This window comes from Salmo salar, chromosome 19, assembly GCF_965601325.2.
Source record: "Salmo salar chromosome 19, fSalSal1, whole genome shotgun sequence".
NCBI classification, from domain to species: domain Eukaryota; kingdom Metazoa; phylum Chordata; class Actinopteri; order Salmoniformes; family Salmonidae; genus Salmo; species Salmo salar.
The window spans coordinates 18,832,623-18,976,801 of record NC_138309.1 but is presented as its reverse complement, the minus strand read 5'-3'; the positions used below and the strand labels follow the sequence as shown (position 1 = coordinate 18,976,801).

The following is a 144,179-nucleotide window of genomic DNA, read 5'->3' as shown; positions in this document are numbered from 1 at the left end:
AGAGAGAGAGAGAGAGAGTGAACTTTGACTTGATTACTCTGAAGAGGGAACTCCTTCCAAATATTCCAACAACGAGGAGCTGGGCCAAGGCTGAGACATAGTATCGAAACGATTCAAAACAAATAAATACCCGGTGATTAATGGCACTTTTAATGCTCATGCAGACATACTTTACGATCTTTCAAAAAACATACCGTATATGAAAACAGATTTTTAGGAAACGTTTAAATGAGAAGCATTTGGTAATCTAAACAAGCAGATGCTCAGCTCAGGCCCTTCATGTTTTGTAATCTCTCTGTTTCGCTGTTTCTGTAACACACACACTGTCACTCTCTATGTCTCGCACTCTTTACTCTCTCTCTCTCTTTCTGTTAAATGTTTTGATTTGGAGGTTGCTGACTGAAAAGGATATGCATAACTAACATCATTAAACAAATGTTGCATATTCCGCTGAAGGAAAGGAATTTATGAGACACAACTCCACTACATGTTTTAGCCATCGGTGGGTAGGGGCAGAGACTGCTGCCTGGGAGTTCAAGGTGCTTAGCATTATCCACAGAGCTTAAAAATCAAAAGATATGTTCCTCTTGTCCACTATGTCTTCCCAATGTGTGCTCAGACAGGATGACCCTTGTTTTACCATTTTAAAGCCTCCTTGTTATCGTAAAGAAATACTGATTTTCTCGTCTTGACTATGTTTCTGAGCCCTGTGTTGTGCTTTGAAGAGCATCAGGGAAAGTAACTAGTAAGATGGTTTGTCTGTGCTCTGGTCTGGTCCTCTGGCCCACTGGTCATAAACCCACAGTACAGTTGAGTGTATTAGCGGAGCCACAATCCCTCTGAGAAAGGAAACTGCCACTTTCTGTGGCCTGTCGACCGGCACAGGGACATTATTCATGGGAAATTAGAGGTTGCGTCTCCACGCCTTGGCAGAGGTAGCAATTACGTCCGGTCGGTCCCTTCCCTTTAGTCGCCATCACTGGAGATTCCGTCCCGTACTTCTCATGGCTTCATTAAAGGGAACAGAAATAGTGAAGGGATATCCCTGACCATTGTTGACCGGACCGTTGTCCCCAGGTTCAGAGAAATGTGAAGGCCTGGCTGCCACACCCGCTAGACTGACTGGTACCTCTGACCGATGGCATGCCCTACTGTACACTTCACGCACAGTCCAGACTTCTGTCCTTTTCTATAGGTCAGGTGATGGGCTTAACCATGGGTCAAAGTTCATATTGACTGTTTAATATACACTGAGTGTACAAAACATTATAAACACCTGCTCTTTCCATGACAAAGACTGACCAGGCGGATCCAGATGAAAGCTATGATGCCTTATTGATGTCACTTGTTAAATCCACTTCAATCAGTGTAGATGAAGGGGAGGAGTCAGGTTAAAGAATGATTTTTAAGACTTGAGACAATTGAGAGACAGATTGTGTATGTGTGCCATTCAGAGGGTGAATGGGCAAGACATACAATTGAAATGCCTTTTGAACAGGGTATGGTAGTAGGTGCCAGGTTGCAGCTCAATATAAGAAAGGTGTTCTTAATGTTTTGTACACTCAGTGTACAATACAAGGGAATACATTTTGAAGGGACTGGTACTGAAACATTGTGATACTAGCTGCTCAATTGCTTCAGAAGGGAAGTTCTGAAAACTTCCCACATCTATCCAGGCACCCGGTTGAAATATTTCATAAAGAAACTAATGAACAGTAAAAGTCCTTTCCAAATATCAAAGTGTTTTTTTTCTCTTTCCTTTAGAGAGCACAAGTGCCATTTTAATATAAAATCCCAACCGTAGCACAGCATTGCTTGCAATTCAGCCATTAATAACATGCAGCAGCATACACAAGGGCCTCTCAGTGTCACGTCCAAACAGGGAGAAAAACCTAAAGCCCACGGTAGCAGCAGGAGCAGGGGTTTGGAGTAGGACTCAACACAGCCTCTGTTCTCAATCTGTAAATTGGGTTTTATATCATTACAGCTCTCTCACACACACAGCTAGCGGCCAGCCAGGCCTGTTGGTAGCGTGTCCTAGTGCTCTCCTGCTGTTTGCACAGCGGGCTGTAGGCAGTGTGTCAGTTTCCTTTCCTGCGGGTCATGTGCCCTCAGAATTCAATATTCCTTAAAAGGTTAAATGCGTCTTGTAATCCACTTGCATTACCGGGTGGCTTTTAAAAGGGTTTCATTGCCCTAATGAATCCTGACGTTCCCATCCATAAAGTGTAAATAACTAGCTGGCCTGACAATAAATAAACAGAGAAATGAGTGGGCAAATACCGCGGAGTCTGGGTCATGTTTCAGGGCTAGCAGAGTAACTTCTCCATAAAAATCTCAACAACATGAATAATACCTACATTGGTATTGACAGCCCAGGCTTATGGTTATGTACTTTATATGGCTTCGAGGTTTGCTCGAAGAGGAAACTTACCTGTGGCTCTGACAGCAGAGCAGTGATGGCGAGGGCATTAGGAAATATTTTCAGAATGAGCAACAGGATTTATAGACAAATAATACTCAGCCGTTACCTGTGCCAGATTATCAATAAAAACTGCCATAATCATTGTGTTCGAGAAATTGAACTTTTGCCCCGTCAGTAATAGTTTTAGTAGCATAAACCCAGAATAAACTATGATAAACCCAGTCTTACACCACAACCTGGAAGGATCTAGCTGTGACCTAGCGTTTTGGAAACACTGATATACCGTAGGCTGCTACTACACATACTGTACACCTACCTTGTAAATATGCTCAGACACACACACAACCACACACAGGGAGAGAGACGGATATCAATCGGTGTAGAAACACACCCACACAGCTGTAGCCAACAGCCATCCAGGTTTTCCTCGTTGTTCAGAACCAACCTGAGAACTGAGGTCCTTGTGGCTCCCCACCAAAAAATGATTTTCAAGCCACAGCTCTTCTCTGGGTTCCAGAGGTAGAAACATGAATCACAGAGGAATGATACCCAGTCAACATGTCATCGGTGAGGTATAACAGAACTTCTTACCGAGTATCTGTGACACGCTGTTGTTTCTGTACTTTTAAAGACACATTTCCATCCTGAAATGAGTCTCTCTGCACCATGTGCTTCAGAGGTCTGTCTACTCAAAAACTATCTGAGGACATTAGTTTGATTGACCTGTCAATCAACCTTCCTGTCTATATTCCACCAATCATGTCCCTGGCATTCTGTTACATCACTTGTCTCTGGTGTTTTTCTCTCTCTGACCCTCAAATTGATCGCTGTTCTTCTCCAGCTATGATTCTGACATTAATGAGTGTCCTTCCGCTCAGCGCCATGCATCACGCCAAAGCACAGTTCAGTCTTCTGCTTTTAGTCTGCCCAGGGCCAAGCCTAAGCCAAAGCACTCCCAAATACTGCAGAGATTCTCAACTGTCTACTCAAAAAGAAAAACACACGTACAAAGAGCATGAGCAACCAAAGACAAAGCAGCACTAAAGGTTTAGAGTCAACAACAAAGATGTGACTGAAACAATAAAAGACACACGGGCAATGCATAAAACCTGCATATTCAGGTGATTCAGGAGGCATTGATGTCTTAGGAAGCTGTAAAGGAAAAGCACAGGAGAGGAGGGCTAGGGTGCCCAAACAATTATTCCTTAAGACAGTGTAATAGAAAAGCAAGCCTCACGGCCACTAATGACATCTAGGATGAGTCCCAAATTGCCCTGTATTCCCTATACAGTGTGCGCTACTTTTGACCAGGACCCATAGGGGTCTCATTTGGGACGCATACCCTAACAATGGAGGGCACTGTAATTGGTTTAAGTACGTGTGGAAAGATTGTCCATGTCCGTATGTTCTGATTACTGTCCCAAATGTTTAAAGTCATGTAGAAAACCCTGATTGAATCGTTTTAGACAATCCAATAAGAAGTCCTTGTTCCACAACCATAGGACTTTCCTATTTTCCACGAAAAAGGGGCAATGATTTTAACAAATATGTCTGTGGGTTTTAAAGTGGAGGCCTAGCTATGTAACTCTTACTCAGTTTGAATGGATTAAATGAAAGCCAATCCTTGGTGTGAAAATGTCAGTTTAAATGAGGGACTGATTAGGGTTTTCCAGAGGGCTGTAGACTTGGGTTTAAAAAGGAATTTAGAGTTTAATGGTATAAGGTGTTGACAGTAATTTCAACTAATGGCTACCTTTCTAACCAAAGCCTTGATACACACTGAACAATGGATGCCATGATTATATCCCCAGCAATAAGAGTGTCTCTGGCTGATTTTGTGATGTCAAATACATGTCTGTTTTTAAGACTGGCAATAAGTACCCTCAAATAAGGTACAGACGTCATCCTCACACGTCAGTTTACCCGTTTCACTGTTTCTCAGAGGAATAGTTTGAACATTGTGTCTTCATCCAACTCCTCCCAGGCCTTGTGTGTCTGTCTGTGTGTGTCCGAAATGGCACCCTATTTCCTTTATAGTGCACTACTTTTGACCAGAGCCTATAAGGTAGTGCACTATATTGTGAATGGGGTGCCAAATGGGACTCACTCTATGTCTGTTCTGTTAGTTAAGTGGTGTTTTATTTATAACGCATAAACACTTAATTGTCTCTTTAAGCAGACATATGCTGTAAGAGCAACAGTTGGCATTAAAGCGGAGCTCTTGTGTTCCAGGGAGGAAAACATAAACGTAATGAACACAAGAGACATAAAAACCTAATGACAAACACTTCTCAGTTCCCGGCTGTGCCAAAACCACAGCCAGTCACATTCATTTGAGTGGATGATTGATGGATCAACAAGCCAGTCAGAGGACCACGGAACAGAGGCCTTTGTTTCAATGAGCCAAGTCCCAGAATGTTCTAGTGTGCATCGTGATTCACCCCTCCATGACGGGACACAGCCTATAGAGCTCGCCAGCTTGTAGTCCTAAAAACACGGAAATTAGTTTGCATTTTTTACCTCTTATTGGTTGACTATTCCAATGAGGGAAAGAATGGGGCTTTGGAATAAACATGCGAGAATAAGGTCTGAGATTAACACAGGCTTAGGATATATTATATATTCTGTTCTATGACATATCAGAATTATGAAACATTTATGTGCTTGTTTTGATTACATAAATGCTTCAAGATTATCTCCTCGAACAAAATGTGTAAGATCTCCTAAGCCTGTGTTTACCACAGACCTTGTTTTCGGCGTTTATCCAAAAACCCTATTAATTTCCCCATAGGCTTTGGCCAACGAGCCATGGCAGAGTTAGCCTCTGTTAGTGCCTACAAAAATGTGCCATTACTGTTGCTCTCTATGTAGGCTACAGGAAACCTCCATCTTAGAGAAAGGTCTTTCAACCAAAGTGTTACATCTCTCACCCATTGCTTTCCCTTATCTGCTTGTCTTGGCCTTGGTGCAGCTAAACTCAAGTGAACACTTCAAGTGATATTTATTTTGTCTGTGCAAAATAATGCAGAACTGTCAGTGGCATTGGCTTAGAGGAAAGTGAAACAGTGTAACGTTGAAAGTCACTAAGCTCTTCAGTACGGGCCATTCTACTGCCATTATTTGGCTATGGAGATTGCATGGCGGTGTGATCGATTTTTCTATACCTATCAGCAACGGGTGTGGCTGAAATAGACACATTGATTCATTTGAAAGGGTGTCCACATACTTTTGTGTATATATAGTGTGATGGACATCCACAAATTAATACATACCATACGAAACGTAACATATCATATTAAATTACGTATTCCGGATTTATGTACAGAATAATACGAAATGCTCTGAGACCAGGTTGGATTCATGCGTCTTTCACATGCAGGGCATTCATTGCTTTCCCTTATCTGCTTGCCTTGGCCTTGTTGCAGCTAAACTCAAGTGACTTTTCTTTTCTGAGTCCATTGTCTGTGTAAGATAATGTAGAAGTGTCAGTGACATTGGCTTAGAGTAAGGTGAGACCCCAACCTTATATATGGACCATTGGAGTTCAATTGCATGAATGTGAAAATCTAAAAATATTCAACTGGGCCAAAAAAACAGGGGCTTTATTGGGTATCTTGTAGGTTTAGAAATAGTGTTGAAAGGAGGAACTACTATACATGTTAATGTCAGGGGGGATATGTTGACCTTTAAAGGTGAGTCTTAAAGGTCATAGGTCATACCAGAAGCAGGTAAAGTGAGTTACTTTCAGAAGGGGCATTGCTTCTTAAGCAAATAAACTGACCAAAACCTTAATTAAAGTTATTATATGAGAGAGACTCATTCATAGCGTGTTTGCACAAACGATTTGCAAAAGTTCTTCACCCCCATTAAATGAAAATAAACACAAATAAACGATAATTACATGGGTCTCTAAACCTGCATATAGGTTTTGCTGCTTAGTCATGTACAGGGAATCACTACCTTGGATAAACCCGAAAAGGACACACACAGCTCAAGAGCTCAGCAGTTCTGACTCAGGCAGAATGGCCTTAAAGGGGAAATCTGGGATTCAAACAACAGCAAAGTGGTCTCCTGGTTTCAAATTCAAAAAATGTAGGTACCAATTACAGATTTCCCCTTTAAAAAGCGACAACTTGTGCAATTACAGTAAATGAAAGGGTTCATCAGTGGTAATCAGTGGTAGGCTATCTATAAAAGCACATTTTTCCTGAACGCCTCACCGCAAATTAGGCCTAACAGAGAACTCTTTAGATATGCTATTTCAATTAATTGATCTGTTTTTCTTCAGCAGGGCTGCAATGGTGACCTTGTAAAAAAGAAAGGAGCATCTTAGGTCACCTAAAAATAGTGTTTCCAAAAGTGATAAAGGTTTAAGTTATATTTCAGCATATTTCTTTTTTTTTCTTAAAAGGACCAAAAAAGTACTTAAAAGTACTTTTAAACTTGGTTAAGCCTAGTCCTAAGCTATACTCAAAACATAAACACTCATCTGGAGGATTGTGAGTAAAATGGAAAATGCTCAATAAGAGGTGATGTCTGGAACAATTCATGTCAAGGCCATGATTGTAAATAACCTAGCGTTTTACGTGGGTAAAATCACTGGGGAAGCCAGGAAAAAAAGGCATATTACAACCTATGTGTTGTGATAATTGCGTTGTTTGCTCTATAATCTGTTAGTTCATATGCCTTGTGACCGTGATACAGAGGCCTAAAGACAGCGACCATAAGAAGACCCAGTGGCAGAATAAATTCAACCACAACTTTGTTTCATTACAAAACCAGAGAGCGACATCTGTCCGGTGAAGTCCACAAAGCATAGGCCTTATTGCATGTAACAAACAGTTACATGACCTACAGCATGGTCGAGCAAGTTAATGTTTCCGACATTTTCGGAACACTGAACAACTATTGATTTAGAACCACAGAGAGTTCCCGCAAGTCACAAAGATAACAGGAGCTGCTCCACTATTCCAGCACCATTTCAATTTCAACATTTCAACATCCTCAAATCACCTCTGCTTAATCTAATACAGTGACAACTAAAATATACACTACATGACCAAAAGTATGTGGACATCTGCTTGTCGAACATCTCATTCCAAAATCATGGGATTTAATATGGAGTTGGTCCCCCCTTTGCTGCTATAACAGCCTCCACTCTTCTGGGAAGGCTTTCCACTAGATGTTGGAACATTGCTGCAGGCCTTGCTTCCATTCAGCCACAAGAGCATTAGAGAGGTCGGGCGCTGATGTTGGGCAATTAGGCCTGGCTCGCAGTCGGCGTTCCAATTCATCCCGAAGGTGTTCGATGGGGTTGAGGTCAGGGCTCTTTGCAGGCCAGTCAAGTTATTCCACACCAATCTCGACAAATCATTTCTGTATGGACCTCGCTTTGAGCACGGTGCATTGTCATGGTAAAAAAGGAAAGGGGTTTCCCCGAACTGTTACCAAAAAGTTAGAAGCACAGAATCTAAGGGGCCTAGCCCAAACCATGAAAAACAGCCCCAGACCATTATTCCTCTTCCACCAAACTTTAGAATTGCCACTATGAACTGGGGCAGTTAGCATTCTCCTGGCATCCGCCAAACCCAGATTTGTCCGTCAGACTGCCAGATGAAGTGTGATTCATCAATCCAAAGAACACGTTTCCACTACACCAGAGTACAATTGTGGCAAGCTTTACACCACTCGAGCCAAAGCATGGCATTGCGCATGGTGATCTTAGGCTTGTGTGCGGCTGCTCGGCCATGGAAACCCAATTCATGAAGCTCCTGTTGAACAGTTATTGTGCTGACATTGCTTCCAGAGGCAGTTTGGAACTTGGTAGTGAGTGTTGCAACCAAGGACAGACGATTTTTACGCGCTTCAGCACTCGGCGGTCCCGTTCTGTGAGCTTGTGTGGCCTACCACTTCGCGGCTGAGCCATTGTTGCTCCTAGACGTTTCCACTTCATAATAACAGCACTCACAGTTGACCGGGACAGCTCTAGCAGGGCAGAAATTTTACGAACTGACTTGTTGGAAAGTCACTGAGCTCTTCAGTGCGGGCCATTCTACTGACAATGTTTGTCCATGGAGATTGCATGGCTGTGTGCTTGATGTTATACACCTGTCAGCAATGGGTGTGGCTGAAATAGCCAAATCCAATCATTTGAAAGGGTGTCCAAATACTTTTGGCCATGTAGTGTACCAAAAAAACGATTTAGTCCAATCAACGTAAGCTAAATATGATGTGGCTGTCCATGGTTTTGATTTCTGTGTTTGTGTGTGTACGTGCTTGCGCGTTCGCGCAAGTAGAAAAAACATGTTGGCTCACCCTACTTGTAGAGAAATGCCAATACCATCCTCCTCTCTTTCATGTTAACGAAATGGTCTATCACATACAGTACACTTTTATTTTTTGTTGTCCTAGGCTACCTGGCTAAAATGCTTGCTTGCTAGCCTAACTTTCTTTCATGGGCATTGTTAGCTAGTTAACATTAGCCTTCTACATCTACTGTAGCTACATATTGAACTTCCATCCTGTCAGGCCAGGGGCACAATGTAGTAATTAATGGTTGGATCAGACTCACCATTATAATCATTGGCCAGTATGGATGATTAAGTCCAAATCTCTATCTCCATCCATGGCTAATTTAGGAAAGGGTCAATTTTAGCAAGCTAGCTAGCCACCGGAGGACAACAACACAATGAGATGCAACAATTCAATGTGTTTCTGTCATTGAGGTATGCTCTCGACTCGATTTGATAGGAGTGATGCCAAATCCAAACTGGCTTCCCTTAACCCTTTTTTGGGGGGGTGCATCAGGACCCTTCACAGTTGAGCTCACTCAAGGTAGGCCAAATGCTCGCCACATCCCTTGCATTCAATGCTATGGGCGGCAACAATGTCATACTCTTTTGAACCAGACAGCATCAGATAGATGGCCTACATATACAGAGACAGAGGGGCGCTGTTTCGCTTGCTCGGATCCTTTCTCTTGTGAGATACTTCAGCCTATTGCGAATTGAAGGGAAATGATGAAACACAGAGAAAGTTAAATTATTTAGGTTTTTTTCTATTTTCCTTGGTAATTTTGGGGGGGGAAGCCTAGCATCCCTTGGCATCCAGGAATACACGCCAATGTGTTTTACAAGCTCCAGATGAGTGCAATCTATCACTAAACACACGAGCACCTGCACAGAGTCAATTGACCAAGCCAGGGAAACGTTTTTCGGTGAGAATGTGTTACATCAGGTCAGACTACTCCGCGCTACTTTCTCAAGAAAAACGCGCACACAATGAAGCAAGCATCTAACTGACATACAAAGTAAAGCACCGAAAAGTGGTATCGTGCAATAGCAGACAGATGGAAAAAGTCCAGACGCAAACGAGCAGTGAAACGCTGCAGCGCTGTATCCCTGATGCGTGCCGCGGAACAGGCATAGAGTATTAACTTTATGTTCGCAGGCTGGGGCTCTGTGCTAGGAAACATGAGAAGGGTGACATATTCAGTTTCTCGGGCTGAGAATCGGAGGCCACTGAATAAAGCAGAAAGGCGACCGCGGTTCGTGTGGTTTTAGCTCAGGAACTTAGAACGGGAACATGTGAGCAGGGAATGGACAACTGGAAGCAGGATTACAAACTACACAGAGAAGCAGGCGTGCTGCCGTACAGGTAACTGAGAATGAGATAGCGTTTGATGGGGGTTTCTTATGTGTGACTACAATGGCAAAACTACTGCCTTAACTTTAAAGCGCATAATGCCTCACATGGGATATATCTGGCAACATTGTTCCACGCTGATGGCACAGTATATCCCGTGACTGGAGTTATGATCATGTTATGACATATTTTGCGGTATGACAGTAGGCTACTGTAACTATAGCTAAATCATAAACATTACCGGTTTGAATCAAATAGAAGAAAAAAAAAAAACTATAGACGAAATATTTTGTCTGTCAGAAAGTGCGCTCAATTGCACCTCTGACATTTCTGTCGAAGCTCTAGAGATTTCATGGCAACATGCAGTGGTGTGGAATCCATGATATATTTTTTTGAATCAGGGGAATAATGGTGTTGAAATCACATTATGCACGAATGAGCCCGTGCAACTGTGAACCCATTTAGCTAATCTGATGTCTCGATGTCATTGTTGTCAATCTACAGTAGTAGCCTAGTGAGTAAAATATGAAAATATCACTCACGGGGATACATGGTACCGCACCGCGCTGCAGACTGGGATGTGTTTTATTGAGATTGCATGAACTTCATAGTGATCTTTGAGTATAGTCAAGAGCACTTGGTAGAAATCACCCTTCTGCCTTTGTGGTTTCAATCAGGCTTTCGCTTGGTGCGTAAATTGATCCACCATATGAGGAATTAGTATAAAATACAATGAATGCACCTTTGATTTGGCGCATCATCATAATTACAAAATCATAAACTCGACTTTAGCAAATTATGTATATCTGAATCTGTTAACCCCAGCTGCATGACTTTCTAATCTCCGTTTTCTACTCGTTTTACAGGAGACTCACCGGGACACGGGGGCAGCAGCAGCTTCAATAAGAAGTCAAGTGCAACACTTTCGCGAAGACAGACAGACTTTTACGCAGCAGATCATACGGAGGAATACCGAACCAAAGATGAATACTATTGTGTTTAACAAATTGAGTAACCAGGTCCTCTTCGATGAGAAGGCGAAGGAGGCCGAGAGGAGCAGTAGAAATTATTTAGAGGTAATAGATGGACAGCATCCGGACCTTCATCCAGACATGCTATCAAGCAATCATCAAGTTATCAAAGACAACAACGGCATCAGACACAGGAGGTAGGCAATGTCACTCATTCAAACCTAAAAAAAACTAATCAGACAACAAAACTTGCAACAGTGTTTCGATTTTTCAATTTTTGCAATTTGGTTTGCATTGTATAGTTCTATCTGGGTAAGGGGCGCAACTGAGGACGGAGTGATACAGACTGTGTAAAAGGTGTAAAAAGTTGATGCTGCAAATTTAAATTGTGCATATGAGTTTCTTAGATTATGGTGACCCCAAATAACCAAGTGTGCATGGTGCGTAAGTATGCATTTATAATGCATGTCGTAGGCTTTTTGAAAGCAATGTCATGTGATAATATTTTGGATATGTTCTAAAGCAATAATCTCAATTATAAATTCAGACAAAAGGTTGTCTAAAAAATCTAAGGAAAATATGACAATATCATTGCACCGAATGCAGCCAAAATCTTAACCAAATTAGGAGGTTTTACGTGCATATTTCATTTTTCCAACAGTGCAATATGATCTTATTGTTTTAGGGAAATTGCAGGAAATGTATATTTACTATTGCAACCTGGTTTGCATTTTAGTGTTGATATTCACATAAAATCTACAGATGAATCAATCAACTCAAATTGTATTGGTCACATACACATGTTTAGCATATGTTATCACGGGTGTAGCGAAATGCTTGCGCATCTAGCTCCGACAGTGCAGTAATATCTAGCAAGTAATATCTAACAGTTTCACAACATATACCCAATACACACACATCTAAGTAAGGAATGGAATTAAGAATATCTAGGCCGTCCGTGTTCAGTGGCATGTTTAAAACACGTCTTATTCTGTTTCTAATAGCCTATATAAATGTGCACTTGCTTCAACTCTGTGGTCTAGTAGTCAATATTGGCATTTACATTTTTTTAAGACGGCGAGTAAAAAAGGAATTATGTCAGAACTCCTGATTGTCCGGTGTACTGTTACAATGGAATCAACGCGCATTTGATGTACAGACAGTACAGTAGTCTCATATATGGGTGGATGGGCACCAGCATCGGATGGAACGGCAGGTAACCTAGTGGTTAGAGCGTTGGGCCAGTAACCGACAGGTTGGGAGATCGAATCCCCGAGCTGACAAGTTAAAAATCTGTCAATCCTGAACAAGGCTGTTTATTGGCCGTCATTGTAAATAAGGATTTGCCTAAATAAATAACATATTTTTCTTCAATAAAAAAACCGCGATGCTGTGTGAAACACGAATCCATTCAATCAAACATCCTACACACCGACGGTGTCCATCTGCGCTGGGGTTATTGAACTACAGTACCTCTGTGTGTAAGGAGAGACGGAGGGATAACACAATGACAGTGAGGTGCCGCTTCCAGGGGAATATCATTACTAATTAACAATATTAAAATAAATACAAGGTGTGTGTCGCCAAAAATTCAGTAGAGGGGAGTCAAATGTTCTTTAGGTTGTTCATACAGATCTAGATTACAAGGAAAATATTTGTAGAACATGAACCTTACTTTAGGCAGACTTGAGGTTAGGAGAAAATATGTTACATCTGCAGTGAAGCTTCGGAGAAATAAGACAAAGCAGGAATATCGCAGCGCCATAGTGACATCTACAGGTTTAAAAGACATAGGCAGGACATTACAAGTATCAGGAACAAATTGATCTCATTTGGAATTCCTTTAATGATCAATGTCTGAGTATTTGCTGTTACCAAAATACATATTGCTCAATGTGCTTGGTTGAAACACGCCATTGCGTGTTGGTGAGTAGACTTGACAGCACTGCTGCACCACACCGAGCATAAAAGTTAGTCCTACTTTGAGGCACATCTCCCGTGGGTGTAAAATTGAATGTTATTATTTGTTTCATTGCGACGTTTTCGTGCGTTGGGGAGAAAACAAGCAACCAATAAAACGCGTCTCTGCCCCCAGCTTAATTATAGCACACTTTGGTGACAAAATTACATAGGTCTACTTTCCAACGGTCATTTTACGTGTCATGACTCAGGATAGCCATTCTTCTTCAAGTAAGGTTATAAAATGAACGGAACATCCACTTTAGTCACACTTAGAACATCCATTTTAGTTAGATACCATTACATTTGGTCGTGTGTAAATAAACAACTATATTCTCTGTCCATTTTCTGGGATAAAGCGCATCACCACTCTTCCCTGAACTCGATCACGTCACTTGTTTTTAGGGTTTTCTTTCCCCCAAAGGTTTTGTTTGCACCCAAATGCATTAAGATGTATATGAAATTAAATTGTTGGTAATGATAGCCTCTTCCTTTATCATTGTTTTTCAAATAAAGTTGAATGATATGTCTTTAATTGATTAGTCAAATAGTATTTTGGCCTATATTTAAAAAAAGAAGGTTATCCTAGGAACCTAAAAATGACAAACTGGAGGAACTTTTTATGTTTCATATATTCATTATGATTAATAATAGTATTCATAACAAAAATGCTATTAACAATAATAATAAAAACAACATTGAGTGGCAAACTTGTAAAGTCACACTTTACACGTTTAAATTTTTTTTTAAATTAACTTTACATCTGAAGTCAAAATAAATATGCAGTCAATAAATGAATAAAGACCTTCAGTACATTGTCAGCCATTGACGGATGTTGATATTGCTCATATGCATGTCCATCCTGGCTTCACAGGGTGCATACCTTCTCAACAACCTATAGGCATCGTTAAAGTGCAGGCGGCTTAGCTAAGCTCAATGTTATTCATTTGTGTTGACCAATAGCATCAGTGTCCCATTGCCTTCCAAAACACGTTATATTCTATAAAACTATTATCCCTCAAGTAGTCCATGTATGCACAATGAATGAAGCCCTTAATTAGATCTAGACTAAATGTAATGATATTGTGGAATTAGTATTGAATAGTAACAAGTGTAAAAGTTGTGTGTCACTGATCAGGTCTTGGTCAACAGCTTTGTACAAAGGGAAAATACTTTGTACAAATGGAAAGAGAAAAAATGATTTCCACATGTTACCAACATTTTTCATTATAGCAATGTTTTAATATTTTCTCTAAATTCACTATTGTTTCATTATGTCAATTTCTTATAGGCCTACAGTCTGCAACCTTGACAACTACGTTATGAAAACAAAATCTGAAAAGTATGTACTACTATTCCCCATAAATTCCCATCAAGAATATCTTTTTTTCTATGTAGGTTTGTTTTAGAATTACATTTTTGTATGTGCATGGGCCTCAATTCAATTTTTAGGCTTATTTTCTCTAGAGCAATGAGTGACACAGTTGTTGCTCTCTCTCTCTCTCTCTCTCGTGCAGGGGCCGTCAGAACGGTGGGAAGGTGCGACACAAGCGCCAGGCTCTACAGGACATGGCTCGGCCTCTGAAGCAGTGGCTCTACAAACACAGGGACAACCCATACCCCACTAAGACAGAGAAAATCCTGCTAGCCCTCAGCTCTCAAATGACCTTGGTCCAGGTATTTATTTTCTCTTATTTGAGATATTTCATGAAAGTTCCATTAGAAGAACCGTTTAACCACAATGTCATTTATAATCTGATTGTTGTTGAGATGATATTGCATTGAAATTAAAATACGTATATAGATAAATCATTATAATAGTGAAAAGGCCTCATTACAATGAAGCCTACATCATTCTAGTGTACCTACATTTTAATTGTCACAGAATTCATTCTGTATGAATTCTCCATCTGTATTTAACCTTCTGGTTTTCATTATGGACAACATTGACCTTGGCATCATCTCCTCCATGTTATAGCCTACTTGTCTTTGTAAATAGCCAGCTTGTACTTAGGTGGCCTTTTAGTTTTGTGAGTCATAGAGCATGGTGTTCCTCTAGATTACTGGGTTTTCATCATAAAGTGACAAACCCCAGAGAAAGCGACAGAGAGAGAGAGAGACAGAGAGAGACCGAGAGAGAGAGACAGAGAGAGACCGAGACAGAGAGAGACCGAGAGAGAGAGACCGAGAGAGAGAGACAGAGAGAGACAGAGAGAGACAGAGAGAGACAGAGACAGAGAGAGACCGAGAGAGAGACCGAGAGAGACAGAGAGAGAGAGAGAGAGAGACAGACAGACAGACAGACAGACAGACAGACAGACAGACAGACAGACAGACAGACAGACAGACAGACAGACAGACAGACAGACAGACAGACAGAGCAGCAACAGTAGGCTACAACTGTCAGACGTTGAGCTGAGCTCCTCCCTACAGTATCTTCTGTCTGACATGGGACTATGCTGCTATGTCATCTGGACATAACACAATGTCATTAATATGAGAGAGAGGGAGAGAGAGATAGAGATGGGAAGGTAGAGAGAGAGAGAGGGAGATGGGAAGGTAGAGAGAGAGAGAGAGAGAGAGAGATGGGAAGGTAGAGAGAGAGAGAGAGAGAGAGAGAGAGGAGAGAGAGAGAGAGATGGGAAGGTAGAGAGAGAGAGAGAGAGACAGAGCGAGAGAGAGAGATGGGAAGGTAGAGAGAGAGAGAGAGAGAGAGAGAGAGAGAGTGGGAAGGTAGAGAGAGAGAGATGGGAAGGTAGAGAGAGAGAGAGATGGGAAGGTAGAGAGAGAGAGATGGGAAGGTAGAGAGAGAGAGAGAGAGAGATGGGAAGGTAGAGAGAGAGGGATGGAAGGTAGAGAGAGAGGATGGGAGAGAGAGAGAGAGAGATGGGAAGGTAGAGAGAGAGGGAGATGGGAAGGTAGAGAGAGAGAGAGAGAGAGATGGGAAGGTAGAGAGAGAGAGATGGGAAGGTAGAGAGAGAGAGAGAGAGAGATGGGAAGGTAGAGAGAGAGAGTGGAAGGTAGAGAGAGAGAGAGAGAGATGGGAAGGTAGAGAGAGAGAGATGGGAAGGTAGAGAGAGAGAGAGAGAGAGATGGGAAGGTAGAGAGAGGGAGATGGGAGAGGTGAGAGAGAGAGAGAGAGATGGGAAGGTAGAGAGAGAGAGATGGGAAGGTAGAGAGAGAGAGAGAGAGAGAGAGAGAGAGATGGGAAGGTAGAGAGAGAGAGATGGGAAGGTAGAGAGAGAGAGAGAGAGAGGAGGAGAGAGAGGAGATGGGAAGGTAGAGAGAGAGGAGAGTGGGAACGTAGGAGAGGGAGAGAGAGAGGGAGAGAGAGAGAGAGAGGGTGGGAAGGTAGAGAGAGAGAGAGGGTGGGAAGGTAGAGAGAGAGAGAGAGAGAGATGGGAAGGTAGAGAGAGGGAGAGGTGGGAAGGTAGAGAGAGAGAGAGAGAGATGGGAAGGTAGAGAGAGAGAGAGAGGAGATGGGAAGGTAGAGAGAGAGAGAGGGAGATGGGAAGGTAGAGAGAGAGAGAGAGAGATGGGAAGGTAGAGAGAGAGGTCTGTCTGCGTCAGTTGCCTAATCTGTTTTTAATTTTGGTTCTAATGAAGCCATTTGTTTTCGGAGTGTGAGCACATCACAGAAGAATGCTTTGCATGGAACACACACACACACACACACACACAACACACACACACACACACACACACACACACACACACACACACACACACACACACACACACACACACACACACACACACACACACACACACACACACACACACACACACACACACACACACACAGGCCCACCTCACCACACACCCCATACGGGGGGGGGGTGAAAGGTCATGCTATATTCACTCTGTCTGTGACCTGTCTGTATGCCACAGGACAGGAACCAGGAACAAGGTGATGCACCATGTGGTGGCATAACACTGTGTTTGATGTCTGTGGTGGGAACCCCGGCACTGTGACTGTGGGTGCGTCCAAAAAGGCCCCCTTATCCCTACATACTGCATTACTTCTGACAAGAGCCTAATGGGCCCTGGTCAAAAGTAGTGCACTATATAGGGGAATAGGGTGCTATTTGGGACGCAAGCCCAAGCGATCCACCCATCCATCCTCCCCCAGTCTCAGTCTTAGTGACAGACATCTTTTCTTGCAGTCTCATTAGCAAGCCGCTTCAGACCTCTCTACTCTCTAAGTGCTCTCTCAGTCTCTCTCAGCCCTCTCCAAGCCACATGTGGATGCTTCAGCTTAGGCCCCTGGTGTGACGTGTCCTCGGCCAGAGACAAAGGGACGTGGGACTTTATTAGTTAACGAGAAACATGATACTGAAACATAGGAAAGATCCGAAAATAAGTACTCTAGCATACTGCCGGTCCAACTCTTTCATAAGTCGCTTGAAGTGTATTGAGCATGAAAAGTTATTCCAGTAGAACTTGTAATGGTCTCTGGTTCTTGTGGAATGAAGAAGGCAGGGTTGAGTATCATTTTATTGCATTCAAAAAAGTCTTATTAGAAAGAGTTTGGTGGAATCCAGAATAAGCACATATGACTGGGTATGTTGGGTTGGAAATAACTTCATGAATCGTTACATTTGCTGGGCCTGTCTAGCGTTTAGGGGTGTTAAATGGTTGTGAATGACATTTTGAAAGCCTTTGATATGGACTAGAGGACTATAGAGGACTAGACTAGATGAATGTTGCAGTGTTTTCTTGCTGATTCTCTCGATCCATTTCCCCTGCGTGTCTGGGATGTCTCAGAGACTTCTGCTTCTGCGGTATTATGGGTATCGGGGTCTGCCGTGTTGCAACCCGACTCTGTCTCTCCGCCTCTCTCGTACCCGGGGTAAGGCCTGCCGGAGGGAGGGAGGGACAGCAGACATTTTCCTACAGGATAGTCTTTGTTTTGTCATGGATGTGGAGGTGTTTTGAATCCAAACAATAACAGCGATTTCTATTTTTCTTCCCTTTTCTCTCTGTTCTTCTCTCTCTCGCGCGCTCTCTCTAACTCTCCTTGTACTTTGCTCTCTCTCTTTGTTTCTCTGTCTGTCTCGGTTCCTCTCTTTCTCCTCTCTCCCTCTCTCTCTCTCTCTGTTTTTTGTCTCACTTTCTCTCTTACTTTTGCACTCTCGCTTGCTCTCCCTCCCTCCCTCCCTCCCTCCCTCCCTCCCTCCCTCCCTCCCTCCCTCCCTCCCTCCCTCCCTCCCTGCCTCCCTCAGGTGTCTAACTGGTTTGCCAACGCCAGGCGGAGGCTGAAGAACACAGTGAGACAGCCAGATCTGAGCTGGGCGCTGCGCATCAAACTCTACAACAAATATGTCCAGGGAAACGCAGAGAGACTGAGTGTCAGCAGCGATGATACCTGCTCAGAAGGTAGGCTAACGCTCTCCTCGCCGCCAACCTGTCATATTACAACATCGTATGTCTATCTCGTGAAGATATAACCCTCAATGTCAGTGCCCACTTATCACATATCTCATATCATGTCTCTACCTGGGAAAACGAGCTCAGCCAAACACAACCATTTCCATCCTCCTTACTACTGCCTCGTATCCGACAGCTCCAGCGCCGAAGTAGGATCCCGTTATGCAGGGACATGCACTGGCATTTATAAATGGCCTGTCTGTGGCTGTGTCTCAAATTGCACCCTATTCCCTATGCAGTGCGCTACTTTTGACCAGGGCCCATCTCATTTGGGACGCACGCCGCGTGTCCTGGTAGAAAGACGCTGACGCTCAGAAGCTGTGACACACTGTCATTAAGACACCCTACGGCACTAGCAGGGCTGAAGACTAGCTTCCCCTTCAGATCCCAGCCTGCAATTGGTAATGAGAGGCTCTGTCATACGTGTATTTATTGCTCTCTCTCTCTCGCTCTCTCTCTCGCTCTCTCTCTCTCTCTCTCCAGCTCTTTTCTGTGACCCAGAAGAACACCCATGCACTGTACTGTGGTGTCACTCAGTCTTTTAAGCCCTAATTAGGTTTGTTGAGGAGGAGAGACACACAGTGTGGGCAGGGTGGAATGTCTTTATTTTGCAGTCTTCAGTTTGCATGGCGTTGTAATAAATTGTTTATATAGGGCTCTGGTCAAAAGTAGTGCACTATATAGCCATTTGGGATGCACGTACTGTTGCTCCAGGAGTTAGTGATGTGACTGAGGAGACGTTACAGTGACCCTGTAACCACTCAGTCTCACTGTCAGGACCTCACTGTTGGACACGTCACCTCAGTGTCAGCGGGGTTGCCGTGGCAACGCCTCAACAGGAAGGGGTCAGACTGAGGGAGGTTAAAGGTCACCTGTAGCTCAGGTTTATGTCCATGAAAGAGATGTCTCAGGCTTAAAAAAAGGAACCTGAGGATTTCAACATCCTTTTCAGATGTACGATGTACACCTGGACTATACACCTGAAACATCTACCTCGGGAAGCAGGGGAAGGAAATATGTTCATGTGTTTCTGATATAAGCTATAATTATAATTTTACCCAGACTGAATCAAAACTCAGACCTGCCCAAATCATTTTCAGTGGCGCTCTCTTGATTTCCCCCATCCCGAGAGGGGATCTGTTTTTCAGCACCATGTTATATTTTCTGTATTTTTTTTCATCAGGTGGGGGCCAATATTTTAATTCAATCTCGGCTGCAAAGAGCTCCCTGGAAATTATTTATTTCTGAAAAGGATAACAGCAATGTGCTTTTGATAGAGAGGAAATGATCTACCATCCGTCATGGTTTGGTAATGCCTTGGTCTTAAGCTGACGGCTGAGGTCTTCACTGTAGCTGGTTGAAGCCCTGCCAACTGGAGGGCGTACAGACAGAGGAACTAAATGTGTTTTTCATTGATTTCGCTCTTCGCTGTCTGGATTCTCCCTGGTGGCGCCCCCTGGTGTTGCAGACGGGGACAACCCTCAGCGTATGCAGACGAGCGGTGGCGAGTTCAGCAAGCCCATGTACCAGAGCGTCATCAAGAAAGAGGGTGCCACCATGATGGGGACGGGGCTCCGAGCCGCTGACGCCGCCTCATTGGCCGAGGACTACGTGACTCCGCCTCCTAAGTACAAGAGCAGCTTGCTTCACCGGTACCTTAACGACTCGCTGAGACACGTGATGGTGGCCAACGGCGTCATGGACGCCAGGAAGAGGAACCACTCGGGATCCTTCAGCTCCAACGAGTATGACGACGATCTCCTCTCCCCGTCGTCCTCAGAAACCGAGGCAAACTTTGTTTATCGAGCTGGTAAGAATCCTACATTCCTTCTCACATTCTTTCCTTAATATTTAGCTGCTGCCTCTCTCTTTTTCTCTTTTTCTGTCCCCATCCGCACATTTTGGTTTTAATTCCCCTGCCCTCAGGCCCATCTGGCCCGTTCGTTGTGAGGAAGACGTTCTTGGGCGCCGTGACGGTGTTCCATTGCTGTTCCACTCCCTGTTGTCTTGTTTCAACAGCCTGGTTCTGGTTTTCCCCTTATAGAAAAACAATATGATTTCATTTTTTGCACATGTGAAACTATGTGTTTTGAGGAACACTCCACGTGATGGTATGTCATATAACCTTTCACGTGGGTTACATTTTTCACACGTGAATATTTTTCACACTTGAGATTTCCCAGGTGATGCCCTGCAAACAAAAATGAGTCATTAGTATGCACACACAAACAGTGGTTTTAACATACAGATGTCCCCGGAACATCACGCTGTCACAGCGTTTTTAACATACATGATTACATTGTGAATGTTTATTTATAGAGTAAGTATTTTTCAACATGTCCTCACCTGGGTTTTGAACTCACCACCTTTTGGTTCACGGCACTCTGATCTTCCTGCTACGCCACCATGACCGATTTCACCTGTATTCCTACACTTTAGACTCAAGTAAAGTAAATCTCAGCTTTGTTAAAAAATACACTCAAAGAAAAACGATTCCATTTATCACGGTGATTCAGGAGTAACATTAAAACATATTAATATGCCTCGTCAACAATAAACAACTATACAGAAAACCTTCAAATTGTTGAAATAAGTCAATTAAATCAATAATGAGAGAATAGTCAGATTAACTGTTAATAAAACAGCGGTGCAGATGGTACTATTTTGCTAAGAGCAGAGATGTATTATAGGTAATGAATGTTTAGAGAACCTCGACAGACTTCACATCCTAGGTGGGGTCATATTGAAAAGCTAATAGTAAGTGATAATGTCATATGTAATCATATTGTCATTGATTAAGAAAACCCATAAACCATTTGTGGTATTTTTACATGTGAAATAGCTGTTTTCACATGTTGTGCTAAAACTTTCACATGTGAAAATCGAACTCTCACGTGTTGGGTTGCATTTTCACAAGTGAAAAACTTTTGCATCCCCATGTTGTCACATTTACTTCACATGAGATCATGTTTTCACACATCCTCAATTTTGTGGTTTCATGGTATCACATGTTGAAATTTTGCATCCCCATGTCACATTTATTTTTTCATGTGTAGTTTCATGTTATCACGTTGCTTTCACATTTTGTCACGTTATCACAACTTCACATATGATCCCATGCAATCACAAGAGATCACCTGTTCTCACACTCTTCTTTCATTTCAGACGTGTGAAAGTTAATAAGGTACTTGTGGCTACTCTAATGGACCTCCTAGGTAGCTGTAGGATATGATTTTATTCTAAGGTATCTCTCTGTTCACCATGCACCTGCAAACTGATAGCTCTGATGTGGGAGTGCCTTTTAGTATGTTGGGTATGGGGTAACAGAATATTCACTTTTAAAAGTGAGATTTTCACTGGACGGTTACTTTAAGTCTATGTTGCAAATTGCACCCTATTCCCTACTTAGTTTGGGACCTTACCTAAGTCTAATATACCGCTCTCTATGTGTTCTGTTCACACCAACAGAGATAGCCTGGCCTCGCCCTCTCTTAGGTTTGCCTCCTTATGTCAAGTACACTGTGAATTCCCCCTAACTCCCCCTCTCCCCTCTAACTGGGTTTTAGGGTTTAACACCAGAGACACAACAAGACCATGTGTAACATGCTCATACTGACTACTGTTTGGCATGAGAGAGAGAGAACCGGGCAGACGTGTGTGTGTGTGTGTGTGTGCGTGCCAGCGCGTGTGATCGTGAGCAGGGGCTCAGTGCAAATAAAACAAAAACCCAAGCTGAAGTAATACAAACCAGTGGCGAGGTGGATAAACGAACAAGTGTGCGTGGGAGTATTCCTCTTGGCATATGCATTTATCACAGTGCAGTCCCTTAACCCCTGGTTTTGGTGCCTGTGGGTTGGCCTTGGATATCAGAACGGCTGTTTGTGCTGCGTGTTATGAAGGGTTCATGGTGTCATGGCGTTTCAGCCACAGCTTGCAGGTGCTGTTACCAATCAGACCTAATCTCACTGCATGGAGTTCTGACAGTTCTTCTTTAGTTCGAGAACAACTGGGCCTTTGTTCCAAAGAAGACGTCATAACTGATAATAATGTTTTCACTATTCTGTGTATACAGTTCAGTATTAAAAAGTGCCTGTAGGGAATTCGGATTGAGGTGGAGGAGTGGGAGATGGGGGGGCTAAACGTGTTTTGCGTTATCTCTGTGCGAAGGAACGGAGAGGAGTTTGAAGTGTATGTATAAGCCGGATAAGGGAGGCTGTCCAATGAAACAGTCCACCGATCACGACTGTTACAATCTTCTGCCCCGATCAGATCCTTAACTCCCTGACCCGAAACATCTCTGTCTTTCACTAAGTCACCTGCTGAGCACGTCAGTCACCAGCCAGACGCAGACCGAGATAGACCGAGAGAGAGATAAGGACCGACAGACAGAGTGGCTTAGCTTAAGCTTCATCACAGACACCCCAATCCACCCTCCCTCCCACCCAACGATTTAACAAGAAATAGTAAGAAGGAATAATTTACCTGGCCCGCATAATGTTTTAATAGAAAGTAACTATTTTATCTCCATGGTAAATATAATGTCGTCTCCCTCTTGGGATTCTGGGCTGGCCAGCCAGGCATGATTGTGAACGGTTTCTCTTTTGTTACATGCGAGAAGAGAAGGGAACTTGAATCCTGACACACGGAAAGTTCCTGGAGGCTTGGTCTCAGGGGAATTTTCACGCGAACACCTGCTAGCCCCTCTTCATTAGTGAGTGAGTGAGTGAGAGTGAGAGAGAGAAATAGCTGTTATTGTTTGGATTCAAAACAACTCCTCAAGTTAAGCTCCAGTTTGCATAATTTCCTCTGGAGATTTTCTCCCCTGTCTGAATATTCCAGATATTTTTGTAGTGAAAGAATTCCTCAGCTTTTTGACAATTACAGAGTGTCTGAAATTTCAGGCCCGAGCTGAGCTTCCCGGGCCGTAGGTGTGTTTGTGCGTCAAACCTAGGCTGTAGGAGATGGAGAGAATGAACTCTCTTGAGTTCTTGGCACTGGCACTGGCACATTCCTTATAAGCCCCTACCTCTGCTTCACTTCTGATTCGCGTAAGCCAAAGTGCCGTGCCCACCGATTGGGATCCCATTGGATAAATGTCCATTAATGGGAGAATTGGTGGATGTCTGGCATCAGCCCTGGGTTTTATCTATGACTTCAGAGAGCAGCCGAACGTGGCAGGAGATGGTGAGTGTAGATTTACTCTGACAGCGTTCCAAATGACACCCTATTCCCTACACCCTGGCCTATTCCCTATGGGCTCTGATCAAAAGTAGTGCACTACATAGATAATAGGGTGCCATTTGGGACGCACTTTTACTTTGTCCCGCACTTAGTGGAAAAACCAATAGCCTTTTTTTTTTTTTGCTTGACGATACAAAATAAAAGATCTCTGTAAAACCCTGTTGGTAATATTATTGAAAACAAGGAGCAGTAGAATTCCAATGCACATGCCAGGGGTTTCATGCCAAATTACCCTTTAATGGCATATTAAATGGCATGAATCTAGCTGAATGTTTTTCTTTTTGCTCACTACCAGATTTTGCCCTGTCCGGTATGATATAGATCATTATACGGCAAATAATTCTCAACGTTTCTGTGAAAGGGGAGAGTCAGAGATCTGGGGTAGAGATTTTTCAGAGGTTTGACAGTGGTACATTTTCTCAGGTTCTGTTCTGCTTCGGTCTAATGTACTGTACAACTAAGCACATATGATAAATCACCAACATTTTACTTCATTTGTGCTTACTTACTTTTTTTCACTCGGTCACATTAAGGTAATGGTGGCCTTTTTTGTTATTTACTAAACACTTGGTTTGTTTAGCCAAGTTTCCTAAAAATGAGCTTTTATAGGTTCTGTTTTAGATTAGATAAGTGGATCGATCAAGAAGAATAAAATGGGAAATTACTGTCTATTTCCCTAATTGTGTCATTTCAATTTCAAACTCGCATTGTTTGTGTTTTAATACCATGACAGCATTTTACTACTAAATAGTGATAAATATGTTTTATGTGTTTGCGATATTTCAGAGGGCCAAAACGTCTCAGTAATTTCGAGAAGAACACACTTTTTCCATTCTCCCATTTTCTCAGACAGATAGGTTGCTCAAGACGTTTCCAGGACACACAACGCGTTAAGATTCAAGCTCACCTGTATTTTATAGCATTAAAGTGACTTGTTACAAATGCTAGCAGGCAACATTTAACGATTACAAAATATGTTAAATGAAAACAGTAGTGTTTGACAGGACCCCGGGGACTCATAGAGGTTTGTTGAATTAGGTCACAGCAATGCAAGACAGTTATTCAATCCAGGAGAATTGTACTGTAGTCTATGTGTGTACGCTGTTTAAAAATCTGTTTAAAAGGCACTTATAAATCCCATCTCCCTAAATGGAAAGGGTTAGTAGTTTAGTAGCTTAGCTACCAGCCCGACACGGGAGGTGCTTTAGAATGATGACAGAGAGAGTGTGTCCACCATCTGTAATGTTTACTGTTTCACACGGTTTCGGTTATATCAGGAAAGAAAAAGAAAAGGTCTTGAACATTATCAGTGGAGCTGGTCAGCTTTTCATCTCGTCTAATGAGCTATAGTACTGTATATGCAGTTTGAATCCTCCATTCCTCTCAGCTCGTTTATAAAATAAGCAAAGTACTGTAATGCTTTATACAGCAGCAGTACAATTCCGTTGAACGGGTGGAAAGTCGGAAACATTCGATTTTAGAAAAGAGAAATGTCACTGAACGTAGCATTCGTGGAGTGATGGGAGAATATGTCATTTAGATGACACTAGCGTTAGGCGGCCACAGCGAGCTGAGAATACAATACTTTACTGGGTCTGTAGGGGGACAATAAGCCTCTGTGTGACATTGATGGATGTGGATTCCACTTGCAGTAGATGAGACTCATTTTAGGAATCCAGCTAGTGCAGGCAGGGACGGGAGGACTGGCCACGGATCCTTCTTTCCACCCTTTCGTAATAATAAAGGAGGGATGAGGAGGGATGGAGGGAGGGAGGAGGACAGAGGCTGTTCCAAAAGAACAACCCAGCAGCCAAGACTCACTAAGGTCTTGTGTGTGTGCGTGAAAGATCTTAACTTTTAGAATAAGTAGAAAAGGGGGGATCCCATCCCTGGCACTGACCTTTCTCTCTTTATCTCTGTCCATCAGTCAGTGGTTTTCAGTTGAAAGGCTGGAATGAGTGAGTAAGTGCTGATGTGTCCGGTAGAATACAGCCTTTTCCACACAGACTAAACCATCTCTTCTAGAACATTCATAATGCGATGTTAAGAAGTGAAGTAAATCAGGTCCTTTCCAAAAAGCAGGGCCTGCTGTAGTGTAGAGAAGAGAATCTACTGTGATGTAGGTGTTAGCATCATTGTATCTCTGTGGGCGTGGTGGGTAGTGCTCATGGTGACAGACAGAAGTGGAATCCTGGCTAGATGCCGATCTTTATCTTGGCTTGATGTTGTGGGTGTAAGAAGGGTGTGTGTGTGGATAAGTACATGGAAAGAAAAGGAGGGCTGGGTTCGGTTCGGTTGGGCTGGTTTTATATTTATGAGATAAATGTTAGCCGCCACCAACCAGACAGAAACTGGATGTGATGCTAACAGAACAGAAGAGAACAGAACGAGCCTGGTTCATTCAGACTGGAACAATCGGTTGCATAGAGAAGTAAAGTGTGAACTGACAACCATCACCCAGGCTCTGTTTATAGTGAAACTCCTAACATAGACGTCAGGAGTGGAGATTAATGTGAGGCATTTCTCAAAATGATCGTTTTTAAGTCATCAGCGTCAAGGTTTGAGGAGCGCCCAAAAACACGCAGGCAGCAGAACCCAACAATCAGCAGATCACAAAATACAGCTGGGTTAACTGACTCACTCACCCCGAGTCCACACAAAACACAAATTGGTTCTATTTAAAAAAAATAAAAGAACAGCCTCATGCCTCAAACAATTGTCCACAGTAGTGTTCTCATGGGACGGCTGCGGAATCTTTTTAATGACAGAGGAGAAGGTGTGACCAGGAGTGGTCTGAACGGTCAAGGCTCTCTCATGGACGTACCACACACACACACAAACACTATGTAAGGGCCTTGAGTTTCAACCCACTGTGAGGAAATTGCAACGTAATGATGCTGAGAGTGCACAGCAAACATATCATTTGTGTTCTAACTCCAGAATGGGCTATTTTAGTCCAAGAAAACACTTAAAAATCCAAAGCAAATTGTGTTTACACAAGAGTTTGGTGTATATTCTTTTTTTTCCTGTGCTTTTTGTGTACTGCAAACAACTTCTATTTGTCTTAAAGGACCAGGATTATTGAGAAAGACTTGGAGCGGAAATAACTCCAGCTCTGTGGTTCAGAGCACCATGTTGTTTTGCCTGTACCTGTTCAATCCAACAGAGGATAATGATAAGGCATCTGTTGGATAGTTTAACCATGAGGCCCGTTCTGAGACTCACCTCAACCGCTCGTTCAACGTCATCGGGGGATATCGTTACCATATTCATACGTCCCCAGCGACCCATACTCCTCTGTGGTTGTTCGGTCAGTGTTTTTGAAGTATGCACGAACTGATCCACAGATATCAGACATGGCTCCGATAGAGCTGGTGTACAAATCTAACCTCAATCTCTAACAGCAGGAAGAGCGGAGCTCGCTGTCGTGATGACCGTTTCCGTGCCAACCATCTGCGGCAGGCAGACATGTATGAATCTCTGTCACGCTCATCCCTGCCGAGGTTCTGATCTTCCAAGGTTCTGATGATGATGGTTGACGTTTCTCTTTTAGTTCACATTGCCTGGCAGCACACACACACACACACACACACACACACACACACACACACACACACACACACACACACACACACACACACACACACACACACACACACACACACACACACACACACACACACACACACACACACACACACACACACACACACACACACACACCACACAAAAGGAGCACTTTAGTTAACAATGTATTTACTTTCTGATTGAAAGGCGCTTCTCTCTAACCCTCTCATTTGGCTGGCGATGTGACTCTGATTAGCTAGTGTTTAAGCCACTGGTAAACACTCAGACGCTCTGAGACACAGCCATGTTTAAACACACCAATCACTTAGTATTTCTTCATCTCCAAAGACAAAGTGTGATTCCTATTTTGGGAATGTTTTTATCTCCCCCCCCCCCCCATCACTGAATGATGCATCGTGGTCTGAGAATGTCGTGGTCCGTGTCATCTGCTTCGCAGACGTCGTGGAAAAAGGACAGACCAAGCCGTTTTAAAACAGTTCTACAGGGAGCATATTTCTGATATTATAGTTGATGTATCTAGCTGGATCTGGGATTGTTAATGTCTATTATATCTAAACTCAGATAGCCTGGATGTTATTACTACTACTACTAGATTATTAATAGGTACCTGTTATTGCATGCACCTACCTACAGCAAGATCTGTGGTTCTTACCAGAAAGAGGACAATAATGTAACATTTACAAACTAGCAGGAATTGTTTACAGTGACTTCTGACCTGAATCCAGGTATGTGCCCCAAATGGAATCCTATTCCCTATGTAGTGCACTACTTTTGACCAAAGTCCTATGGGCTCTGGTCAAAAGTAGTTCGTAAAATAGAAAATTGGGTGCCATTTGGGACACATACCATTCCTCCCAGTACAATGGCTCCTCTGTGGCCATAAATTTACGACTTACCAGAGGATTATTCAACTCAGCTACATGCTGCAGCCGTGATAGATTTATGGGCTGAAAATCTGAAACCTAGAGTGCATCCCATGCAGCAGATTATTCCCTATATAGTGCACTACACACTAAAAACAAATGGTTCTAAATTGTGCCAAATAAGGTTTATTTGGCTTGTAACCATAATGTAACCCTTTTTGGTGCTACAGTGAGGGAAAAAAGTATTTGATCCCCTGCTGATTTTGTACGTTTGCCCACTGACAAAGAAATGATCAGTCTATAATTTTAATGGTAGGTTTATTTGAACAGTGAGAGACAGAATAACAACAACAAAAATCCAGAAAAACGCATGTCAAAAATATTATACATTTATTTGCATTATAATGAGGGAAATAAGTATTTGACCCCCTCTCAATCAGAAAGATTTCTGGCTCCCAGGTGTTTTTATACAGGTAACGAGCTGAGATTAGGAGCACACTCTTAAAGGGAGTGCTCCTAATCTCAGTTTGTTACCTCTATAAAAGACACCTGTCCACAGAATCAATCAATCAATCAGATTCCAAACTCTCCACCATGGCCAAGACCAAAGAGCTCTCCAAGGATGTCAGGGACAAGATTGTAGACCTACACAAGGCTGGAATGGGCTACAAGACCATCGCCAAGCAGCTTGGTGAGAAGGTGACAGCAGTTGGTGCGATTATTCGCAAATGGAAGAAACACAAAAGAACTGTCAATCTCCCTCGGCCTGGGGCTCCATGCAAGATCTCACCTCGTGGAGTTGCAATGATCATGAGAACGGTGAGGAATCAGCCCAGAACTACACGGGAGGACCTTGTCAATGATCTCAAGGCAGCTGGGACCATAGTCACCAAGAAAACAATTGGTAACACACTACGCCGTGAAGGACTGAAATCCTGCAGTGCCCGCAAGGTCCCCCTGCTCAAGAAAGCACATATACATGCTCATCTGAAGTTTGCCAATGAACATCTGAATGATTCAGAGGACAACTGGGTGAAAGTGTTGTGGTCAGATGAGACCAAAATGGAGCTCTTTGGCATCAACTCAACTTGCCGTGTTTGGAGGAGGAGGAATGCTGCCTATGACCCCAAGAACACCATCCCCACCGTCAAACATGGAGGTGGAAACATTATGCTTTGGGGGTGTTTTTCTGCTAAGGGGACAGGACAACTTCACCGCATCAAAGGGACGATGGACGGGGCCATGTACCGCCAAATCTTGTGTGAGAACCTCCTTCCCTCAGCCAGGGCATTAAAAATGAGTCGTGGATGGGTATTCCAGCATGACAATGACCCAAAACACACGGCCAAGGCAACAAAGGAGTCGCTCAAGAAGAAGCACATTAAGGTCCTGGAGTGGCCTAGCCAGTCTCCAGACCTTAATCCCATAGAAAATCTGTGGAGGGAGCTGAAGGTTCGAGTTGCCAAACGTCAGCCTCGAAACCTTAATGACTTGGAGAAGATCTGCAAAGAGGAGTGGGACGAAATCCCTCCTGAGATGTGTGCAAACCTGGTGGCCAACTACAAGAAATGTCTGACCTCTGTGATTGCCAACAAGGGTTTTGCCACCAAGTACTAAGTCATGTTTTGCAGAGGGGTCAAATACTTATTTCCCTCATTAAAATGCAAATCAATTTATAACATTTTTGACATGCGTTTTTCTGGATTTTTTGTTGTTGTTATTCTGTCTCTCACTGTTCAAATAAACCTACCATTAAAATTATAGACTGATCATTTCTTTGTCAGTGGGCAAACGTACAAAATCAGCAGGGGATCAAATACTTTTTTCCCTCACTGTATATGGAACCTTTTTTTGAAGGTTCTATAAAAAATCCTCCTCATAAGGTTCTAAATGAACCTGTATGCTCTAAAGAACCATTAAAAAAGGTTGTATTTAGCACCAAAAAATGGTTCCGCTATGTTTACCACCCTTTTTGGTGCTATATTGAATTGTTTTTTTATGGTTCTTTGTAGAACCAAACAGTTTTTTAAATTCTGATTTGAATAGCCATATTATACTGTAAAATTTCCATTGGTTTTATTATTGTGTTTATTAACAAGTTGAATCAGGTGTGCTAGCGCTGCAACGGGTGTTGCAACGGGCTGTGCTAGCGCTGCAACAGCAACGGTTGACTTAGTCAACCGTTCTCAATTGACCAAAGGCCATACAGACGTTTTTCACAAAACATCATCGCTGGCCATAATCCTATAATAGCAGAACCCGACAGATTAGATCAACTGGAATGACACACTCACTTACTGTTACACAAAAAGAGCTGTGAGAAAACCACGCCCCAAAATATTATATTGAGCCGCCGCCTCTACATTTGAATTATCACTAAAAGAGGAAAGAACCCTTTACTGAACTGCAAAGAGCCATTACAGGGCTTTGGGTCAGTGTGGTTCCACATAGAACCATCACCCTTCCCAAAGAAACCTTGAGGAACCCTAGTGTGTACTTTTGATCAGGGCCCACAGGGCTTTGGTCAAAAGTAGTGCACTATGTAGGGAATAGGGTGCTATTTGGGATGGATCCCTTGAAAGGTGAAATGGTCTGGTTTGAATGCTAATACTCTGTAATATTGCCTGCTAGTTTGGATTAATGTACTGTATCTCACTGGAGTATAAAAGTTTATGCAAAATATAAAACAATAGAATGCCATATTTTTTGAATACCTATTTTGGCCTTACTCACTGGTTTTGTGAACTTCCTTAATAATATATTTTTTTTTTTAAAGATTTAATTGTATCTTTTATAAACAATACAAAACATACACATACAAAGGACAACATTATAGAAACATCTACTACATCAAACTTACCCAGACCCACAGGCAGTCACCCCCATCTCCAGCGCCTGCATCCCTTTCTGCCATATGGCCTGAAACTGCACCATTTTGTTTCTCTCCGTTGCCGACGCACTTTCAATATTTTCCATTGTGTTAATGAAACTTGATTTCCAAGGTTTTTAGTTTAGGTTTTTCAAGATGAGTGATAAGAGAATCGTCCAACCCATCGGGTATCCCATTACACCCCCATATGCCATATCTTGAAATATGCAGACAGACGGATTAAACGTGCGTTTACATTGTAATACTTCTGACAGCCAACTTTCTAGCTCCACCCACAACTTGTGGACTTCATAGGATTCCCAGAAAGCATGTGTTATTGAGTCATTATTAGTTCTACACTTAAGACATGACTCTGCCATTGAACTTACTTTTTACAATGTTAAAGTTATGAACTTAAAGCCAGGGCATTGTAAGCAAAGTAGGCAGTGACGGCTAATTTTCCATAAGTTCTGTCTCTTTTTCTCTATGTCGGAGTGTAACTGGCTCAGTGTGCCCCTGGGTCCTGGCAGGCCAGGCCAGTGCCAGTAAGGGCCCATGGATCCCCAGCCTCGGAGTGGATCGTTGCCCCAGAGATCGTTGCCCCAGGGAGAGAAGGAAGGAAGGAGGGATGGCGAGAGGAGTGCCAAGACATCCCTAACTTCATTCACAGACTCCCCTTGACATTATAAAAAAAGAACAGACCATTTAAAACCACCAGGAAAAGAATAGGAAAAAGCCAAGCCCTCCACCGTGTCACTAGTGACAGTCTATACAGCATGTCTGTACAGTTTGTCTGTGTGTTTGTCTGCCTTACTCTCTTTCCTCTCTGTTGTGTGTTTGTTGTTTGAGAAGAAAGGTAGGGTCCATATTTCTTTTTTTAGGTATGGGTAGAGGAAGATATTTTTACAGCTCGGTTGCAACAATCATGACTGGATAACGTATTTGGTACATTTTTATCTGTGCAAGAACTCCTATTGTCTGCACATTCACCTTATTGTAAAGTAACTGAGAGTTAAGTTGTCCCATAATGTTTCCTATCCAGTAAGTTGTGCTGAAAGATTGGTTGTGGTCTGAACGGTTTCTTCCCTCTTCGAGACGGGAACAGTCAGAGTTACTCATCTATATGGATGCTTCCCAAATAGCACCCTTTTCCATATGTAGTGCACTACTTTTGACCAGAGCCCAAAGGGCTTTGGTCGAAAGTAGTGCACTATGTAGAGAATAGTGTGCCATTTGGGACAGAAGCTAATACTGTAACTCCTGAGTCATAGCTCACTGATTGGCATTCTCCAGTCACCAGGGTCACATAATTGGGTGATCATTGGGCTGTCCAGCTCTCTATTGGTCAGTTGACCTCTGGCATCAGTGGGGTGTCTGTGATTGTGTCCGTCCCATCTGAGATGTGTTTCTCGCTTCTCTTTCGTCTGGCTGTCAGGAGCCAAAGGGGGAATAGGCTGAGCTCATTGACTGCGTGTGCGTGAGTGTGTGTTTTTTTTGTCTACTAATCTAGCGCAGCCTTTGGTTTGTGCACCACGGGCCGGTGCGGTGTGTTTATTGTTGTGTGTTGCTAACAACAGCAGCAGCTGGTTGTGATAAAACATACCCATCCTCTCTAAGCAGGTGTACTCTATTCTCTGTCTCATTTGTCAGTTCGTTTTTGCTTGTTTTGTTTCAGGTTTTTCTTCACTGTGTTCAACCTCTATTACCCACCGTGATGTTAAGTGAGCTAGTGTTTTTGGACCTTCAGCACAACACCAGAAACCATCACTTCAGTATAACAGAAAGGTAGCAGCAAAGTCGACTGCATGACTTTCGGTTCCTTAGCAAAGCAGGAGAAAAAAGCCCCAAAAGAAAATACAAATAATTAAAGGTTCCACTATGATTTATTGACAATTTATAGTTTCTTTGGCACCGTTTTTGTTTTAAAAAATCCGAGTTTTAGATGTTTTAGGCAAAGGAGGTTGGAAGTGTGCCTGCTCCGATTGGATGTACTCGACTCTATTGTATTCTGGCCGGGTCGGGGTCTCGGGGGATTCTGGGTAGACGACGCGTGCGACCACACCCTCCGCTCTGCTCCGAGGCTGCAGGAGGCCTCACACAAACATGTTTTTTATGGGACATTGGGGGGATTGAATAGCATCTGGACACTGGCTGCCCTGCTCTGAAACATACTGAACTGGAACCCACAGCCGCTTCACAGCCTCGCTGCTCAGAGAGCTCTGCAGACCAGACCTGGGTCCAAATACTCTTAAAATCATAAAAAAACATGTACTGTATCTGCTTGATTGAGTGTGCCTGTTGCAATGGAAACAACAGAAAAGTCAGATTAAAGAAACTGTAAGACAAATATATCTTTTTTTTTATCACTATGATACCCTAGTATTGTTTTTGTTGTCTGCTGTATGGCTTGTCGTCATTGGCAACCTATCAATAGGCCTTCCCTGACTGTCTGACACGATAGCAAATATTGAGCTAATATTTGAATTTAGTAACATAACAACCTCCAACACATGAAAACAATGTAATTGGGATGTAATTACATACCTGTTATTATACTAAATGAATGAATGGAGCATATTTGAATCAGTCCCAATCCTGTCTGTAGCACTGGTATTAATCCGAGAGAATAGATGGAGATACATGGAATATGCTGGAGTCTACAGCACTAGCTAGCTACGTACATTAGCTTAAACAATTGACACCTGAGTAATAGAGCAAACCAAGTGCCTGCTCGCCCACTATCAAAATAGGGGAAGCAAGCTTATGTTATTGTGCCTTCACTTTTTCTAACCAGGAAATGATCATAATCCATTGGATAATTTCCACTAGTTAGTAATGTAGAGTAGACCACTGCAAATTCTTGTCATGTATTACACCAGTCTATCAAAGTAAGAGAATGAGGCCTAATATTTCCTCTAATATTGTCAGATAGAGTCAGCAAAAGTCAATCTGGTCAGAATTCAGAGAGCTGGAAAGGGAGAGGAAGGAGAAGAGGAAAAAAACACTGTTATAATTTCAAGGCTTTTAAATGGCCTGTGACGCCGTGGAAGAAATGCTAGTTCTTGACATATAACAGATATAGTTTTTCCTTGTGAAATCAAAGGGAGAAACATAATTGCATTTGTTTTGGCTGGACTGCTTGAGAACGGTCAATCTGAAGCACCTTAAATCTAGCGTGTTACTGTTAGTCACTTCAGTCAGAGGAAAGACAGAGAGAGAAGTAAAGAGAGAGAAAGAAAAAACACAGTTGAGACTGATAAAGAGAAGGAATGAGGGAGCGTGAGAGAGAGGAGGAGAGACTCGAGATGAAGCGAGAGATAAGAACCAAAAGAGAGAAAGGAAAAGAAGGAGAGAGAGATTTGGCCTGACAAGTATTTGAGGATTTTTCTGGAATGTGCTAAACAGTTGAAACCTGAAATCCAATCTGTGGTTTGTTCTATTTCTAATCTCTCTATTTCTAGATTTTCATCTCCCTCTCTATCTCCATCTCAAATCAAATCAAATTATATTTCTGACATGTGCCGAATACAACAGGTGCAGACCTTACCGTGAAATGCTTACTTACAAGCCTTTAACCAACAGTGCAGTTTTAAGAAAAATAAGAGTTAAGAAAAAGTTTTAAAAAGTTACACAATAAAATAACAATAACGAGGCTATATACAGGGGGTACCGGAGCTTAGTCAATGTGCGGGGGTACAGGTTAGACGAGGTAATTGAGGTAATTTCTACATGTAGGTAGGGGTAAAGTGACTATGCAGCGATAATAAACAGCGAGTAGCAGCAGCGTAAAAAAAGAGGGGGGTTCAATGTAAATAGTCCGGGTGGGCATTTGATTAATTGTTCAGCAGTCTTATGGCTTGGGGGTAGAAGCTGTTAAGGAGCCTTTTGGACCTAGACTTGGCACTCTGGTACCGCTTGCCGTGTGGTAGCAGAGAGAACAGTCTATGACTTGGGTAGCTGGAGTCTTTGGCCATTTTTAGGGCCTTCCTCTGACACCGTCTGGTATAGAGGTCCTGGATGTCTGTAAGCTTTGGCCTCAGTGATGCACTGGGCCGTACTCAATACCCTATGTAGTGCCTTGCGGTCGGATGCAGAGCAGTTGTCATACCAAGGGGTGAGAATCAGAGGACCCATGCCAAATCTTTTCAGTCTTCTGGGGAAGTCGTGTGTGAACAGAGAGTACAGGAGGGGACTAAGCACAGACCCCTGAGGGGCCCCGGTGTTGAGGATCAGTGTGGCAGATGTGTTGTTGCCTACCCTTACCACCTGGGGGCGGCCCGACAGGAAGTCCAGGATCCAGTTGCAGAGGGAGGTGTTTAGTCCCAGGGTCCTTAGCTTATTGATGAGCTTTGAGAGCACTATGGTGTTGAACTCTGAGCTGTAGTCAATGAACAACATTTCACGTAGGTGTTCCTTTTGTCCAGGTAGAAAAGGGCAGTGTGATGTGCAATAGAGCTGGCGTCATCTGTGGATCTGTTGGGGCGGTATGCGAATTGGAGTGGGTCTAGGGTTTCTAAGATGACGGTGTTGATGTGAGCCATTACCAGCCTTTCAAAGCACTTCATGGCTACGAACGTGAGTGCTATGGGTCAGGAGTCAATTAGGCAGGTTACCTTGGTGTTCTTGGACACAGGGACTATGGTGGTCTGCTTGAAACATGCAGGTATTACAGACTCTGTCAGGGACAGTTTGAAAATGTCAGTGAAGACCCTTGCCAGTTGGTCAGCGCATGCTCTGAGTACATGTCCTGGTAATCCTTCTGGCCCTGTGGCCTTGTGAATGTTACTCACATTGGAGAGCGTGATCACACAGTCGTCTGGAACAGCTGGTGTTCTCATGCATGCTTTAGTGTTGCTTGCCTCGAAGAGCGTATAGAAGTAATTTAGCTCGTCTGGTAGGCTCGTGTCACGGAGCAGCTCGCGGCTGGGCTTCCCTTTGTAGTCCGTAATAGTTTGCAAGCCCTGCCGCATCCAACGAGCATCAGAGCCGGTGTAGTAGGATTCAATCTTAGTCCTGTGTTGAAGCTTTGCTTGTTTGATGGTTTGTCAGAGGGCATAGCAGGATTTCTTATAAGCATCCGGATTATAGTCCCTTTAGCTCAGTGCGGATGTTGCCTGTAATCCATGGCTTCTGGTTGGGGTATGTACGTACAGTCACTGTGGGGTCGACGTCATTGATGCACTTATTGATGAATCTGGTGACTGATGTGGAATAGTCCTCAATGCCATCGGATGAATCCCGGAACATATTCCAGTCTGTGCTAGCAAAAAAGTCCTGTTGTTTCCGTATTGAGCGAGTCACTGGTACTTCCTGCTTTAGTTTTTGCTTGTAAGCAGGAATCAGGAGGATAGAATTATGGTCAGATTTTCCAAATGGAGGGCGAGGGAGAGCTTTGTAAGCGTCTCTGTGTGTGTTGAGAACTGGTGGTCTAGTTTTTTCCCCCTCTGATTGCACGTGACATGCTGATAGAAATTTGGTAAAACGGATTTAAGTTTTCCTGCATTAAAGTCCCCAGCCACAAGGAGCGCCGCCTCTGGATTAGCATTTTCTTATTTGCATATGGCCTGATACTTCTTGTTGAGTGCGGTCTTAGTGCCAGCATCACTTTGTGGTGGTAAATAGACAGCTACGAAAAATATAGATGAAAACTCTCTTGTTAAATAGTGTGGTCTACAGCTTATCATGAGATACTCTACCTCAGGTGAGCAAAACCTTGGGACTTCTTTAATATTAGATTTCGCGCACCAGCTGTTATTGACAAATACACACAGACCACCATCCCTTGTCTTACCGGAGGTAGCTGTTCTGTCTTGCCGATGCACGGAAAACACAGTCATCTGTATATTACCCATGTCGTCATTTAGCCACGACTCGGTGAAACTTAAGATATTACAGTTTTTAACGTCCCGTTGGTAGGATAGTCTCGAACGGAGATCATCCAGTTTTTTCTCCAGTGATTGCACATTGGCGAAGAGGACGGATGTTAGAGGCGGGTTACCCACTCGCCGAAGGAATGGGCCCGGTCCGGTATCAGCAGTAAATCCTTTGCGTCCGACACGTTAAAGAAAAAATCTTCGTCCAGTACGAGGTGAGTAATCACTGTTCTGATATCCAGAAGTTATTTTCAGTCATAAGAGACGGTGGCAGAAACATTGCGTACAAAATAAGTTACAAACAACGTCAAAAAACACACAAACTAGCACAATTGGTTAGGAGCCATCCCCTCCGGCGCCGTTCTCAGGTAGTCCAGCCAAAACTGCAAAGAAAAATAAGTATATATACTGTATTTAAAATTGATTCCCCCCTCCAAAAAATGTATGAATATCGCTAGCAACAACATCATTTTTTTTTTTTATTACATACCTTCAGTAGAAAAGAGGAGAATATCTTCTTTCTAATAATAATGTCAACTTTATTTCTCAACTCCTAACATTGAGTAAATTACAGTCACTGGAGACAATTACACTCACTGTAGTATCTGACAGGCTTTGAAAAAGCAGCCGTGAATAGGCTACTCGTGTGGCAAGTGCTGCTGGCTGCTGGTAAGTTTTATTGACTTGGACGTACATTTTTGCCAACACATGGCTAACCTTTGTTTAACCTGCTAAACAGCTGCTCTTAGCGAAAATGTGTTTAGAGTTACCTTTCTAGCTAATAGGCTATGTTAGAGTTTACACTTCCTCTTCCAACTATAATGTGGGCAGGTCAAAATAATGAAAAACTATCTACCAAATCTATGCATTTGAAAATATTGATTACTTCTCCTTGCCATTATCATTCACTTGATGGCAAGAAAAGATGTGAAAATGTAACTTTTTTGCCAAAGTATGATGGGGGTTCCTGGGTCGCCGGTTTTCTTTGGCAAGAAAACTGTAGCATTTACTGTTGTGGTTTTGTGGACATTATGGAAGTATTTACTATAGTATTTCTGTTTTATTATCTTTGACATGAAGTGGGGGCTTTCTCCTTGAGGAAACCTACCTGACAGACAAATACCGAAAGAGCAAATGTTCCATGACTTATAGGAAGGTAGATAGACCTGGGGTCTGAACTAGCACAATATAGTCTATACTTGGTATGTCGGTTTCTCACTTATGGGTGGCACAAATTGGGATATGCGGGAGGGGAATGGGCAGGGTATATGCACATTAAATACTGTAGTATTACTATAGTTAAAGAATGTTTTTTTGTGGACTGTAGTGTTTTTGTGGACATTACTGTAGTATTTACTACAGTTTTTTTGTGTGGGGAGGAATACTGTGGCCCTGCACGATTCTGTATTCCCGGTCTAGACTCCGGATTAAGGTCTTTGGAAAACTGAATGGGTGAGGTGAAAGACTGCAGAGCGCACCGCCTGTCCTTTCTCCGGTGTCGGTCAATGAGGTTCTGAGACCCTTGCAGGAAGAAGCAAGGACATGGTTTTCCAGCTCCACAGCTGTGTAGGAGAATTGACTTTCTCTAAGTAACCTAATAACTCTGTCCCCACCCGACCCTCCTTCCCTCACCACCTATAAGAAGCGTGGGAACAAATTCCAGCGTAAATGTGCGACTGAATTTTTATTAGCGTAAAAAATGGTCAAAACACCCAGTCGGCGATGATTTGCAGTGGTGGCGGTACAAGTGGCTGCTTGTTAAAGGGACTCGTACATGTTACGAACATTTTCTTTGCGGGAATGTGGTGCGAGGCAAGCGTCTGTCTCTCCTCCCTGCCTCTGTGTCTATAGGGCGATCTGGGAGGGCAATCATCCTAAATGAAAGCAGCTGGCGTCAGAGAGCGAGACACATACACACAGAGAGAGAGAGAATTTTACATTTTAAATGTCTGTAATCTTTTGGACCTTTTGTGAGTGTAATATTTACTGTACATTTTTTTAATTGTTTATTTCACTTTTGTTTATTATCTATTTCACTTGCTTTGGCAATGTAAACATTTGTTTCCCATGCCAATAAAGCCCCTTAAATTGAAATTGAGAGAGAGAGCCTTACCTCACCTCCAATCAGTCGCCTGGTCTTGCCTAATGCTAAGCTCAATTATATATATATATTTTTTTACCTTTATTTAACTAGGCAATTCAGTTAAGAACAAATTCTTATTTTACAATGACAGACAGACACTCACAGGTTGCCTCTTAGTTTTGTCTTCTTGCACGCTCCCTCCTTAAAAGCAGTTCATTGGCCCTGGCTGTATGTTTTTCGAAGGGTGTGCCTGGAGGCTTTATGAGCAGGAAATCCAGATCTCTTTTATTGGAGGGTGCCAAGCCAGTCATCATCATCACTGGGTAGAATTCACCGCTAGGCAGAGGCTGCTGGAGCCCTGGGCCCAAACCTGCCCCCCTCCAATCACCACCCTACCCACTACCCCCTCTCGAAGCTCTCTGCAGCTTGGCAGGTAGTAAGAGTACAGGAGGCCTTCTGCGGCTGTGCCACCATTACCTCAACGCACACACACACACCACCATAACTGCCCTTCTACCTAAGGGTCTGGCTAGTGAGAACACAGAACATTAGATGGACCTGGTTTTAAACACTGGTTGAACTGATAGCTTTCATTGTTTACTGACTTCACTGTTTAATTCCTGACCAATGCTTTTTCTATGAGATATAAACAGCTCCTGTGTCTGAATGTGTCCCAACAGCATGGGAAGTTAAGTCCCTTTCTTAGTTACTTTGCTTTTTCTCTATTCCCCCTTTCTGTCTCGTTTTTATTCCTATTTTCTAATTTCTATCATATTTTCTCAGTCTAATTTGTTTCCAAATGAAAATACAAGTATATGCAGTTTGGGATAAAAAATATTTAATAAAGTGCAGTTGTTATTCATGTCAAAATACGGGTGTTAACGGTGCCTTTTTAGTTAAGATTTGGCCATTATTACATGGCTACTATTTGTTTTGCATCTGAATCAAAAGTGGAAACAAAAACACATGTTACTGCAGCACAGATTTGACCCCACACGCACATGCACTCCTCACCAGCCCTCAAACTCGGTCCTTAATTAATCCTCATTGACCCCAAGGTGTACGTCGTTAAATTAACCTCTTTTTCTGTTGTGCTTTCAGAAACCATGGACCATGGATCAAGTAAATGTGACAAGTGAGTGTATTTTACAGATTCCTTCTGTATGTTTTCATGCTCTCTCGGACATTGATTTTTCTCTTTTTATGATTATTAACTACTTGTAGAGCTCCCTCTCCTCCAACTCTGCGTTTGTTCTCCCTCTCTCCTCTCTGTTCGTTCATCTCTCTCTCTTCTCTCTGTTCGTTCATCTCTCTCTTCTCTGCGTTCGTTCATCTCTCTCTAACTCTGCGTTCGTTGTCTCTCTGTGTGTTATGTTCAGCGGTGGTGTTCAGAAGGAGAAGGTACGGGGCAAAGATGAGACGTACTGGAAAGAGATCAACGCAGCCATGGCCTTGACTAACCTGGCGCAGGGAAAGGACAGCAGCGGATCAGGGACGACCAGCTGCATCATCCAGAAGTCCTCTCATATATCAGAAGTAAAGACTGTCAAAGTGCCTCTGGTGCAGAAGTACTAGCACCTATCACGGAGTCGTCTGTCTCCAACTCATCTTCCCTTCTACTCTCTATGCAACACCAACCTTCCCTCTGAAAACTCACTCGGAAGAGACAGTCAAAAACAAGAAACAAGTACTCTCTTTTTTCTGTCTGTAAACATGCAGCAGAACTGAAGACATCCTATTTTGGTGTGTGGGTTGTGTTTTGACCTGCATCACATGATTTAGACAGGTGTTGACATGATCATCGTTAACTGCATTGTTCAGTTCTGAACGAGACACTTTTGTTATGTTAACTTATTTGATGTATCTGAATTTCATTTTTTTTTTTTATACTCCGAAATTTGTATTGTACTTTTGCCAAAGTGCCTTTTTGGAAGCAAAGCAACACACCCTTTGTGGTTAATAATGTACAGAGTGCCTCTGGGAACATAAAGGACTATCTGAAGAGGCAAAATAATATGGTCTTATAAGCTTCTTCTGAAGGACTCCCCCCCTCCATAATATGTGCCTTACAACGTGAATGAATTTAGCTGACCTTAAATAACATGTGTACTATTCTAATTTATCAAGACACACACACACACACACACACACACACACACACACACACACACACACACACACACACACACACACACACACACACACACACACACACACACACACACACACACACACACACACACACACACACACACACACACACACACACACACACACACACACACACACACACACACACACACACACACACACACACACACACACACACACACACAAAAAGCAGTGTGTGGCTAAATGAAATTAAACTAAACAGACAATAACTGTGAATACATAGATAAACTTCACTCCAGCCAAACACACTAACACCTAGCACTTGAGGGTCAGAATGGATAGGATACCAGCAGATCCATTGTGCTGTTGTTAGTCACAACCACCATCATGTTTTCCACAGCTCGGCCTTGGGGTTTTATTTCTGAGAGGGGATGGATCCTTATCGAGGCTTTTAAACTGGAAAGCGCAAGCAAATGTTGAACTAGCACCAGCATACAGCAGGCATGCTCACGTGCACACACACACACACACACACACACACGCAGGCAGACCAGCAGACAGGCGTGCAAACCCACACACACTCGGGTCGGAGGTTTAGTCGGCACTGTGCTGTATCTGTTTAATCAAAGAGGGCCATGAACTAAAGGGATGTTTTTCTTTCTGTTATCAGTGTAGTATTATATGAAGTACAGTGTTGCTCCCTTATATGTTTTCCTTTAGAACAAGGTACGTCAACAGTGGAAAAAAGACTAGGAGGTCAATTTAATCCAACCCGGATTGCAGTATTTACGCAGTTGTTATTTTTCCAATGGTCAAATGAATTCACAGACTGGTCTTGGGTACTGTATCAGAATTAGAAGTGCGTGGGCATGTGATGAATATTGTACATAAAGACACCGAGTAAACATTGCTAAGGCGGGTTTGATTGAATCCCAGCCTAGCTCACCATGCCGTTTAATCCTACACTCACTCCTGCTTAGCTGTTCAGAATCACATTCAAATGGCTGTTTACAAGAAGCCAGAGAGAGAGAACAAGAGAGACTTTCTCAAAAAATTACAAATAACTAGCCTTTTCAGTATTATCTCTTTGTCAGCCAGCAAAGCAATTGTTCAAGTATTTGTTATTGTGAGTTTGTTTATCGCAGTGGTTGTTCTGCTGTATCAAAGTTTTACTTAACCATAACGCGTTGTGTTCCTTTTTTGACCGAATGGAAAGAATCCTCCTTAAATACTTATAAAGTATGTTATTTACATTGTAGCAACCCAATGCCAAGTACACAACTGAGAGAAATCAAGTTGGACTGTTATTGTAACTAGTCAGCCATTTTCTGCCGACTCACTAATTGTATGTATATCTTCAAGGTACTGTTTATGTGTCAGAATCTACACTTTTTTAAATTCTCTGTGCTGTTTGGGCCCATTGTTTGACAACCTAGACTGTGCTTGTGGTCAAGGGGTGATTTAGAAAAGCTGCACAAAGTTACTTTTAGCAATGACTCTTATTCTTGAATGTGCAAACCGTTAAAAGCTGCACTTTAAACTCTCTGTTCTCCAATAGAAAGAAAGAGAAGAAAAGGCGTCATTGAGAATTTATGGGATTGATTTGAAGGGGAAAACAATGTGTTGAGGCTTCAGAGGCACAGAACAGCCATTGTTTTACCTGTACACCCTGTAGGGACACAGAATCAGTCAGCAAACTAAATGTACCCCAAGGCTTCGGTCCGGTACTGTACTTTTTTTTCTGTGCAAAAACTCATGCTTTCAAACAGATGCTGACAAACAGAAAGCAATTCACTTTTGTCATATTTTAGAAAATCTATAAATTATTAAGGATTGTAAAAAAATAAGTTGGTGAGAATAGTCTTTTTTTATTGTTAAGTTATGAGTTAAAACATTTTGATAGAGACTGGATTGTTATCCAATGACCAAATGCATAATATCTCATTGTATTGTCTGATTTTGCTTTTATGTAAACATTTATTTTGTTAGTCTATGGTTACTTCCACAAAACAATGAATAAACCTTTGAAGAAATTGTATGATATTGACTTTTTGCTCAATTTGGGACTCTATAAAACATACAGTATATATATATATATATTCATGGGAATTATATAAACTTTTATGAATTTCTTTTGAACCATTGAGTTATTTTTCTATCAACTTTTACACATGAGAAAAAAATTCATTTCGCTTTTACTCTGATCAAAAATATGAAACTCTTGCATCACTCTACCAAAACTTTACATTAAAATATATATTTTTTAAACTGCACTTGAAAATAAATCTGAATTCACCACAGTTTGGTTTTGCAACATTAACTCCTCACCGTTATCTGCTAAAAACACAATTAAACCTGCACTTTTGGCATTCTGGGTTAAAGAGGTCCTTCCCAGCCATGTTTGTTTGATTGGATAATTCCCACAACATTAAGCCTTGCAAAAATATAAAGTAGCAATTCATCTCTGATTGGGCCTCTGTTAAAACAGAATGTTGACGTCTTTTGCTTTCTTCTCAGAATTTTTCTGAATAGGCCACCCCATTAATTAAGCTAAATGCAATTGTCTTTGGTTTCTGTTTAGTACATACTGAAACCCAACAGGCATACAAGCCACGAAATAGAAATAGATTTAAGGGACTAGAGCAGGAATAATGTAATGTAATTTCCTTAGTGAAAACACGTCACCCGCCCGCTGTTCTGAAGGTCTTAATTCTGATGATTATGTCACAAATGGCATGCTTTTCCCTATATAGTGCACTACTTTTGACCAGGGCCCCAGAAGTAGTGCAGTATATAAGGAATAGAGTGCCATTTGGGATGCAAACCATGATTCAACAGAAGAAACACAAACAGCTCCCAATGTGAGACATGTTTATTTACAATACAGGAGGGGTGTGGTTTTCTAAAGAGCATTTTCAGAGCTTAACCAACAAATCAGACAACCCCTGTTTTACAGCTCACTGTATACATCAGTGGGATGTCTCTGTCGCTGCAGATTCACAGTTAAACTGGGCCCCTGTGTTTGGTATCGCTGCTATTTGTTTGACTTCATTGGGATTCTCAAACAGTGCCTTAAAACAGTTGTGTGTTCTTTGTGCATTCTGCAAATCGACTTATTACAATATGGACTAATGTAGATATGGTTTCTCTATACAGATCACAGTGACTAACTGTGGCGTTGTATTTGTACAATGCGTTTGATACAGTGTGCACAACCAAGCCTTTGTGCAGGGATCATGCAGTAAAGTTTGTCTCCCCTCCACAGTGAAGTTGGAGGAAGCGTGAATTCGTGGCAAGAGACGCTAGGTGTGTCCTTGTCCTCGGGGTTTGGTGTTGGCGGCGGGGCCTACACCCTCTCCTCGCCTCTCCTCTTTAGCTTCTATTAATGGCTCTACCATGCCATCGCTCTGCTTGCCACCCTTTCCTGAGCCCTGCCGCGGGGCCAAGGCCCTTTCACTCCAGGGACGGCGCGCGAGAGAGAGGGGAAGAGAGGGGAGGTAGGGAGAGAGACACAGAGAAACATACAGAGGCAGAGAGAGAGAGGGCACAGAGAAACATACAGAGGCAGAGAGAGAGAGAGAGAGGCACAGAGAAACATACAGAGGCAGAGAGAGAGACACAGAGAAACATACAGAGGCAGAGAGAGAGCACAGAGAAACATACAGAGGCAGAGAGAGAGACACAGAGAAACATACAGAGGCAGAGAGAGAGAGAGACACAGAGAAACATACAGAGGCAGAGAGAGAGACACAGAGAAACATACAGAGGCAGAGAGAGAGAGAGACACAGAGAAACATACAGAGGCAGAGAGAGAGAGAGACACAGAGAAACATACAGAGGCAGAGAGAGAGAGAGAGACACAGAGAAACATACAGAGGCAGAGAGAGAGAGAGACACAGAGAAACATACAGAGGCAGAGAGAGAGAGAGACACAGAGAAACATACAGAGGCAGAGAGAGAGACACAGAGAAACATACAGAGGCAGAGAGAGAGACACAGAGAAACATACAGAGGCAGAGAGAGAGGACACACAGAGGCAGAGAGAGAGAGTATACAGAAACAGAGAGTCCAAAGTAGTCCTTCCCAAGCCAATGAACACAACACCACAAACTGCATGACGCTGCCTGGCCCTGGAAAGCCCTTCGCCGCACGGTCCATCTATCAGTCAGGACCAATCAGGCGAGGGCTCTTTGAGGGGCCAGCGGCTCAGCAAGGGACCACTGGGGATGTACTGGATCCCTGAGCCAACTGGAGCGCAGCTCCCTCCCTCCCTCCCTCCCTCCCTCCCTCCCTCCCTCCCTCCCTCCATCCCTTTCTCTCTTGTCTCTCAGGCAGCTATCCCGGACACGTCCCAAAATAATTCTATCAGGTGTTTTGACCCGTCTCTCTGTTCTCATCTCTCATTAAGTGGCCTGGCAAACATCCACATCTGAGCAATAGTTTCCATCTAAAATATTAAGCGATATTCCATCATGTTTTCGTTTTTTTTATGTTATGTCCCAAATGGCACCCTATTCCCTATATAGTGCACTACTTTTGACCAGGACCCATAGGGTTCTGGTCAACAGTAGTGCACTATGTGGGGAATAAGGTGCCATTTGGGACTCAGATTTGGTGTTTGTCTGGAGGATTTGAAGTTGAAGACTCGCATTTGCTGAAAGATTTGAAAAGCGTTGCGGAACTAAAAGCTGTTATCTCGGAGCGCACGATCGAGAGACGGACAAGTGGAGAGATGTTAGGCGCTTGGCGGACAACTTTACTTGACACACTCCAGATCACCTTGTTTTTACCCAGCCAGCAAAGGAATGGAACTCAGAGGAAAACCACACGGGATGAAATCCAAGAACCAAAGACTTTATTCCTGAAAATCATTTAAATGAACAAAACAAATTGTAAAGTATTTCTTATTTGATGAGGGACTCTAACCTTCACCACACTGAAGTAATTAGTTGCCTTTCAGAGGAGAGGATGCTCCAACAGTACGTTCAATAGAATCAGTCCTTCTCTGCATCCCAAATGGCACTGTATTGCCTATATAGGGCTCCGGTCAAAAGAAATTCACTATAAAGGAAATAGAGTGCCATTTGGGATGCAAACCTTGTTGTGTTTCCACTCATACACAGTACGCTTGGAGACAAATCTGAAGAAAAAAAGCATTCAGCTTGTTATTCAGAAATTCCTCAACTAATTTATTGATTAAAACTGTCCGGCTTTGCAATCTTCTCAGCAATGGGACCGGTACTGATCAACTGCAGGTGCATATCACAGGAGGTTGGTGGCACCTTAACTGGGAGGATGGGCTCATGGTAATGGCTGGAGCGGAATTAGTGGAATGGTATCAAATACATCAAACAAATGATTCCCAGGTGTTTGATGCCGTTCCATTTGCGCCGTTCCAGCCATTATTATGAGCCGTCCTCCCCTCAGCAGCCTCCTCTGCTGCATGTGTGTTTTGCCATTTTTTCATGTGCCTTTTTAACATTTTTACATCATATAAAGATGAGGAAGCTAACAAAGCCATGTAAGGTCACACAGATACTGTTGTAGGAGTCTCCGCTCTCATGATAAGGAGTGTCAACAAGACACACAGTAGTCAATGGGTCAAAAAGGGTGATGACATTTCAAGGATGTGTCCCAAATGATTCTATTTTCTATATAGAGCACTGCTTTTTACCAGAGTCCTATGGCCCTGATCAAAAGTAGTGCACTAAATAGGGAATAGGGAGTCAAATTGGGACATAGACAAAGTCTTTAAACTGTTGAAACAGACTGATATGCACTTACCTAAAGACTAAAGATAAGGGCTCAGACACACCAAAGCGTTTGCTGGCCGAGAGTACTTGCACCTCCAAGCATAATTTGCAAACCGAGTGTGTACCGTCGGCAGTCAGATGTTTACACAACAAATTTACGATCGGAATTTTAACACCCAAAGTCCTAAATGTAATACTTTATTTTCAATTATATAATTATAAGTGTTAAACTAACACTTTTCAAAGTATTGATAAACTAACACCCCAAGAGTGTTGCAAATTCCAACTTAAATTAACACTATTAAAGCTGTTGTTACACTTTCTCACTGTTAGGGAATTAACACCTGCGGTGTTACAGTAACTCATTGTAGGGTGTTGTTTTGCTGAGTTTGCATATTTATTTCCCAGGGTGCCTTTCGAGTGAATTTTAGATGTACCAATACCACGCATGACTGTGTTCACATTCGAAGGCTTTCAGTCCTGTAGCTCACCAAGTGAGTGCAGAAGTGAAGATTTTATCCTAAAAATGTAATTGTTTTTGACAATACCATATTTCGACAGCTAGTTTTACCCTAACACAATAGTCTGACACTCCTGGTTTGCAGGCCACATTGGCAAATCATATTATGCGAGCTTGCAAAGTGTTACATAATTCATATTGGAATCCAGCCAGAGTTAGGATATCCAACAATTGGAACTTTTTTTTAACCCCTTTTTTCTCCCCAATGTCGTGGTATCCAATTGGGAATTTCAGTCTTGTCTCATCGCTGCAACTGCCGTACGGACTCGGGAGAGGCGAAGGTCGAGAGCCATGAGTCCTCCAAAACACAACCCAACCAAGCCGCACAGCTTCTTGACACAATGCACATCCAACCCGGAAGCCAGCCGCACCAATGTGTCGTAGGAAACACCAGGGGCGGAAATCCCGGGGGGGACGGAGGGGACACGACCCCCCCATCCTGGGAAAAATATGATTTGTCCCCCCAATATATCACTGAAACATAACTATGTAACTTAAATAATATTAATAATACGCAATGAAAGCAATTGTGCTGATTATAGACACTTAATAGCGCGTTTTTAAGTATCAAAAGATTGCGACCCCCCCCACCCTTTGCCTCACAATGGTTTGATCCACTGCCAGTTCCTTAGTTGGCAAGGTAACAGAGGGGTCGTGTCTATTGTCTGAAAGGCACTCAATGCACGTAACTGACGTGAGGTTCATCCAGTCAATTGCGCACATACACTAGCTGAATATGCAGAGCTAGCGCGCAAATATTAACTATTAAGCTAGCTAGTACCTATTCCATTTATGCGGCGTCGTCAAAGATGGAATCTTTGCTATCGTCAATTTATTCCAAGATCAGCATGCAGATGATGTAAGTTAGTGCTTCAAAGTCCCTGTGATAAGGTTAGCAATAAACTGAAGTCCAAACTGAACAGAACTACACTCTCTTCTACCATTGTCTTAAATATATTTAATGGTCTCGTTGCAAAAGCTAAATTGTCGCAAGGGAACTTTTATTTATTTATTTATTTTATTTCACCTTTATTTAACCCGGGTAGCAAAGATTATAGCAAACACCACTGAAACGGAATTGGTGCTCGCTAGCTTTGCAAATTCAGCTATTGTTGGAAGCCAGCCAATATGAAACAAACTATTAAAATTACAAAAGGTTGCAGCATATGTTGTGTAAATGGTGAACTCATACAGCTGTCAACTCTTGTCATTTTAATCCGTTTCACATTTGCTAGCTACCTTTTAGATCGAAGCCCAAATAGAATGATTGAAGATGATAGAAGCCCATCTCCTACTGTAAATAACCTACACACTGTGTGTGTGTGTAGCCAGCCAGCCAGCCAGCCAGGTAGAAAAATGGCAGAAAAATAAAAGACGGACATCAGAGTATTTTTCAATACACCAAAACGCAAAGTAAGAACCCTAGTAGCCTAATATCTCAAAGACTAGTTGATAAAATGTTCATAAGAAAGAAATGAAATTCTAATGGAAATGTTTCACAATGATGTCATTAGGCAGAGCAGGCAACAGATGGCACACAGACAGCAGAGTTGGGGACAAATATGCAGGGACAGACTGGCAGAGACAGGGAGTCTCAGGTAAGTTTGTTGAGTCTTTGTTTGGCAACATTATGAAAGGTTCTCAATTTTTTGACTTGTAAAATAGGAACATAATTGGAAAATGCCATGGATACCCCCACTCTCAACTTAAACTGGTGACTGAACTAAGATTTGTTAAAGGCAATGGTATTGCTGTTGTGATTAGTTGTGTAGTTTTGGGTACCGGTAGTTAGGAGTACGGCAAACACCTTATTTATTTGGTTCCTCAATATACATTTACCATATTACAATGTAGGCTATGTGTTACAGCACTACTTTTGGTGTCCCCCTCAGGAATTGCTCTTGAGAAAATTTCATGTAATTGTCCCCTCCAAAGTTGATATCAGATTTTCGCCCCTGGGAAACACTGTACACCTGGCGACCTGGTCAGCGTGCACTGTGCCTGGCCCGCCACAGGAGTAGCGCTAGTGCGCGATGAGAAAAGGATATCCCTGCCGGCCAAACCCTCCCTAACCCAGACGACGCTGGGCCAATTGTGCGCCGTCCCATGGGCCTCCCGGTGGAGGAATCTCTGGTGGCACAGCTAGCACTGCGATGCAATGCCTTAGACCACTGCGCCACCCTGGAGGCCAACAATTAGAACTTTTAATCACCTGCAACCTGATGTTAGAATGACATGCCAAGGTAGGGAAGAGAAATAAGAGACTACCTTAGCCATCTAAACTGGCACGACCATTTCAATAAAGGGTGAAAAAAGTTGATTTGTTTAGAAAAATGTATTTATCTTTGTGTAGTATAAGATCAATTAATCAATCAATGCGCATGCAGAAACATAGATATTAAAACAAACTAATCTAAAAAGCAACCTGCAACAAAGCACGCTGGGAAATATGATAATGAAGCCCCTTCCATGTCTTTTTCACTCTGAGAGAGTTAACGGAAATGAACTCAACACAGTTGTGTAACAACACCACCACCTGGATAACACATTTATTCACCGCTGGTGGCGTCAATTTCAATACCACTGGTGTTAACCCCACTAGAATCACTTTTAACCTCAACACAGAGATTTTAACACTGGCAAATCTGCTTCGTACAGCGGGTGGTCCCTAAAACACAGCGTGCTGAACGATCAGCAGATCCACATTTGGTGCGATGTATGCGAGCCACATCGCACCGAATCACAGAATTACCGAATCACATCAAGTGAATCACACAGAACCAAAGACTCCTTTCTATAATAAATGAAGAGTTAATTTAGAATCATAAAGGAATTATGTAATATATGAATTGTTATCTCAGTGTGATACTTCACTTCCTGACTTATCTATAGGAATGAGAAAAGTTACATTGATTTTTATTCATTTCTTAAACTAATGGGACAGGATGACTGTTAAGAGTAAAACACTGAAAAGGTTTATTTTGTTATATTATATTGCTTAATGGATTATTCCCCTAAGGTATTTTCTATTGGTCTGAGTATGAGGGATGAATACTGGAATTGGTTTGTCTCCATCATTTTATTATTGTTTTAAAGCCACAGATGTTCAACTCTTCTCCTGGTTCCAACGCTGATGTGAGGCGGTAACTAGTTTCTTTAATCTGCTGCTCAGTAAGCTAACCTAAGGCAGTAACAACATTTCCTGTCTTTATTTTTCATAATAAACTTCAAAAAACCACGAGAAATATTGAGAAAAAAAGTTAGATTTATAAGAAACAACGCGAAAATGCTATTTTCGGCCAAACAGCGGCGTTTCAGATGTTTTTTCAGGTGGACGTGTTCACTGTTTTGTTTTGTTAGAATGTCTGAGTCTTTTGAACGCCTTGGTCTTAAACAAAGGAGTAAAAATGATACATCATGTCAAGTTAAAAGAAAAAGGTTGAGTGCACTTGTAAGTACATGCTGTGGAGAGTTGCGTGTTGTTTCGACATGAGAATTGGGAAATGGTCACAAGTGAGGAGATCAAGAACGAGCAACACACCAGTCACACGAGAAAGAAAGAAGAGAGATAAGAGAGAGAGACAGAGAGAGAGAGAGAACCTTCACATGAAATGGAACAAGAGCTGGTGGAACCATTGCTGTTGATAGTCACCATTGTCAACCTGGACAACTGAAGCGGGCAATATTCTACTCCTGTACCTCAACAGGTTTCTCATATCCTTATTCCTAAATACAGGGACCATATTTACCCATTCTTGACACCCAAGCATACCCAGCATACCCGGCATACTTTACCTCAAACCATTCATGACTAAATATCAGCATCTACTGTAGATATAATACATAATATCTCTGACAGTTTATTTTCCACTATAAAGACTATAAAGCGTCGTAATGCAAATGGCCTTTATTTGCCCTCAATGCCCCACTGAACTCTTTGAGAGGATCATTATATAACAGACGCCTCACGACCAGAACTAACCATAAAGGATGGCTAGAATCAGCTGACTGAAGCTAGCCATTTTAACACTAATCCCAAAACTAACCCTAGCTCCTAACCCTAATACTAACCTTAACCCTAAACCCTCTAGAAATAGCATTTAGCCTTGTGGGGACTAAGAATATGTCCCCAGTTGGTCAAACCTTTGTTAGTTTACTACTCTGGACTTCTGGTCCCCACAAGTATAGATAAACATGTCCACAGTCACACACACACACACACACACACACACACACACACACACACACACACACACACACACACACACACACACACACACACACACACACACACACACACACACACACACACACACACACACACACACACACACACACACACACACACACACACACACACAGGTCTGTAACATTGCAAGAAAAGGGCAGGATTAGCTTTGTCTCGCCTCAGCTGTTTCCTAACCTCCATAATCCCCTCTTTATAACTAACCTGCTGTTGTTCTCCTGAGACGGACCTGGCGAAACAGCTGCTACAAACAAACCCAACTTCTAATGGGATTATGCACGCAAGCACACATGCATGAACACACACACATAGGCACGCAAACAGGAACTCACACACATACACATCTTGCCGACAAACAGCAGATGGCCAAACCCACATTATTGATAATTTGACTTCCTAAGACTCTTACCAACATGGTTTGGCTGCTCTTACAGTATCTCCTTTCATAAACGATGATCACTTTGGCCCAATTATTGTCTTCACCTCACCAAGCTGGCCCAAGGTCCTAAGACTATGTATACTCAGCGGCCAGTTTATTAGGTACACTACCCCCTTCACAAAAATGGATCGCTCCTACAGACAGTGAGTCACGTGGCTTGCTATATAAAGCAGGTAGACAGGCATCGAGGCATTCAGTTACTGTTCAACTGAACGTTAGAATAGGCAAATGAGTGATGTAAGCAACTTTGAGCGTTGTGTAATTGTTCGTACCAGGCACACCGGATCCAGTATCTCAGAAATGGCTTCCCTCCTGGGCTTTTCACGGACAACAGTGTCTATAAGGTTTCCCGGGAATGGTGAGACAAACTAAAAACCTCAAGTCAGTGTCAGTCCTGTGGGTGAAAACAGCTCGTTGATGACAGAGGTCGAAGGAGAATGGCAAGAATCATACAAGCTAACAGGCAGGCCACAAACAGACAAATAACAGCGCAGTACAACAGTGGGGTGCAGAACGACATCTCAGAAACACACAACTCATCGATCTTTGTCATGGATGGGCTATTATAGCAGACGACCACACCGGGTTCAACTCCTATCAGCTAAAAACAAGAAGAAGTGGCCCCAGTGGAAATGCGAACAACACTGGACAACTGAGGAGTGGAAAAACATTGCGTGGTCCGATGAATCCCAGTTCCTGTTGCGTCATGCTGATGGGGCGGCAGGTAGCCTAGTGGTTAGAGCGTTGGACTAGTAACCAAAAGGTTGCAAGATTGAATCCCTGAGTTGACAATGTAAAAACCTGTCGTTCTGCTCCTGAACAAGGCCGTTAACCCACTGTTCCTAGGCTGTCATTGTAAATAAGAATTTGTTCTTAACTGACCTGGTCAAAGTAGTGCACTATATAGGGAATAGGGTGCTATTAGGAATTCCCGGTTCTGTCTATTCTTCAGGATTAAATATTCTCTGTCTGTTATTCTGGATGAGGTATTCTGCCTTGTATCCATGGTATAGAGGAAGTCACTATAATGCTTCTCTGCTACAGTTTCAAATAATATGTTCCATTCCATGTCCACAGACAGTGAAAGTCGGGTTAGGTCAGAAACATTGTCCATGTCCCTCATACACCAGTCCAGCAGTAGCAGTAGCATAACCCCTCATAATATAATGACAGCTGTGGGATCACAAATAAGGAAAAGAAGAGGAAAAAAGGTTGGGCCTATGTTTCTGTTCTGTCTGTAATATTTCTTGAGAGAAAAGTTTCATAAATTCCTGACTACAGTCAAGTGAAACCACGTCAATGCAGCAGATGTAAAAAAAAAATCGCAGCTGCCGTAGGAATGTGGCTTGGCAGGGACGAGGATGGCCCGGGGAGACTATGGCCCCGTCCCAAACAACACCCTGTTCACTACAATGCACTACTTTTGACCAGAGCCCTGGTCAAAGTAGTGCACTATATAGGGAATAGGGTGCTATTTGGGACGGGGCATGTAAGGTCCTCTCACGTTAACACTTTGTGTTTGGAAACACAAAGATACATTGTTGATGGACGGAGTTTGACTCTCCCTGCTTGAATCACATATCTGCATGTACAGGGTATCACATCTCATTGACTGGCGCATGAACAAATTATACACAAAGGCTTCCATGTGTCCAGACCATACGCCCAGGGTAGTTTTCTATGAAATACTATTAGCAATACTGAGAGTGAGTAGATCTACTATTATGGCACTGGACACACACAAACACAAGCACGCACGCACGCACACACACGCGATTATGTCTGGATTCTGATGTCTGGATTCATGGTCTCACTGCTGGAGATTCGGGTTAATAAAGCGGAAGTTACGATGCACTCTGCACGGCCATTCTTATTTACTGCCCTGAAATGTATCATCCAGCCGACGATATATTCAATATTACCCAACTTAGGAGTGTGTTCACAGAGAGCTTACCTTTCAAGACTCATAGCTCATCAACCACTTTATAAGCTCATTTGATAATGGAGACATTGAATGAAAACCCAGGTCAGGTTGGGTCAGCAGAAAATAAAGGATATACGTGCAAATGAACCAATAAACAAGTACTGTATAGAGCAGCTGGACATATAAACTCAGCAAAAAAAGAAATGTTCTCTCACTGTCAACTGCGTTAATTTTCAGCAAACTTAACATGTGTAAATATTTGTATGAACATAACAAGATTCATCAACTGAGAGATAAACGGAACAAGTTCCACAGACATGTGACTAACAGAAATGGAATAATGTGTCCCTGAACAAAGGGAGGGTCAAAATCAAAAGTAACAGTCTGGTGTGGCCACCAGCTGCATTAAGTACTGCAGTGCGTCTCTTCCTCATGGACTGCACCAGATTTGCCAGTTCTTGCTGTGAGATGTTATCCCACTCTTCCACCAAAGAACCTGCAAGTTCCCGGACATTTCCGGGGGGAATGGCCCTAGCTCTCATCCTCTGATCCAACAGGCCCGAGACGTTTTGTATGGGGTTGAGATCCGGGCTCTTTGCTGGCCATGGCAGAACACTGACATTCCTGTCTTGCAGGAAATCACGCACAGAACGAGCAGTATGGCTGGTGGCATTGTCATGCTGGAGGGTCATGTCAGGATGAGCCTGCAGGAAGGGTACCACATGAGGGAGGAGGATGTCTTCCCTGTAACGCACAGAGATGAGATTGCCTGCAATGACAACAAGCTCAGTCCGATGATGCTGTGACACACCACCCCAGACCATGACGGACCCTCCACCTCCAAATTGATCCAGCTCCAGAGTACAGGCCTTGGTGTAACGCTCATTCCTTCGACGATAAACGCGAATCCGACCATCACCCATGGTTAGGCAAAACCGTGACGTGTCAGTGAAGAGCACGGTGGGTTTGTGCCCATAGGCCACCATGTTGCCGGTGTTGTCTGGTGAGGACCTGCCTTACAACAGGCCTACAAGCCCTCAGTCCAGCGCCTCTCAGCCTATTGCGGACAGTCTGAGCACTGATGGAGGGATTGTGCGTTCTTGGTGTAACTCGGGCAGTTGTCGTTGCCATCCTGTACCTGTCCCGCAGATGTGATGTTCGGATGTACCGATCCTGTGCTTGAAATCATAAACAGCGCAATGCTTGAAGAATTGTGAAGAGCTGCTGGCAAAACGCACTAAGGTGCTGTTTGAATGAATGCTTACGAGCCTGCTGCTGCCTACCATCGCTCAGACTGCTCTATCAAATATCAAATCATAGACTTAATTATAACATAATAACAAACAGAAATATGAGCCTTTGGTCATTAATATGGTCGAATCCCGAAACTATCATTTCGAAAACTAAACGTTTATTATTTCTGTGAAATACGGAACCGTTCTGTATTTTATCTAACGGGTGGCATCCCTAAGTCTAAATATTCCTGTTACATTGCACAAACTTCAATGTTATGTCATAATTCTGTACAATTCTGGCAAATTAATTACAGCCTTTGTTAGGAATAAATGAACTTCACACAGTTCGCAATGAGCCAGGCGGCCCAAACGGCTGTATATACCCTGACTGCTTGCACGGAACGCAAGAGAAGTGACACAAATTCATGTTAGCAGGCAATATTAACTAAATATGCAGGTTTAAAAATATATACTTGTGTATTGATTTTAAAGAAAGGCATTGATGTTTATGGTTAGGTACATTGGTGCAACGACAGTGCTTTTTTCGCAAATGCGCTTGTTAATAAATCAAGACCCGTTTGTCGAAGTAGGCTGTGATTCGATGAAAAATTAACAGGCACCGCATCGATTATATGCAACGCAGGACACGTTAGATAAACTAGTAATATCATCAACCATGTGTAGTTAACTAGTGATTATGTTAAGATTGATAGTTTTTTATAAGATAAGTTTAATGCTAGCTAGCAACTTACCTTGGCTTCTTGCTGCCCTCGCGTAACAGGTAGTCAGCCTGCCATGCAGGTTCCTCGTGGAGTGCAATGTAAGGCAGGTGGTTAGAGCTTTGGACTAGTAACCGGAAGGTTGCAAAAACAAATCCCCGAATCCCCCCTGAACAAGGCAGTTAACCCCCGTTCCTAGGCCGTCATTGAAAATAAGATTGTGTTTTTAATCTGACTTGCCGAGTTAAATAAAGGTGTAAAAAAATAAAATAAAAAATAAAAATGAAATAATAATACATTTAAAAATAAAAAAAAATTGGCAAATCGGTGGCCAAAAATACCGATTACCGATTGTTATGAAAACTTGAAATCGGCCCTAATTAGCAATTTCGATTGAATGTCTCTAGAGACATTTAAACCAGGTGATGTCATGGCATATGTAGGAGGTGGAACAACATGGTTGGTTAAGGCATATTGAGCAGGGCTAGAGGCACTACAGTGAAATAAGACAGTAATCACTAACCACGACAGTAATGGACGAGGCATATTGATATTAGAGAGAGGCATGCGTAGCCAAGTGAACATATGGGTCCAGTGAGTGGTTGGGCTTGCTGGGGACACGGCGATTCAGACAGTTAGCAGGCCGGTGATAACAAGCTAACAGTTAGTAGGCCGGGGCTAAACAAGCTAGCAGTTAGCAGACCGGGTTAGCAAGCAAGCAGTTAGCAGACCGGGGCAAGCAAGCTAGCAGTTAGCAGACCGGGGCAAGCAAGCTAGCAGTTAGCAGACCGGGGATAGCAAGTTAGCAGAAGGGCCTTTGGTGGACATCGCGATGGCGGCAAGTCTGTTTCTGCCTCTTCGTGCAGTGACGTCGATAGAGCAGTCATGGATTTGTAGGGTTCCAAGTAGTTCTAGATAGCTAGCAGGCCCGGTTATTGTTGTTGCCATCCTGTTGACCTGTCCCGCAGGTGTGATGTTCGGATGTACCGATCCTGTAGAGGTGTTGTTACACGTGGTCTGCCACTGCGAGGACGATCAGCTGTCCATCCTGTCTCCCTGTAGCGCTGTCTTAGGCGTCTCACAGTACGGACATTGCAATTTATTGCCCTGGCCACATCTGCAGTCCTCATCCCTCCTTGCAGCATGCCTAAGGCACGATCACGCAGATGAGCAGGGACCCTGGGAATCTTTCTTTTGGTGTTTTTCAGAGTCAGTAGAAAGGCCTCTTTAGTGTCCTAAGTTTTCAGAACTGTGACCTTAATTGTCGACCGTCTGTAAACTGTTAGTGTCTTAAAAACCGTTACACAGGTGCATGTTCATTAATTGTTTATGGTTCATTGAACCAGCATGGGAAACAGTGTTTAAACCCTTTACAATGAAGATCTGTGAAGATATTTTTATTTTTACGAATGATCTTTGAAAGACAGGGTCCTGAAAAAGGGACACTTCTTTTTTTGCTGAGTTTATAAGAGTCTCGAGGGCTTCAATTGTATTACAGAGTGTGATTGATTAATCCGCTTCATTGAATCAACATTGAATTGATCTCTTTACAAGTTTTCGTCGTATTCCAGTGGCTACTGCTTTGTCTGTCTGTGTGTCTGTCTGTGTGTTTGTCTGCAGGCCAAATCTATAAAAGGCCTGAGAGTGATCTACTTAGGACTTATGCCCAGACGGTTGGACAGCAATGGTTGCGTCCCAAGTGGCACTCTATTTCCTGTAAAGTGCACTTTAGTCCACGGCCTGTAGGGCTCTGGTCAAAAGTATGGCTCCTCATTGGGAATAGGGTGCCATTTGGGACATCACATCACATGTACTGCATGTCATCCCAGACCCAGATGCTCTGGCGTTTGTCAGTGTTGAGTTTTGCGTCACTGGGTCCTATTTAAATGACTGCTATTTAATCATCATATACTGCTCATCTCCTTCAGAGAAGTCCTCAGTTATAGATATAAAGTTCTACTGTAGGTAGGTTTATTATATATGACACCCATACACAGAATCCCACAAACCTAATCTAACCAATCTAACCAATGATCTCTAACAGTCTTTTATGTACCTTTTGAGAATATAGTCCATATGTTATACTGTTATAATACATGCCTGGTATTTGTTATTAGAAAGGACCTAATAAAACTAACATTGTGGGGGAAATTAGGTTTCAGAGAACGTTTTAGCACCTCATCCGGTCATATGTTCTCAGATAAATATATGATCGTATCCTGGTTCTGACCCCTGAATGGCTGTCATTTCAGTTGCAGTTCTTTACACAGAGAGACAGAGAAAATAAATCAAGGAGAAAACAGAGAGACCACTGACATTTTCCAAAAAAGATAAGATCAAGTTCTAAAACCTAGATGAAGATAAACTACCTCAAAATATTTGAAGCTCGGAAGGAGACAGACAGAGGAGGAGGGGACAACATCAATAACTGTCCACTGTGTGTGTGTGTGTTATACTCTGTGATTCGGCTGTGTCCGGGAGAATACTATGAGCTACAGTACCCTGGATCCCCTAAGCTCTGCAGTGGGAGTGGGCACACTGATGACCTCACTGAAATATATGCGCTACTGTCTGCCGCTTGATTGGACGAATGTAAATATTTGAACTCTTGGAAATGTGCCTGCTGCTATCCAACACCATAAATGAGTTCGAAGCCACTCAGGGTCTGTACGGTGAGGAGCCAGGAGCCAATGCACAGACACACACACACAGACACACACAGACAGACACCTTGATGTTGGTAGCCAGGAGCCAAGGCGGGCCCCAAGCCCCAACCCGGCACTGTGGGGAACCTACACCATTGTTACTGTATCTGCTTACCTAGGAGGGGCAGGAGTGTGTGTGTGTGTGTGTCTGAACATATTGTTTGTGAAAGCTGATGTAAAATTAGACGTGGAGAGTTTTTAGAGCCGGTGCCAGTCTATGTTAAGCCAGGCTCAGGCCCAGCAGGTTACTAACGTCCTCCACATTACGGCCTTGAGGTGGGTGAGGAGTAGACAAAACAGCCAAGCCTAAAGGCCCCCAGCCCGGGCGAGACTGCTACCATTACAACACACACACACTCCCACACAAACAACACACGCACACATGCATACACACACACATGCATACACACACACATGCACACACACACACACAGTTTTCCAGCTTCTACATCTGCCACTAACTAACAGTCTGCATTCCAAATAGCACCCTATTATTCCATTTTGTCCTGGTCAAAAGTAGTGAACTATAAATGGAATAGGGTGCCATTTGGAACAAATCTATAAAGTACAGGGTCTCTTTTCTCCAGTACCACAGTAAACTGTCCCGCTATTGTAAATTATACCACTGTATCAATAAAGTATTCCACATCCAAAATATATTGATTTCCAAAATATTATAAAAGTATAACAACATCTATAAAATGTACTTTTTGGACCCAAATCTATCGTCTTGTATTCAATATTAGTCTAAAAAGTGATAAACATCTGTGCAATGAAAACATTTTCCAACCATTTTTGTATTTTTGAGTCATAAATCTTTGAAGTCTTTCCGATATGGTGATATTTTTCTAAATATTAAATATGTGATGACAAGGAATTCATGAAATTATTATTTTTCCATTCGCCTATATAAAATTCTTAGACAGAATACGAAAATACCAGTCATAAATATAACCTAAACAAACAGCCTGGTTTCATAGACTAGAGGTAACATAGTAAATGTAAATCTGGGACACTCAAATTAGTATATGTTACGTTTGGCATGGTTACATAACACAGATGGTTACTTAAGGCAAAAATGGAGGTGGTTGGGTGGGCGTATAACGCAAACGTCTACCAACACAAGTTTGAATCTCATCATGGACAACTTTAGCATTTGAGCTAATTAGCAACTTTTCAACTCAAATCTTATTTGTCACATACACATGGTTAGCAGATGTTATTGCGAGTGTAGCGAAATGCTTGTGCTTCTAGTTCCGACAGTGCAGTAATATCTAACAAGTAATCTAACCTAACAATTTCACAACAACTACCTTATACACACAAGTGTAAAGGAATGAATAAGAATATGTACATAAAAATATATGAATGAGCGATGGCCGAACGGCATAGGCAAGATGCAGTAGATGGTATAGAGTACAGTATATACATATGAAATGAGTAATGTAGGGTATGTAAACATTATATAAAGTGGCATTGTTTAAAGTGGCTAGTGCTACATTTATTACATACATTTTTCATTATTAAAGTGGCTAGAGATGAGTCAGTATGTTGGCAGCAGCCACTCAATGTTAGTGATGGCTGTTTAACAGTCTGATGGCCTTGAGATAGATGCTGTTTTTCAGTCTCTCGGTCCCCGCTTTGATGCACCTGTACTGACCTCGCCTTCTGGATGATAGCGGGGTGAACAGGCAGCGGCTCGGGTGGTTGTTGTAAAAAGGAACGCGAAGCGAGGCGGCCATCTCTGTCGGCGCCAGAAGTTGTACTTACTACTTAGCAACATGTTAGCTAACTCTTCCCCTAACTTTAACCCTTTAAGCTAACCCTTCCCCTAACCCTTTAACCTAAGTCCTAAACTTAACACTAAACGTTAGCCAGCTAGCTAACGTTAGTAACCAAGCCACCTAGCTAGAATTCGTAACATATCATACATTTAGCAAATTAGAAAAATATTATATGTTTTGCAAATTCATAACATGTTGTACATTTACATATAATACAAATTGTAATTCGTAATACGAAAAAGGTGATGGTCATCCAACATATCACACAAAACGTAACATAAACTACATGACCAAAAGTATGTGGAAACCTGCTTGTTGAACATCTCATTCCAAAATCATGGGCATTAATATGGAGTTGGTCCCCCCTTTGCTGCTATTACAGCCTCCACTCTTCTGGGAAGGATTTCCACTAGATGTTGGAACATTGCTGCCGGGACTTGCATCCATTCAGCCACAAGAGCATTAGGGAGGTCGGGCACTGATGTTGGGCGATTAGGCCTGGCACGCAGTCAGCATTCCAATTCATCCCAAAGGTGTTTGATGGGGTTGAGGTTAGGACTCTGTTCAGGTTAGTCAAGTTCTTCCACACAGCTCTTTGCATTCGGCAGGGAGCGTTCTGGCATCCGGCAAACCCAGATTCGTCCGCCATCACTCCAGAGAACACATTTCCACTGCTCCAGAGTCCAATGCCGGTGAGCTTTACACCACTCCAGCCAACGCTTGGCATTGCAAATGGTGATCTTAGGCTTGTGTGCTGCTCCTCGGCCATGGAAACCCATTTCATGAAGCTCCCAACAAACTGTTTCTGTGCTTACGTTGCTTCCAGAGGCAGTTTGGAACTCGGTAGTGAGTGTTGCAACCAAGGACGGGCGATTTTTACGCGTTACAAACTTCAGCACTCGGCGGTCCCATTCTATGAGCTTGTGTGGCCTATCACTTCGCGGCTGAGCGGTTGTTGCTCTTAGATATTTCCACTTCACAATAATATCACTTACAGCTGACCGGGGTAGCTTTAGCAGGGCAGAAATTTGACGAACTGACTTGTTGGAAAGGTGGCATCCTATGACGGTGCCACGTTGAAAGTTACTGAGCTCTTCAGTAAGGCCATTCTACTGCAAATGTTTGTCTATGGAGATTGCATGGCTGTTTACTAAATTTTATACACGTGTCTACCTCCCTCTCTCTAGAGAGAGGGAGGTAGAGAAAGAGAGAGGGGTGATTGAAGGGGTGTCCACATACAGTTGAAGTTGGAAGTTTACATACACCTCAGCCAAATACATTTAAACTCAGATTTTCACAATTCCTGACATTTAATCCTAGTAAAAATTCCCTGTCTTAGGTCAGTTAGGATCACCACTTCATTTTAAGAATGTGAAATGTCAGAATAATAGTTGAAAGAATGATTTATTTCAGCTTTTATTTCTTTCATCACATTCCCAGTGGGTAAGACGTTTACATATACTCAATTAGTATTTGGTAGCATTGACTTAAAATTGTTTAACTTGGGTCAAATGTTTCGGGTAGCCTTCCACAAGCTTCCCACAATAAGTTGGGTGAATTTTGGCCCATTCCTCCTGACAGAGCTGGTGTAACTGAGTCAGGTTTGTAGGCCTCCTTGCTCGCACACACTTTTTCAGTTCTGCCAACAAATTTTCTATAGGATTGAGATCAGTGCTTTGTGATGGCCACTCCAATACCTTGACTTTGATGCTTGGGGTCATTATCCATTTGGAAGACCCATTTGCGACCAAGCTTTAACTTCCTGACTGATGTCTTGAGATGTTGCTTCAATATATCCACATAATTTTCCTCCCTCATGATGCCATCAATTTTGTGAAGTGCACCAGTCCCTCCTGCAGCACAGCACCCCCACAACATGATGCTGCCACCCCCGTGCTTCACGGTTGGGATGATGTTCTTCGGCTTCCTAGCCTCCCCCTTTTTCCTCCAAACATAACGATGGTCATTATGGCCAGTTTTATTTTTGTTTCATCAGACCAGAGAACATTTCTCAAAAAACTATGATTTTTGTCCCCATGTGCAGTTGCAAACCGTAGTCTGGCTTTTTATGCTGGTTTTGGAGCAGTGACTTCTTCCTTGCTGAGCGGCCTTTCAGGTTATGTTGATATAGGACTCGTTTTACTGTGGATATAGATACTGTTGTACCTGTTTCCTCCAGCATCTTCACAATTGCCTTTCCTTCTTGTTCTGGGATTGATTTGCATTTCTCACACCAAAGTACCTTCATCTCTAGGAGACAGACCGCGTCTCCTAGAGGCTGCGTGGTCCCATGGTGTTTATACTTGCATGCTATTGTTTGTACCGATGAACGTGGTACCTTCAGCCGTTTGGAAATTGCCCCCAAGGATGAACCAGATTTGTGGAGGTCTACAATTTTTTTTCTGAGGACTTGGCTGATTTCTTTTGATTTTCCCATGATGTCAAGCAAAGAGGCACCGAGTTTGAAGGTAGGCCTTGAAATACATCCACAGGTACACCTCCAATTGACTCAAATGATGTCAATTAGCCTATCAGAAGCTTCTAAAGCCATGACATCATTTTCCGGAATTTTCCAAGCTGTTTAAAAACAGTCAACTTAGTGTATGTAAACTTCTGACCCACTGGAATTGTGATACAGTGAATTATAAGTGAAATAATCTGTCTGTAAACAATTGTTGGAAAAATGACTTGTGTCATGCACAAAGTAGATGCCCTAACCAACTTGCCAAAACTATAGTTTGTTAACAAGAAATTTGTGGAGTGGTTGAAAAACAAGTTTTAATGACTACAACCTAAGTGTATGTAAAATTCCGACTTCAACTGTACACTACCTTTCAAAAGTTTGTGGTCACTTAGAAAGTTGCATACATTTCTAATGTTGGATGATAGCTTCTTATGGCAATCTCTGAATGGATTTCAGATGCCATCATTCAACAGTATAGTAGTGTAGTGGGTGAGGTGAACTCGATCTTCAAGGTCATATCTCGATCTTCAAGGAGCTTTAACTAACAAGACATCAACGCTAGAACCTTCTCAGCACCAGAGAGTGACTTAGTGGTAGCATGACCTGAACTAAATGAAACATGTAGATCGCATACACTTCACTATGGCTTGCGTGCCAAATGGCACCCTATTTCCATTATAGTACACTACCTTTGACGAGAGCCCAAATGATAGTGCACTGTAAAGGTAAATAGTGTTCCATTTGGAACTCAGCAATGTTTTTCAGAGTTTCGCGTGACTGTTAACATAGATGTAACACAGAGATTTGGTTCTGGGTTACAAGATTAGTCATATAGACTATTGTTTTCCTTTTGAATCTGATTGAAATGAATTACCCAAAAGAAGTGGATACAAGATATTGACTGGGATTAGATCAAGCAAAACTCATGTACAGTAATTTTGATGTGTCTGTCTATGTGAAAGTCATCTATAGTTTCTTTATAGAGCAACAGCTGTATTCTACTTAGAAGGAGAGGGAAAGAGAGAGAGAGAGATATTCTACTTGGCCAGTGGGAGGGTGGGAGTCGAGAAAGAGGTAGAGGTTGAGGTCGGGGCCTGTCTGTGTTTTCAATTTCAATTGTCCGCCGTACATCTTAAAGAACCTGAGCTTCCTGTGGTTCAGGGTAATAAATGTAACCTCAGGTTACATCCTGAGCACAATGGAACAGACATGTTGGAAAAACATACATTAAGTAAGAGGTAAGCTGCAGGGCAAAGGTACTATGCTGTGCAAACACCCTGCAAAAATGGCAAAGCAACCAACAAAAGGTGCAAAGCTACCAACTCAAATTAATTGGCAAGAGTTTACTACCATTAAATTACTTGTCAGGTCAATACTTTTGTACTGCTTGTCTTAAACACCCCCTATTCTGTCCTTGGTGGCACGCCTGTTCAACGTTTGAGGAAAAGTAACCCTGCATCTTCCCCACTCTGACAGACCTACACGCCTCAAACTGCAGGGACTTCTGGTCTTTGTGGTTTGTAATGAATTCACTAGTACAGCCCTGAAAACCAGATCATCCTGGCAAAGGAAAATAAGCAGCGCAATTATAACACAGAGCAGGATTATTTATACAAAATAATGAATTTGTTTCTATACATGCCAATCATGTAGCCCAAAGGGAGTTTAATAATATATATTTTTTTCAAGGCGGGTCGAGATAGTAGCGTAGCAGTAAAACATGCGGCCTTTTTCATGGATGAAAGTGTTTCAGGCATGTGGAAAGCTTACACCCTGCCCATGTTGACACAATGTGATTAGTTTATTATAGAATCCAATAAGCTTGGGCCTGTATGGATATTTGCTTCCATGTTGTAGTAGCACGAGTCCAGATCTGACCGGAGGGCTTTTTGTGACAAGCGGTCGGGCGGTGTGGGTGAATGACAGCACAGCTAAAGAATTCTGGGGAGAGCCGGAGTATGCCAGAAATATGCCACAGGAGTGAAGCGGGGAGCGCAATAAACAGGGGAATTATGGGTAGATGGATGATGAATGGTGGTACTCATCCTTTCATTTGGTTTCCACAGGAAGGTGGGGTGGTACGTGTGTGTGTGTGCGCGCGTGCCCCTGGTCTGTCCCTCTCTGAGCCCTGTGCTTATTAACACAGTAACCTGAGGCCAAGATGAAAGACTGCCCTGTAGAGAAAGGAGCTTCCGCTGTATGGGTGTGGATTCACTTGAGTCCCTCTCCCTTGCTTTCTTTAGGGACCTTTACATAGGAGTCTGTGTTTTCCCAAATAACAAATATAGGTTACAATACAATCACTTAGTTTCAAATCCTGAGGAAACTCAATTACAACTGAATTACAAGTCAAAATGAATACATGGAATTAGGCCAAGGGTTCGCACCAAGCATGGGTAGAGGTTTCCTACTCACCCAAGGTCAGGGATTATTCAGTTATGGGGCTGCTCCAGTCTGATTGATCGGTGACCTTGTAGGCCTGGTATCTCAGAGGATATGATCACACCTTTCTGAGGAGGACAGAATCTAACTTCAGTGGGCCCTACACTACTCTAACCCTGTCTTAACATTATGTCAACACCAACACTATCTCTGTTCATACTCTTTCAGGATACAATTTCAAAAAACAGGTGACTGCGATATAGAATGAGGGAGGTAGAGAAAGAGAGTGAAAGATACAAAGAGATAGAGAGGGAGGTAGAGAAAGAGAGTGAGAGAGAGGTAGAGAAAGAGAGATGGAGGTAGAGAAAGAAAGTGAGGGAGGTAGAGAAAGAGTGAGGGAGGTAGAGAAAGAGAGAGGGAGATAGAGAGAGGAAGGTAGAGAAAGAGAGAGGAAGGTAGAGAAAGAGAGAGGAAGGTAGAGAAAGAGAGAGGGAGGTAGAGAAAGAGAGAGGGAGGTAGAGAAAGAGGGAGGTAGAGAAAGAGAGAGGGAGGTAGAGAAAGATAGTGAGAGGTAGAGAAAGAGAGTGAGAGGTAGAGAAAGAGAGTGAGAGGTAGAGAAAGAGAGTGAGAGGTAGAGAAAGAGAGAGCAAGGTAGAGAAAGAGGGAGAGAGGTAGAGAAAGAGTGAGAGTGAGGAAGAGAAAGAAAGAGGGAGGTAGAGAAAAAGAAAGAGTGAGAGGTAGAGAAAGAAAGAGGGAGGTAGAGAAAGAGAGTGAGAGGTAGAGAAAGAGAGTGAGGGAGATAGAGAGAGGGAGGTAGAGAAAGAGAGTGAGGGAGGTAGAGAAAGAGAGAGGGAGGTAGAGACAGAGAGGTAAAGAGAGAGGGAGGTAGAGACAGAGAGGTAAAGAGAGAGGGAGGTAGAGAAAGAGAGTGAGAGGTAGAGAAAGAGAGTGAGGGAGGTAGAGAGAGGGAGGTAGAGAAAGAGAGTGAGGTAGAGAAAGAGAGTGAGGGGGGTAGAGAAAGAGAGAGGGAGGTAGAGACAGAGGTAAAGAGAGAGGGAGGTAGAGAAAGAGAGTGAGGGAGGTAGAGAAAGAGAGAGGGAGGTAGAGACAGAGGTAAAGAGAGAGGGAGGTAGAGAAAGAGAGTGAGAGGTAGATAAAGAGTGAGAGGTAGAGAAAGAGAGTGAGGTAAAGAAAGAGAGAGGGAGGTAGAGAAAGAGAGTGAGAGGGAGGTAGAGAAAGAGCGTGAGAGGGAGTGAAGGAGTAGTATTATAGGACAAAAGGAGGGCCATACATCTCCGAGGGACCACTGAAATTGTGAAACAAGAAGCTCCTGATGAAATAACAGGTGACAGAGTGTAAAACGACAATCTAAACAGGAGATTCAACCTAATTAGTGTGTTTCCACCTGCATTGACAGTCTCATCAGTCCTGGGGCTGTTGGTTGCATTACCTCAGAGGCTTCTGGTACAGAGAGCGGTTGCTTCCCAAATCGCACCCTATTTCCTTAATAGTGCATTTCATTTGACCATGACCCATAGGGATCTGGTCAAACGTACTGTAATATATCGGGAATAGGGTGCCATTTGGGACGTACACAGGGTAACCTAAGAGAGGAGAAGGCCAGGGAGCTTGGCTGAAGCTGGAGTTTACTGACTTCAGAGGGTAGGGAAGGAGGATGGAGGGGCATTTTCCTCTACCTCACTTCAGAACGTTAACACTTGAAAAGTTTGCAGACGCACAGGTGCCCTACAGGCATGGTTGGGTAGGTTACTTTCTAAATGTAATCCGTTTACGTTATCAGTCCAAAATTGTAATTAGTAACATAACTTGTTGATTACTTAATCTAATTACTTACTTTTGGAGTATTTTTCCCTTAAGCAGCATTAGATGACAAAAAGGATCCATCAAACTCGTTTGGTGTGTCATCATAGTGGTCTCTGAACTGTGGTCAGACTTGCTCAGGTGGAACAAACTTAAACTTGTGCACAAAGGTGTCATAATGTCTTTTTTTTCTCGCAAACACTTAAAAGTAATCCAATAAGTAATCATCTAGTTCTTCAAAGTATCTGTAATCTGATTACAATATTGTTGCTGGTAACATAACCAATTACAGTAAAAAAAGACGTTTTTAATCAGATTACATGTAATCAGTTACTCCCCAGCCCTGCTTATAGACCACCCTTTTCACACTACTGAGCTGAGCCTAACCAAGCCGTACTGTTACACACCCAACTACTGGAACTGTGTTGCAAGGCATAATGTGAATCAGAGCCAGCACGGTACATACGGTTTGATTCAAATTGGCACAATAGTATGGAAGGAGTAGCTTTTTAGACAAGGCCTGTTGCGTTGTCGACTCACCAGTGCTCCCCATCACTTTCACACACAACACTTTCTGGGCGCAGAGCGGAGAGGCGGCTATCCTTATGGTTAACCTATTAGCCTTAAGGCCCCCGATAACTCACATCTCTCCCAGCATCAGTAACAGAGAGCGTGATCCATTCAATTGTTCTCTCCCCATTCTTTCTTCTGGTCAGCATGGCAAAACAATTAACTGATAGTAGACCGACAATGAGCATGACAAACTGAGTGACGTCTGGCAACCCGACACCTTATGAAACGATGCCCGACGTCTCGTAACATTTTTACACATGACAGCATGACTGCTCTCCTGAGAGGCTCGTCTGAGCTAGCGCTAACCCAAAACCCATACGGCCTGGCGGAGAGGAACCCGTGCTAATGAGACACAGACCCACTCTGTTAGCTTAGCCCGGCTGGCCGCTCAGACTGGCTCACTCCAGTCCCTTAAAAACCTGACTGACTATACATTTTCTGCAACCCATATTTTTTAATGTAACCTTTATTTAACTAGGTAAGTCAGTTATGAACAAATTCTTCTTTACAATGAAGGCCTAGGAACGGTGGGTTAACTGCCTTGTTCTGGGGCAGAACAGATTTTTACCTTGCCAGCTCAGGGATTCAATCTAGCAACCTTTCTGTTCCTGGCCCAACGCTCTAACCACTAGGCTACCTGCCGCCCCTGGTCAAAATGGTGCACTATATAGGGAATAGGGTGCCATTTGGGACTCAGAATACTGTTATAATACTATACTATTGCTAGTACGAATTTGACTAGTGTTAAGTGGATAGAGAATGCAATGGGACGTAGCCATAAGGTGGCAGGCAGTGGCATACAGTGCATTCGTAAAGTATTCAGACTCCTTGACTTTTTCCACATTTTGTTACGTTACAGCCTTATTCTAAAAACGAAAAAAATATTTTTTCACAAATTTATAAAACATGAAAACAAATAATTTGACAAAAGTATTCAGACCCTTTGCTATGAGATTGAGCTCAGGTGCATTCTGTAGCTCCCTCCCGTAACCACAACCGTTCCTTGATTTCTAACTGGCGGCTTTATTCTGTAGTTTTAGTCAGAATTATCACCTTCCGTGAGAACTATAAAGTAAATGAAAATACAGTTAAGCACACTCTTACAACCTTCTTGTCTTACGAGTGACTTATTAGCTTGGTATAACTCTGAAGTGCTTACATACAAAAACAGTTTAGCCGGCGCTGTAACAGTATCACATTAAACACATGAATAAAGGAAAAATACCTATTTGGCTGCTTATTACAGAAGGGAGGAAATCAAAACTTCACACTTATATTCCTGGCATGAATTCACGCTTCATCCTTAATTATTATAACGTTACCATCCTAACATACACACTTCAACCTTTACGAACTACACCCGAAGACATGAACATTTAGCTAACACAGCGCGGGAATGCCTTCACTCCAAAGGTGTGTTGCTACGATTATGATCCCCGTTACAACAGTTATTAGCCACGTAGTTCCGCTTGTCTTATCATTTCCCCCGCATAGCGAACACGTAAACAATTCAAACAAAAAACAACGACAGGTTAGACTTACAGGTTAATTGTCAGATTCACATTCTGTTTCCATTGATAATCCCTGAGATGTTTCTACAACTTGATTGGAGTCCACTTGTGGTAAATTCAATTGATTGGACATGATTTGGAAAGGCACACACCTGTCATATATATACATATATATATATACATATATAAGGTCCCACAGTTGACAGTGCATGTCGGAGCAAAAAACAAGTTATGAGGTTGAAGGAATTGTCCGTAGAGCTCCGAGACAAGATTGCTTCGAGGCACAAGTCTGGGGAAGGGTACCAAAAAATGTCTGCAGCACTGAAGGTTTCCAAGAACACAGTGGCCTCCATCATTCTTAAATGGAAGAAGTTTGGAACCACCAAGACTCTTCCTAGAGTTGGCCGCCTGGCCAAACTGAGCAATCGGGGGAGAAGGGACTTGGTCAGGGAGGTGACCAAGAACCCAATTTTCACTCTGACAGAGCTCCAGAGTTTCTCTGTGGAAATGGGAGAAACTTCCAGAAGGACAACCATCTCTGCAGCACTCCACCAATCAGGCCTTTATGGTAGAGTGGCCAGACGGAAGCCACTCCTCAGTAAAAGGCACATGACAGCCCACCTGAAATTTGCCAAAAGGCACCTAAAGAACTCTCAGACCATGGCACGTCTGGAGGGAACCTGGCACCATCCCTACAGTGAAGCACGGTGGTGGCAGCATCATGCTATGGGGATGTTTTTCAGTGGCAGGGACTGGGAGACTAGTCAAGATCGAGGGAAAGATTAACAGAGCAAAGTACAGAGAGATCCTTGATGAAAACCTGGTCCAAAGCGCTCAGGACCTCAGACTGGGGCAAAGGTTCCCCTTCCAACAGAACAACGACCCTAAGCACACAACCAAGACAACGCAGGAGTGGCTTCGAGACAAGTCTCTGAATGTCCTTGAGTGGCCCAGCCAGAGCCCGGACTTTAACTCTGGAGAGACATGAAAATAGCTGTGCAGTGACGCTCCTCATCCAACCTGACAGAGCTTGATAGGATCTGCAGAGAATGGCAGAAAATCCCCAAATACAGGTGTCAAGCTTGTAGTGTCATACCCAAAAATACTTGAGGCTGTAATCGCTCAGTAAAGGGTCTGAATACTTATGTAAATGTGATATTCCTGTTTTTGCTTTGTTATTATGGTGTATTGTGTGTAGATTGATGAGGGGGAAAAAACGATTTAATCCATTTTAGGATAAGGCTGTAACGAATCAAATTGTACAAAATGTCAAGGGGTCTGAATACTTTCCAAATGCACTGTATATCCCACTGGTGGTCAATTGTCAGACTTGGGTTCAAATACTATTTATTTGTATTCATTTTGTTTCAGATAACTGAGTGTTAGATGAGCAGAGTTTGCACCTTGAGCTATTCGATTAGTTCCATTGCGCCAGGCAGGCTCAATCAAATGTAGTTAAAGTATTTGAACCCAAGTCTGAGTTTGGGGTTGGTGGTGGTTGAGAATCCTCTGGGAAAATGCTCATTCTAATGTACTTTCTGCATTGACAAACCTCTGGTCTGCGTAATAAAGCAGATTCTCGATCTAACAATGTAGTGGTTAGGTCTGCTGATGCTACAGACATTCAGTTATGTTGTAGGTCTGCGTTTTCAGATTAACAGCCTTCTCTGAGCGGTGAGGAAAGACCGAGGGTAGTGGGCTCGGTCGGCTTTGCCAGCCCTTTCATAATGACACAGGACTGATGCACATCCCAGTCAAAGCCACCGCACCAGGGCAAAATACTAGTGGGGGTTTCCTGACCAGCTGCCCATAGGATTATTTAGAAATCACAGGGAGCTGACAGGAGTCCTTGGACAGTGTTTAAACCAAACACATATCTACTTCTCTATTCTCGATCTGTAAACGTGTGGAATTCAAAAACAGGCTTTAAGAGAAACCCTTTCTCAGTTCTCACCAAAGGATAACATTTCCAACATGGGAAGTAGTCTAGGTCGTTTTCTGTGAAGACTTCTCAGATGAGGTGAAGTACAAGTACTGTGTGAAGATTTATACTAAGTTAATAGGGTCTGGCGCTTTGTTTTACAATAGGCGAGGGCTCCTTAGCTCGGGCAGGAATAAGAATCAACTTCAGAATCCTTTAAAAATTACTTTATTCACTTTAATACATAGGGCTGTTTTATAATTGCAGTATGTATACATTCAAATTTTACAATCCATACAGGAATTATACATATTTTCATAAGTATTCCTAAACACACACATTAATTTACAATGTGTTTATATGTTGTCGCATATAAACAGAAAATAACAAGTTCAACAGTTAAAGTCTCATTCATTTCAATCAAAAAGCAGACGTCTAGTTCATTCAGGACAAATAGAAAATCCCAATGCAGTCTACTCTAAACCTGTGTGCAAGGTTCTGGATGAAGGTACATTTAACTCAATTGTTGTGTATGTGTGGTTCATACAGTCCAAGTTTGTGTCTGAAATGGCACCCTAATTCTCTATATAGTGCACTACTTTAGACCAGGGTGGTTGAAAGTAGTCCACTATATAGGAAATAGAGTGCCATTTCAGACACAATGCAACTGTCTCTGCAAGGCATTTATAGAACAAACATGAAAAAGTAAAAGAATTCTCCATGCAATGAAAAAAAAAAAAAAGGATAAGAAATAATTATATTCTGATTAGATATACTGTAAAGGCATCCGTGTCACTCCTGACAAATATACCGTAGGTCATAGGTACGGTCACCCAAAACTACATTTCCCAACACATTATTCCTGGCTCTCAAGAACTACAGGCAAGGTCTAAGGACATGGAACATGGAAACAGAGCATTGCAAAAAACTATTTAAAAAAAAAAAAAATTTTTACAGAGTGTCTTACACCTTCTTTGATTTCAATACTAACACCCATATAATGCAATATATTATTTAATATAGAAAACTTTTCTTTTTGTCTTTTTTCCCCATATAGGGATGCATTATGAAAAGCTGAAGCAAGACTGATGCTAGCGCTGATACTGATATTAATATTTAACTGTCCGAGTGGCAGATAACCAGGCTGGTCACAGCCCATTAGAACAACCAACAAAACATGCAGCGTTGGTTCGTTTACTTTCTTTTTCATAACACATACACACAATGGATAGCCAACCCTCCTGTGCCAATCTGTTTGATTTATAAACCCTTCAAGAAAATGCTGAAAGTTTCGAGTCCAAGTCAGGAAAAGTTGTAAAACTTTGTGACTGTATAATGTTTAGAACAAAAGAGGCAGCTTGTGGAAGAGAGACAGAGAGAGAGAGAATACATGACGGCTTGGGCTGATAAGAAAATCAACTGCGGCGCTGTTAGGAGGGCGAGCACTAGAGGACAAGGCTGCATGATCACACAGGGTAGATGCACACGCTGGAGAATCATCCCTGCAGCTAACATGCACTAGCTTGCCTTGCTAAGAGGAGGGGGGGGGGAATAATTCTACAAAGAAAAAAAGTGTTGAGAGGGGGAGGACAAACAAAACTCATTACAACCGTAATTGAGAACAGGTGATAGAAAATAATTTTCTAAATGAAAATAATACCCCATCTGCTATCCTATTGTGTTTCCCCCCCACTATTCCACCAAGTCATACACTCATTTCATTTTCAGAAAGACTTATAGCCATGATAACAGGAAGTGTGCAAACAGCAATGTCCTTATGAATGATCGCCGCCAGTGAGCGGAGGGTGCTGGTCAGGAGCAGCCCTGCCTCACTCCACACCTCAGGGGCTGATGTGGGAAATAGTCTGAAAACTATAGCCTTCACAGTCCTCATCGCAGGACATCAGCCATCAGTGTGAGTGTTTGGTTGGGTGTGTCTTTCAAGTGAGTGTGTGTGGGGTGTGTTTCGTATGTGTGTATGAGTGTCTATGCTTTGTATGTGCGCGCGTTGCGTGTGAATCTATACCAGGGAGCAGTAACCCCCACAGCCACCCCCTGCAGCCTGGTCCTGCCGGCCCAGCTGGACCCCTCGGCCCTGCGTCTCGCTCTCCCACAGTCCAGGGGTCTGGATGATCTTCTCAACCAGCTCCTCAAACGCACACTGGACCCCATCACGCGTCTTAGCACTGGCCTCTGGCCCAGAGAAAGGGGTGGGGGGGAGGGAGAAAGTAGGAGAGAAAGACAGGGGGAGAGGAGGAAGAAGGGATGCAGACATAACAACTGTCAGTGACTGGCTGCTCCGTGTCATCTAGCTTCTGACCTCCACAGCTGCATTTCTCTGAAACTAGACAGGGTCATTTTCCTGAACACCGTGTGCCTCCGCTGTGTGTCGGACCGAACAACGTCATTTACCTGGGACTATGTTTATCACAGCCTCTTGTGCGTTATCGCTTAGTTAGAATGTGCTCTCCGAGTGCTAGAATTCGAACAAGTTGCTCAAAATAGCTGTATCTATTGATTGGTAGAAGTTATTTCTGTTCTGATTGCTGATTGGAATAACAAAGACACGGACAAAGATTTCATACACTAAGTTTGTCTTATGAAGGCGGCAGATAGCCTAGCGGTTAAAAGCGTTGTGCCAGTAAACGAAAGGTCGCTGGTTCGAATCCCTGACTAGATGAAAAATCTGTTGACGTGCCCTTGAGCAAGGCACTTAGCCTAATTGCTCTTAGTCGCTCTGGATAAGAGTGTCTGCTAAATGACGCAAATGTAAAAATGGTTGTTTCTTAAATTGGAGAGAAAATAAAGTAGTTTGACGCGGTTCCTAAAACAGTGGTGTCTCTGGAATGGCAGAATAAACTTCTGTTCTGAGTCAATTATGTATGAGTGTTGGTCCCACTGCTCTTTAACACAGTGTATATTTACCACGTGGTTATCATTCAAATGATCTAAAATATCTTATACTAAATACAGGCAAACACACGGTAACTATACACAATTATTTATTTATTTTTTCATTAAATTGCTGATTTCCAACAAAATCAGACAACTTTGTCCACATAAGTGGGTGGTTAGACATAAAGTGAAAGATGTTAGAGGATATTAAAAAGAGAAGGCTAAAAATAGAACATTCCAGTCCAGGTATGACAGGTATTTAAAAAGCTGTTTCCCCTGCATAATGGTGGGCCATAACTCATGCCCCGAGTCACATCCGAGAGGGGAATCCTCCCAGCTCCCGACTTACCTATAAACAGCATGGAATGTTTTCTTGCAAACTTCAGGCCTTCGTTCCTGTCTAGTTCATGGTTTTCCTAAAACAAAGAAGAGTAATCTTTTATGAGGTCTGTTCAGTATACCTGTCAGCTACTGTGAATGTGACTGGGCTGGGTTCACGGGAAACATACGTTTGGTCATGTAGTGTATGTGGACATGCTCGTCGAACATCTCATTCCAAAATCATGGGCATTAATATGGACTTGGTCCCCCCTTTGCTGCTATAACAGCCTCCACTCTTCTGGGAAGGCTTTCCACTAGATGTTGGAACATTGCTGCAGGCCTTGCTTCCATTCAGCCACAAGAGCATTAGAGAGGTCGGGCACTGATGTTGGGCAATTAGGCCTGGCTCGCAGTCGGCTTTCCAATCCATCCCAAAGGTGTTTGATGGGGTTGAGGTCAGGGCTCTGTGCAGGCCAGTCAAGTTCTTCCACATTGATCTCATCAAACCATTTTTGTATGGACCTCGATTTGTGCACAGGAGCATTGTCATGCTGAAACAGAAAAGGGCCTTTCCCAAACTGTTGCCACAAAGTTGGAAGCACAGAATCGTCTAGAATGTCAATGTATGCTGTAGCGTTAAGATTTCCCTTCACTAAGGGGCCCAGCCCGAGTCATGAAAAACAGCCCCAGACCATTATTCCTCCAAACCTTAGAGTTGGCACTATACATTAAGGCAGGTAGTGTTCTCCTGGCATCCACCAAACCCAGATTCGTCCGTCGGACTGCCAGATGGTGAAGCGTGATTCATCACTCCAGAGAACGCGTTTCCACTGCTCCAGAGTCCAATGACAGTGAGCTTTACATCACTCCAGCTGACGCTTGGCATTGCGCATGGTGATCTTAGGCTTGTGTGCGGCTGCTCGGCCATGGAAACCCATTTCATGAAGCTCCTGTTGAACAGTTCTTGTGTTGAAATTGATTCCAGAGGCAGTTTAGAACTTGGTAGTGGGTGTTGCAACCAAGGAAAGACGTGCTGTGTGCTCCTAGACGTTTCTGCTACACAATAACAGCATTTGCAGTTGCCTGGGGCAGCTCTAGCAGGGCAGAAATGTTACAAATTGACTTGTTGGAAAGGTGGCATCCTATGACGGTGCCACGTTGAAAGTCACTAAGCTCTTCAGTAAGGCCATTCTACTGCCAATGTTTGTCTATGGAGATTGCATGGCTGTGTGCATGTTTAAAAAAAATGTAAATGTTTTTTTTATTAACACCTGTCAGCAATGGGTGTGTCTGAAATAGCCGAATCCACTAATTTGAAGGGGTGTCCACATACTTTTGTATATATAATGTAGGAGAGTCCAGTCAGTACCACAGCTAAAGACCAGTAATGTACATGATGTCCACTAATGTTATATTCTACTACATGGTTAAGAAACAACAAACAAAGGACCTACTATGGCGGATACTGAGGCGGCAGGATACATTTCAATGTAATTACAATGTTTTGTGTTTTTTTTAAACACAGACTCAGGGAACTAAACCCAGAGATAACATTTGGTTGAACATGCGAGTGTTTTAAAAACACTTCTGTGGGCCACATGGGCTCAGGATTTGTTAAAATGTGATGAGGGCTTACATCTATAAGCCCTCTTCTCTCAGCCCAACCAGGTTGGGAAGGCAATATTATTCACATTACATTCCAGCTCAATCTGTAAACCTGGAACATACTACACCAAGTACTGAAGAATGTTTCAAATATACACCAGCGCAGTGGTTCCCCGAGGATTCTTTCAGCAGTGGTGGCAAGGGTAGCAGGAAGGGTGGGGGATCCACAGGTAGGCATGGTTGTTTTAACAAAGACTACATTGTGCAGTCAGTTAGACGCATTACTACGAGTTTATATTTAAAAAAAATAAAATAAAAATAAAATAAAAAAAGTATATACACAATAGAATACATTTTGAATAAAATAATACAGGGGAAATACTGGGGTATGATCTAAACATAGAAAATCAAGAAAAAGGGGATATTGGTTTGGGGTAAGTCAATACAATGAATAGAGGATAACTGAAAAACAGGAAATTCCCTGTATATAGAATGTGTTGATTCTATGAGGGGGGAAAAGCCTTGTTACCTATAAAGTATCAACCAACATTAACCACTGATTATAGCACAATTCTAGCCTAAATGACACACTGTATAGAAACAAACGGACTCACCTTATCAATTTTGTTCCCGACCAGCATCTTGACAAGGTCATTCCTTGTGCAGTACGTCTCCAGCTCATTGAGCCAGTTGTCCAGCTTGGTGAAAGTATCCCGTCGCGTTACATCATACACTGAGGAAAAGACAAGAGGTGAGGTGCTCGGTCAAAAACATTGCATCTCTGTCAGCAGATGACTGCGGGACATACTGTAACTGAGGGCGGGACCTTTGACCTTTCAAACCATGTTTCAACCCCCCCCGACGCATCACAAGAATGTGTTAGTGTTATATCATAAAGTAGTCCTGAGTTGTGTATCAACACAAAGTGGAGCGTAACAACACTGGTTCTGCTACTACTAGGAATGCGTGTGAAATGTGCCATCTCTATATGACAAAAGCCACAATTCACCCAAAATCAGACACTTAGCCTCTGGACTAGAACTGGTGAGGAAATAAAACACTTTTGTTTAGAAAGCCAGTTCTACTGCATCCATGGTGTTAGCCACACTATCATAGCCTCCTATACTGTAGGCTTTGGAGGATGTCTGCTCTAGCGTTAAGAGCAGTAACGTCAGATCCAGAGAGTAAGGAAGAGGACGGGACAGGATGAAAAGCCATCAGTCTTTATGGTGGCTGTCCGGACCTGCAGTGGCTGAATGTGTCTAAAGGGGTAGAGGTCTGAATGATGAAGTTGTTTGCTCACCCAGGATGACTCCCTGCGCGCCGCGGTAATAACTAGGTGTCAGGGTTCGGAAACGCTCCTGGCCAGCCGTGTCCTGCAAAACACAACCGTAACCATTAAAGCCCTGGGCACATCAAAACATAACAGCTCTGGACACATAACACAGCCATAACCCTCTCAGCTATCAGGCTCTGGACACATGGGGAGGAAAATATGCTGGTGTGACTAAGACAGAACCATAAAAAGTGATGGAGGACAAGGACTAAAGCATAAAGAGAGATTTGACTGCCATTTGTCATTGGTGCTCAGAATGATGTACATCAGCACCATCTTGTGGAGGTTAAGTGAATCATTTGTTAAGTGGCAGGGATTGTTGTGCATCTGAAGTTAAGCGATTAGATAGTTTTTTACTAGCCATCCCTAGAAGTTGTCGACAACAATAACGTAGGCCTACACCTCATACTAACTCTTTTCCAGCATTTTCAAGTCAGATTTGAAAGGGACAGTGTGTGTGTGTGTGTGTGTGTGTGTAGAGGACAACTTACCCATATTGCCAACTTTGCCTTGTTCCCATCCACTGAGATGGTCTTCACTTTGAAATCAACGCCTGCGTAAGAAACAGAAAGAAACACACACATTCAGGGTGCGTTTGTAAATTCACTCTGGCTATCTTCTCCGATTTCAGAGCACTCTCGTCTGAGTGTGCAAGAGTGCAGAATAAGTGACAAATTTACGAATGCTCAACACCCGTTGAATATGGCCGGTGTTGGTAAACGTTGGCAAAAAGCGAAATTAAATTGTTGCCAGCAGCACAGTTACAGTCACCAAAGCTCTGGTTAACATGAACAGCCTAACCAGCTCTGCTAGGGTGAGTAAAATGGTCAGAGTGAGGGGTTCTCATTTGTTTCTGGAAGTAGCTAGCAAATTAGCCAACGTTAGCCAGTTTGCTTGGGTGCTTGACTGCCATTGTGAGGTCAGTACGCTCGGATCAACCCTATTCCTGTGTCAGAGCGTCCAGTGTGCACTCTGAAAGCATTTACAAACTGGACAATCCGACAACGCTCTGAATTTACGAATACCCAGAGCGCATTCTGAGCGCTCTTCGGCACTCCAGAGTGAATTTACGAACGCACCCCCAATCACAGACAATGTCTTCATCATAAAATTGTACCTGGGGATTTGAGTCATCACACCTGTCATATACGCCAAGAATATGAATCAAGAAGACAAATGAACTTGACTAATTTAAAAATGAATGGTCAAAAAATACATAACTTAGGCCTACATATACCACACAATGCATGTCTGAACTAAAACGGAACCTTTCACTAGTCAGAGGGGCGGACTTAAATTATGATGAGAGTCCTGATTTAAAACTGTGGGGAATATGTGGTTGAATATGTAAAGATAAAAATATAGCAAATTCCAATAAAAAAACTCCACGTGACGTCGCTCAGAAGTGCTATGATTCATTCTTTGAAATCCCCTCTTCTTCGGTCGAAAATGCATAAAAAAATAACAGCGTCGTGCTCGTCACACTTAATCTCTATGGCTTCTTTCAGCGCAAATAGCATGAAGGGTTTGGCTGGACGGATTGGCCATAGTTTTAGCACACACTGAAAGATGTATCAGGAAAAACGTATGCTTAAGATAGTGTTGTTTTTATGTCTGGACCAGGCCCCAGACAAGATCCAAAATAAGATCTAGTCCAGACACAAATCTATTTGTGTGTGTGTGTGATATATATATAAATAAAAATGATGCCAGATTAATGATTTCGACTGGCTGAGAAACGCTGCCTTCCTGTGTCTGTCTCGTCCCGACATGTCCATTAACCTCTCTTGGGTAGAGGGCATTATTTTGACCTCCGGATGAAAAGTGTGCCCGTAGTAAACTGCCTGCTACTCAGGCCCAGAAGGTAGGATATGCATATTATTAGTAGATTTGGATAGAAAACACTCAAACACAAACTGTTTGAATGATGTCTGTGAGTACAACACAACTCATATGGCAGGCAGAAACCTGAGAAAGAAATCCAACCAGGAAGTGGGAAATCTGAGGTTTGTAGTTTTTCAAGTGGTTGCCTATCTAATATACAGTGTCTGTGGGGTCATTTTGCACTTCCTAAGGCTTCCACTAGATGTCAACAGTCTTTAGAACGTTGTTTCATGATTATACTATGAATGGGGAGAGAATAAGAGCTCTTGGAATCAGATGACTGAGAAAATGACATGAGCTCAGTCTGGCAAGCGCCCGTGAGAGTTAGCTGTGTTCCTTTTCATTTCTGAAGACAATAGAATTGTCCGGTTGGAATATTATTTAAGTTTTATGATAAAAACATCTTAAAGATTTATTCTATACATTGTTTGACATGTTTCTACGAACTGTAATATAACTTTTTTGACTTTACGTCTGAACTTACTGCGCGAGCACAGTGCATTTGGATTACTCGACTGAACGCGCAAACAAAAAGGAGGCATTTGGACATAAATATGGACTTTATCGAAACAAAACAAACATTTAATTGTGGAACTGGGATCCCTGGGAGTGCATTCCGATGAAGATCAAAGGTAAGTGAATATTTATAATGCTATTTCTGTCTTTTGTTGGCTCCGCAATATGGCGGGTTTCTATATTGGTTGTTGTTGTTGCTGAGCGCTGTACTCAGATTATTGCAAAGTGTGCTTTCGCCGAAAAGCTTTTTTGAAATCTGACACAGCGGTTGCATTAAGGAGAAGTTTATCTATAATTCTGTGCATAACACTTGTATCTTTTATCAAAGTTTATGATGAGTATTTCTGTAAATTGATGTGCTCATTCACCGGCCGTTTTGGAGGCAAAACATTTCTGAACATTACACGCCAATGTAAAATGGGTTTTTTGGATATATGAACTTTATCGAGCGAAACATAGATGTATTGTGTAACATGAAGTCCTATGAGTGCCATCTGATGAAGATCAAAGGTTAGTGATTAATTTAAGCTGGTTTTTGTGATGACTCTCCTTGCTTGGAAAATGGCTGTGTGGTTTTTCTTGTCTAGGTGCTGTCCTAACATAATCTAATGCTATGCTTTCACCATAAAGCCTTTTTGAAATCGGACACTGTGGTTGGATTAACGAGGAGATTATCTTTAAAAATGGTGTATAATACTTGTATGTGTGAGAAATCTGAATTTTGAGATTTTTGTTGTTTTGAATTTGGCGCTCTGCTATTTCACTGGCTGTTGGCGAGGTGGGACGCTACCGTCCCACATACCCCAGAGAGGTTTTAATGGGACAGCTGAAGATCGAAACAACGTTGAAAATGTTGCAAATGTCCGAGAGGCAGACAGCAATGTTTATACAAATAGCCGCTGTTGAAAACTAAAGGTTAGTTTAAATAAATGTGAGATAACGTCTAGATGCTTTTTATAGTGGAGATCAAGTTTAAAAGTGCTTGGCGGGGGCTGATGAGACAGTGGATTGCGCAGTCAGATGGAACAGAGTAAATAGTCATTTTAATATAATAGATTTAGCCGTATATGGTAACTTGTGTAATATACACCGACTGGAATACGGTTTTAACCAATGCGCATTAGAGCCACCCGCTGAGTAACACTTGATAACTCACACAGACAGCACACGAAGTACAACAACCACATGCACCAAAACAGTAGTAGTGTCAAAGTATTTTAACTGATCACAGACAACCCGTGTCCTCAAATTAGAGGTCGACCGATTAATCGGAATGGTCGATTAATTAGGGCCGATTTCAAGGTTTCATAACAAAAAAAAAATAAAAAATTTAAAAATTACATAAAAATTTTTAAAATTCGGTTAGCCGATTAGCCTTTTAATTTAAAAAAAATAAACAATTTTACACCTTTATTTAACTAGGCAAGTCAGTTAAAGATCACATTCTTATTTTCAATGACGGCCTAGGAACGGTGGGTTAACTGCCTTGTTCAGGGGCAGAACGACAAATTTTTACCTTGTCAGCTTGGGGATGCAACCTTACGATAACTAGCCCAACGCTCTAACCACCTGCTTTACGTTGTCATGGTAAGTTGCTAGCTAGCGTTAAACTTATCTTATAAAAAAACAATCAATCAATCATAAACACTAGTTAACTACACATGGTTGATGATATTACTAGTTTATCTAGCCTGTCCTGCTTTGCATATAATCGATGTGGTGCGCATTCGCGAAAAAGGACCGTCTTTGCTCCGACGTGTACCTAACCATAAACATCAATGTCTTTCTTAAAATCAATACACAAGTATATATATTTTTTAAACCTGCATATTTAGTTAATATTGCCTGCTAACATGAATTTATTTTAACTAGGGAAAATGTGTCACTTCTCTTGCAAACAGAGTCAGGGTATATGCAGCAGTTTGGGCCGCCTGGCTTGTTGCGAACTGTGAAGACTATTTCTTCCTAACAGACAGCAGACTTCGCCAAACGGGTGATGATTTAACAAAAGCGCATTTGCGAAAAAAAGCACAATCGTTGCACGACTGTACCTAACCATAAACATCAATGCCTTTCTTAAAATCAATACACAGAAGTATATATTTTTAAACCTGCATATTTAGCTAAAAGAAATCCAGGTTAGCAGGCAATATTAACCAGGTGAAATTGTGTCAGTTCTCTTGCGTTTGTTGCACGCAGAATCAGGGTATACAGAATCTGGCTCGTTGCGAACTAATTTTCCAGAATTTTACGGAACTATGAAATAACATTGTAGGTTGTGCGATGTAACAGGAATATTTAGACTTATGGATGCCACCCGTTTGATAAAATACGCAACGGCAGTCAGGCTACCTCTGGCGAGCACATGGAGGGCTGTGCGGCCCCCCAAAGAAATGCCACACCACACCATGACTGACCCACCGCCAAACCGGTCATGCTGGATGATGTTGCAGGCAGCAGAACGTTCTCCACGGCGTCTCCAGACTCTGTCACGTGCTCAGTGTGAACCTGCTTTCATCTGTGAAGAGCACAGGGCGCCAGTGGCGAATTTGCCAATCTTGGTGTTCTCTGGCAAATGCCAAACGTCCTGCACGGTGTTGGGCTGTAAGCACAACCCCCACCTGTGGACGTCAGGCCCTCATACCACCCTCATGGAGTCTGTTTCTGACCGTTTGAGCAGACACATGCACATTCGTGGCCTGCTGGAGGTCATTTTGCAGGGCTCTGGCAGTGCTTCTCCTGCTCCTCCTTGCACAAAGGCGGAGGTAGCGGTCCTGCTGCTGGGTTGTTGCCCTCCTACGGCCTCCTCCACGTCTCCTGATGTACTGGCCTGTCTCCTGGTAGCGCCTCCATGCTCTGGACACTACGCTGACAGACACAGCAAACCTTCTTGCCACAGCTCGCATTGATGTGCCATCCTGGATGAGCTGCACTACCTGAGCCACTTGTGTGGGTTGTAGACTCCGTCTCATGCTACCACTAGAGTGAAAGCACCGCCAGCATTCAAAAGTGACCAAAACATCAGCCAGGAAGCATAGGAACTGATCTGTGGTCCCCACCTGCAGAACCACTCCTTTATTGGGGGTGTCTTGCTAATTGCCTATAATTTCCACCTGTTGTCTATTCCATTTGCACAACAGCATGTGAAATTTATTGTCAATCAGTGTTGCTTCCTAAGTGGACAGTTTGATTTCACAGAAGTGTGATTGACTTGGAGTTACATTGTGTTGTTTAAGGGTTCCCTTTATTTTTTTGAGCAGTGTACATACATACACACACATAAAAGAAAAATCATAATAATCAATCGGACGATTAATCGGTATAGTTTTTTGGTCCTCCAATAATCGGTATTGGCGTTGAAAAATCATAATCATAAGACTTCTACCTCAAATCTGAGTCTCTGTATTTATTAATGAATACCGGTACACCTGAACCGAAGTTTGTTATCACCGTATTTAAGACAGAAAGTAGTTGGATGATAGGGAGGTAGTTTTATTTGGATGGCTCTGTTTAAATGTCAAAGGGGTGCTACAAACCACATGTTCCGATACAGATTTTTAACATGCTGGCACAGAATTACAGCAAGACTCAAATAAGAGACCACAGTATGCTTATGCTAATATGACAGATATTGACAAGTGTAGATTTAACTTTTACTTCATACAAAGCAAGAAAGGAGCAAGCAGGAATTGAGGGATACCAGTGGTTTTCAGACCACAAATCACAAGGGACTTGTGTCAATGTGGGGAGTATAGTTAAACTTCTATGGGGACATCTGTTTGGCAAAGATATTGAGTTGGCCAAGTAAAATAGGAGTGAGGCATGACTACCAGAAAAATTATTTTATTACGTCGAACTTTCTCTCTGGGAATCCACAGGCACGTATGGCTGTTTTAACAAAGACTACATTGTGCAGTCAGCTAGAAGAACTTCTTATTGTAGAAAAAAAAAAAACACTATTCCGTTTGTGTCTCCCACTCTAAGTAATCAATAGCGCTATGAATCTTGAGCCTGTCTTTCACTAAGACTCCTGAATGTTAACTGTCTCAAGGCTACCTGAAAGAAATAATAGGGGTGTCCTTGAAGAGTCTAATGTTTAATACAGTTTGGAATTTGATATCATTTGCAGATCCTGGAAGAAAAGGGAATTCTCCATTTCCCAAACCATGCATTTCACCACCAGTTGAATTAACTCACTCACTGTAGACCGGCTGTATCTCAAATTCATTCTGTTAAATTTAGAAAGTAGGTTATTGAAATAGTTGTGATATTATCTATACTTTTCATTCAGAAAACCAGTCAGTGAGTTACTGTTACCTGGTCTGCTCATACTGTTGATACCCATATGAGCCCAGTACAGGACTGACCAGGTCAAGCTACATTGACATTTTAGTCATTTCGCAGACGCTCTTATCCAGAGCGACTTACAGTAGTGAATGCATACATTTCATTTCATGCGATTTTTTGTACTGGCCCCCCGTGGGAATCGAACCCATAACCCTGGCGTTGCACACACCATGCTGGCGTTGCAAACACCATGTTCTACCAACTGAGCCACAGGGAAGGCCCTGTGGCCCTACTCTGCTCTTAGCTCAGATAAGAGGGGTCCTGTCCAGTACTGTCTGTGTGTGCTCACGGTTTGTCTGAGTGACCTCATAGAAAATAGGCAAAGAGCTGTTAGCTACATTGTTATCTGGTTAACAGACACAGCACGAAAACATGCCCATTAAATTATTGGGCACGTTTTAACAAGACAACAAGGGCTCCTAGTCCTAGCTGATCCAGGATTAATCAGGGGAACAGTCACTAAAACAAGAACTAATGATACTATTATGTGTGTGGGTTATAGAGGGCTAGGGACACTGCCTTCAGAAGGTCTTACCTATTGTTGCTGCTAGTTCTGGATCAAACGTGTCATCTGTGAATCTCAAGAGAAGACTGCAAAAGAGAAAAGGACAAATACTTTTATAATTTGTATCGTTTCCATTTTAGCCTAGCACAATTACATTTAGAACTATGTCGTTTTTACAGTACTGTATAACACATTTGAAATGAGGGCAACTTCCACAAAGGCAAATAGCCATGAGCACATAGGCCTACATATTATATTACACTAACAACCAGATGACATCATCGGTTGGTGTTCAGAGGGTCAGGGTTCAGTTGAGTCACTAATCAAGTGCTAAGAACTGAATCACAGGGCTAATGATGTAGCTAGCTAATCCTTATTTCCAGTCAACTCCAGCACAGATAATAGCCCGACACAAATTTTTTTATTCAACCATACACTCATTTTCTTCATCCACATGGAAATGATTTATCAGATGGAATGTCAGAAGAATGACTGATCATAGTTTTATGTCAGTATCCTGATACCTCAGTAGCAATGTTGTTACTTAGCCTACATAATAGCACAATCGCAGTGCAACAGACCAATTTGCCTGGAAAAATAAAACCACTATTCTCTGCCAGAGAGATTTCTAATGATTTGAAGACCTAGGAAGAAAGGGGGGGATATTTGAGAATGAGATCATGCATTTATTTAATCAATAAATGATAAAAAAATATATATATATACATAATGTCAGTAATGAAGATTGAGTAATCGTATGCCATTACATTTTAACAATACTTAAATTCAAGGTTTAGGCAATAACCCAAAATGGGCAGATGAAACACTAGCCTTGGCCCACATTATTCATACCAATAGCTAACGTTAGTGATGAGTTGGAGGTGTTGCAACAACAAGGATGACTGCATAGAGTTATTTTCACACAGCTAACGTCTTTATGTGCCTTTAGTCACTTCAGTATAAGTGAGTTTTGTAATAAGAAATCAGAACAATCATTTTGCTGATAGTATACAAATATTTAAGACACTGTTTTATTTGGAAAAGTGTCTGATTCAGTCAATTCAGGTGTTAGATGAATTTGATCAAAATTAAACATTTGACACATCCAATATGACAGCAGGGTTTAGCTAAGCATTTGTGTCCTGAGTCTGATATATCTTAGGCCTATGCCAAGACCAATGCCTTAGCTATAGCTAAAGAGTTTAGCCAACTCAGCTGAGAGAGTTAGAATCTTAAATGCGTGCCATGATGGAACCATAAGTTCCAAGAAGAAATTCCTGGCCGTCCTTGCAAATAAGAATTTGTTCTTAAATTGAGTCGCCTGGGTAAAGGTTAAAAAAAATTAAAAAAGACCCTCCGCATCTCATTGCTAATCTCGCTAAAATACAAAAAAAAGGCTTGAAAAGGCTTAAAATCTTAGAAAAATAACTATTTGTCCCTTGATACAGATGCATTTTGGGAGTGTCTCTGGCCAGTCAGGTGGAAGGAATATCCATTTTTTTTTTAAATGTTTTAAAAATGTAACCTTTATTTAACTAGGCAAGCCAGTTAAGAACAAATTCTTATTTACAATGACGGCCTACCCCGGACGACGCTGGGCCAATTGTGCGCCGCCCTATAGGACTCCCAATCACATCCGGATGTGATACAGCCTGGATTTGAACCGTGGACTGTAGTGGACTCTTGCACACAGCCTAGATTCGAAACCAGTACCTTTGCACTGAGATGCAGTGCCTTAGACCGCTGCGCCACTCGGGAGTTGCAGTGAGTCTGTCGGTCTTTCTTCAATTAAAAACACATTTGATTATTTTGAGAAACTGAATGCTGTCTGGTCTGAACCAAAGGCCTTAAATGAAAATTACATCTGACTGCTGGGTCGAGCAGTGCAGGTGCACTAGTCCTCATGCTTTAGTAATATAACATAGCCCTACTATTTCATGGTTCAAGGCTCACTCAGACATACCAGCATTCTTTCTAGCAGTCTAGAGACTAAAGCCAGAGATATACACAGCGTGGTAACATTCCATGACAATAACATCCTACTTTGCATTATTTCTAGAATTTCTTCTTGGAACTTCTTGCCATCATGGCACCCATTAAGATTCTAACCCTCTCAGCTGAGTTGGCCAAACTCTTTAGCTATTGCTAAGGCATTGGTCTTGACATAGGCCTTTTAGACTCACTGGGTCTCACTCAGGGCATAGGCCTAGATAAACCTTGCTGTCATATTGAAGGCGTCAAATGTCCAGTCCAGTCTTGATTAGATTAATCTAGCACAACTAAACCCCTGAATTGAATTACACTTAAATTGATCACTTCACTTATTTCTATTTAACACGGCAAGTCAGTTATGAACAAATTCTTCTTTACAATGAAGGCCTAGGAACAGTGGGTTAACTGCCTTGTTCTGGGGCAGAACGACAGATTTTTACCTTGTCAACTCGGGGATTCAATCTAGCAACCTTTATGTTCCTGGCCCAACGCTCTAACCACTAGGCTACCTGCTATTAAAGCATTAACCTAGTTATTTGTATAGTACAATCAAAATTATTGTTTTTGATTTAATCATACAAAACTCACTCCTACTGAAGTGACTAATAAAAGGCATATTAAGACGTTAGCTGTGTGAAAATAACTCGTTGCAACTATCCTTGTTGTTGTTGCAACACCTCCAACTCATCACATCGATTACGTCACCCGTTCCACATAGTAAGCTAGCTAACGCTAGCTAGCTGATGTGGCATAGCAAGCGACTGTGTTACATTAGCCAGTTTACTATGATCTAACAACATATGTTGTTTTTTGCTGAGTTAACACTCAAGTTATCTGGTTAACAGACACGGCACGAAAACATGGTCATTTTTTAACGAGACAACAGGGCTCCTAGCTAATCGTTCCAGCTACTGTTAGCTACCAAATTTCTTACCTGGACTTCCCAACGCCACTTTCTCCAATTATTAATATTTTCAGTGTTGTTAAAACGTCGTCTTCCATCTTCCTATGCGATCTATAGACTATACTTGTACTTCAACTGAGAGTTGTAAAAATACACCCTAGAAGAGTTGTCAGCTAGCTAATGAGACTTCTTCTTTAAATTTGTATTGGCGGATCGCAAAAAATTGAAAGGTCCATGGACCGCCACCTACTGTACTGGAGGCAGGTCACGGTCTCCCTATATAGAGCACCACAGTATGAGTCATAATACCCATACAACCTAACGGTCAAACAGGGAAATGGTTCCAATCGTTTTTCCACCATAGATTTTTCCCACAGGTATTTTAGAAACACTTAAAATTAGGGCTGTGTTTCATGTATGCTTAACCTGGTGTGACGTTTTGATAACTGTAAATCTCTCTCAGACAACATGCCCTTTATCAATTTAATTGCCTGTATTCACCCCCGATGAAATGCTAATTACCTACTTATGTGGCTATCATACAGAACTACAAATTCCATGATGATCTGGGCGAGACTGGCAAATCGAGGCAAAAGGTAAGAATCTCTGGATTAACTATCTAATGTTAGCTAAATGTAGTAATGAATAAATTGGCTACATTTCTTTAAATTGACAATTCTGTTAACTGTTTTGGGCAAGTTTGAAATTTAAACAATACCTGTTCACAAAGGTGAAAGCTAGAGATTGTGTGCTGGCGCTTGCAGGGATTTGTAGTCTACTTGATAATAATTAGCATCAATTAAATATTGCCGAATATATTGATAAGTCACCTTGTCCGAAACAGATTTACACAGTTATCAAAACGTCACACCAGGGTAAGCCTACACGCAACACCGTCCTTATTTTAAGCGTTTCTATAGGAAGTCCCTATAGGAAGAATAAATGGTGGAAAATATTATTAGAACTATTTCCCTGTCTGACCGCTAGGTTTTTGGGGTATTATGAGAGGGCCACTGTGGGGCTCTATTAGTAAATGTTGTTTTATCTAGACCTGTGTTTCCGCCTACTATTATGGAGTGTGAATTCATTAGACTTTGTAACACAAAAAGGGGACAGAAAACTGAAGAAATTTGCCCTACCAACTAACCCTCCACCCATTAAAAACCTCACCACTATTCCGCTACTTGGCCCTATCTGATCCTACACGGGGCTGGAGAATAATACTACTTCTTCTGTAGGGTTTTACGGCGGACTACATCCTATTATGGTGTATTGCCGCCACCTACTGAGTGGGGTGAAAACTGGGAGGCTTTAACTCCGAAAAAGAGGAAAAAGCGTCAACAAAACCAAAAATAAAACAAAATAGTCTGTCTTCCTACTCAGATCTCTACACAGCCTCTGGGGCCTGAGAGGGGGGAACATCTTCAGATAATATTCCCTGCAATGTCTTGGCTGTGAAGTCCTGGAGATCCAAAAACCTTTTAGGTTTCACAATGTCCAGTTTCTTGGTTGTTTGGCCAGTACAATGAATCACCAGCGCAATAAACGCAACAAAATCCACTACTTAACAATCAGTGTTTCAGGATCCTTTAACTGATGAACGACTTTCTCAGCAAGCTGCGGGGCATCCACTACCATGTCATCCTCATCTCCATTTCCTCCAACAATTTCCAATGCCTCCGCATAGGAGACCCGCTTGACAGCTACCTCGACCTCCTTCACCCTGACAGGGCAATCTGGGGGACTCAGGAATGTGATTCCCACCACAATTGCAGCATTGTATACCCTCCGACTCTTCAACATTTTTCTTCATCCTGCACACACTTGACATGTGTGTACAAACCTTTTACAATTCTGGAATAACACTGGAGACTTTCGCACACTTCCAGTTTAAAAAGGCACTTTAAAAACAAGATGTGGTATTTTGAGAGATTTTAGTATTTTAAAAACACATTCCAAGAGGCCTTTTACTTTAATACTGATTTCACACAAACACTGTTACAGATGAAAGGCCCTGTGATTTCAGAACAAAGGTCACAATTTTTAACATTGATCAACATGAAACACATTGGTTGAATCAACGTTGTTTTCACGTCGTTTCATCAAAATTACATAGAACCAATGTGGAATAGATGTTGAATTGACGTCTGTGCCCAACGGGAAGGCTTTGCAATGAAGGCATATTTGGCTTTGCTTGGAATGAGCACAGAAAAGGACCGTTGAATACTGAAATCTTATAGAATATAACTATATATTATACTAAAAATAAATTAAACTTTAAATTTTGTCCCAAAGACATGTCAATTGATTGTGTAATTCATTGATTTGGATCATTTTTATCCCATTAATACAAGTGGTTTTCAATCCCTTTAATATAGACTGTTGATGACAGTCTTATGACATTATCTATTCTTAGTCTATTCAATCCTTTCGCAATGCAAATTTGTACTCATCAATAGTGCAATGATCACTTTTACAACATCAATGTAATAGCACTTCTTCACGCATTAAATTATATCTGATGACAAGGTTAGAGTCAACCAATGGTTTTCTATGATTGACAATTATGTGATTGATGTGATAAATTCATCTTTAAAAACTGCTCTCAATGATAAATCCAGATCATTGTAATCCTGCTTAATGGATTACTTTTATACACAAATCAATGTGTATACTACATACAGTGGGGAGAACAAGTATTTGATACACTGCCGATTTTACAGGTTTTCCTACTTACAAAGCATGTAGAGGACTGTCATTTTTATCATAGGTACACTCCAACTGTGAGAGACGAAATCTAAAACCTCGTCTCACCTCGTGGGGCATTAATGATCATGAGGAAGGTGAGGGATCAGCCCAGAACTACACGGCATGACCTGGTCAATGACCTGAAGAGAGCTGGGACCACAGTCTCAAAGAAAACCATCAGTAACACTACGCCATCATGGATTAAAATCCTGCAGCGCACACAAGGTCCCCCTGCTCAAGCCAGCGCATGTCCAGGCCCGTCTGAAGTTTGCCAATGACCATCTGGATGCTCTAGAGGAGGAATGGGAGAAGGTCATGTGGTCTGATGAGACAAAAATAGAGCTTTTTGGTCTAAACTCCACTCGCCGTGTTTGGAGGAAGAAGAAGGATGAGTACAACCCCAAGAACACCATCCCAACCGTGAAGCATGGAGGTGGAAACATCATTCTTTGGGGATGCTTTTCTGCAAAGGGGACAGGACGACTGCACCGTATTGAGGGGAGGATGGATGGGGCCATGTATCGCGAGATCTTGGCCAACAACCTCCTTCCCTCAGTAAGAGCATTGAAGATGGGTCGTGGCTGGGTCTTCCAGCATGACAACGACCCGAAACACACAGCCAGGGCAACTAAGGAGTGGCTCCGTAAGAAGCATCTCAAGGTCCTGGAGTGGCCTAGCCAGTCTCCAGACCTGAACCCAATAGAAAATCTTTGGAGAGAGCTGAAAGTCCGTATTGCCCAGCGACAGCCCCGAAATCTGAAGGATCTGGAGAAGGTCTGTATGGAGGAGTGGGCCAAAATCGCTGCTGCAGTGTGTGCAAACCTGGTCAAGAACTACAGGAAATGTATGATCTCTGTAATTGCAAACAAAGGTTTATGCACCAGATATTAAGTTCTGCTTTTCTGATCTATCAAATACTTATGTCATGCAATAAAATGCAAATTAATTACTTAAAGATCATACAATGTGATTTTCTGGATTTTTGTTTTAGATTCCGTCTCTCACAGTTGAAGTGTACCTATGATAAAAATGACAGACCTCTACATGCTTTGTAAGTAGGAAAACCTGCAAAATCAGCAGTGTATCAAATACTTGATTTCTTCATTCCAAATGGCACTCCATTCCCAATATACAGTAGTTAACTACTTTTGATCAGAGCCCATTGGCCATCGTCAAAAGTAGTGCACTATAAAAAGGGAATAGGGTGTCATTTAGACACAGTCAATAACACAATAACATCAAGTCCGTGTAGAGAATGAGAGCTCTCTGTGTCCATATGGGTATTGTCTATTTCTGCTTCCCTAATGGCATCCTATTATATTTATAGTGTTACTTTTACCAGAGTCCCATCGGCCCTTGTCAAAAGTAGTGCACTATAAAGGGAATAGGGTGCCATTTGGAGTACAAATAGTCTTTGAAAGGTAAAACCCTTTGCCCATACCAGTCCTGTGGCAAAAACCTTAATTTCAAACAGTGATTCAAGAAATGAAATAATCTTAAAAGTATATACACATAACTGTACATTTGTTTTTTTAAGAAAATGCATAGAAAATAAAATGTTAGTAACCATACCAAATGTATTGGCTAAATGTAATGTTATGATACTGAAGCAACAAAAAGAAGAAATGACAAAATACATACAATGAATCCCCCCATGCCGCTATCCCTCTCACCCTCGATCCGCTATAAGTATATTTGCATACAGTGTTTTTCAAGCTCCATCATTTGCCTTCATATTTGGGGTTGACCACTGTCGTAACAGCACTCTTGTAGATAGGGTTTTCGCCCTGGAAGGCACAAGAGAAACAAGGAGAAAACATTAGAATTGTAATGTACAGTCAGTCATATTATATCTGTCACATAACATGTCAGTCGTGTGACAACAGCTGCAACAAATTTATTAGGAAAAGAACACCACAGCAAAATCCGAGCCATCCATTTAGAATATCAAACGATTATGAAGCATTCTTTGGACAGATCTTTCCAACACTTTTAGAAGAAATATCAACAAACGTCACAGTCAAAACATGCCATTTCCATCATACTGTAGCATTAAATACAATATAAATATTAGACTTAAACTGAAGTGTACTGGCCTACATGTAACCACCTGTTAATACTTACCTCCATTTAAACTACTAACAGATGGGACAGCTTGTGTTGACCAACAAAACAATAGATATTGTTGTGGGTTTTAATATCCCCTCATATGGATCTTTCTGCACAGTTTCATCAACTGTCTTATTTGGCCCAAAGAGACCAAATGAATGCCAGAAATATTGAGATGGATGAAAAAGTGACAGTTTACAGTATGTCGACAGACACAAACATATAAACAAACAAACAAACAGGAAACCCATGCAGGAAAACAGAGGAGAGGGAAAGTAAATACAAACTTATAGAACCACAGCTTTATGTCCATAGTTCGGATTCTGGAACTTATTAATAGGGCTCTTGTAAATGGGATTCTCTTGCTATGGGTTGAGAGAGTGGGACAGAAAATTAAGAACAGGAAACAGAGAATGAAATGAAAAGCATGGGTGAAGACAAATGAGAAGGAATGAAACGACAAAGAAGTGAAAAAATGAATCGCCTGAAAAAGGGGTATTTCTACATCAGGATCCAAGACTCATTTATTTTTTTTATTTTTTTAAACCTTTATTTATCTAGGCGAGTCATTTAAGAACAAATTCTTATTTTCAATTACAGCCTAGGAACAGTGGGTTAACTGCCTTTTCAGGGGCAGAAAGATAGATGTTTACCTTGTCAGCTCAGGGATTTAATCTTGCAACCTTCCGGTTACTAGTCCAATGCCCTAACCACTAGGCTACCTGCCGCCCCAGGTTGATCATCTCCCTTTGAAAATCATCTTACAGTGCTGGGTATATGCCCCTTTTATACAGTACCAGTCAAAAGTTTGGACACACCTACTCATTCAACGTTTTTTCTTAATTTTTTCTGATTTTCTACATTGTAGAATAATAGTGAAGACATCAAAACTATGAAATAACACATATGGAATCATGTAGTAACAAAAAATGTGATAAACAAATCAAAAAATATTTGAGATTCTTCAAAGTAGCCACCCTTTGCCTTAATGACAGCTTTACGCATTCTCTCAACCAGCTTCACCTGGAATGCTTTTCCAACAGTCTTGAAGGAGTTCCCACATATGCTGAGCACTTGTTGGCTGCTTTTCCTTCACTCTGCGGTCCAACTCATCCCAAACCATCTCAATTGGGTTGAGGTTAGGTGATTGTGGAGGCCAGGTTAACTGATGTAGCACTCCATCACTCTCCTTGGTCAAATAGCCCTTACACAGCCTGGAGGTGTGTTGGGTCATTGTCCTGTTGAAAAACAAATGATAGTCCCACTAAGCGCAAACCAGATGGGATGGCGTATCGCTGCAGAGTGCTGTGGTAGCCATGCTGGTTAAGTGTGCCTTGCATTCTAAATAAATCACCCACAGTGTCACCAGCGAAGCATCATCACACCACCTTCTCCATGCTTCACAGAGGGAACCAAACATGTGGAGATCATCCGTTCACCTACTCTGCATCTCACAAAGACACAGCAATTGGAACCAAAAACCTCAAATTTGGACTCTTTAAACCAAAGGACAGATTTCCACCGGTTTAATGTCCATTACTCATGTTTCTTGGCCCAAACAAGTCTCTTCTTCTTATTTGTCTCCTTTAGTAGTGGTTTCTTTGCAGCAATTAGACCATGAAGGCCTGATTCACACAGTCTCCTCTGAACAGTTGATGTTGAGATGTGTCTTACTTGAACTCTGAAGCATTTATTTGGGCTGCAATTTCTGAGACTGGTAACTAATGAACTTGTCCTCTGCAGCAGAGGTAACTGGGTCTTCCTTGGCTCAAATGCATTAAGAAGGAAATCAATTCAACAAATTAACTTAACAATGCACACCTGTTAATTGAAAGGTATTCCAGGTGACTACCTAATGAAACTGGTTGAGAGAATGCCAAGAGTGTGCAAAGCTGTCATCAAGGCAAAGGGTGGCTACTTTGAAGAATCTCAAATATATTTTGATTTGTTAAACACTTTTTTGGTAACTACATGATTCCATATGTGCTATTTTATAGTTTTGATGTCTTCACTATTATTCTACAACTTTGAAAATCGTAAAAATAAAGAAAAACCCTTGAATGAGTAGGTGTGTCCACACTTTTGACTGGTACTGTATCAAGTCAAGTCTGCTTTCTCATACAGTCATTTAGGTCTGGTGTCTTCTCCATGTACCATAATGAGAGGGTCCAGAAGCCTCAGTGCCCTGCCCATGTCACCAGACCAGAGAGGCTATCACATGTGGCTGGTCTGACTGGGAGTAATCAGGATGAGCTGAATCATTAAGGATTTCAAACCCTGCCTGCTGTCTGGAATTTAACCTCTCCTGCAGTGTAGATGACATGCCACTAGGTTGAAGTATAACACAGAACAAACTAAGCTGCTGTAGCCACTCCCATGAAAAGACAGATGTGTGTCCAGACCTTTGCATTCCAAAAAGGCTTCCTTTTTTCATAGCCGCATTTTGCACAGAGATTACTTAAAACTACAGGGTTTTAAGAACATTTTAAACAAACTGTTGGGTAGGACTGTGGAAAAATGTGTGACATCTTATGAAGTCATCATCAAAAGCAACAGGTCTGTCATAGTCATCAAAGGTTGAGAGGGAGTAAAATATTTCAAATTCTGTGTTCCTTTAGAAGTTTGTTTTCTGTGTAAGAAATTCACACAGTGGCCATATCTATAACACCAGTTTTCCACATCTCAATCAACCTACTGAAATTACAGTCAGGGAGAATACAAACTAGGACCTGCAAAAGTACATCAGCATCATCATCATCATCCCCATTATGGGCCAGAGCAAACATTTCTCCAAGATGGCTTCCTGCATCCTGTATCTACCATCTCCACTCTCTTACCGTGTCCCATTTAGCATTCATCTTCTCCTTCTCAAACTTGGCGAACTCTCTCCTGTCGTGGATGATCATCAGCAGCTTCCAGATGAGAAGCAAAGCCAGGCCGATCAGCACAATGCCCGCCACCACGCCAGCTACGATGGGGATGATGTCAGGGCCCGCAGGGCAGTCTGGAACACAGGCAGGAAACACACAGTCAGGAACATTCAGTTATACCAACATGTATTTATTTATTTAACCAGGCAAGTCAGTTACTGTAAGAGCAAATGCTGATTTACAATAAAGTCCTTCCTGATTTGCATTATATCTAGGCCCAGGAACTCTACCTGACCCTGTATGCTGACCAGGAAGAACTTCAGGCCTGAGTACTAGGTCCTAGTACCATTAGAGCCAAGAATTTTTCCTAGTCAGGTCAAAAATGCCTGGCTCTAATCACAAAATGACTCCATAGACAAACAAATAACCTCCTTTTTCACTGTAATATCCTTCATCACAATGATATAGTAGGCTGTATGTAATATGCTCTCACCTAGTGTTTCCACCACATGGACCTCCTTCTCTGTCTTGTTGTTGACAGCGTAGGTGTAGTAGAACCAGCAGTCGTTGGCATCCCTCTCCTTACAGTGCATCAGGGGGAAAGCCTGTCCTGGCTGAGGCAGCTTGCCCCTGTCCTTCACCTTGATCAGGTTGAAGTAGCTACAGTCTCTCTCACACGTGTCCTTCTTCTCCCCCGTCCCAAAGGCCCTGCACTGAACACACTCCCTGTGGAAGACAGGACATTGACATGTAACTCTGTACAGATGGAGTAACACACGCAGGTAGTCTCGCATTGTGATGCTTGATAAACTTGTGACATATTCACTAGTCTACTGGAATGCAAGAAAGCTGGATATTGAGGTTCCACTCCACATGCAGGTGTTTGTAGTGGACAATGCTGTACCCTTGCCACCACTACTGGTTTTAGATATCACAGTTGTGTCTAGACTGTTCATTGGTCCCCTTTCTTGGAATTATCAGAAGAAAGTAAACAAAGGTCACAATAATAATTGAGGTTAAGACGGATAAAGGAAGACATCTCTTTATGCCTACTTAACCTTTTAAGAGGCATTAAACTCAGGCTGAGGAAAGAGAGAAGGAACCAGTCCCTCAAATAATAATACATTTAAAAAAAAAAGCAGAATTCATTTCAACCATTACAACAAACCTTTATGTAATCCACACACAACTTTCCCAGAGGGAAATACAGCATATAAAGCGGTTCAATTAAAAATTCTACATACCGGTATACATTTTCAGAAACGTTAGCTTTTATTGTTTAAAGATATTCTGAAAGAGATTGGTGTGTTTTTTCACTATCTAATCATGGCACAGGGTTGATCAATGACAGACATTTGTTTAAAATCTATCACATGATGGTTTCATTTCAGAGAAACAAATAATCATGTTTTTTTTAAACTGTACAAATGATACATTTGTGACATAAAAAAATCTATACGTAATATGAGATGTCTGTAAAAAATTTACATTTGATATTTTAGTCATTTAGCAGATACTGTTAGTCACTTTGGATGAGAGTAAGTGCATTCATCTTAAGATCGCTAGTTGAGACAACCACATATCACAGTCAAATATATAGGATACGAACATTCCATTCCAGCTAAACAATGGACAGACAGGACCTGAGACTAAAGCATACATTTTGCATTGTGGTTCACAAAAAATAACATATTTCATCTAAAATCTATGAATAAAAACATCTGAGAACAGTAATATTTTACACACACACGAAGGTACCCATAAGGAATCATTTCTGATGTAAAAACAGAAAAGTGAATTTTTTTCAATATAGCGTTTTGGAAATAAACTCGTTGTATATTATTGTTTTCTGCATAGTTAAAACAGAATAAAATAAACAAATACAATTCATTCATTCATTCCTTTATTCAACTCACTTGTGTTCTGTGCAGACCCCTGGACATGTAGGACAGATCTCACAGCTGGGGCCCTGGAACTTTGGGTCAGTACACTTGCAGGTGCCACACTCACAGGTGCCTCGTCCGTTACAGATCTGCTTGTTGGAAGCCAGGCAGGTCGTGGTGTCCAGAGAACAGTCACAGGCACTGCCTGTCCAGTTGGCATCACATATACACACCCTACACTCACAGTGACCATGTCCTGCCACAACACAACACACAGGGTCAGAGATGATCCTCTAAAGTTCAAACATCATTTGATATTATAGATAATATTCTAGATTAGAGATGAAATGAAGCTAAATTGAACACGGTAAATCTCACTTCGTAAAAGGCGATGTCTGATTTGATCAACTGATCTCTAATTTCATTGGGAAATGACCCATTACACCACAAACACAGAGGTAGTTTGTGCTCTGAGGAAGATGTTACACTTGTCTTCAGATGTAACACAGGTCTTGACCATCATTTCACAGCAAACACAATCTTTATTGATCATCCAATGAACTGAACTCACGTACCTCCACAGAGTTTGTTGTTGGAGCGGTCACAGTTGAAGTTGTCACACTCGCAGAACTTCCCACTGTAGCGTTCCTCTGGGTTCTCTCTCTTCTTACACTCACAGGTTCCACACACACAGTCTCCGTTGTTGCTGCAGATGTCTGTACCGTTGTCTTTACGGCAGCTCTTATCCAGGTCTTCGCTGGTCACCTCGTTGGTGCTGCACTCACACTGTCTACCAATACGGCCCTCATTGCACCTGACAGATAGTAAAGGAAATGTAATGTTATTAACAACAACAAGGGAGGACTGCATAAAAGACTGCCTATGTAAAAATATTCACATGCAAACAGTCACATGCTAATGGCCCATAGAAATAGATTTACAACACATTATATATACAGTATCTAATATCATAATGTATCTCTATGCCATGGAAATGATTACAATATGGAAGGAGAATAAGGGTTTAAATCTTCTGCTAGTGAAACATAAGTGCCTTACCTGCAGGCTCCACATTCATATGTCCCGTTGCCGTTGTGGCAGATCTCACTGTTCTCAATGCCATGTTTGTGACAGTCACACTCGCAGATGAAGTTCAGAGTGATCTCCACCTCCTCATTGAACCCTAGGGGTTTGATCTTGATGGTCTCTGGTTTGCCCATTTTAGGACACTGCTTAGCTGTGATGCTTATGATGAAAAACACCTACAGATCAGGGATGACATTTTGTAATAAAAACAATGACCTTGACAACTCAGACACCTACAGATATGGAAAACATTATATTTACCTGATCAGAAAGCTAAAATAATTGTACCAAAAAGCTTAAGAAAAAAAAACATATTTAGAATAGAAAACATTCAATGGCGTGTTGTTTTGGTTTCTCACCTCGTCACCGATGGAGATATTGGAGCATTTTCTTCCCATCTCTCCCTCACCAGTCACTCCGTTCTTGCAGCGTGACTGGTACATTATGGTCACTCCCTCTGGTAGCTTGCTGTTCTCCAGAATCACCTCTGAGGAAAGAGACTAGCACATAAAGAACAATAATTAGCCCTTTGTACAGGATATACAACATATACAACATTTTCAGTAGACTTCAGTTTTACAAAAGCAGAAGAGCATATTTTTGACTATTCCCATAGAAAGATCAGTTCAGAATGAGAAATGTGATGACTTAACAGTAGCAGCAGCATGGTTTTGCCAACTATTTTGAGGATGAAAGTGCATCTTCTCCAGTAACTAAACCAATCCAATCTATACTTACATTGTAGGCATCAATAATGAGGTTGATAACATTGCTGGAGTTGGCAGAGAGTGTCCCCACCGCAGATTTAGGAATGAGATTCTTTAACTCCTGAGAGAGAAAACACAATACACTAAATGATCATGTACTAGAATGTCAATCTCTAAATACTCACCAGAAAAGTCTAGAGCAAAACAGTTTTGTCATGTTTTGCCTGACCCATTTAGATTGCGGAGTAGTTTGATTGTGGTCTGCATCACATAGTGGTAAGGTCAATCTAAAGTTACAACTTTTTGCAGTGTTGTGAGGTTCTAAATTCAGAGATCCAAGGATGCGTCCTAAATGGCACTCAATCCCTACATAGTCCACTACTAATATCGGGAATAGGGTGCCATTTGGGATGCATCGTGGAATCAACTAAATGAGAACGCCATTCTACCGAGGTTGACAGATTGCAAATATTGTCCAAACATTGGACTGATGGGGATATGATAAAAGGTCATTACGGAACTCCAGACAGACTTCTAATTGGCTTGAAAAGCACTAGAGGGCAGCAGGGAACATTGAAAGGATGCTGCCCAAATGGAAACCTATTCCCCACAAAGTGCAGTACTATTGACCTGGGCCCATAGGGCTCTCGTCAAAAGTAGTTCACTTTTTAGGGAACATGGTGCCATTTGGGGAACAAGCAGAGCTCTAAAGAGATGCTACTGGTAACAAGGAGCAGATGCTGCTTTCAAAGAGTTGGGCTTCTTCTAACAGACAAGCACAGAAAATTGAAAAGAATTCCACACACACATCCACACACACACCCAAGTACAAACACGCACAGACACACACCCACACACAGTGTAATGGAACAACTGACTGACCATGTAAACAGGCTGGAACTCCTCTGTGATGGCAAAGATCGTCTGGATGTTGTTGTCGCTCAGTTTCTGAACCAGGTGAGCGATGGAGGGGTAGTCCTGTTACAGGGAGACAATGAGGAAGTACAGGTACCAGGTAAGCCCTTCGATGACATCACTAAGGGCAAGTAGCCCATTCCCTTTAAATATTGTCATATTGAAAATACAGACCACACAGAAGACTAGAAAGAAAAGTCACAATACATAAAGTCACAATACATAATAATGCACTATAATGCATAGTGCATTATTATACTACATAGTGCATTACTATAATGCATTATTATACTACATAGTGCATTATTATACTACATAGTGCATTACTAAAATGCATAGTGCATTACCATAATACATAGTGCATTATTATACTACATAGTGCATTATTTTACTACATAGTGCATTACTATAATGCATAGTGCATTATTATACTACATAGTGCATTACTATAATGCATAGTGCATTATTATACTACATAGTACATCTACTAGTGCAATACACGTGCATTATTATACTACATAGGGCATTACTATAATGCATAGTGCATTACTATACTACATAGTGCATTATTATACTACATAGTACATTATTATACTACATAGTGCATTATTATACTACATAGTGTATTACCATACATACATAGTAGTGGCTCATTGTGTACATGTCGTTCTCCAGGTGACATTTCCCATCGTTGGGCAGAACTATCCCTCCCAGTTTCCCGTCTCCAGCAAAGTGGAAGCCAGCATCAGTGGAGAACACCAGCAGACGGGTGACGTTCCTCCAGCCAATGTGCTCCTGGGGAAGGGAGGGAGGGAGGGAGGGAGGGAGGGAGGGAGGGAGGGAGGGAGGGAGGGAGGGAGGGCGGGAGGGAGGGAGAGGGAGGAGGCCTATTAAAAAATTAACCACATACAGAAAAAGGACACAGCCTACAGAAATACCAGAGAACAAAATTACAAGACTTATAAAAAATTCAGGAAGTATATATCAAAAACTATGAACAACTATGTGAGAGTTTACCCTCTTAAAATAGCAGTTAAGCACCCTAGAGTGAATGAACTCTCAAACATTTTATAAAACATATCCACAATAAGCCTTGACTCCAGCCATTCTCAAATGAGAATAGGGTGTTAAGGTCGGGTACCATGAGACAGTCAATATAAAGCCCTGATAAAAGTATTATTGGAACTTTATGGGCTGGTTTCCTGGACAGATATCAAGCCTTGTCCTGGAGTAAAAAGTAAGCTCAATGGAGAAAGCTTTTCAGTCCAGGACTAGGCTTGATCTATGTCCGGGAAACTGTTCCTAAATATGATAATAAAAACATATTACTTACACCACACACAGCCACTTGCATGATGGCATCGAAGCCTCCCTCTGGTGAGTCCAGGTTTCCAGAGATCTGCTGTTGTCCCACCAGGGTGTTGAACTCCTGTCCATTGCTGGTCAGCTTCAGGACGTTCTTGTAGCTGAAGGGACTGGTGCAGTTCTGGTCCCCAGTACAGGGGTTCAGCAGCTTGGCTGGGGTGGTGCTAATGTAAGGCATCACCGTCTTCTCTACAAAGGAACCAAAACCTAGAAGAAGAAGAGATCCATCCAATATATAAACTGTATTGTTAGGGAGACGGGATACCAATTTCTTAGCTTCAAAACATCTATACTAAGATCAAACCGGTTATCTTACACATGTCATTATGGGTATTGTAGTACAGTGTAACTATGCAATATGCACCCAACCTGAACTGAAAGCAGAAGAGATCAATTTAAAATGGAGAAGAGGTTCAAAGAAATATAAACATCCCCAATCCTCATACAACCAGGCTGATTCTCAATCTCACCGATTTTAAAATCAGTCGTGATCTTTGACATCTCCAGCATCAGATGTGTTCCCAGGTTCTTGACGTTTTCCAGATCGTCCTTCATGGAGTAGGACAGGTCCATCAGGTAGTAGAGGTCAATGGGGTAATCCTCGGCCCGTTTGAACTTCAGGTTAAAAGACTGGGGTTCACCTGCAGTACACAGACAAATGGGCAAGGTTAAGCCGGGGACTACTGACTTGCTAACTCTGGCATATTTACATTGATGTGAACACTGAAATCTTGATTCGTGTGCACCTTCCCTGTCAAATAAGGTGCTGGCCTTCACATGAAAGAGTATAAGGAACACTCCTTCCAAATCATAATAGCTAAAACACTCAAAGAAAATGGAGGCTACTGTAACTAATCAACATAACAGTGAAAGACCGCGGAGGAACAGCAGGAGAAATAAAAAAGACCTTCAGCAAAGCTGCGTCAACAATGGTTGTCAAGCAATATGTTTTGGCTGAAGCAAAGTTAACTAAGACTGCATCCCTAATGGCACCCGATTCCTAACATAAGGCACTACTTTTGACTAGAGCTAAAAGTAGTGCACTAAATAGGGAAAAGGGTTCCATTTGGGACGCTACCCAATCAAACGTAACAGTTCCATGTAAGTTTTTACCAGATCTGAGGCTGAGGGTGAGTTTCTGTGGCTGGATCTGTGTGATGTCCTCTGGTCGGAGATTCCCTTCTCCCTTGTTGCGGTTGGTCACAACCTTGTCCTTCAGGACCCGCTGGCTGCCTCGGGGGTTCTCTACCTTGGCGGAGCTGCAACCTCTCTTCCTCAGGGACTCCAGCTCGTCACAGCGGGTCGATGTGGCCTCACCCTGCTTCAGGAACTCCTGGGAGAGAGGAGGTGTAAGTATCATGACACATTGCATTATGGCACTCAGAGGAAATCCACCCAAAATGTAAGGTCCTTATTTTCTGAAAATGTATTTCCTACACTCCCAAGCAGGTTATAAAGGTTACAAACAATATTGCCCGACATACTAGTGTTTAATTCCAAGGAACAGTTTAGATTCTTCAAGTTGTAACGCTGAGTCAGTTGATATTAAGGTTGTGTAGCATCAACGCAGTAACAATGTTATTGGCAAATTCATATCCACGTACTGGGTCCATGCACCAGCCACATTTTGCTCCCACTTGAATACACTCCCCACAGGATTTGGCATTAGCCTTGATGCACTCGTTCCCTTCTGGAATGGAATGGAAAAACAAAGGTTGAAAAGAAGCAAACTCATCATAGACTCCTAAAACCTGACCAGGAAATAAGTGTACACATTGTGTAATTTGGAAAACTGTGTGGCTCAGAGATAACAGTAAATGGAGCCAGAGACAGAATGGAATATTCCGCTGTTCCATGATGTCTTCACTGCTATGCTCAAAGAAATGCTCAAAGAAACATACACTGTAAACCCCAGTGTGATGTCATTACTCATCTTTTGAGGAAACTTGTTGCACTTAATATATCTGAGTACAGTTACTTAAAGTGATTTGTAGTCATTACTCAAACCAATAGAGTAACTGTTACCCTGTAGGGGGTTCAGATTTGAGTTGTATCAGCTTTAAAAAAAAATTGCAATGCCCCCACTAAGCCACGCCTCCAATATAATTTCCCAGTGTGTCTTGCCTTTTCGAGTGAGTCCTGTGGCCTTCACCAAGTGAATTCCTAGGTGAATGTTATCATTATAATTAAACTCTTTATGACAATACATATCTCAGATTTTATAGAATGGCGCCGGAGGGGATGGCTGCCGTTTTACGTGCTTCTAACCAACTGTGCTATTTTGTTAGTTTTTCTGCGTTGTTTGTAACTTTTTTTTTAACCTATTTTGTACATAATGTTGCTGCTACCGTCTCTTATGACTGAAAATAACTTCTGGGCATCAGAACAGCGATTACTCACCTCGAACTGGACAAAGAGTTTTTCCTTTAACAAGTCTGACGCGAAGGATATACTGCTTTCTCCGGAACGTGAAGAAAAGACGGAGAAAAAGTGCGTCGGTCAGCCTGCCTTCTGAGAATTCGTAGGCGAGTGAGTAAACCTCCACTACCATCCGTTCTATTGGCCAACATCATTTTGGAAAACAAAATGAATGATATACGATCAAGACTGTCCTACCAACGGGACATGAAAAACTGTATTATCTTATGTTTCACCGAGTCGTGGCTGAACGACGACACGGATAATATAGAGCTGGCAGATTTTTCCATGCATCGGCAGGACAGAGAAGCTATGTCTGGGAAGACGAGGAGCGGGGGTGCGTGTCTATTTGTCAATAACAGCTGGTGCGCGATGTCTAATATTAAAGAAGTCTCGAGGTATTGCTCGCCTTAGGTAAAATACTTTATGACAAGCTGTAGACCACACTATCTACCAAGAGAGTTCTCATCTATATTATTCGTAGCCATCTATTTACCACCATAAACCGATGCTGGCACTAAGACCGCACTCAACCAGCTGTAAAAGGCCATAAGCAAACAAGAAAATGCTCACCCAGAAGCAGCGCTCCTAGTGGCAGCGGACTTTAATGCAGGCAAACTTAAATCCGTTTTACCTCATGTCTACCAGCATCTCACATGTGCAACCAGAGGAAAAATAACTCTAGACCACATTTACTCCACACACAGAGAAGCATATAACGCTCTCCCTCGCCCTCCATTTGTCAAATCTGACCATAATTATATCCTTCTTATTCCTGCTTACAAGCAAAAACTAAAGCAGGAAGTACCAGTGACTTTCTCAATACGGAGGTAGTCAGATGACGTGGATGCTACGCTACTGGACTGTTTTGATAGCACAGACTGGAATATGTTCCGGGATTCATCCAATGGCATTGAGGAGTATACCACCTCAGTCATCGGCTTCATCAATAAGTGCATCGACGACGTCGGCCCCACAGTGACCGTACGTACATATCCCAACCAGAAGCCATGGATTACAGGCAACATTCGCATCGAGCTAAAGGCTAGAGCTGCCGCTTTCAAGGAGCGGGACATTAATCCGTACGCTTATAAGAAATCCCGCTATGCCCTCAGACGAACCATCAAACAGGCAAAGCATCAATACAGGATCAAGATTCAATCCTACTACACCGGCTCTAACACTCATCGGATGTGGCGGGGCTTGAAAACTATTACAGACGTGAGCCTACCAGACGAGCTAAATGCCTGTTATGCTTGCTTCGGGGCAAGCAACACTAAAGCATAAATGAGAGCACCAGCTGTTCTGGCTCTCGATTGCCGATGTGAAAAAGACCTTTATTAAACAGGTCAACATTCACAAAGCTGCAGAGCTAGAGGGATTATCAGGACGTGTACTCAAAGCATGCGCGGACCAACTGGAAAGTGTCTTCACTGACATTTTCAATCTCTCCCTGACCAAGTCTGTAATACCTACATGTTTCAAGCAGACCACCATAGTCCCTGCACCCAAGGAAGCAAAGGTAACCTGCCTAAATGATTACTCACGTTGGTAGCCATGAAGTGCTTTGAAAGGCTGGTCATGGCTCACATCAACAGCATCATCCCGGATACTCTAGACCCACTCCAATTCGCATACCGCCCCAACAGATCCAAGCACAACTCCAACACCATTATTACATTTGCTGATGACACAACAGTGGTAGGCCTGATTACCGACAACGATAAGACAGCCTAAAGGGAGGAGGTAAGAGACCTGCAGTGTGGTGCCAGGACAACAACCTCTCCCTCAATGTGAGCAAGACAAAGGAGCTGATTGTGGACTACAGGAAAATGCGGGCCGAACGGGCCCCAATTAACATCGACGGGGCTGTAGTGGAGCAACTCGAGAGTTTCAAGTTCCTTGGTCTCCACATCGACAACAAACTATCATGGTCCAAACACACCAAGACAGTCATGAAGAGAGCACGACAACACCTTTTCCCCCTCAGGAGACTGAAAAGATTTGGCATGGGTCCCCAGATCCTCAAAAAGTTCTACAGCTGTACCATCGAGAGCATCCTGACTAGTTGCATCACCACCTGGTATGGCAACTGCTCGGCATCTGACCGTAAAGTGGTGCAGAGGGTAGTGTGTACGACCCAGTACATCACTGGGGCCAAGCTTCCTGCTATCTAGGACCTACAGTGGCAAGAAAAAGTATGTGAACCCTTTGAAATTACCTGGATATCTGCATAAATTTGACATAAAATTTGATCTGATCATCTAAGTCGCAACAATAGACAAACACAGGGTGCTTAAACTAATAACACACAAATTATTGTATTTTTCTTGTCTTTATTGAATACATCATTTAAACATTCACAGTGTAGGTTGGAAAAAGTATGTGAACAACTAGGCTAATGACTTCTCCAAAAGCTAATTGAAGTTAGGAGTCAACTAACCTGGAGTCGAATCAATGACACGAGATTGGAGATTTTGGTTAGAGCTGCGCTGGCCCATAAAAAACACTCACAAAATTTGAGTTTGCTATACACAAGAAGCATTGCCTGATGTGAACCATGCATCGAACAAAAGAGATCGCAGAAGGCCTAAGATTAAGATTAAAAATTGTTGCCTTGCATAAAGTTGGAAAGGTATCTTTAAAAGTCAGTCTACGGTAAGACAAATTGTCTATAGATGGAGAAATTTCAGCACTGTTGCTACTCTCCCTAGGAGTGGCCGTCCTGTAAAGATGACTGCAAGAGTACAGTGCAGAATGCTCAATGAGGTTAAGAAGAATCCTAGAGTGTCAGATAAAGACTTACAGAAATCTCTGGAAGATGCTAACATCTCTGTTGACGAGTCTACAATATGTAAAACACTAAACAAGAATGGTGTTCATGGGAGGACACCATGGAAGAAGCCACTGTTGTCCAAATAAATTGCTGCACGTCTGAAGTTCGCAAAATAGCACCTGGATGTTCCACAGAGCTACTGGCAAGATTAAACTAAAGTTGTGTTGTTTGGAAGGAACCCACAACACTATGTGTGGGGAAAAAAAGGCACAGCACACCAACATCAAAACCACATCCCAACTGTAAACTATGGTAGAGGGAGCATCATGGTTTGGAGTGGCTTTGCTGCCTCAGGACCTGGACAGAAAAATGAATTCCCAAGTTTATCAATACATTTTGCATTGAAGCTCAACAGAAGTTAGGTGATGCAACAGGACAACAACCCAAAAGACAGAAGTAAATCAACAACAGAATGGCTTGAACAGAAGAAAATATGCCTTCTGTAGTGGCCCAGTCATTTCTGACCTCAACCCGATTGAGATGCTGTGGCATGACATCAAGAGAGTGGTTCACACCAGACATCCCAAGAATATTGTGGAACTGAAACAGTTTTATAAAGAGGAATCGTCCAAAATTCCTCCTAACCGTTGTGGAGGTCTGATCCGCAACTATAGAAAATGTTTGGTTGAGGTTATTGCTGCCAAAGGAGGGTCAACCTGTTATTAAATCCAAGGGTTCACATACTTTTTCCAACCTGCAATGTGAATGTTAACACGGTGTGTTCAATAAAGATGAAAAATGTGAATTGTTTGTGTGTTATTAGTTTAAGCAGACTGTGTTTGTCTATAGTTGTGACTTAAATGAAGATCAGGTACAATTTTATGACCAATTTATGCAGAAATCCAGGTAATTCTAAAGGGTTCACATACTATTTCTTCCCACTGAATATGCTACGTGGTGTCAGTGGAAAGCCCAAAAAATTGTCAAAGATTCCAGTCATCTAAGTCATAAACTGTTCTCTCTGCTACCGCACAGCAAGCGGTACCGGAGCGCCAAGTCTAGGACCAAAAGGCTCCTTAACAGCTTCTACCCCCAAGCCATAAGACCGCTGAACAATTAATCAAATGGCCACCCGGACTATTTACATTGACACCCCCCCATTAGTTTTTACACTGTTACTACTCGCTAAGTATTATCTATGCATAGTCACTTTACCCTTACCTTACCCTTACCCTTACAAATGACCTCGACTAACCTGTACCTCCCCACATTGACTCGGTACCGGTATCCCTTGTATATAGCCTCGTTATTGATATTTTATTGTGTTACATTTTATTATTTTTTACTTTAGTTTATTTGGTAAATATCTTCTGAACGCTTTCTTGAACTGCATTGTTTGTTAAGGGCTTGTAAGTAAGCATTTCACAGCAAGGTCTACATCTGTTGTATTCGGTGAATATGACAAATAACATTTGATTTGAAGGCAGGGTTCATCAAATAATTTAGCATTGGACCGATTTTATTTTTGAGAGGATGATCAGAGGGCTGGAACATATTTTAAAAAAAATTTTAGACTGCAAATTGACTTCAAGAAGCCAAAACTGATATAATATTTTACTAAAACATAATACTTTCAAACCTTGCTTACATTTGTATACGATTACATACAGTGCCTTTGGAAAGTATTCAGACCCCTTGACTTCTTCAACATTGTTACGTTACAGCCTTATTCTAAAATGGATTAAAAAAAGAAAATCAGCAGTCTACACACAATACCCTATAATGACAAAGTGAAAACAGGTTTGTAGAAATGTTAGCAAATGTATTACAAATAAAAAACAGATACCTTATTTACATAAGTATTCAGACCCTTTGCTATGAGACTCGAAATTGAGCTCAGGTGCATCCTGTTTCCATTGAACATCCTTGTGATGTTTCTACAACTTGATTGGAGTCCATCTGTGGTAAATTCAATTGATTGGACATGATTTGGAAAGGAACACACTTGTCTATATAAAGGTCCCACAGTTGAGAGTGCATGTCAGAGCAATATGTAAATAAATACTTATGTAAATATGTCTTTTTTTAACTTTGAATAAATTAGCAAAAATGTATAAAAACCTGTTTTTGCTTTGTCATTATGGGGTATTGTGTGTAGATAAATGAGGGAAAAAACGATTTAATCAATTTGAGAATAAGGCTGTAACCTACAAAATGTGGAAAAAGTCAAGGGGTCTGAATACTTTCGAAAGGCACTCTATATCTCTCTATTATTTATCTTTGTGCAGCATAACATTAATCAATCAATCCCTCAATGTACATGCAAAAACACAGATATTACATCTTTTTTTGTATCTACCTGCAGTAGAGCATGCCGGGAAAAAAGTACATTTGTTATCATAACTTTAACAAATTTAGTTGATGTGACTTCCCATTGTCCCCCACGATGAAATCGGGGAGGGAACTGTGGATCTGTCTGCGTCTGTTCGTTCGTACGTCATATGCGATATCTCAGACAGCACTGGAGACGAAACTTGGGTGAATGATGTGTCTTGCCATAGAAATATGGCATTTACAAAATTACACCGATTGGCTCAAGGCGGGAGCTATAGTAATTAACAGAAATGTGTTAGTCACACACAATCTCAATTTGCTCAAAGTGGGGTGCTGTATCATTCATGGGGGATGACACATTTACTGTTGCCTTGTTTAGTTGAGTCAGGACAACTTAAACATTTTAAGAAATAATGACTTTTCATTGACTTTGAGATCAACTTACTTGAAGTATTTGAGTAAAAAATGTCTTGGGGTTTACAGTGTAGGTGGAGCTGCTTCTTCTTCTGGCTAATGACATCATTACAATACAGCAACATTCTCAGTTGGGGTCGGCTCACCCTTACGGGACATCAGGCAGTTAATCACTATTCTGTACTGTATATTTATGATGCGGTTTAGTAGAAATATATTATGATTAGATGATGTACTGTGTAGTCAGTGTACACAAACAGAATACTGGTGTTACTGTTGGTTTTGTCTAACAAGGTGGAAGTTACAGTAAGTAAAGCAGAAACTTGAGATAGGATGGAAAATAATCTTACCTTGCTGAGCACTGCTGTAACAAATGAATCCTAACAACGTTGAAATCAGAAGTAGTTTCAGGTCCATCTGAAAAAAATTAAATGTGTGAGGATACAGTAAAGGTGGAGGTGAATACTGTGTTTTTGTTTACATTTCAGTACCATAGAAGGCATTAGGCTTGGTGACCTAATGCATACATTCTTCCTTCCCTTGACAAAAAGGACCAGTTAACTGATATTGTCATGGTTCCTCCTGGCAACAGAGTGCAGCAGAGGCCGCCCTTGAGACTTTTATTGGACTCAGTGTCTTATAATTTCATTATTGTGAAACTTTAAGAGAGGTGTGTTTTCTGCGGTCCTGTGTAGAAACTTGAATTGTTTGCCGTGTGTGTTCGTATTCTGAGTGAGTTTGAGACTTAGCGTTTGTTGTTTTTCAAGTGTACTGTGATCCTGTGGCTACCGTATCTCAGTAAAATATTATGTTAAACCTTAACCACTGATTCTTCATCTGGTCTCTTCTCTGCACCTAGGTCCAACCTTACCATGTCACAGCAAGCTTCTGCCACAACATGGACCTAGCAGAGATCACCCAGATCTGGAATGTGGTAGCCCACCAAGGAGCACTGTCAGGACGGCAGCAAGAACAGCTCTCCCAAATCTCCGGGACACGTCGGGCACTTGCCGAGTCCCTCCAACCACGGCACACCCCCAACCCAGGAGGGGCCAATGCCCAGGTCTCATCGCCCAGTGCTACAGATGTTGCCGTGGTTACTCCAGGGAACCTGCACCGGGAACCCAAGATCCCAGACCCCGAGCAATATGACGGCCACCCGGAAGGATGCAAGGGGTTCATCACTCAGTGTACTCTGGTGTTCGAGCTACAGGCCTCCTCGTTCCAAACCAATCGGGCCATGATCGCCTACATCATCTCTCTATTCTCGGGCAAGGCCTTGGCGTGGGCAACGGCAGCGTGGGAACAGCAGCCACCATCTTGCAGATCCATTAGGAGCCTTCACTGCCAAGCTGTGACGAGTCTTCGACCACCAAGTCGGCAGACAAGAAGCGGCCAGCTGACTGTTCAAACTCCGCTAATGGACCAGACCAGTGGCTGACTTCGTCATTGAGTTCCGCACCCTCGCCGGCGAGAGTGGGTGGAATACGGAGGCACTGGTTACTGCTTTCCACCAATCTAACTCCATCAAAGATGAACTGGCCACTCGGGAACTGGGAGAGAACCTGGAGTTCCTGATAACGCTGGTAATCAGGTTTGACAACCGCATCCGGGAACGGGTGAGACAGCGCCCTTTTGACACCACTCCAGCATTCCGGTTTCCTGAGCTCCCAAAGCCCACCCAGCCCAGCATGGAGGATCCCATGCAGCTGGGTCGCACACGTGAGCCCACAGGAGCGTCCCAGTCAAATGAGCGAAGGCCGCTGCCTCTACGGCAGAGGTCTCTGCCATCTTCGTGCTACCTGCCCAGAGCTGACGGGAAACACCAGGGCAGGGGGAGACCCTGACGAGCTGTGCTGTTACCCCCCAGATACCCATTCACCGTCTGTTACTACCGTCCGCAACCCTCCACTAGGACAACCATCAGCATGAGATTCAAGCCTTTGTGGACTCCGGGGCCGCGGATAAATTCATTGATCAAGACTTCGCCAGAGTTTCAGATTCCCTGTGTGAAATGTCCCATCCCTCTGCAGATTCAAGCCCTCGATGGACGCCCAATTGTCTCTGGTCAGGTGGAAATCCGACCAAGCCCATTCTACTGCAGGTTGGGGTGAACCACTCTGAGACTCTAAGTTGTCTGTTGATCACTGCTCCCGAGAACCCCATTATCCTACATGGAGGGGAACAGAGGAATAAATATATGCAGTGATTATGGAATGAAAACCAGGTGTGTAATGGAACAAGACAAAACAAATGGATATATGAGAAATGGAGCGGCGATGGCTAGAAAGCCGGTGACGTTGATAGCCGAACGAACGAGGAGAGGAGCCGACTTCAGTGGAAGTCGGGACATTATTGCTAGTTTGATCTTTGAGAAGCATTTGATGTTATTCCGTATTGGCATTACCATAGAATGTAAAACCTTTTTTTGCAATAACATAGTATATGGGATTGATTTGAAAGAAATTTGGCTTAATTCATTTGATTAATATTACAAACTGACAATATTATAAAATTGTCAGTTTGTAAATTCAGACCGTTTCGCTCTTGGAGTGCAGTAGAGTTGATTTGAGCGTTCTGGCCTTACAACGGCAGTCAAGCACCCAAGCTAACTACTTCCAGACACAAATGAGACCACTCTGACCATTTTACTCGCCCTTGCAGTGCTGGTAAGGCAGTTTTCGTGTTAACCAGAGCGTTGGTGACTGTAAATGTGCTGCTGGAAACAATTTAATTAGGCTTTTTTCCTGACGTTTACTGACACCGGCCATATTCAACAGGTGTTGAGCGCTCGTAAAGTAATTATTCTGCGCTCTGGTACACTCAGACGAGAGTGCTCTCAAATCCATGTAGATAGTAGGCTGGACACATGAAATTTAACAACGTTCTTTTCTGATAAAAAAAGAGCTGCTTGCTGTGGTTTTGAAGTAATCGTGAAAAAACAGGCCTTATTTTAGTGCATTTTTTACCCTGCCAGCTCCTCTTAGTTCTATTGAGCACCGTGGCACCAACTCCCCTTCCGAACGTTCTATTCCCAGTTTTTTGTTCAACGTCACAAATCCTGCTTTGCTATTGTTGGCAATGAGACCTGCCCACGTTGTTTTATAGTTAAAATGTAAACAACAAAAATAATATTGGAATTCTGCGGTCTTCCCATTGTTTCCTATGGGGGAAATATAGGCATGTGTGTCTATTTCGCCAAATATCTCGCAATGTGTATATTTAGATTTTTTTTCAAGTTGGGTGTAACCGGGGTGAAATGGCTAGCTAGTTAGCGGGGTGCGCGCTAATAGTGTTTCAATCGGTGACGTCACTCGCTCTGAGACCTTGAAGTAGTTGTTCCCCTTGCTCTGCAAGGGCCGCGGCTTTTGTGGAGCGATGGGTAACGATGCCTTGAGGGTGGCTGGTTCGAGCCCAGGTAGGGGCAAGGAGAGGGACGGAAGCAAAACTGTTACACTGGCACCATTTCAATCAGGAGAATCTCCTCTTTGTAATTATGTATGTCTGGGCAGCGAGCTCGTTTGTCATCGATCGCTAGACCAGAAATAGTCCAAAGTTTTGATTTTTTCCCATACTTTTTAATTACGCAGACATAAGCACAGTTGACACCATCGAGGTGCGGATGTTTACTTTCTACACAAGTTTGTTTCCAGTTTCGTCCGACGAACAGATTGTAGTGGTAAAATAAAAAGGGATACATTTTTTTATGGAATTCGAAGCATCACTCCAGTCAAAACAGGCTCTGCGAACCTTCGATTCCATTCATTTGCTATGGGCTCGCGCTAGTGTTCCAGTTTAGCCAACGTTCTTAAGCCGTTTTTCAGCCTTGGGTGAATTTTGACTCGTTCTATTGTCCAGCGTATAGATAGCCAGAGCGAATTTACGAAAGCACTCGAATGTCTATTGAGAAAGCAAAATGACTATACCATTTAGCTAAGCTAAGAATGACGAGAATAATCAAGTCAATAAATGTTGGGTAGTTAGCCTATAGTTAATATACTGGGCAAGTTTGATGTATAACTACTAACGTTAGGTAGATAGCTAACATACCGGTACATACTGGTGTAATGATATGCTATGTGGTTGGTAAGGACAGCGTAGCTAACAAATTGTCAGCCAACATAACGTGTAAGGTAACTTATTTGAAAAGTCATTACTTTATTACATTGAGTAGCAAGCTACCCATTGGTCATAGGGCAAATCTGGTCTGTGATAGGAGGGGGGGTTTTCACACCTAGCTCGGCTATTAGACTATTCTTTAGTAAAGGTTGAATAGTCTATTGTTCAGCTATTAGCCCTCATCATTCTGCTCCTGAGTGGCTCGCTTGTGGGCGTGCTGGCAGGATATGGCAGCATCTTCGGTTGTGCGTCAAGAATTCTGCATACAGTAGCACGTTTGTATGAAGGTGTGGTTATTCACAGGTAAATTGTTATATGCTATGGAGGTACATTTGTGTCTTTTTGTCGAGAGCAAAACCTTTTTCTATTTTCAATTAAAAACAATTGTTCTGAAAGCAATTTTTTTCCGACAAAGGAAGTCAAAGCAGACACCGACGAAGATGGCATCTCAGGTAAGCAGCACTGGGCTGTATTGACATATCCTAAAAATGACATCTGCTGCTTTAGATTGAACGGTCATATCTCAGTTATTGTTTTCATAGCTATAAAAAATAAGCTGTTTCCTTTACTTTCAGAGAGTGAGCTGACCAAGGGGTGGAAAATGTAGATATTGCCAGATGTTCACTGTCCGAGGAACAGGCCGTGGAAGCTTTATTGCTGGCAAAAGTGTCCATAACCAGAGGTAATTAAACTGTTCTGTGTTATTTTCTCCATCTATGCCTATATTGTTGTACATGGAACCTGTCTCACATGCATTCATTAAAAAACCCTTAAGATGTCAGCTGCTAATTTTCAGATTTACACCATGAACACAGCCATTTTCACTGGACTCTGTTGCTGCCAAGTCATGATTTCCCTGGGGGTTAGCCTTGCAATAACCAAGTGGTGAGACACAAGCCCTCTATATTTAAATGTTTCAGGTACACTCCGATAGGTGTCTGCGTCACATACAGTATCTTCTATTGTTTGTCCTCATGTGTCTGTTTTTCAGCATATGGTACTCTGTAGCCACTTATTGTGGACACCAGGCGAGACCACACACACAGAATAACAGCCTCTCTTCTTCACTTCATCCCTCTCCCCCTTCTCCCTAAATCCTCTAGGTTATATCAGCTGTTTTGGTGAACCCCTCCCGCATCTGAACAGGCTGACAGAGGGCACAGCATGATCATAGGTGAGATGTCACTTGGTCGGGTCAACAGGAGGTATTATTAAAGATGCTTTACATTGAAATAAAAATAAATTAGAATAAAAGAAACAAGGCTTAATCATGCTCTCTCTGTCACTCGTCTGCAGGTATGTTTTGACGTGAGAGAGGAAGCCAGTCCCGTCATCGCCACGTCACCCGCTCTTAAGATAACCTTCGGGCCAACTGGGGGCCCAAGGCTGGTTAGGAGACACCACAATTGTGATGAACTGAGAGAATATTAGGGTAGCACTGTAATTCATGAATCATAAGCTGTCTGCCGCTGTTCTTACCTCTTTCCCTTTCTGTCTTCTACACCTCTCTCCCCACCTCGTCTTTCTTCCTCGTTTTATAATGCACAACATATGTGCATTGAAGTACAGATTGAACTTGTATTTATAATATTACAATTATCATAATTATAATGCATTTCTGTATTTATAACACCTGGATAATGAACTTTTTCAATAAAGCGTTTCACATTCGCCACTAGTTGAAATTAAGTATTTCATTGTAATACTATCCTGTGTCCTCAGATTAATACAGATGGAGTTAGATATGCATCGTTTTTTTCTGTATATATGAATTACAAATCAATCATGTTTCTAGTCTATTGCATAGTTACAATGTGTAATCATTGATGTCCCAGGAGCGATAAACACTGTATAATTGTAATGCATACATGTAGACATAGCGTCATTCAAATAATGGAGTTTGATGACTGAAAAAGAATGTCTCAGAGATTCATACCTGAACCGCACCTTTATTTGCCAAGGAAGAGTACATGATCAGTGAATATATTCAATGTACAGTCGTGGCCAAAAGTTTTGAGAATGACACAAATATTAATTTTCCCAAAGTCTGCTGCCTCAGTTTGAATGATGGTAATTTGCATATACTCCAGAATGTTATGAAGAGTGATCAGATGAATTGCAATTAATTGCAAAGTCCCTCTTTGCCATGCAAATGAACTGAATCCCCAAAAACATTTCTACTGCATTTCAGCCCTGCCACAAAAGGACCAGCTGACATCATGTTAGTGATTCTCTCGTTAACACAGGTGTGAGTGTTGACGAGGACAAGGCTGGAGATCACTCTGTCATGCTGACTGAGTTCAAATAACAGACTGGAAGCTTCAAAAGGAGGGTGGTGCTTGGAATCATTGTTCTTCCTCTGTCAAACATGGTTACCTGCAAGGAAACACGTGCCGTCATCATTTCTTTGCACAAAAAGGGGTTCACAGGCAAGGATATTGTATTGCTGCCAGTAAGATTGCATCTAAATCAACCATTTATCGGATCATCAAGAACTTCAAGGAGAGCGGTTCAATTGTTGTGAAGACGGCTTCAGGGCGCCCAAGAAAGTCCAGCAAGCGCCAGGACCGTCTCCTAAAGTTGATTCAGCTGCGGGATCGGGGCACCACCAGTACAGAGCTTGCTCAGGAATGGCAGCAGGCAGGTGTGAGTGCATCTGCATGCACAGTGAGGCGAAGACTTTTGGAGGATGGCCTGGTGTCAAGAAGGGCAGCAAAGAAGCCACTTCTCTCCAGGAAAAACATCAGGGACAGACTGATATTCTGTAAAAGGTACAGGGAATGGACTGCTGAAGACTGGGGTAAAGTCATTTTCTCTGATGAATCCCCTTTCCGATTGTTTGGGGCATCCGGAAAAAAGCTTGTCCGGAGAAGACAAGGTGAGCGCTACCATCAGTCCTGTGTCATGCCAACAGTAAAGCATCCTGAGACCATTCATGTGTGGGGTTGCTTCTCAGCCAAGGGAGTGGGCTCACTCACAATTTTTCCTAAGAACACAGCCATGAATAAAGAATGGTCCCAACACATCCTCTGAGAGCAACTTCTCCCAACCAGTTTGGTGACGAACAATGCCTTTTCCAGCATGATGGAGCACCTTGCCATAAGGCAAAAGTGATAACTAAGTGGCTCGGGGAACAAAACATCAATATTTTGGGTCCATGGCCAGGAAACTCCCCAGACCTTAATCCCATCGAGAACTTGTGGTCAAACCTCAAGAAGCGGGTGGACAAACAAAAACCCACCAATTCTGACAAACTCCAAGCATTGATTATGCAAGAATGGGCTGCCATCAGTCAGGATGTGGCCCAGAACTTAATTGACAGCATGACAGGGCGGATTGTAGAGGTCTTGAAAAAGAAGGGTCAACACTGCAAATATTGACTCTTTGCATCAACTTCATGTAATTGTCAATAAAAGCCTTTGACACTTATGAAATGCTTGTAATTATACCTCAGTATTCCATAGTAACATCTGACAAAAATATCTAAAGACACTGAAGCAGCAAACTTTGTGGAAATTAACATTTTTGTCACTCAAAACTTTTGGCCACGACTGTATAGGCTACAATGTGGGAATCTCATGCGTGGTAATAACTACAGTACATATAGGACTTGCATCCTTGGCACAAAGTTATATTCTACTCTATCCATAGGCTTCATTAATATCATTCAGACTTGACGTTGATACAACTATGATAATTGAGGCTAATTGATAGGTTCTGTACTAATATTCATACCAAATGTTTTAGGGTCCATACACAAATCGGCTACATACTGTCGATAGTTACACATCGATAGGCATACAGTTTTATCCTCCACTACACAATAAGCAAGTAACTAGTTAGCTAGCGGTGTTACTTCAACTGTATTGCAAGGCAAGCTTACACAATTGTACATTAAATTTGCAGTAAATGCTTTAGCTAGCAAGATTCTTTACATCCACTGTTTCACAAGACGACAGCCTGGTTTCTCAGGAGTCCCTAAAACAAACACGAATTACAAATGCATTCTAACACAAGCAAGCTGGCTAATGTTTGCTAGTCAGAACTTGCTAAATAGCGATTTTCGTAAATTAACTTTATGACAAAAAAATATGGATTAACGTTTGTCTCTACATTAACTAACATATTTCTCAATTGTACATTTTTTGCTTGACTCTTTATGACATAACTTACATCTGGTTCCACCGTAATGTTTTGTCAGCCATCTTTGTTGAACTCTGCAAGGCAAGGGTGGCTCGTGTCAAAATTCGTCATTGGAACCACTCGATATGATTGGTCATATTAAAACCTTGGGACCTTGGGGTTGGAGCTGCTCCTGGGGGGGACTGTCATGGTTTATCCTGGCCGCCCTAGAGACTTATAATGGACTCAGGTGTGTCTTATTATTTCATGACTGTGTCCCTGTTAAAAGAGGTGTGTTTTTTGTGGTCCTTTGCAGAAGCTTGAATTGCTTACCGTGAGTGTTCATTTCTTGAGTGAGTTTTCCAGACTTAGTGTTAGTTGTTTTTTCAAGAATACTGTGATCATACGGCTACCGTATCTCAGTAAAGTATTATGTTTATCCTTAACCGTCTGGTCTCTTCTCTGCACCTGGGTCCAACCTTACCACGTCACAGATATAGCCTTTGGGCCAAGAGTTCTTCCTGGTCAGGTGGTCACATGGTCTGGAGGCCTATATATTATAGATATAATCAGTAACTGTATTAACTCATGACGTGGGCCATTACTCTCCTTATGGTCCCATGTAAGCTGTGGTTCTCTAATGGTCCGTTTAGCCAGGGAAGCCAGAGTGTATTTAGTCTCCCTGTCATTAAGGAGGGTTGAGCTGGGGACTGAGTGTAAAATGGAGAATGATTCATTGACCTGAGTCGTCAAAGTGTGTGTGTGTGTGCGCACGTGTGTGTACCGGATTGGGATCGATATACATTGCAGGAAGACTTTTGACCCTATGGAGCCTAGCTGGGCTATTTACGGGAGGGAAGGATAGATGGCGGGAAGGAGGGCGATGGAGAGGGAGGGGAGACTGCAGGCTAGTGAAGGAAGAAGAATGCCATGTGAGAGGAGGTTGTTTTATTGAATTAACTCCTGACTGTTATCCTGTGACACACTGAGAATAGCAGACCTCTGCCTCCCTGCCATCAGATAGTTTATTACCTCCCATTATAACCAGGCCTTTTACAGATATCCGAGAGAAATCAGCCTCAATGTTTCAACTCTATTTAGTAGTACAGCTTTAACAGAAGCTGTTATCTCAGGGTAGTAAGTTGGTGGTTTGAAGATATCCCTCTAATGGTGTGGGGGCTGTGCTTTGGCAAAGTGGGTGGGGTTATGGCCTGCCTGGTTGGCCCCGTCTCGGGGCATCGTCGGACAGGGCCACAGTGTCTCCCAACCCCTCCTGTCTCAGTCTCCAGTATTTATGCTGCAATAGTTTGTGTCAGGGGGCTAGGGTCAGTCTGTTAAATCTGGAGTATTTCTCCTGTCTTGTCCTGTGTGAATTTAAGTATGCTCCCTTTAATTCTCTCCCTCTCCCCTCCCGGAGGACCTGAGCCCTGGGACCATGCTTCAAGACTACCTGGCCTGATGACTCCTTGCTGTCCCCAGTCCACCTGGTCGTGCTGCTGCTCCAGTTTCAACTGTTCTTTCTGCGGCTATGGAACCCTGACCTGTTCACCGGACGTGCTACCTTGTCCCGGACCTGCTGTTTTCGACTCTCTCTCTACCGCACCTGCTGTCTCTAACTCTGAATGCTCTGCTATGAAAAGCCAACTGACATGTACTCCTGAGGTGCTGACCTGTTGCACCCTCTACAACCACTGTGATTATTATTTGACTCTGCAGGTCATCTATGAACATTTTAACATCTTGGCTATGTTCTGTTATAATCTCAACCCGGCACAGCCACCTCTCAGAGCCTGGTTCCTCTCTAGGTTTCTGCCTTTCTAGGGAGTTTTTCCTAGCCACCGTGCTTCTACATCTGCATTGCTTGCTGTTTGGGGTTTTAGGCTGGGTTTCTGTATAGCACTTTGTGACATTGGGCTTTATAAATACATTTTATTGATTGATTGATTGAAATGGGTGAGGGGACAATGCTATTATGCTGATGGAGAAGATACATCCATGACACAATCCCCTAAGGTGGAGAAGGGGGTTGAGAGTGCACCAATGTGGAGAATTTACCAGAAACTTCCTGTCTCAGTACAACAGACCAACCCTAGCGAGTTTAGTAGGCATGCATCCTATTCCTTTGGGATGCAGACTTCAGCTGGTAGGCTACAGGACAATCCTCTGCATTGTCTCTCTACTGAGGCCATCCATCCAACACAGAACTGCTAATCACCAGCATGCTGTCCTAACATCAATGCACATGGTTTACATTAAGGATAGGAGGGCTAGTGATGAGGAAGCTCAAGAGGAATTCTCCCCCATTTTACAGTGGTGGGAAGCTGTCAAATGACCAAAATATATACCCCTGGCCTGTCAATGACAGCTAACACTACACAGTTACTGCACTGAGGGTGCTGTGCGCGTCTGTATGTTGTCATTTGTATGTGTATGTTTTGTAAAACAATACATGTAATTAAATCTTGCAAAAGATTGCTGCTGCATTCTCAGCACTGTACGTGGTGAGAAATAAGTTCTGGCAGTCAGTACTGTATGGTGTTGAGTGAAGCATTCCTTGGCACCTTGTGTGTGTGTGTGTGTGTGTGTGTGTGTCCCATCATGTTCTATATAGAGCCTAGCAGGACAGACAGCCTGTCTTCAACCCCCAGATTAGATCAGATGGACTAGGGCCTCTGACTGACTGACTGGCTGACTATAATTCAGTTATTGATGAGTTGTTGACGAAACAAATGTCTTAGAGAAAGAGATTAAGGCAGCCTTTTGCTTTAGCTAAAAGCTTCTGCAAAGTAGTTGAACTCCACACAACAACGATTTGTACAAACGGCCCTGAAAACCCTTTGTACCAGATAGAATAAACATCTGTGATCTCTGGACAGAACCAAAACCACAGCCTCTGTTGGTCCAGCACAGAGTTCCAGGGAACCATTATGTGTGAAACTATGCCTTTAGAATGCCAGCGAGGGGTCAAGTTAGAAAAACAAAAGGGCTGCTTCTATTCTATGAAGTTTAGCAGCTGGTGACAGGAATGCTCTTCAAGTCCTCCACTGTCAGGGGGAAAGGGACTAGTGGACAGAACGATATGTAGACCAACACACTGGTACTGTCCTACCCCTTATTGAAGATGAGAACCGTACACATAACTTAAGAATTAGTATCTTCTGGCCAGATCTTTCACTGGGCACATATTCAACACAGGGGCCAATGGGCTGGAGGGAGGGACTGAGACTAATATGGTAACTTGACTAAACAACCAAATTGCTCAAGTATTTCCCCTTTGGGAGGGCAACACAAATCTGAGATCTTCAGTAAACCTACACCATATCCAAAATTAGACATAGTTCACTGGTCTGTAGACAGCACAGTGCAGATTCCTTAAAACCATCCAGGTGATAGGATATACTGTCAACCACACAAACCATGAACCCCCCCCCCCCCACACACACACACACACACCATGAACCCCCACAACCTGAACCCCCTCCCCCACAACCACACACACCCACCCTGAACCCCCCCACACCCTGAAATCCCTCCCCCCATACACACACACCCTGAACCCCCCACACACCCTGAACCCCTCCCTCTCCCCCAAACACACACCCTGAACCCCCTCCCCCCCACACACACCCTGAACCCCCTCCCCCTCACACACAGACACACACCCTGAAACCCCCCACACACCCTGAACCCCCTCCCCCCACACACACACCCTGAACCCCCTCCCCCTCACACACAGACACACACCCTGAAACCCCCCACACACCCTGAACCCCCTCCCCCACACACACACACACACCCTGAACCCCCCCGCCCCACACACACACCCTGAACCCACACACGCACCCTGACCCCCCCCCCCCACACACTCTGAACCCCCCCACCTTGCCGTCGGATGCCGAGCAGTTGCCATACCAGGCAGTGATGCAACCAGTCAGGATGCTCTCAATGGTGCAGCTGTAGAAACTTTTGAGGATCTGAGGACCCATACCAAATCTTTTCAGTCTCCTGAGGTGGAATAGGCTTTGTCGTGCCCTCTTCACAACTGTTTTAGTGTGTTTGGACCATGATAGTTTGTTGGTGATGTGGACACCAAGGAACTTGAAGCTCTCAACCTGCTCCACTGCAGCCCCGTCGATGAGAATGGGGGTGTGCTCGGTCCTCTTTTTCCTGTAGTCCACAATCATCTCCTTTGTCTTGATCACATTGAGGGAGAGGTTGTTGTCCTGGCAACACACTGCCAGGTCTCTTACCTTCTCCCTATAGGCTGTCTCGTTGTTGTCGGTGATCAGGCCTACCACTGTTGTGTCATCGGCAAACTTAATGATGGTGTTGGAGTCGTGCCTGGCCATACAGTTATGAGTGAACAGGGAGTACAGGAGGGGACTAAGCACGCTCCCCTGAGGGGTCCCCGTGTTGAGGATCAGCATGGCGAATGTGTTGTTACCTACCCTTACCACCTGGGGGCGGCCCGTCAGGAAGTCCAGGATCCAGTTGCAGAGGGAGGTGCTTAGTCCCAGGGTCCTTAGCTTAGTGATGAGCTTTGAGGGCACTATGGTGTTGAATGCTGAGCTGTAGCCAATGAATAACATTCTCACATAGGTGTTCCTTTTGTCCAGCTGGAAAAGGGCAGTGTTCAGTGCAATAGAGAATGCATTATCTGTGGATCTGTTGGGGCAGTAGGCAAATTGGAGTGGGTCTAGGGTTTCTGGGATAATGGTGTTGATGTGAGCCATGACCAGCCTTTCAAAGCACTTCATGGCTACAGACGTGAGTGCTTCGGGTCGGTAGTCATTTAGGCAGGTTACCTTAGTGTTCTTGGGCACAGGGACTATGGTGGTCTGCTTGAAACATGCTGGTATTGGAGACTCAGTCAGGGACAGGTTGAAAATGTCAGTGAAGACCCTTGCCAGTTGGTGAGCGCATGCTCGGAGTACACGTCCTGGTAATCCATCTGGCCCTGTGGCCTGTTTAAAGGTCTTACTCACATCGGCTACGGAGCGCATGATCAAACAGTCATTCGGAACAGCTGATGCTCTCATGCATGCTTCAGTGTTACTTGCCTCGAAGCTAGCATATAACTAATTTGTCTGGTAGGCTCATGTCACTGGGCAGTTCGTGGCTGTAATAGTTTTACAAGCCCTTCCACATCCGACGAGCGCCGGACCTTGTGTAGTACGATTCAATCTTAATCCTGTATTGACGGTTCGTCGGAGGGCATCCCGCTCCATGAAATCGGCAGCTCTAGCCTTTAGCTCAGTGCGGATGTTGCCTGTAATCCATGGCTTCGGGTATGTACGTACAGTCACTGTGGGGATGATGTCATCGATGCACTTATTGATGAAGCCAGTGACAGATGTGGTGCACTTCTCAATGCCATCGGAAGAATCCTGGAACATATTCCAGTCTGTGCTAGCAAAACAGTCCTGTAGCTTAGCATCTGCTTCATCTGACCACTTTCTTATTGACCAAGTCGCTGGTGCTTCCTGCTTTAGTTTTTGCTTGTAATGATTTGAGAAATGGAGGGCGAGGGAGAGCTTTGTACGTGTCTCTGTGTGTGGAGTAAAGGTGGTCCAGAATTTTTGTCCCTCTGGTTGCACATTTAACATGTTGGTAGAAATGAGGTCAAACGGATTTGAGTTTCCCTGCATTAATGTCCCCGGCCACTAGGAGTGCCACCTCTGGATGAGCGTTTTCTTGTTTGCTTATGTAAATAGTGTTGTCTACAGCTTATCATGAGATACTTTACCTCAGGCGAGCAAAACCTCAAGACTTCCTTAGATTTTGTTCACCAGCTGTTGTTTACAAATATACATAGACCGCCACTCCTTGTCTTACCAGAGGCTGCTGTTCTATCCTGCCGAAAAGGTTTAACCCGCCAGCTGTATGCTATTCATGTAGTCATTAAGCAACGACCCGGTGAAACATAAGATAATACAGTTTTTAATGTCCCGTTGGTAGGATATACGTGATCGTAGTTTGTCTATTTTATTTTACAGCCATGTTCCTGAGCTGAGTAGAGCTGCCATATTTGGACAGACACCAGCTTTCATACCCCCTCTCTCCTACCACAACCTCCCTCCCCACCCCACTAGTGATGGGAGAGAAGAAAAAAAAAATCGATACAGTTACATTTCGGGATATTATTTTTGACGATATATCATATTGTTTTGCCAACATCACAATATTGTTTTTGAGCTAGTTGGCTTTACAAGCATCAAAACTCCAAGACTGACCAAAACTCGTTTTGCTTGTCATGCTCTCTCTTGTTTCTCTGCAGCAGACATATTGTGAGCAACTTGTTTGGAACATCGAAGAGCAATAAAATCACAGTATTGAATCGTAATACATACATATCATATCGCCTCCATACTCAACTGACGGACCGCGGACCGCAGTCACCCCCCCCCCCCCCCCCGCCAAAAATACAAAATATCATATAAACACACAAGACATGAAAGAATGCATAGAATTGCAGGAAAATTTCTCCGAAACTGCAACATTTAATCTCTGTCAACAAGAGGGGTGTGAACAATTTGTGTGACCGGACCTTCTCAAATAGTTCTTGAGTACCCCTGTCATATCGGCACCTGAGTATCGTGATAATCTCGTATCGTGAGGTCCCTGTCAATGCCCAGCCTTACCCCATACCTTATAATTTCCCATGATAACCACCCATTTCCTTCTAAAAATACACAGCCCACTCTGACCACTCTCCCTGTTTTTTTTTTATTGAGCTGCCCTCTTGGCCCGATCTCCATTATAAAAGAGGTCTTCTGACCTCAATAGGACTTACTGAATACATAAAGGTTAAATAAATAAAAATGCAGACCACCTGTGTATAAAGTCAGATGGGTTAAACACAATCTCTTCCTGTCTAGTGTAGATTGTTAAAACGGCTGAGCATCGGATTCAGATTGAATTGCACTCGCAGGTCTTCGTCACAAATGAGTGAGTGGCTTTATTTATTTAGAGGCTTCCTTCCTTTAGAAATATCTACATGTCAGCGAATACATCCTAGCAGCAACAACAACAGTGATATTTCAATCACAAACGCTAAGCTCGCTGCTTTTCTGGGTAAAACAGAGAGAGACCTTGGCAGTACTCCACTATGACAGTGCTCCAGAGAGACAGAGAGATTATGTCCCAAATGGCACCCTATTCCCTATATAGTGCACTACTTTTGACCAGCGCTCTGGTCAAAAGTAGTGCACTATATAGGGAATAGAGTGCAATTTAGGAAGCTTCTAGAGATTTGCGTTGTGCTTTCTTCATTCTCCTGTTGTGAAAATAGAGAATGGAAAAGGAAAAACACTGGTTTACTACAGTCGCAGACCCCTGACAAACAGGAAATACATCTCAACTGAAATGATGCTGAAATATTAATCAGTTGCAAGATAAGTCATCGCTCACCCTCTCTCCCTCCCAGTTCTTGCTCTCTTTATCTCTCTCCCTCCCCTTTCTTGCTCTCTTTATGACTCACTCTCTCAATTCAATTTCAATTCAATTTCAATTCAATTTAAGGGCATTATTGGCATGGGAAACATATGTTTACATTGTCAAAGGAAGTGAAATAGATAATAAACAATAACATCTCTACTGTAAACATTACACTTACAAAAGTACCAAAAGAATAAAGACATTTCAAATGTCATTATGTATATGTACAGTGTTGTAATGATGTGCAAATAGTTAAAGTACAAAAGGGAAAATAAATAAACAAATATAGGTTGTATTTACAATGGTGTTTGTTCTTCCCCGGTTGCCCTTTTCTTGTGGCAACAGGTCACAAATATTGCTGCTGTGATGGCACACGTTGATATTTCACCCAGTAGATATGAGAGTTTATCAAAATTGGGTTTGTTTTCTAATTCTTTGTGGATCTGTGTAATCTGAGGGAAATATGTGTCTCTAATATGGTCATACATTTGGTAGGAGGTTAGGAAGTGCAGCTCAATTTCCATCTCATTTTGTGGGCCGTGTGCACATAGCCTGTCTTCTCTTGAGAGCCAAGTCTGCCTATGGCGGCCTTTCTCAATAGCAAGGCTATGCTCTGTACATAGTCAAAGCCCCCCCCCCCCCCCCCATGAGCCAGGTTTAAACCACAACCATGATATCATATATCATATAAACTCAAATAGGGTGTGTGTGTGAAACACAGCTGTCACTGTGTTGAAAATAGCAGGGCAGTGTTAACTATTTCTGACTCACCCACATGGTTAACACTCAGATAATAATCAACAGTCTCACAGACTAGGCCTATGAGCATTATTCAGGCAAGGGGGAAGAGAGGGACATTTAATATGAATCTTAGCTAACGGCCACCAATCACTTCCAGACAAAATATTTCCTTTTGCACATGACCCCAGATTCCCCCGATGAACAGCTGAGCTATGATATTAATGAGTTCAGCTGCACTGAGAGATAAAATAGAGGAGATGAATACTATAAGCCTGGGGGCTTGCTCTCTGAGCTGGAGTTCAGACAGGCAGCAGCAGCAGTGGTAGTCAGACCTGGGTTCAAATACTACTTGAAATGAATTAAATACTATTCTATTGGTTAATTAAGCCAGGCAAGCTCAGTCAAGCATATTAAAAATGATTTCATATAGTATTTGAACCCAGGTCTGGCAGGAGTACAGTAAGTCGTATCCCTAAGCGTTGGTTTGCTGAGTTGGCCCTTCCTTTGTTGGAACACAGGAAGCTCATCTCAATCACACAGGAAGCCGGCCGTCGTGCTGCCTGGCAATGGGCCAAATCCCCCTTTAAGGCCGGCGCATAACGTGGAGATACAACTGCAGGGAGGCCAGCCTCTGTGGACGCTGGAGAGGAGAGTAGCAGTTCAGGGAAGCTAGTATATATACGCACTCCCGCGCACACGCACACGCACACGTACACACAAGAAGCTTTAGGGTGGAGAGGAGAAAGCCTCAGTAGTGGCTGAGTAGCAGACACAGCCAACAGCCTCTGTGGAAGCTGCATGGAGACTGGAGGGGAGATGACTGATTCATGGTAACTCCTATGGTAATCAACACCATAAGAGTTAACAGCTATGTATTAGGGTTACAGGAGAGAGAGCCTTCGGAGGAAGGGAGGCCAGGGGAGCCAGTAAAGCCACATGATTGTCTATGTGGATTGTCTGTGTCTGACCTGCTCCTTTAAATCTATCCATCCCCAATCATTTAAGGTCTGGGAAAACACAGCAACACCGCAACAAGCAGATTCAGAGATACCACAACCAAACATTGCTTATCTGTTACGTCTTGACCAGTAAAAGAGGTTATTTGTTATTGTAGTTTGGTCAGGATGTGGCAGGGGGTGTTTGTTTACTGTGTTTCGGGGTTTGTTGGGCAATGTTCTATGTTAGTCTTTTCTATGTTCGTTCTAGTCTTTCTATTTCTATGTGTAGTTTATTGGGTTGACCTTCAATTGGAGGCAGCTGTTCCTCGTTGCCTCTAATTGAAGGTCCTATTTAGTAGGGGTGTTTTTTCATGGGTTTTTGTGGGTAGTTGTTCCATGTGTAGCTGTATGTCTCACAGGACTGTTTTCTCGTCGTTGTTTTGTTTAAATGTTTGTTTTGGTTTTTCATGTTAATAAAGAAGATGAGTATTCACATTCCCGCTGCACCTTGGTCCCATCTTTACGACGAGCGTGACATTATCCTTATTGGGTAATAGAGGCAAAACTTCATGTAAGAGAAGGCTCTCCAGTAAGAGTACATCATTTGGATAGCTAGTAGATAACTTGGATAGCTAGTAGATAATAACTTGGATAGCTAGTAGATAATAACTTGGATAGCTAGTAGAAACATCACAGCAAAAAAGACAACCATTAAAACAAGTCAATATTTACAGTGAGAAGTGATTGATCAGGCTCTCAGAGCCTTGGTGTTAGAGTAGGATCAACACAGACGCTCAGGGCTTTAATGAGGTCCCTCAGCCTGCTGTAGGAAAGTCTGCTAACTGCCCACTACCGTGCTCCCAGTTGAGCTACGGACTCATTTACTAAAGCTGTCTATTACCAGTAATAACAGAAGTTCTGTGATACGTGAGCCTTTGAGGGCAAAGATACTTTCACTAAGGGCAAGGGCATTGTGACGTCTACATTGAGTGCACAAACAAATGAACAGAGTACAAAACAGTCAAGCTGTTCAACAGAAGCTAACATGCCACAAGTGTTAGGCCTACAGAACACAGCCCATGTGAAAACTCAACTCACTCTAGGTTGAGGACTTACTGCTTGGCTTTCTCCTGACAGCCAAGTCAAAGTAGTGTTCTAATCAGACTTGTAATACTACAGTCATCAGCTTGTTAGGGTCAGCTGTGGACACCTTTAGGCCGGTTAACGCTGTAAAATTGGCATTAGGTTGCAGGCTCAACACTTGAACAAGAGGGCCTCCATTTCTGCCTCCAACAGCAGGGTGAAATCTCTGCAGGCAGAAAACAGTAAGCAGTCATTACTACACTACTTTCTCCAGGGATCGTTGGGGAAATAAGGTCATTTCCATGTAAAAGGACCCATGAGCACCAATGTGAAGTTTATAGGAGCATGTCAAATTGGGTGTCAAATGAAGCTAAGAGTCTATATTCTTTGAGAAATTAAGGCATATATAAATTGTTCAACCATTTTCCATCGCAAAAATGTGGAATAAGCAAAGACTTTGGTTCCTGGTTAAACAGATGGAAAAGGGGTCTTAAACAACATCTACCAGAAAAAGTCTTAAAAGTGAATTAGAAATACATCAAAAACACAATAATATTGAAATAAATACCTCTGCCAACTAACATCAACACTTATATTTAGTTTAGGATCATTTTTTCTGCCTTCTGTAAGTTTAACAAACATTGCCTTGTGCCTTGAAATTCCATTACCAAAAACCAACAAAGTATCTTTTAGATATTTTCTATTTTCATGAGGGAGGATAATGAAAGTTCACATAAGTAACAAGTAAAGGTAGACCTATCAAATAGTTAGTGTTTTACTGATATCAATTTTTTTTATGAATTATTAAGTGATTCAAACTTGAAATGTGGTAACAAAATGTCTGCAATTGAATTGGCTACAATAGGAAATCATAGTAGTTACAAACCACAGTTGGGTTCACAATAACGTTTAACAAGGCACACATGTTAATTGAAATGCATTCCAGGTGACTAGCTTATGAAGCTGGTTGAGAAAATGTCAAGAGTGTGCAAAGCTGTCACCAAGGCAAAGGGTGGCTACTTTGAAGAATCTCAAATATAAAGTATATTTGAATTTGTTTAACACTTTTGGGGTTACTACATGATTCCATATGTGTTATTTCATAGTTTTGATGTCTTCACTATTATTCTACAATGTAGAACATAGTAAAAATAAAGAAAAACCCTTGAATGAGTAGGTGTGTCCAGACTTTTGACCGGTAGTGTATGTCCGTTTGTTGCAACGACCAATTCGTTACTTTCTTTTGTAAACACAGTTTGCCGGCTGTCTTCACAGTTGCTAATAAAAGCCTCACTCTGGGCCCAAAAAACGCTCTTCATTGTCAGCCTCCTCAGATGATCCCAATCTACTATTTACCAACAATATAAGGAGTTTGTCCCGTTTTCAACACCAACATCTTGTAGCATTGCAGAGGTCACCTAAACTAAGGTTGCATCCCAAATGGCACTCCTATCAGCTCCGGTCAAAAGCAGTGCACTACATAGGGAATAGGGCACAATTTGAACAGCCTAAACCACCCCATTCCTGTGTGTGGTTTTGATGCTGTTTTTAGTCCTGGACGTGGAGTTGCCATGAAATAACAAAGTGCCTCTGAGTCTGAGGGAAGAGGGGAGTGGGAGGGCAAACCTCTATTTAAACTACTGAGCAGGTCTAACCAAAACCCAAAGCAATTTGAACTTAAAGAATGACAATTCCATCCCCGACAACAGAGACTTTTGAAAGACTGAAACTGAATCTGATATAGGCTTGACCATAGAGATCCTATAATTCAAGACTACATGTAATCCTATGTGCTTAACACAGTAATCAATGACTATAATGTTTACATTGCTTTATCTCATTCATATGCAGTACCAGTCAAACGTTTGGACACACCCACTCACTGTGGAATAATAGTGAAGACATCAACACTATGAAATAGTGAAACTGGCTCTCATGAGGACCACCACAGGGTTTGTTGTCTTCACTATTATTCTACCACGTAGAAAATTGTCAAAATAAAGAAAAACCTGGAATGAGTAAGTGTATCCAAACTTTTGACTGGTACTGTACATTGCAATACTGCACATTTTATTCCTAACATCAGCACAAAATGATTTCCATTAGACTGGAATAATCTTGTGATAATCAGGATGAGGTCTAATTATGAGCTCTTATTTTTCCACTCTCACACAGTTGAGGAAAGTCCTTAGGGAATTCCATGATGTGTTAGTTAGAGCAGACAGTGATTTACAGACAAACAAAACCTGATGAACACACTGTGATCATCTGTGGCCTCTCTTTGTTACGGGCTCATACTACTCCTTGTTGTGTGTCAGGGTAACATAATGGTTGTAACAGGCAGTCATTGTACTACTTTTTTGTCTACACAAATCGCCCCGTTCAGTACAAACAATGTGTTTGAGTAACAGCTGATTCATCACTTCCGCCACAGAGGGACAGGAGAACACATATAGTCTGTGACAGACAGACAGACAGACAGACAGACAGACAGACAGACAGACAGACAGACAGACAGACAGACAGACAGACAGACAGACAGACAGACAGACAGACAGACAGACAGACAGACAGACAGACAGACAGACAGACAGACAGACAGGTCCCCCAGAACGGCAGGGTGGGGTCTCCTGTGAATCAGATGAGAAGCCAGCTCTTCAACAGCTGTTATCTGGGGTTGGAGGTCACATCCATTCAGCTGGTAACTCCCCAACATAGCGTATCCGACCTACCGTCTCCTACCTCATCACACACACACACCCGTCTCCTCTTCTCCCTCAATTAGCCCTACCCCCCCTTCTCCTCATCCCTCCTTCCACTCTCCCTCCATCCCTCCCACAACTCTATCCCCTTAATTAAACTCTAGCAACACTGAGAAGTCAGCTCGACTCGGACGCCCGTATTTACAAGGTTATTGAAACCACACACACATTGTATCTTCCCTGAGACATCCCAGAGAATAAATGAATGACTTCTTCTGGGCGACGACTTCTGCTGTGTACATCTCTATTCTCCCTGGAGAATAGAATCTCACACACAAACCACACATCTATTCAGCACACACAAACCTCTCTTTCAAGGATCAACACCACCAAACATTAAAGTGATGATGACCATAAACAGAAAGGGAAAGGGGGGGATACCTAGTCAGTTGTACAACTGAATGACTTAAACTGAAATGTGTCTTCCGCATTTAACCCAACCTCTGAATCAGAGAGGTGCAGCTGCATGTCTTTAGTCCATAGCATCCTTATTGTCAATTTGACACAGACCAACTTGTATAAGATTCCAAGGAGCTGATTTCTTCATCCCTCAACCATGACCAACTATAGTGTATATTATCTATTATAGGCCTGTGGTCCTAGAGTTGAGCCCACTGTAGGGTCTCAAGCAAGGTAACCTATTCTACAAAAACGTCCAACATCAACATTACAGGAAACATGACAATTACATGTTTGTTGTTGAATAGGAAAAATAAAGCAAAATCGTCAGATAAAATGAAGTTTGGAACACTATTTAAAAAATAATATCTTGCCCCAAAACATATTTATCTGTACTAGCGATTATGAAAATTCAACCTTTCCATCATCGCTCAAAAAGAAGACAGATTGAGATCCATCTGGAACAATTATTCCCTCTCCTCTCCACTCAAAATATTTATTCTGGTCCAAGTTCGAAGACTGCCAAGATCCTACTGTCTCTGTCTGTGAAAAACTAGAAATCTGTATAAGGTACAGTTAGAAATTTACCGGGGTGGGCGTGTCTAAAATAAGGGAGGGTTGTCTTCTACATCTGCATTGCTTGCTGTTTGGGGTTTTAGGCTGGGTTTCTGTATAGCACTTTGTGACATCGGCTGATGTAAAAAGGGCTTTATAAATACATTTAATTTGTCAAACTTTTTTTTTTAAATTTGAGGAGGGTTGTGTGTTTTTTTTTCCATTGGGCAGTGTGTTTTTTCCCTGGTTTACATTTGCCCTTTTTGCAGGTTTTACTATAAAAATGTATTCCATCTTAACCAAATTTCCTCATCTGCTTGAATGTGTCTCTCCCTATATCAAGGTCCCTTATGCACTACGCTTTTCCGTGTGCTAACTTTTACTATACCGCAATCTACCAGTCTAACTCTCTATCTTGCCCTCTATCCACTAGTCATAGTGACAATACATTTATATTTACATTTATATGTATTGTCATTTAGCAGACACTCTTACTCAGAGTGACGTAGACGGGCAATTAGGGTTAGGTGCCTTGCTCAAGGGCACAGACAGATTTTTTCACCTAACGCTCTAACCGCTAGGCTACCTGCCATCCTACCACAATAGTGGTAGGTGGATCATTTGTCCAGATCCGCAACAGGGTAACAAATGATACCACACATAAAAGCATTCAAAGCTGCATACATTTTCTATATGAATCCACAATAACAAATAGGAATAGCTCATAGGCAGCAGAGAGGCTGGTGCGTCACTGCGCATGAAAGAACAGTAAACATATGAGACACGCAGCTCAAAAAGCTCCCACTATTGCTCTCGTTTAGGGACAATAGAATAATCCTACCTAGACTAGCCTACAACACCACAATGCAATGAATAATTGCATTATTGTTTTCAAGTGAGTACAGATTTCTACTCTAGGCTGCAGTGAAAATGTCATTTGAATGATGATGCAAAAGCCCTGTGATTTGAAAGTATCATTCCATTTGGATCAGTTGTGTGTCTACTCTCGACAGTTTATTAGTTCTAGAAAGGCAGAGTAGCAGGCCCAGTCTGGCTGTATTTTAACTTCAGATACTGAGATACGCTGTCTGTTGTGGATCATCATTCTCCCAAGTCGTCCTATAATAATGTGGCCATATATGCTCCCAGCAGGCCCAGTTATTCAGGAAAGCTTAACGCGCGTTCTGAGTCCTCTCCAATCCGAGAGGCTATTCCTTGCGCATCTTTAATATTGCCTAAATATTTGTCATTTAACTTTTAAAATGTATTACCTTCTATATGTGTATAAACACAACCAGTCAATGTTTTAATCTGATTAAGGTACATCAGAAATATCCTGTAGGCATGCGCACATTTGTCCAAAATATCATTCCAGCATCCTCAAAATGGCTTGACATTAACCAGATTTTCATCCAACCTTTATATGAGAGTAAAGTACAAATCTGACCCCCCCCCCAATGTAGACAAAACTAAATACGCTGAACAAGGTGGGCTATTTTTGTGTCTGTAAAATTAATTATGCGAGAAATAGTGGTGGAAGCGCTTTTATGCTCAAATATTGCTATAATAACCATCATATGGAAGTAAACTTGGAGTCACACGATGATATGTTGTGTTATGATGAACTTCACAGGGTGGTGAAAGTACATGGTGATGACGTTCCTTTAAATAAATATCGAGGGTCTTATTCTGGTGACATGATGATGTATCTGTGAGCTGTTGGCTAGAGGGCACGTGCCAATACCAGAGTGAGCACATTCGCTATACCGACGCAACATTTTTTTGTGACAAAACAACTAGTAGGCCTAGACTTGAAAATGCGATGGAAACCCATTGAACTTATTTCAAAAATATATGTGTACTATGTATTTATGCACAGACTTAAGATGGAAACACAACTATATATATATATATATATATATATATATATATATATATATATATATATATATATATATTTTCTTTTTGGCATATCTTTGGAATATTCGCATGAAAATCTGTCTCCAATAGCTAAAGACACCCTAAAGACTCTGGCAAGTGTGCTAGTCCAGTGTCACTTTGATTATGCCTGCACATCACGGTTCACCAGCAGCCCCAAATGTCTAAAGAATAAGCTACAGACCAGCCAAAACAAGCTTGTAACAATTGTACTTAAACTTCCCCCTCATACTCATCTGGAGGTTGAGCGTTTTAATCAGCTAGGCTGGCTATCTGTGGAAAAAAAGGATAGCATTAATTCAACTTGGTTTGGTCCACAGAATTATCCCGGACTCAGCCCCGAGGTACCTATCCAACTAGTTTTCATTTGTTAAAGATATCCACCAGCATAACACCAGAGCCAGAGCTTCTAATATTGTCTGTTTTAAATATAAGAATCTATCTGGTAAGAACACATTTTTATATCCCGGCGCTGTTGAGTGGAACAAACTACCACAGCAACTCAAAGCCAAACCAACCATAACTACTTTTAAAAAGAATGTCAAAAGCTGGCTAATGTGTGAACAGAAGAACCTTTTTTTGTCTGTATCTCCATAATGTGTCTGTATCTGTGTTATTGTTTTGTGTATTTATGTAAAGAAAAAGAAAAGAAAAATAGGGACCACAATGGAAATAAGTCCCCGGCTTTATTGTGTAATCCCAGTCACTTTAAAAAATCTTTGTGCTGTGTGAATATGTATTTGTTTTTACTGATTGAAAAAAACTATACAGACAATGACTTCATCAAACAACACTGTTTCATGACGCATCAGTGACATAGCAGGAGATGTTTTGAAACAATTACTGCTTGCATACAGGCCAGTGAATTCTATGCGTTACAGCTGGATGAGTCAACAGATGTGGCGGGCCTGGCACAGCTCCTGGTATATGTCAGTTATGTTTATAGGGGGTCAATTAAGGAAGACATCCTCTTGTGCAAACCACTGGAAACCAGGACAACATGAGAGGATATTTTTAAAGTACTGGTCAGCTTTGTGACGTCAAATGGACTTTGGTGGTCAAGATGTGTTGGTATCTGTACTGATGGTACAAAGCCATGACAGGGAGGCATAGTGGAGTGGTAACGCGCATGCAAGCAGTTGCTCCCGACTCCACTTCGGTACACTGCAGCATCCACCGAGAGGCTCTTGCTGCCAACAACTTGAAAGACATTTTGGACACAACAGTGAAAATTGTTAACTTTGTTAAAGCAAGGCCCCTGAACTCGTGTATTTTCTGCACTATGCAATGATATGGGCAGCGACCATGTAAAGCTTTTACAACATACAGAACTGAGCTGGTTATCAAGGGGCAAAGTATTGACACATTTTTTTTTAAATTGAGACGAGCTTAAAGTTTTTCACTTGTCTGACTGCTTGCATGATGACGAGTTTCTCACACGACTGGCCTATCTGGGTGATGTTTTTTCTCGCCTGAATCTGAATCTAGGATTACAGGGACTCTCCACAACTATATTCAATGTGCGGGACAAAATTGAGGCTATGATTAAGAAGTTGGAGCTCTTCTCTGTCTGCATTAACAAGGACAACACATGGGTTTGATTTTTTTGTGTGCAAATGAACTCAAGCTTACGGACAATGTCAAATGTGATATAGCGAAGCAATTACGCAGGTACCTTCCTAAAACGGATGACACAAACAACTGGATTCGTTATCCCTTTCATGCCCTGCCTCCAGTCCACTTACCGATATCTGAACAAGAGAGCCTCATCGAAGTTGCAACAAGCGGTTCTGAGAAAATAGAATTTAATCAGAAGCCACTGCCAGATTTCTGGATTGGGCTGCGCTCGGAGTATCCTGCCTTGGCAAATCATGCTGTTAAGACACGGATGCCCTTTGCAACCACTTACCAATGTGAGAGTGGATTCTCGGCCCCCACTAGCATGAAAACTAAATACAGGTACAGACTGTGTGTGGAAAATGATTTAAGACTGAGACTCTCCAATACAACCCAACATTGCAGAGTTATGAGCATCCTTTCAAGCACACCCTTCTCATTAACGTGTGGTGAGATATTCACCATTTTCGATGAACAAATAAGGTTTTATATGTAAGATGGTTAAATAAAGAGCAAACATATTGATTATTATTATATTATTATTTGTGCCCTGGTCCTGTAAGAGCTCTTTATTACTTCCCACGAGCCGGGTTGTGACAAAAACTCACACTCATTCTTATGTTTAATAAATGTATCGTATAGTGTGTGTGTGGCAGGCTTACAATGATGGCAAAAAACAACATTTGAGAATGCGCTGACCCTGGTGCTATAGGGGATACGCAGCTGGAGGTTGAATGTTTGAAGGGATATGGGACTATAAAAAGTTTGGGAACCACTGGTGTAGAGAATCATTGTACCATCTAAACCGCTGTGAATTATATTTCCCATAACCAAAAATATTGTGTTTTCAGCTACTACTGTGAATAAGTGACATGGAGAAGGGAGGGAGAGACAGCAAACAACCAAGCCGACTCGCACTATAGTAGAATAATAGCTGCCATAGCTAGGTTATTTATCATCCAATATGATTACGTAGTACCTGTCTTGACTGCATCAAACTGAGAGAAGCTAGTTAAGCTAGCTTGCTAGGCTAATTGAGGCCTCATGCGCTTTCTCGTGGTACACATTTACAAACAACAACTCCATTCAGAATATTAAGTAGAAGCCTACCGGTTGGCTCTTGTTCGTTGTAACCTATGCTGCTCCTTTAACTTTTAATAATATCATTTTAATTCCATCTTCCATTGATTAGATATCTCCTATCTTTTGCCACACACAGATGTAGCCTACTGCCACTCTGATGACTTATGACTGGCCAACAACAAGCTACAGTTGAAGTCGGAGGTTTACATACACTTAGGTTGGAATCATTAAAACTCGTTGTATAATTAACCACTCCACACATTTCTTATTAACAAACTATAGTTTTGGAAAGTCGGTTAGGACATCTACTTTGTGCATGACACAAGCAATTTTCAACAATTGTTTACAGACAGATTATTTCACTTATAATTCACTGTATCACAATTCCAGTGGGTCAGAAGTTTACATACACTAAGTTGACTGTGCCTTTAAACAGCTTGGAAAATTCCAGAAAATGATGTCATGGCTTTAGAAGCTTCTGATAGGCTAATTTACATAATTTGAGTCAATTGGAGGTGTACCTGTGATGTATTTCAAGGCCTACCTTCAAACTCAGTGCCTCTTTGCTTGACATCATGGGAAAATTAAAAGAAATCAGTCAAGACCTCAGAAAAAAAATTGTTGACCTCCACAAGTCTGGTTCATCCTTGGGAGCAATTTCCAAATGCCTGAAAGTACCACGTTCATCTGTACAAACAATAGTACTGTCACGTCCTGACCATATACTTAGGTTTTTTTTGTATTATATTTGGTCAGGACGTGGCAGTTATGTTTGGTTATGGTATAGTGGGGTTGTGAGTGTTGGGGTAGGTTCTAGGTTAGGTATTTCTATGTGGAGTTTGGTGAGTGTATGTCTGTTGGGTTAATTGGGGTTGGGACTCTCAGTTGAAGGCAGGTGTTGTCTATCTGCCTTTGATTGAGAGTCCCATATAGTGGGGTGTGTTTGTGTTTGATTTTTGTGGGTAATTGTAATTTTGCACTGTGTTTCGTTTCACCTGTGAAACTGTCACCTTTCTCCTCTGCGTGTTTATTTTGTTTTGTCGTTTCCATCTAAAATAAATATGATGTGGAACAGTCAACCTGCTGCGTATTGGTCATCGAGTGATTTCGACATATCTTCCGATGAGGGAGAATACGAGGAACGTGACAGAATTACCCACCAACAACGGACCAAGCAGCAGAGGAAGGAGCAGCACAAGGAGAGGCACCAGGAGAAAAGCTATCTGGAGTCATGGACTTGGGAGGAAATCCTGGACGGGAAAGGACCATGGACTCAAGCTGGCGATTATCGCCGCCCACAGTGGGAGATCGAGGCGGCGAGAGCTGAGAGGCGCTGGTATGAGGAGAGGGAGCGCAACGGACACGGGAGGCAGCCCCACAATTTTTTTGGGGGGGGGCACACGGGGAGATTGGCGGAGTCAGGTGGTAGACCTAAGCCAACTCCCCGTGCTTACCGGAAGCAGCGTGGTACTGGTAAGACACCGTGTTATGCTGTGGAGCGCACGGTGTCCCCAGTGCGCGTTCAAAGCCCGGTGCGCTACATACCAGCCCCCCGCAAGTGCCATGCGAGTGCAGGCATCGAGCCAGGGCGGATGGTGCCAGCTCAGCGCGTCTGGTCTCCAGTGCGCCTCCTCGGTCCAGGTTATCCTGCGCCGGCGTTGCGCACTGTGTCTCCAGAGCGCTGGGAGGGTCCAGTTCGCCCAATGCCTGCTCTCCGCCCGTGCCGGGCCAAAGTGGGCATTCAGCCTGGAGTGTGGGTAAAGAGTGTCCGTACCAGAACTCCAGTGCTCCCCCACAGCCCGGTTTATCCTGTGCCTCCTCCCAGGACCAGGCCTTCAGTGGGTCTCCCCATCCTGGTTCATCCTGTGCCACCTCCCAGGACCAGGCCTCCAGTGGGTCTCCCCATCCTGGTCCGTCCTGTGCCACCTCCCAGGACCAGGCCTTCAGTGGGTCTCCCCAGCCTGGTGAGTCCTGTGCCACCTCCCAGGACCAGGCCTTCAGTGGGTCTCCCCATCCTGGTTCATCCTGTGCCACCTCCCAGGACCAGGCCTCCAGTGGGTCTCCCCATCCTGGTCCGTCCTGTGCCACCTCCTCGGACCAGGCCTCCAGTGGGTCTCCCCATCCTGGTTCATCCTGTGCCACCTCCCAGGACCAGGCCTTCAGTGGGTCTCCCCAGCCTGGTGAGTCCTGTGCCTGTGCCCAGGGCCAGGCATCCATCATGTCTCCCCAGCCTGGTGAATCCTGGGTCAGGGCCGTCGGAGGATCCGACACCGGGGTGCGGCCCAGAGGATCCGACACCGGGGTGCGGACCAGAGTATCCGACAACCTCTTGCGACCCGGGACTGAGGGGAGCTGCCTGTGACCCAGAACCGGGTGAGTCTGGTCACAATTCTAAAATAAAGTTGATTAACTATGACTGTGATGATTCTGCCTACAACCCAGAACCGAAGGAGTCTGCTTACAGCCTGGGACCGACGGAGTCGGCCCACGAACCAGAACCAAAGAAGTCTGCCTACTGTCCTAAGCCCAACAGGTCTGTCTACGGTCTGTTGGACAGTAGGCCAGAACCGGAGCCACCTCCAATATAGGTGGGTTGGGGAGGGGGGGTGTAGCACTGTGCCGTCGTTGACGGCAGCCACCCTCCCTTCCCTCCCTTTAGTTAGGAGGTTAATTGTGTGTTGTTTTTTTTTGTTTTTGTTTTTTTCTGTTGGTTTTGTGCATTCAGTGTATGCACCTTTAGGGGGGGGTAATGTCACGTCCTGACCATATACTTAGGTTTTTTTTGTATTATATTTGGTCAGGACGTGGCAGTTATGTTTGGTTATGGTATAGTGGGGTTGTGAGTGTTGGGGTAGGTTCTAGGTTAGGTATTTCTATGTGGAGTTTGGTGAGTGTATGTCTGTTGGGTTAATTGGGGTTGGGACTCTCAGTTGAAGGCAGGTGTTGTCTATCTGCCTTTGATTGAGAGTCCCATATAGTGGGGTGTGTTTGTGTTTGATTTTTGTGGGTAATTGTAATTTTGCACTGTGTTTCGTTTCACCTGTGAAACTGTCACCTTTCTCCTCTGCGTGTTTATTTTGTTTTGTCGTTTCCATCTAAAATAAATATGATGTGGAACAGTCAACCTGCTGCGTATTGGTCATCGAGTGATTTCGACATATCTTCCGATGAGGGAGAATACGAGGAACGTGACAAGTACGCAAGTATAAGCACCATGGGACAATGCAGCCGTCATACCCCTCAGGAAGGAGAAGCGTTGTGTCTCCTAGAGATGAACGTACTTTGGTGCGAAAAGTGCAAATCAATCCCAGAACAACAGTAAAGGACCTTGTGAAGATGCTGGAGGAAACAGGTACAAAAGTATCTATATCCACAGTAAAAAAAGTCCTATATTGACATAACCTGAAAAGCCACTCAGAAGGAAAGAAGCCAGTGCTCCAAAACTGCCATAAAAAAGCCAGACTATGGTTTGCAACAGCACATGGGGACAAAGATCGTACTTTTTGGCGAAATATCCTCTGGTCTGATGAAACAAAAATAGAACTGTTTGGCCATAATGACCATCGTTATGTTTGGAGGAAAAAAGGGGAGGCTTCCAAGCCGAAGAACACCATCCCAACCGTGAAGAACAGGGGTGGTAGCAACATGTTGTGGGGGTGCTTTGCTGCAGGAAGGACTGGTGCACTTCACAAAATAGATGGCATCATGAGGAGGAAAATGATGTAGATACATTGAAGCAACATCTCAAGACATCAGTCAGGAAGTTAAAGCTTGGTCACAAATGGGTCTTCCAAATGGACAATGACCCCAAGCATACTTCCAAAGTTGTGGCAAAATGGCTTAAGGACAACAAAATCAAGGTATTGGAGTGGCCATCACAAAGCCCTGACCTCAATCCTATAGAGAATTTGTCGGCAGAAATGGAAAAGTGTGTGCGAGCAAGGAGGCCTACAAACCTGACTCAGTTACACCAGCTCTGTCAGGAGGGATGGGCCAAAATTCACCCAACTGATTGTGGGAGGCTTGTGGAAGGCTACCGAAATGTTTGACCCAAGTTAAATAATTTAAAGGCAATGCTACCAAATACTAATTGAGTGTATGTAAACTTCTGACCCACTGGGAATGTGATGAAAGAAATAAAAGCTGAAATAAATCATTCTCTCTGCTATTATTCTGACATTTCGCATTCTGAAAATATAAGTGGTGATCCTAACTGACCTAAAACAGGGAATTTTTACTCAGATTAAATGTCAGGAATTGTGAAAAACTGAGTGTAAATGTATTTGGCTAAGGTGTATGTAAACTTCCGACTTCAACTGTACATGCGCCACTTCCTGAAAAGCAAGAGCAGTAGCCTAAATGTACAATTTCTTTCTCTCTCTCTCTTAGCAATGGGTGTTCTGAGTCTTTTCGGTGATCCGAAACATTTGGCTTCGTTCGCGTAGAAGACCTGGCTCATTTGGATCCCAAACACCTCTTTGTTCAAATGCTTAAAAATCTACATAGAACCATGAAAAAAATGTAAATCTCCAATGTACATTTTTACCTGGCCAAATGATTAGATGGCATGCAAATTAATTTTACGCACTGTAAATATCACATTATTTTGTAATTTATCTGCAGAAAAAAACTTTTGAGCCTAAAAAGCAGTAGTAGGAGTATGCAAGTCTGAGAGCCAAAGGGAATGCAATTCGGTGAAGACGTTCACCAAAAAGATCCTTTCAAAAAGAGCCACCGATCACTACCCACTCTCTTCTGTGGCAGTCACATTCCAATGTGTTTTCAGACAAGTCAGTTAAAATTATATATACCCAAGACCCATGACAATCATATCAGATCCGATCCAGACCTGTGACAATATTTATAATTCTGGATCCGGACCCGCTCATGTCCCGGGTATCCGGGTACAGGTGGATCCATGAAGACCTCTAGATAGGGGTGTTTTTTTCGACACCACCACCCCCCCAGTAAATGTCGAACTGTCCTTATTAAGAATATCCATCATAAAAGTCCTTCACTCATGTGGAAAAATCATAGACTTATTGGAGAGTAATCAAGACCGGATGAAAAACAGGATTCATACAATTATCAAAATATAAATATTTACCTTATCGGCGTGACTTATTTCCGAGGCAACATACGTAAATGTATGCTCTTAAAAATCCCCGTCGTGATCCGCTACACACCGTAGACACAGCAGCAATTGCTTTGTTGGTAACAGCTTTCTCCTCTGCGAAAAGTCACGGTCAATTCACTCCCCCGCGGGTCACTCCTTACTTAGTTACTTCATTGCGAAAGGGAAAAATGCAGTCTACTATTTAGTTGTAAAAAAGTGTTGGCGTATGTAATATATATATATATATATATATATATATATATATATATATTTAGCATATTCCCCAGGCCGCGTGAATTTATTTTTATTTTCAAAATTAGTCCGCAGTATTCTCCTCTGAAGCTAAGCTCCGCCTCCACAGGAAATTCCATATGACGTCATGAGTTTAAGATACGCCCATATTCTATTACAGTGAACATTATGACATGTACGAGAATAATGAAAGTTCTACCAAAGCTAACACTGGAATAGCTCTTCTTATCAGATACATTTGTCATGTATGGATGGGTTTGTGATGTGTTTCCTTTTAGGGTCATGTTCAGTCTATATCCCTTATTGGTTACCCTCTTTTTAATGGACATTGTATGCTTTTTAAAATTACTTTGCAAGAGGTTCTTGGGAGAATTGCTGACATCTAGTACTACTATAATACATATTGCTGAGTGGACAACAGTTTCCATGTGGATGTTAGAGTCTGGTTAGGGTGTACCCACACAGGCTCCATTGAAGCTGCCCAGGTCTGAATGGGACACAAAGACACTGTTTGTGCTATACAGAAAACCTCATTGCATAAAGAATCAAAGGGCGATTCATTCTTTCTCATATTTGGACTACTTACTCTCACACAACAACTTAATAGGCTACCTGTTATTTTACTGCTGTTCTGCATGGTTTTGGGTTTGAACCCAGTCCAGCCTCTTTCACTGTTCAATCACCACTTTCATTTGTTTATGTTAGAAAAAATTACTTTGACTGGTCACCTTGCTCCTTATCAAATGTGTTTTGGTTGGATTTGACCAAAATAAAATGCAAGCAAGAAAGTTATTTTGTATTCAACCATATTTCTTGTATTTAATTTATTTTTCTTTATTAAGAAAATATTTATTCTTCAGGATGGAAGACATTGGTAAACTTCCCAGTCAAACAACCACTGGCGGATTTACCATTAGGCAAAAGTGCCTGCCTCAGGCCTCACATCATCAAGGAGCCTCCTGAGCTGGGGGAAGAAAAAAAAATATATATATATGTATATTCTCTGCTTGAGAATACATTTTTACAATATGGCCAAAGTCAATATATTTTGTGGCTGTGGTAACTAGTGACAACCGGCTTGTCAGACAGAGTGACATTCCGAAAATTGGTCTTCTCTACTCTATGGAAAGGTGAAACTCTCAGGAACACGATGGTGTTCTCCGTTTGAGGGACCACAATGGAAATAAGTCCCTGACTTTATTGCGTAACCCTGGTCACCTTTAAAAAGATTTGCACTGTGTGTATATTTGTGCTGTGTGTACATATACCGGGTTACCTCTAGTCTGAAGGTATCCGGTACCGGGCATTCCCACGTAAAAGGTATACAGGTAATTCCACTGAATTGTTTATTTTATTTTCCAGATTTTTCTTATCTCTCAGATATAGGACAGACACTTCAAAACATAGTTCCTTTTGATTTGATTTCTGACAAATTTCTGTTTTTCCATGTATTAATCTGTTATTCAATGCGTTTCTATGGGCTAATATCAGTAAGGCCAAAATCAATGTTTTATCAAATCGTTTTTTTAATATATATATTTATTTATATACCTACAGGAGTTCAAAATGAAATAGCTAAATGATTCTTCAAATGACCATCTTAAAACTATTCCATACAATGAGGGAAAAAAGTATTTGATCCCCTGCTGATTTTGTACGTTTGCACACTGACAAAGAAATGATCAGTCTATCATTTTAATGGTAGGTTTATTTGAACAGTGAGAGACAGACTAACAACAAAAAAATCCAGAAAAACGCATGTCAAAAATGTTATAAATTGATTTGCATTTTAATGAGGGAAATAAGTATTTGACCCCCTCTCAATCAGAAAGATTTCTGGCTCCCAGGTGTCTTTTATACAGGTAACGAGCTGAGATTAGGAGCACACTCTTAAAGGGAGTGCTCCTCATCTCAGCTTGTTACCTGTATAAAAGACACCTGTCCACAGAAGCAATCAATCAATCAGATTCCAAACACTCCACCATGGCCAACACCAAAGAGCTCTCCAAGGATGTCAGGGACAAGATTGTAGACCTACACAAGGCTGGAATGGGCTTCAAGACCATCGCCAAGCAGCTTGGTGAGAAGGTGACAACAGTTGGTGCGATTATTCGCAAATGGAAGAAACACAAAAGAACTGTCAATCTCCCTCGGCCTGGGGCTCCATGCAAGATCTCACCTCGTGGAGTTGCAATGATCATGAGAACGGTGAGGAATCAGCCCAGAACTACACGGGAGGATCTTGTCAATGATCTCAAGTCAGCTAGGACCATAGTCACCAAGAAAACAATTGGTAACACACTACGCCGTGAAGGGTTGAAATCCTGCAGCGCCTGCAAGGTCCCCCTGCTCAAGAAAGCACACATACATGCCCATCTGAAGTTTGCCAATGAACATCTGAATGATTCAGAGGACAACTGGGTGAAAGTGTTGTGGTCAGATGAGACCAAAATGGAGCTCTTAGGCATCAACTCAACTCGCCGTGTTTGGAGGAGGAGGAATGCTGCCTATGACCCCAAGAACACCATCCCCACCGTCAAACATGGAGGTGGAAACATTATGCTTTGTTTTTCTGCTAAGGTGACAGGACAACTTCACCGCATCAAAGGGACGATGGACGGGGCCATGTACCGTCAAATCTTGGGTGAGAACCTCCTTCCCTCAGCCAGGGCATTGAAAATGGGTCGTGGATGGGTATTCCAGCATGACAATGACCCAAAACACATGGCCAAGGCAACAAAGGAGTGGCTCAAGAAGAAGCACATTAAGGTCCTGGAGTGGCCTAGCCAGTCTCCAGACCTTAATCCCATAGAAAATCTGTGGAGGGAGCTGAAGGTTCTTGCTGCCAAACGTCAGCCTCGAAACCTTAATGACTTGGAGAAGATCTTCAAAGAGGAGTGGGACAAAATCCCTCCTGAGATGTGTGCAAACCTGGTGGCCAACTACAAGAAACATCTGACCTCTGTGATTGCCAACAAGGGTTTTGCCACCAAGTACTAAGTCATGTTTTGCAGAGGGGTCAAATACTTATT

The 144,179-nt window shown here is 42.5% G+C and overlaps 3 protein-coding genes and 1 long non-coding RNA gene across 6 annotated transcripts; 2 read left to right on the top strand and 2 right to left on the bottom strand.

The window, feature by feature from the left end:
• The first annotated feature begins 9,680 nt into the window (after positions 1-9,680).
• LOC106578547 (homeobox protein Mohawk) lies at positions 9,681-43,096 on the top strand. The gene is made up of 8 exons (XM_014157492.3): positions 9,681-10,081; positions 10,936-11,237; positions 14,291-14,341; positions 14,517-14,676; positions 18,225-18,378; positions 19,898-20,239; positions 40,048-40,081; positions 40,326-43,096. The coding sequence occupies exons 2-8, from the start codon at positions 11,053-11,055 to the stop codon at positions 40,519-40,521; spliced, it is 1,122 nt and encodes a 373-aa protein (XP_014012967.1). The 5' UTR covers positions 9,681-10,081; positions 10,936-11,052; the 3' UTR covers positions 40,522-43,096.
• A 28,392-nt stretch (positions 43,097-71,488) lies between these two features.
• Positions 71,489-71,828, top strand: LOC145862293 (uncharacterized). The gene is made up of 2 exons (XR_014381607.1): positions 71,489-71,625; positions 71,736-71,828. It is a non-coding gene; the product is annotated as an uncharacterized LOC145862293 (long non-coding RNA).
• Positions 71,829-72,785: 957 nt separating this feature from the next.
• Positions 72,786-87,631, bottom strand: rab18a (RAB18A, member RAS oncogene family). The gene is made up of 7 exons (XM_014157491.3): positions 87,391-87,631; positions 84,495-84,550; positions 77,704-77,765; positions 77,180-77,252; positions 76,491-76,609; positions 74,300-74,366; positions 72,786-73,248 (listed from the first exon to the last, which is right to left on the bottom strand). The coding sequence occupies exons 1-7, from the start codon at positions 87,456-87,458 to the stop codon at positions 73,076-73,078; spliced, it is 618 nt and encodes a 205-aa protein (XP_014012966.1). The 5' UTR covers positions 87,459-87,631; the 3' UTR covers positions 72,786-73,075.
• A 1,646-nt stretch (positions 87,632-89,277) lies between these two features.
• On the bottom strand, positions 89,278-141,130 carry LOC106583976 (integrin beta-1). 3 transcript variants are annotated; one of them, XM_045702138.2, is made up of 17 exons: positions 140,887-141,130; positions 109,336-109,402; positions 102,648-102,733; positions 102,157-102,376; positions 101,514-101,684; positions 101,012-101,250; positions 100,318-100,473; positions 99,646-99,741; positions 98,795-98,884; positions 98,416-98,556; positions 98,030-98,232; positions 97,546-97,784; positions 97,004-97,226; positions 95,581-95,813; positions 95,055-95,221; positions 92,505-92,582; positions 89,278-91,895 (listed from the first exon to the last, which is right to left on the bottom strand). In XM_045702138.2, the coding sequence occupies exons 2-16, from the start codon at positions 109,400-109,402 to the stop codon at positions 92,505-92,507; spliced, it is 2,409 nt and encodes an 802-aa protein (XP_045558094.2). In that variant the 5' UTR covers positions 140,887-141,130; the 3' UTR covers positions 89,278-91,895. The 3 variants fall into 3 exon arrangements, with proteins under 3 accessions (XP_045558094.2, XP_045558095.2, XP_082821783.1); XM_045702139.2 differs by lacking the exon at positions 92,505-92,582; XM_082965657.1 differs by lacking the exon at positions 102,648-102,733 and having other exon boundaries at positions 140,887-141,113.
• Between the last annotated feature and the right edge of the window lie 3,049 nt (positions 141,131-144,179).

Excerpts from the sequence above, each read along its gene's own strand:
- LOC106578547 (XM_014157492.3), top strand. The coding sequence starts at position 11,053 with ATGAATACTATTGTGTTTAACAAATTGAGTAACCAGGTCCTCTTCGAT. Across the intron at positions 14,677-18,224 it reads CTCAAATGACCTTGGTCCAG|GTGTCTAACTGGTTTGCCAA; the intron begins GTATTTATTTTC and ends TGCCTCCCTCAG. Across the intron at positions 20,240-40,047 it reads AAACTTTGTTTATCGAGCTG|AAACCATGGACCATGGATCA; the intron begins GTAAGAATCCTA and ends TTGTGCTTTCAG.
- rab18a (XM_014157491.3), bottom strand. The coding sequence starts at position 87,458 with ATGGAAGACGACGTTTTAACAACACTGAAAATATTAATAATTGGAGAA. Across the intron at positions 77,766-84,494 it reads AGAACTAGCAGCAACAATAG|GCGTTGATTTCAAAGTGAAG; the intron begins GTAAGACCTTCT and ends TTTCTTACGCAG. Across the intron at positions 77,253-77,703 it reads AGGCAAAGTTGGCAATATGG|GACACGGCTGGCCAGGAGCG; the intron begins GTAAGTTGTCCT and ends TGTGTTTTGCAG.
- LOC106583976 (XM_045702138.2), bottom strand. The coding sequence starts at position 109,402 with ATGGACCTGAAACTACTTCTGATTTCAACGTTGTTAGGATTCATTTGT. Across the intron at positions 95,222-95,580 it reads CCATGTGGTGGAAACACTAG|ACTGCCCTGCGGGCCCTGAC; the intron begins GTGAGAGCATAT and ends CCTGTGTTCCAG. Across the intron at positions 92,583-95,054 it reads TGAATGCTAAATGGGACACG|CAAGAGAATCCCATTTACAA; the intron begins GTAAGAGAGTGG and ends CTCAACCCATAG.